This window comes from Panthera pardus, unplaced genomic scaffold (assembly GCF_024362965.1).
Source record: "Panthera pardus isolate Hobbes unplaced genomic scaffold, ASM2436296v1 HiC_scaffold_12, whole genome shotgun sequence".
Lineage (NCBI taxonomy): Eukaryota > Metazoa > Chordata > Mammalia > Carnivora > Felidae > Panthera > Panthera pardus.
This window is the reverse complement of record NW_026526677.1, coordinates 57,912,320-58,056,498: the sequence shown is the minus strand read 5'-3', so window position 1 is coordinate 58,056,498 and position 144,179 is coordinate 57,912,320. Positions and strand designations below refer to the sequence as shown.

The window sequence follows — 144,179 nt, the reverse complement described above, 5'->3', positions numbered from 1 at the left end:
ATAAAAATCCTTGAAGAGAGCACAGGAAATAATCTCTCTGACATCGGCAGTAGCAAAATTTTTCTAGATCTGTCTCCTGAGGCAAAGGAAATAAAAGCAAAAATAAACCATTGGGACTACATCAAAATAAATAGCTTTTGCACATCAAAGGAAACAGTCAACAAAACTAAAAGGAAACTGACTGAATGGGAGAAGATATTTCCAAATGACACATTTGATAAAGGGTTAGTATCCAAAATATACAAAGAACTTATACAATTCAACAGCCAAAACACAAATAATCTGATTTTAAAATGGGCAGAAGACATGAACAGACAATTCTCCAAAGAAGACATACAGGTGGCCAACAAACACATGAATAGATGCTCAACATCACTCATCATCAAGAAAATGCAAATCAAAACCACAATGAGGTATCACCTCACACCTGTCAGAGTGGCTAATATCAAAAACACAAAAAACAAGTGTTGGTAAGGATGTGCAGAAAAAGGAATCCTCATGCACTGTTGGTAGAAATACAAACTGGTGCAGCCACTGTGAAAAGTAGTATGGAGATTCCTCAAAAATTTAAAAATAGAACTACCCTTTAATCTTGTAATCACACTACTGGGCATTTACCCCTCCCCTCCCAAAAAAACCAATAATTCAAAGGGATACATTGGAACCCTATGTTTACAGCAGCATTACATACAATAGCCAAATAATGGAAGCAGCCCAAATGTCCACTGATAGATAATGGACAAAGAAGAGGTGGTGTATAAATATAAATATATATATATATATATGCATATGTATAGGTATATGTATATATATATGTATATATATGTATATATATTAAGGAATATATATATATATGAATATTATATTCCTATAGGAATAATATAATATTCCTATTGGAATATTATATTATATTCCTTTATATATATAAAGGAATATATATATATGTGTATATATATATATATATATGAATATTATTCAGTCATAAAAAGGAATGAAATCTTGTCATTTGCAACAACATGGATTGAGTTAGAGAGCATAATGCTAAGTGAAATAAGGCAGTTAGAGAAAGATAAATACCATACGATTTCATTTACATGTGGAATTTAAGAAATAAAAAAATGAGCAAAGGAAAAAGAGAGAGAGAGAGACAAACCAAGAAACAGACTCTCAACTATAGAGAACAAGCAGATGGTTCCCAGAGGGGAGGAGACTGGGGGGGGGGGGGAATAGGTAAATTTATAAAAATTAACATATGTAATAAATTATAACAAGAAATAACCCAAAATATTTAAATTTTATTATATAAATCATCAACAGTTATATTGTGACTTTCATTGTTCCTTAAAGAAATATTTAAGTCCATAAAGAATCAGTATCTTCCCTGATGAACATGGATGCAAAAATCTTCAACAAGATATTAGCCAACCGGATCCAACCATACATTAAAAAAATTATTCACCACAACCAAGTGGGATCTATACCTGGGATGCAGGGCTGGTTCAATATCTGCAAAACAATCAATGTGATTATTCACATCAATAAAAGAAAGGACAAGAACCACATGATCCTCTCAATAGACACAGAGAAAACATTTGACAAAATACAGCATCCTTTCTTGATAAAAACCCTTAAGAAAGTAGGTATAGAAGGGTCATATCTGGAGATCATAAAAGCCATATATGAACGAACCAACACTAATATCATCCTCAATGGGGAAAAACTGAGAGCTTTCCCCCTAAAGTCAGGAATAAGACAGGAATGTCCACTCTCACCACTGTTATTCAACATAGTATTGGAAGTCAGCCTCAGCAGAAAACACATAGGAATAAAAGGCATCCAAATCAGCCAGGAGGAAGTCAAACTTTCACTTTTCACAGACAACGTGATACTCTATACGGAAAACCCAAAAGATTCCACCAAAAATTTGCTAGAAGTGACCCATGAATTCAGCAAAGTTGCAGGATACAAAAATCAACGCACAGAAATTGGTTGCATTCCTATATACCAATAACAAAGCAACAGAAAGAGAAATCAAGGAATCGATCTCATTTATAATTACACCAAAACCCATAAAATACCTAGGAATAAATCTAAAAACTATAGAAAGCTTATGAAAGAAATTGAATACAATGTGTCTCCACTCGGAGTATATCAAAATAAAGAAAAAAAAAAAAAAAGAAACTGAAGAAGACACAAAAAAATGAAAAATATTCCAAGCTCCTGGATAGGAAGAACAAATATTGTTAAAATGTCAATACTACCCAAAGCAATCTACATATTCAATGCAATCCTTTTCAAAATACCACCAGCATTCTTCACAGTGCTAGAACAAACAATCCTAAAATTTGCATGGAACCACAAAAGACCCTGAATAGCCAAAGCAATCTTGAAAAAGAAAACCAAAGCAGGAGGCATCACAATCCCAGACTTCAAGCTGTATTACAAAGCTGTAATCATCAAAACAGTATGGTACTGGCACAAAAACAGACACTCAGATCAATGGAACAGAATAGAGAACCCAGAAAGGGACCCACAGACGTATGGCCAACTAATCTTTGACAAAGCAGGAAAGAATAGCCAATGGAATAAAGACAGTCTCTTTAGCAAATCGTGCTGGGAAAACTGGACAGCAACATGCAGAAAAATTAACCTGGACCACTTTCTTACACCATACACAAAAATAAATTCAACGTGGATGAAAGACATAAATGTAAGACAGGAAGCCATCAAAATCCTCGAGGAGAAAGCAGGCAAAAACCTCTTTGACCTTGGCCGCGGCAACTTCTTACTCAACACGTCTCCAGAGGCAAGGGAACAAAAGCAAAAATGAACTATTGAGACCTCATCAAAATAAAAAGCTTCTGCACAGCGAAGGAAACAATCAGCGAAACTAAAGGAAACCGACGGAATGGGAAAAGATATTTGCAAATGACCTATCAGATAAAGGGTTAGTATCCCTCTTATCAAACTCAACACCCAAACAAACAAACAAACAGACAGACAGATAATCCAGTGAAGAAATGGGCAAAAGACATAAATAGACACTTCTCCAAAGAAGATATCCATATGGCCAAACGACACATGAAAATTCTCAACATCACTCATAATCAGGGAAATACAGATCAAAACCATAAGGAGATACCACCTCATACCTGTCAGAATGGCTAACATTAACAAGTCAGGCAACAACAGATGTTGGTGAGGATGTGGAGAAAGAGGATCTCTTTTGCACTGCTGGTGGGAATGCAAGCTGGTGCAGCCACTCTGGAAAACAGTATGGAGGTTCCTCAAAAAATTGAAAATAGAACTACCCTATGACCCAGCAATTGTACTACTAGGTATTTATCCAGGAGATAGAGGTGTGCTGTTTCAAAGAGGCACATGCACCCAAATGTTTACAGCAGCACTATCAACAATAGCCAAAGTATGGAAAGAGCCTAAATGTCCATCGACAGATGAATGGATAAAGAAGATATGGTACATATATAATAATGGAGTATTACTCGGCAATCAAAAAGAATGAAATCTTGCCATTTGCAATTACATGGATGGAACTAGAGGGTATTATGCTAAGTGAAATTAGTCAGAGAAAGACAAATATCATATGACTTCACTTGTATGAGGACTTTAAGATACAAAACAGATGAATATAAGGGAAGGGAAGCAAAACTAATATAAAAACAGGGAGGGGGACAAAACATAAGAGACTCTTAAATATGGAGAACAAACAGAAGGTTACTGGAGGTGTTGTGGGAGGGCGGATGGGCTAAATGGGTGAGGGGCATTAAGGAATCTACTCCTGAAATTGTTGTTACACTATATGCTAACTAACTTGGATGTAAATTTTAAAAATTAGTTAATTAATTAATTAATTAATTTAAAAAATCAGTATCATGTTGGGGTGCCTGGGTGGCTCAGTCAGTTGAGGGTCCAACTCTTGATTTAGGCTCTGGTCATGACCTCAGGGTCGTGAGATTCAGTCCCATGTGGAGCTCTGCACTGGGTATAGAGCTTGCTTAAGATTCTCTCCCATGGGGTGCCTGGGTGGCTCAGTGGGTTGGACCTCCAACTTCAGCTCAGGTCATGATCTCAAGGTTCATGAGTTAGAGCCCCACATCAGGCTCTCTGCTGTCAGCACAGAGCCTGTTTCTGTCCCTCTCTCTCTCTCTCTCTGCCCCTCCCCTGCTCACTCTCTCTCTTTCTCTCAAAAATAATTAAAATATTTTTTAAAAAAAGATTCTCTCTCCCTCTGCTGCTCCCCACTCCTCTCTTTATCTCTCTTTCTCAAAAAAAAAAAAAAAAAAAAAGAATCAGTATCATGCTCAAACATGTTATAACCAGACCCTATGTCCATATGTTTACATATAAACACATGTAAAAGTTGTATGAATTTTTTAATATTCAAAATATTTATTAACTGTCATGTGCAACTGTTACAAATACCAAGCTATTCTTGGGTTCCTCCTGGGCCACAAATTGGAACACAAAGAGAAACAAGCAAATGAACTCTGTTCCTCTGGGAAATGATGTCTCATTATGCACTCATGCTATTTGAGAGAAACAATTCCACAGGACCTGTTCATGTGTTTATCTCTTCTTCTACCCAAGAGCTCTGCCACTCACAGGCTCCCCATACTCCAAAGCAGTGTCCAGCTCGGATCTGGGCAGCAGCACAAGCTGCAGAACTTCCGCCGTGTAATGAGAATGGTCTACATTCATGATTGAGTGGGGTGGTGGTTATACAGATGGGTACATTCACCTCTCCAAACTGTGCATTTAAATGGGTGCACTTTATTGTATGTATAACATGCAATTTTTTTTGTATTTAGGATGTAAAGCAAGACATGTGAAGTGTTTTCCCGAGGCCTGACTGAGGTTAAGCACGAAAAGGAATGTTTGGTGTACAGGACATGCAGTGCCAGCGCTAAGCACGAGCTCTTGAGTGTCAAGTCAATCATGCATTCTTTACTAAACTCTGGGGGGTGGGCTGTGCATATGCCAGGGAGGGAGGTGGTACTTAAGGCCTCTAAAGTATGAGGCTCAAGGAAGAGACTCCTCTTGTACTGGTCCAGGGGAGGTTTTGAATCCTTGATTCCTCCTTTTTCCTCACTCCCCACATACCCAATCATCAGCTGGTCCTGTGGATTCTGCCTCCAGAATATATCTTAAATCTCTCCTCTCTCCCATCTCTGCTGCCCCCATCCGGCCCATGCCACCATCATCTCTCTCTTGGGTTACAACAATCTTTTCTTTTTTAAGAAAAAAAGTTTATTTATTTACTTAGAGAGAGAGAGCAGGGGAGAGGCAGAGAGAGAGGGAGAGAGAGAATCCTAAGCAGGGTCTGTACTCATGCTGTCAGCACAGCACTCATGGTGATGTCCAACATCACCAACTGTGAGATCATGACCTGAACAGAAATCAAGGGTTGGACGCTTAACCAACTGAGCCACCCAGGTGCCCCACACAACAATCTCTTCTTAACAGGCCTCTCTGCTTCCACTCTTGCCTTCCTTCTATCTGCTCCAGCAACCAGCAGAATATTAAACATAAATAGCATCAGAATTGCTATCTTGCTGAAAGCATTCAACTGCATTCCCTTTGCTCTTAAGATAAAAACCAGTAATTTTAGTGACATTTAAGGCTCTCCAGAACTGGTCCCTATGCAACACTCTGGCTTCAAGCCGTCCTCCTGATTTATTCTCAATCAGCACTCTGTTTAGTGATTTGTGGGATTGCCCACAGATTTTTTTTTTTTTTTGTCTCCCCCACCCACCCAAAGCAGGCTGGGACTGTTTTGTTCATCACACTGCTACTTGGCACAACAAAAGCATTTAACAAATACTGTTGACCAAATAGATGAATGGACTTTTTAAAACTGGGGAGTGGCACAGACAAGTCTGGGTTTTTGAAACGTCTCTCAATGTAGTGTGGAAGGTTAGATAGACAGAAACAGGCTGGAGGGTGATAGATGCCATCTGTGTATGGGCTTAAGATCTCACTGGACCAACTTCAACTTCCACTGTTAAGAGCTAATGACAAAAAAAAAAGAAAAAGGAAAGGAAAGTAAGATAAAAACAGAGAGGGAGGCAAACCATAAGAGACTCTTAAATACAGAGAACAAACAGAGGGTTGATGGAGGTGGGTTACATAGGTGATGGGCATTAAGGAGGGCACTTTTCAGGATGAGCACTGGGTGTCATATGTAAGAGATATTGAATCACTGGGTTCTCCTCCTGAAGCCAAGACTACACTGTATGTTAACTAACTTGAAAATAAAAGACAAAAAGAAAGAAAATGGGCAAAGATCTAATCAGTCTTTTCATAGATGAAGATGTATGGATGGCAAATAAACATATGAAAAGATGCTCAACATCCTTTGGCATTAAAGAAATTAAAATTAAAACCACAATGAGACACAAGAAGAAGGAGAAGGAGAAGAAAAGCAGAAGAAGAAGAAGAAGAAGAAGAAGAAGAAGAAGAAGAAGAAGAAGAAGAAGAAGGGGAGGAGGAGGAGGAGGAAGAGGAAGAAGAAGAAGCTGGAGGAGGAGGAGGAAGAGGAGGAGGAGGGACTTAAAAGGCTGAGACAGGGAGGGAGAGGCCAAGAAGCAGAGGCATTCTGCTTTATACAATGGGGATCTATGTAAAAATTTAATAGGAAGTCTCCATTACTAAAAATGGATTTCAGAACCCATAGTATAACAGAAAGAACACACCAGGCTGGTAGTCAGGATCCCTGAGTTCCAGTCCTGTTTCCTTCCCCGTATGCTCTTTGGTAAGTCCCTTGCGTTTCCCAAACCTTATGAAGGGCAAGGATCTGAATGATTTCTGAGGTCAGTGCAGCACTAACAAGTAGAGTCTACACAAGCATGACAGAGCCCTTACAGGCCTGCTCTGGCTCGAGTCCTTGCTTCGTTTTACCTGTGACTCCTTAGAAACTGAGAAGAGGATCTACAAACTAGAGATCAGGAAACTGAGAGGTCCCAGATCTGTATCATCGCATGCTTAGGGTCATGCTGGGCCCCTGGCCATTGCCAATCAGGAAAGGGAGGGAGCTGATGGGAACTGGCAAGGGGGCCATGGTTGGCTGTGACCCTGGAGCTAAAGGGGCCCAGCAGTCAGAATAAGGGTCCAAAGGGATATGGCTCAATCTAGGGGCACAGTAGCCAACCAAAACATCAGGATTCAGACCACAGACAGTGCTATGGATCCTCAGGGAAAGATTGCATCCAGCAGCCAGGAAGCGGCTCTTCTGTCTCCAGTTACATGGACTGGAATCAGGCAGGACCCTGGTCCAACAGGGACCTGGAGCAGATTTTAAAAACCCCAAATTGAGTTTTCTCCCAAAGACCAAGAAGTGTTCCCTGACCCCACCCAGGTAGAGTTAGTGTGGCTCTCTCTTTTGTGTTGCTCATTAAATGTTGTACTGCCATTGTCTGTGGACACTTCTGTCTCTACTTCTGTGACAATCCATTTTGTATCACTGGTATTCACTGTGGAGTGGGGTAGGCAGTAATTATTCATTGAATGGATGGATAAAGGGAGGGATGGATGAATGGACAGATGGAATAACACACTAACCCCATATGTGGAGGAAAGGCTGGGACTCAGTAGGCAGATGGGTACTCAGGGAACTGCAGGAAACACCCAGCTTTCAGTTTGCTTTTGTTTATTCATTCAACAAACATTTTTGTTGAGCACCTATTATGTGCCAAACTATGAGTGCATGCTATAGGGTATATGAATCCTGGGTAAGGGCAAGGATTCTATAGCCTGACTACCCAGATTTGAATCCTATCACTAGCACTTACTAGCAGCTTAATAGTAAGCAAGGTACTCACCCTGTGCCTCAGTCTCTTCATCTGTAAAATGAGGAAAATGATAGTACCTACTTTATAGGTTGTTAAAATATTAAATGCATTGATGATTTTAAAGCTTTTAGAGTCCCTGCACATGTTTTTAGCTTTACTTTTGTATTCTCAGGTCATAGGTCAAATGGGGGAGGGAGGGTGATCAACTGAACCCACAAGAATCTAGGCAGACTAGGTATTAGCAGAGGTACAGTCACAGTTATTGAGGAAGAGGCTGGGGAGGCATTATGGAGCAGGCAGTCTTTGAGCTTAGGCTTGTGGGTTGAGTCTACGTTTGATTCAGCATGCTATGAGATGCACACTTTTTAGGGAGATAGTAGTCAAACATCCATTCTCATGTCCTGAAAATTTAGGGTCAATAGGGACCTGAAGGCCACCTGGACTGTTTCCTTTAATGGTCAAGACCCCTGATAAAAGGTCCCAGTTCAAAGACATACAGCTAGTTATTTATTAATAAATCACTCATTCATTCTACAAATATTCACTAAGAACTGTGTGCCAGGCATTAGGGTAGGTGGGGATCTAGGGATCAAAGTATGCATGACCTACCCCAAAGGAGTTCATATTCTCAAATAGTGATAGACACAGAACACGAATCCAGATCCCAGCCTTCCAGCCCAGGGCTCCTTCCAATTCCCATCAGAACCTTTCTCAGACTAGAACACTGAGTTCATCTTTTCCAAGAACAAACTCATGAGTTATTTTCCCCACACCATACATACTTATTTATAGACTGTAGGTTCCCTGGGACTGGGCTTATAAAATCCAGCCTCTATTTTCCCCTCAGAGCCTGGAGCTATCTGAATGCTATGTTTATTTTTAAACAACAGCCATTGATGACTCACAAAGACTTTTATAATCTGCTCTGAAACCTACCATTGTATATATCTGTCCATGTTATACTGTCTCCCTTCCCGATTTATTAGCCTGAGCCTCATTCTGGCTACCTTCCACTTCCTCCTCCCCTACCCCTATGGATTATTCTCCAACTACACAAGGATTCGTTGATTTTTTGGTCTGAGTGTCTATACTTCCTTAGTCCCACAACTTGCATGCTGAATCTGGCCCCAAACACTTTAAAAGGCTACTTTCTTATCTAGGACAGGGCCTGGGGCAGAGACAGATCACACCTTCCCTCTCTCATCATTCTCAGATATCTTGTATCCATTAGGTACCACAAGCCCAGCACTTGAAGCTGACAAGCTTCTCAAGGGTCCAGAAAAATGTTTAGGACCATTCTTCTCCCCCCACCCTTTTTTTTTTTTTTTTTTACAGAATCCAAAATATAAAAACTATGAAATGGAAAGCAATAAATATTTAACAAATGTCTACAAATGTAAATTTATATCATCTTTGTTAGCTTTTCAATTTAATTGTGACAGTGACTGCCACATATCCCATTCTTTCTTTAATAGATTGCCCAAAATTTAGCTAGGCAAAAGGTGACCCAGCAAAAGACTATATTTCCAAACCCTCTTAAAGCTAGATGTGGTCAGGTGAGTAAGTTCTGGACATGTAAGTACAAGTGATACTTACTACTTTTGGTTGTGCCAAAAGTAGTGATACTTACTACTAGTAAGTACTTACTAGTAAGTACAAGTGATACTACTTTTGGTAGATGTGGGCTTATCTTCATCTTCATAGTCATAGTACTTGAGACTCTTGTGAACCATACATTATGCCACTCATGGAAGATAGTTTGTCCATTTTAATTGCTGAGCAGCATTCCATTATATAAAAATACCACCATATATCCATTCTCTTATTGATAGACACATGAACAACTTCTAGTTTGGGAGTATGATGAATAAATTTGCAGTGAATGTAGTTATACAAATCTTTTTGTGGTATAAATGTTTTCATTTATAATGGGTAAATTCCTAGGGAAAAATTGGGTCATAGCATAGGTGTATATTTAGTTTCATAAGAAATGCCAGACTTTTACTAAAAGTGTTTATGTCATTTTATACTGCCAACAACATTGTATGAAATTTCTGGTTGCTCTGCAACTATGTCAACGCTTGATGTTTTCAGTAGTTTTCATTTTATCCATCCTAGTGAATGTGTAATATCATTTTGTTGTGGTTTTAACTTACATTTCCTGATGATTAGTGATGTCAAGCACAGGAAACAGTAAAAAAACAAAACAAAACAGAGAAATAATAAAGAGAACAAGCAGAAAGATAAAATGTCAGGCTTAACCTTTAATATATCAATAATTACATTAAATCTAAATGGGTTAAATATACCAATTAAAAGATAGAGATTGGTACAGTACAGGGGTTAAAGCATGACCCAACTATATGCTGTTGATAAGAAATTCACTTTAAATATAATGATAAAGGCAGATTGAAAGTAAAAGGATGGAAAAAGATAAATCATGCAAGATTAATCAAAGGAAAGCAGGAGTGACTACAAAAATATCGGACAAAGTAAACTTCAGAGCAAAGAAAATTATCAGAGACAGAGCAGAACATTATAAAATGAAAAAAGGATCACTTTGGCAAGAAGACATAGCAATATTAAATGGATATACACCAAACAACAAAGCTACAAAATATGTGAGGCAAAAACTAATAGAACTTAAGTGAGAAATAGGTAAACACAATTATATTTGGAAATTTCAACACCCTTCTCTGAACAATTGGTAGAATAACTAGATAGAAAATCAGCAAGGATGTAGAACTCACCAACACCATCTACCAAAAGATGTTAATTAAAATTTAAAGAATATTGCACCCAACAACAGCAGAATATACATTTTTTTAAATCTTTATATTTATCTTTGAGGGACAGAAAGAGGGAGACACAGAATCTGAAGCAGGCTCCAGGCTCTGAGCTGTCAGTACAGAGCCTGACGCAGGGGCTTGAACTCAGGAGCTGTGAGATCATGACCTGAGCTGAAGTCAGACACTCAACCAACTGGGCCACTCAGGTGCCCCACAGAATATACATTTTTTAAGCTGCCCACAGAATGTATACCAAGATAGACCGCATGCTAGGCCATTAAGAAACTTTTTTTTTTAGGGGCACCTGGGTGGCTCAGCCGGTTGAGCATCTGGCTTCAGCTCAGGTCATGATCTCGCAGTTCATGGGTTCAAGCCCCACATCAGGCTCTGTGCTGACAACTCAGAGCCTAGAGCCTGCTTCGGAATCTGTGTCTCCCTCTCTCTCTGCTCCTCCCCCACTTGTGCTCTGTCTCTCTCTCTCTTTCAAAAATAAATAAAAACATTTTAAAAAAATTTTTTTTAAAAGAAACTTTTTTTTTTTTTAAGAATTGGAATCAAATAGTGTGTTCTCTGTCCCAGTGGACTCAAACTAGAAATCAGTAACAGAAAGATAACAGGAATACAGTATACTTAGAAATAATACATAAGTCACAAAGGAAGTCTCAAAGGAAATAAAAAAAGATACATTAAACTAAATGAAGAAGATCATACAATATATCAAATTTTGTGGGATATAGCTAAAGTCACACTGAGAAGGAAAAATTTGCAGCACTACATCCATACACTGGAAAAGAGGAAAAATCTAATATCAATTCTCTGAGCTCCCACATAGAAATTATTTGGAAAAGAAGAACAAAATAAATCCAGAGCAAGCAGAAAGAGGCAAATAATAAAGAGCAGAAATTGATGAAATTAGAAACACAAAAACAATGGAAACAATGAAACAAAGAGCCAATTCTTTGGAAAAATAATAAAATTGACAAATTTCTAAAAAGACAAACAAAGAAGAGAGAGAGAACACAAATGACCAGTATCAGGAATGACAAAACGGACATCATTACAGACAACATAAGCATTAATAGGAAAATAAGTGAGTACCACAAACAATTCTACATACATAATTTGAAAACTTAGATGAAATAGACCAATTCCTTGAAAAACACAAACTACTATAATTCACCCATATGAAATAGATAATTAAAAAAATTTTTTTTAACCTTTATTTATTTTTTTGAGACAGAGAGAGACAGAGCATGAACGGGGGAGGGTCAGAGAGAGGGAGACACAGAATCCAAAACAGTCTCCAGGCTCTGAGCTGTCAGCACAGAGCCCGACGTGGGGCTTGGACTCACAGACCGTGAGATCATGACCTGAGCTGAAGTCGGACGCTCAACCAACTGAGCCACCCAGGCGCCCCTGAAATAGATAATTTTAACAGACCTATAATTATTAATAAAATTGAATTTGTAATTTTAAAACTTCCCAAATCTCCAGACCCAGATGGTTTCACAGAGATTCTACCAAATGTTTAAAAAAAGAATGAAGACAATCTACACAATCCCTTCCAGAAAACAAAAAAGGAAAAATACTTCACAATTCATTTTATGAATCTAGCATTACCCTATACCAAAACCAAAGAAGCACAAAAAGGGAAAACTTGAAACCAATATCTGTCATAAACTTAGATGCAAAAATCCTCAGCAAAATATTAGCAAACCAAATAGAATGATGTATAAAAAAAATTATTCACCATAACCAAGTGGGATTTATTCCAGCTATGCAAAGCTAGTCAACATCTAAAATTTAATCAATGATATCTACCACATTAACAGGTTAAAGAAGAAAAAAGCCACATGATAATGTATCATTGCAAAAAAAAAAAAAAAAAAACTTTTAACAGGATTCAACACCCTTCATGATAAAAAATAAAATAAAAATAAAAAAATAAACCTCTTAGGAAAACATGAATAGAGGGAAACTTCCTCAACTTAATAAAGACCATCTACAACAAGCCTACAACTAACCATTTATTTAACAGTGAAAGATAAATGCTTTTCCCCAAAGACTGGAAAAAGGCAAGGAGGTCTGTTCTTACTACTCTTATTCAAAGGCAAAACAAAGGCAAAACAAATCAATTAAATGCATACCCATCAGAAAGGAAGAAAATAGAACTGTCTATTTGCAGATGACAAAATTATCTACTTATCTACATGGAAAATCCTAAAGAATCTACCTACAATTCCTAGGGTTTTAATAAGTGAGTTCAGCAAGGTATCTTGCAGGATGCAAAGTAAACATACAAAACTCAATTGCATTTCTATATATTTGCAATGAACACATGGACACAGAAATTAAAAATACAATACCATTTAGAATTACTCAAAAGAGAAATATTTAGGTATAAATCTAACAAAATATATATAGATTTGTATGCTGAAAAGTACAAAATGCTGATGAAAGAAGTCAAAGAAGATCTAAATAAATGGTGAGACATACCACATTCATAGACTGGAAGACCCAATATAGCAAATATGGCAATTCTTCCTGAATTGATACACACGTTCAATGCAATTCCATCAAGATTTTTTAGATATATACAAGGTTATTCTAAAGTTTATATGGAAATGCAAAAAACTAAAACAATTTAGAATAACTACAACAATTTTGGAAAAAAGAAGAATAAAGTGGGAGGAATGAGAATATTTGATTTTAAAACTTATTATATAGTTACAGCAATCAATAATATATGGTATTGGTGTGGGGAAAGACACATAGTTCAATTAGTGTGGGGATCAATCATAGAATCCTGAAATCAGCCCATACAAATGTGCCCAACTCTTTTTTGTGGGTTTTGTTTTGTTTTGGTTTGGGTTTTTTTGCAATCTCTACACCCAACGTGGGGCTCAAACTCATGACCCCAAGATCAAGAGTTGCATGCTCTTCCAACTGAGCCAGCCAGGTACCCCTGTGGGTTTTTTTTTTTTTTAACATAAAACAGTCTTTAGTATAATGACTGAAATAAACAAAACATGATTAAAATAATTTTTAAATTATTTATTTTTTAAATTCCAGTATAGTTAACATAGAGTGTTATAGTAGTTTCAGATGTACAATATAGTGATTCAACAATTCTATGCAATACTTGGTGCTCTTAGTCCCCGTGACCTTATTTCACACATCCTCCACCCCCAGCCCCACCTCCCTTCTGGTAACTATCAGTTTGTTCTCTATAGTTACAAGCCTGCTTTTTGGTTTGTCTCTTTTTTTCCTCATTCATTTCTTCATTCATTCACTCCACATATGAGTGAAACCATATGGTATCTGTCTTTCTCTGACTTATTTCACTTAGCATTATACCCTCTAGATCCATCCATGTTGTTGCAAATGACAAGAGTTCATTCTTATTTTTATGACTAATAGTCCATTGTATATATAGACCACATATTCTTTGTCCATTCATCAATCAATGGACATTTGGGTTGCTTACATATCTTGGTTATTGTAAATTATGCTGTGATGAATGTAGGGGAGCATATTATCTTTTCAAATTAGTATTTTCATTTTCTTTGGGTAAATACCAAGTAGTGGAATTACTGGACCATATGGCAATTTTATTCTTAATTTTTTGATGAAACTCCATACTATTTTCCACAGTGGCTGCACCTGTTTGCATTCCCACCAACAGTGCATGAGGGTTCCTTTTTCTTCACATCCTCACCAACACTTGTTGTTTCTTGTTTTTTATTTTAGCCATTCTGACAGGTGTGAGGTGATACCTCATTGTTGTTTTGATTTGCACTTCGCTGCTGATGAGTGATATTGAGCATGTTTTCATGTGTCTGATGGCCATCTGGATGTCTCCTTTGGAAAAACTTCTGTTCATGTCTTCTGCCCACATTTAATTGGGTTATTTGTGTTTTTTTGGTGTTGAGTTGTATTAGTTCTTTATATATTTTGGATATTTACCCCTTATTAGATATATAATTTGCAATTATATTCTCCCATTCAGTGGGTTGTCCTTTTGTTTTGTTGGTGGTTTCCTTCACTTTGCAGAAGCTTTTTATTTTGGTGTGGTCCCAATAGTTTATTTTCACTTTGGTTTCCCTTTCCAAAGGAGACATGTCTAGAAAAATGTTTCTACAGCTGATATCAAAGAGATTACTGTGTATTTTTTCTTCTAGGAATTTTATGGTTTCAGGTCTCACATTTATGTCTTAAATATATTTTATTTTTGTGTATAGTGTAAGAAAGTGGTCCAGTTTCATTCTTTTGCATGCAAATGTCCGGTTTTCCCAACACCATCTGTTGAAGAGATTATCTTTTTCCCATTGCATATTCTTGCGTCCTTTGTCATAGATTAATTGACTATATAACCAAGGGTTTATTTCTGGGTTTCCAATTCTGTTCTGTTGATCCATGTGCCTAATTTTTTGTTTTTTGCCATTACCATACTGTTTTGACTACTACAGCTTTGTAGTATATCTTGAAATCTGGGGTTGTGGTACCTCCAGTTTTGTTTTTCTTTTTCAAGATTGTTTTGGCTATTTTGGCTTTTGTGGTTTCAAACAAATTTTAGTATTATTTGTTCTAGTTCTGTGAAAAATGTTATTGGTATTTGATAGGGATTTATGCTGGTTTTTGACAAAGATGTAAGAGCAATAAATGTTGGAAACAGCCCTTTGAACAAATGGTGCTGGAGCCTGGAATATCCATAGGCAAAACAAAATTTAAAAATAATGACCAAAGTTTCAAAACTTAGGAAAAACACAGGAGAAGGTGATCAGGATCTAGAGGTAGGCAAAGATTAGACCAAAAGCACAATCCATGAAATGAAAAGTAGATAAATTGGACCTCATCACAATTACAACCATTTGCTCTTCAAAAGACCTTATTAAGAGGATGAAAATATAAGCCATAGAGTGGGAGAAGCTATTTACAAACCATTTACAAATCAAAAAGGACTAGTATTTAGAACATATAAAGAATTCTAAAAACTGAACAGTAAAAAAACACAATTAGGAAATAGGCAAAATACATGAACAGACATTTCATTGAAGAGGATATTCAAGTTGAAAATAAACACATGTAAAGATGTTCATCATTAGCCATTAAGGAAATACAAATTAAAGTCACAAAAAAATACCACTACACACCCATCAGAATGTCTAAAATAAAAATAGTGACAATGTCAAATGCTGGCAAGGATACAGAGAAATTAGATCACTCACAGATATATTGCTGGTGGGAATGTAAAATGGAACAACTAGTCTGGAAAGCAGTTTGGCAGTTTTTTGAAAAACTAAACATGCAAGTACATATGCCAGCAATTTTACTCGTAGCCATTTATTCCAGATAAATGAAAACTTATGTACATACACACACACACACACACACACACACACACACACACACACCTGTACACAAATGTTTGTAGCAGTTTTATCCAGAATATCTGAAAACTGGAAATAACCTAGCCATTCTTCAACAGGGGAATGGATAAACAAATTGTGGTACATCCCTACCATGATATAATACTCATCAATAAAAAGAAACGAACTATTGTTACATGCAACAACAATCAGAAAATTATGCTGAGAAAAAAAAGAGGAAATTCCAAAAATTTATACATTGTATCATTCCATTTATATAACACAGATTTGCGTTTCACAGTAGTTAAATAGTGCAGATAAAAAAGCAGATCATGAGGGATCCTTGCGGTGATGGAAATATTCTATATCCTGACTGTTCAATGTCAATAACCTAATTATGACATTGGCAAGGCATTACCATTGGGTAAAGGGTACACAAGATCTCTCTGTATTACTCCTCACAACTGCATGTGAGTCTACAATTTTCTTAAAATAAAAAATTAAATATATATAAAAATATTACCTTTGTGGTTTCTCTCTTGTCTGAATCCCAATTGATGCAATTCATCACACTGGGGAATTTCTCTTCTCTTCCTAGTTCACTCCAGTTTGCTGGGAGTTTTAGTCAGGGTATATGTTGATTTTTGCCAACTGCTTTTTTTTGCATCTACTGAAAACATATAGTTTTTCTCTTTTATGGTGAATTATACTGATTTTATAACGTTAAACCAACCTTGCATTCCTGGGACACGTTACTTTATCATGATGTAATAATCCCTTTATACATTGCTGGATTCAATTTGCTAATATTTGCTTGGGATTTTAATGTCCATATTAGGAAATGTCTTTCAGATACCTAAGGGAGCAATGTTATTAGTTTCTAAGATTAAAAAGATACCTGGGAAAAAATAGTAAAATATTAAAATTTGACAAGCATGGAGGGTGGTAAACAATAATTTGTTACATTATTATCTACACTTTCCTGCTTTCTTTTTTTTTTTTCTTTTCTATTGAACAGTCCTTGGCTGCAGCTTGTAAGATAGATTCAGATGATAGATTGAGGACATAAAAACTGGGTTCTTTATGCTATTAGGAATACAGGGATGGGATAGCCTTATGAATCCTGTTTATCTAGCAATGGGCCTAACAGCACATAGTTGCTAGTCAGTAAAAGTTTATTGAAGGAGTCCAAGTTTATTTAAATGACAATCCAATACAGGGGCACCTGGGTGGCTTAATTGGTTCAGCATCCGACTTCACTCAGGTCATGATCTCACAGTTCTTTTTTTTTTTTTTTTTTAATGTTTATTTATTTTTGAGAGAGAGAGAGAAAGACAGAGTATGAGCAGGGGAGGGGCAGAGAGAGAGAGATACACAGAACCCGAAGCAGGCTCCAGGCTCTGAGCTCAGAGCCTGACGCGGGGCTTGAACTCACGAACCATAAGATCATGGACTGAGCTGCAATCGGACACTTAACCGACTGAGCCACCAGGCTCTCCATGATCTCACAGTTCTTTAGTTCGAGTCCCGCGTCGGGCTCTGAGCTGACAGCTCAGAGCCTGGAGCCTGCTTCGGATTCTGTGTCTCCCTGTGTCTCTGCCCCTCACCCGCTCATGCTCTCTCTCTCAAAAATAAACATTTAAAAAAAAATAATAAATAAAATAAATAACAATCCAATACAACATAATGGATGCTGTGGTCCAGACCCACTCTCAGGATCTAGCCAGTCATTTCCCCAGCTTCTGGAAGTAGGCTGCTTATGGCTCATAATTCTTCTCTGGGAATTGCCTTCCACAGAAGGAATGAAACTTGCCAAAAGTTACAGATAGCCTCTATCACTGGTCAATGATAGGATATAAACTACTGGCCCCTGTTCTTTAATTTGGAACAACTCTTAAAGGTCATCCTAGGCTCAGAGTATTCTTTGAGGTTGGCTGAGGCCTCTAAAGCGATTGTTTCAGTTTTTCTCCCTCTGCGATCCTGCTTCCATCACTCTCTCGCAGGCGGGTCTTGACAGTAATCCCCACCCCCTCCTCGCCAAAAAATTTCTGCACGTTCACCTGCTTTTCAGAGTCTCTTCATCGGGCAACTCCACCCAGGACACACACTAGCCTATTTTATATTTTTTTCCTAGCACTTGTCAATGTGTGAAATAACCTTGTTTATTCGATGCTTTAATACTTGCTTATTTAAGACTGTAAATCAGGCAACTCCACCCAGGACAGACTTTTTTCCCCATACACTGTGCACCACTGTATCAGGCGCCTAGAGCAGGGCCTACAGAACACAAGCAGACCCTAAATACTGGTGGTTGAAATAAATGAATGTAAGAAACACACCTGATGCTGGGTCTTGGGCTCACAATCTCTCTAGAGCTAGAGGAGCGGCAGCCGGGGAGGGGCCCCAAGTCCCCGCCCCTCCTGGCACGCCCCTCCCTTCCCCGCCCGCCGGCCTAGGCAGGAGGCGGGACCTCGCAGAAGGAGCTGCTGACGCGATGTTGCAGCCCGTGGTACGGCTGGTGCGGCTAAATCGGCTGCCCTACGCGGAGCTGCTGGCCCTGCAGGAGCGCTGGTTGCGACGGCTGCAGGCCGAACCAGGCAGTGAGGCCCTGTCGGCGGCTGAGGCGGGCGCGCTCCTGCTCTGCGAGCCCGCGGGGCCCGTATACACATCTGGGCTGCGCGGCGGCCTGACGCCGGAGGAAACGGCGCGGCTGCGGGCCTTGGGCGCCGAGGTACGCGCCACAGGCCGCGGTGGCCTGGCCACTTTCCATGGGCCGGGCCAGCTGCTCTGCCACTCGGTGCTAGATCTGCGACGCCTGGGCCTGCGCCTGCGCACCCACGTGGCTGCGCTGGAGTCGTGCGCGGTGCGCGTGTGCGAGCTCCAGGGCTTGCACGGAGCCCGCGCGCGGCCCCCACCCTACACCGGCGTCTGGCTGGGGGAGCGCAAAGTCTGCGCGATCGGTTAGTGCTATGGGCTAGGGCGGGGCTGGGGCGGGGCTTGGCAGAACTGGACCAATGGAGGTGAGGGCAAGCGCAGGCTGGGAGGAAGTGGATCTGGCGCGGGCTTTAATAAATCAAAATTCCCCGCTGCGTTTGAGTTTTTAAGCCTTCTCACGGATCTCATTTTCGCAGCTCTCAGGAGGGCCTTCAATGGTCATTTCCAATATTCATCTTTTTGAGAAGTGAATTGCCATGTTACTTCCAATGAATCACAATGTCTGGACAATAATGAAGCTTAGTAGTTTTCAAACTTTTTTTTAAACAACTTAATCTGTTAAAAGACATTTTCTGGAATTTCCATAATTGCAGCAGCTGTGGAGTCACACACTCCTCTCCAGCTTTGTCCCCCTCCCCCGATCTGTGCACAACCCCTTGAATGCTCAAAAACAAAGCTGGAAAACCAGTGATCCAGTCCAGTTCCTTCATTGTACCGAGGGGATCTTGAAGCCCAGGGAGGAAAGGTATCTACTCTGAGACCCTTTGGCTTGTCTTGCAGGAGTCCGCTGTGGAAGGCACATCACGTCCCACGGCCTGGCTCTGAACTGTTCTACAGACCTCGTGTGGTTTGAGCACATCGTCCCCTGCGGGCTGGTTGGGACAGGCGTCACCTCTCTGAGTGAGGAACTCCAAAGGCACGTCAGTGTGGATGAAGTAATACCACCTTTCCTTGAGGCCTTTAGGGAGACCTACAAATGCACATTTATCTCAGAGGACAGCCCCAACTAAAGGATGTTCATGTTATCACAGCTGGGAGGTTGTGTTTGAAAAGCACCAAGCCTGACTTGGAGTCACGGAAACCCAGATTCTAGACCTGGCCCTGTCATTCACTCACCATGAGACTATGAACAAATTATGAGCCCTTAGCATTGTTTCCATAGGTGTACTGGTTTATTTATATCTTCTCATCTACCTCAGATATAGTAGATTTGAAAACATTCTGAAAAGCAACACATGCTATATAAATGTAAGACATTAGCGCTGCTATTGACATCATTTTCTCAGCTTAGAGAAACTCAGACGTAATCAGTTCTCAAATATTTATTGCTTCCTAAATACTGTATTTAATTGGACAATTCTGAGATCCAGTTCCTTTGACTTTATAGGAATCATACCTCTGGATAGCCCAGGTGAAGGTAATGTGGTGGGGTGCTTTTTCATTCTCAAGAGATCTAGGTGCTTTCTGCAATGGAAGGAAAAAAGGGAAGGGATCTTTAAAGAACAAAATGAGATTTTTGCCTTCCTGGGTTGGATTCTCCAAGCCCAATAGCTATTTTTAGTTAGGTAACCTGAGCTAGACCAGAGCCAGGGAAAAGACCAGAGTAATATCTTACGTTATACAAATGTCAAAGGTAGAAGTAAGTTTTCCTTAAGTGAGATCCCTCAATTTATAAAGCTGTGTAATTATTCATTGCTATGCAACAAATCACCCCAAAATGTAATGGCTTAAAACAATAAACATTGTCTCATATATATTATGTGGGTCAGGAATTTGGGAGAAGCTTAGCTGGGTGGTTCTGGGTGGAGATCTCTTATGAGGTATAGTCAAGATGTCAGCTGGGGCAGCCATCATCTGAAGGCTTGACTGGGATTGGAGGATCACTTTCAAAGATGGTTCACTCTGATTCGTTGGTACTGGTTGTTGACAGGGGGCCTAGGTTCTTCACCATGTGAGCCGCTCCATAGAGCTGCTTTTTCCCCTAGAGCAAGTGATGCCTGAAAGAGACAAGGTGGAAGCCAAAATGTCTTATGACCCAGCCTTGGAAGTTACAGAGTCATTTCTACAGTCTCCTAACACGGGAACCCTACTCAGTGTGGAAGGGACTGCACAGGGTGATGGGAAGTAAAGATCTTTAGGACTACCTTAGAGACTGGCTACCACAGGCAGTTAGGGTGGAAAGATCCTTGAATGAGAAGACAGGTGACCCAGGTTGCAGTCCCAGCTTTTTGAGCAAGTCGTTTACCCTCTCTGCACTTCAGTTTGCCCTACACAAGCACTGTTCAATAGAAATACAATGTGAGCCACATTGTAATTTTATGTTTTCTAGTAGCCACATTAAAAAGGAAAAATAAACAGGTGACATTAATGATACTTTAATTAACCTAATAGACCCCAGATATTGTCAGTATAAAAATGTTTTACATTCCTTTTCTCCGTACTATATCCAGATATTCAGTGTGTATTTTCCGCTTTATAGCACATCTCATTTTGGAGTCATCACACTTCAGCTCTTCAGTAGTCACATGTGGCTAGAGGCTACCACACGGTAAAGTGCAGCTTTAGGTAATATGGTATCTAAAGTCCTTTTTGGAGCTTCCAGTATCCTGTGGCCCCACTGCCTTGGAGAAGAAAGAGGAGTTCTCCCACTTCTGGGGCACACAGTTTATATCAGTTATTCAAGCTGGAAGAGAATTTGGAGGTATGTACCTGTCTCCTCATTGTACAGAGATGAAACCAAGACTTTGGAAAAAACTTGCTCAAGACCACACAGTAAGTTAATCACAAAGCTAGGACTGGGTCCCAGATATAAGCCCATTTCTCATGCTCTTTTCCTGCTCTGCATACTGACTTAGAGCTCAGGGTAATATGCTTTCCATCATGGACACTTGGTCAGTATTCGTGGATTGCTAGTTTGTCCACCCGTCATTAACCTATATTCTTTCTAGGCCTTTTATTTCCCTCCATGGAGCCAACAGTACTGTTGTAGGAATGTGGGAGGTGAGTAGTAGTTGATAATTACTTTGTAGTATTACTGCCAAGAAGGAAAACAATTATTCCCGGGAAAAGTGGAGTTAGGTTCTCATGGTTGGAAGGCTGTGCATAGTGTTGCTCCCCATCTAGTACTCAAATCCCCTCTCTAGCAACCCTAGCAACTGACCATAAAGCCTGATCTTGAATACCTCCAGAGACTGGTAAAGAAACATTCACTCCATTTATTTTTGGTACCAGGTACTGTGTTAGCCCTCTTAAGTACATTCTCTCATTTAGCAACTGGATCACTGGGAATCGTTCTGCATGGTGTAGTGACTGAGTTACCTGGCCTTCCTGAGCCTGTCTCATTAGGCTCAAGGCTTGACACAGAATAGGCAGCGGGAAATGTATGGTAGTTATTAATGTTCACCAAATATTTCAGGCAGGGGGCACCTGGGTGACTCAGTCGGTTGAGCGTCCGACTTCAGCTCAGGTCATGATCTCACAGCTTGTGAGTTCGAGCCCTGCATTGGGCTCTGTGCTGACAGCTCAGAGCCTGGAGCCTGCTTCAGGTTCTGTGTCTCCCTCTCTGTCTCCCCCTAACCCACTCGCATTCTGTCTCTGTCTCTCTCAAAAATAAAATAAACATTAAAAAATTTTTTAAAAAAACATTTCAGGCAGGATGGTACTTTGTGGCTCCCTTGTGGTTGGGTGGGGCCAAGTAACTTGTTCTGATCAATGAGTTATGAATGGAGAAGACATGCCACTTCTGAGCTGGAGCATTGAATTGCTGGTGTCAGACCCTTGGGGTTTCTCTTTCCCTCTGGAACGGTGACCAACAACATTCAGGATAGCGGCTGATTCCGGAGGGACTGCAATGAGCAGAGGCCCCTGCTGCTGTTGGACAGGTGGTATGGTTAAGCCACTGAAATGCAGGCATTGTTCATTACCACAGCATAATCTAGCCTATTCTGACTGATATAATACGTATATAGTAATTAGGAGTCTTGTATGTGCAAATGTAGAAACCCCACTCAAGTTCACTTATGCAAAAATAAATAGATAGATGAATGAATGAATGAATGAATGAATGAATAAATAAATAAATAAATAAATAAGTAAAAGAGTGACAATGGAGGCATTATTGGAAAAGGTACTGGGGAGGGCCTCATAAAATGCAAGGGTAGGTCTGCCACTGGGCTCAAGAATAGAATTGGAGCATGTAGCCCTTTAGGAACCCAGATAGTCCTTTCTCTCCTATTCCCTGCCAGGCTTTTTGGTGTCTGCTTCATTCTATCTGGCTTCAGTCCAGCTTTCTCTGTTTCCCAGGCTGCATGGTGGAAGATGGCTGCTGCTGCTGCTGCTATCATCCATTAATATTGGAGTAGTCAAGGAAAACCCCCAGGTTTCTGGCTTGAGCAACAAGGTGGATGCTAGAGGTATTGCTGGGATGGGAAACACTAGGTGGGGACCAAGTTTGGAGAGGAAGATAACTCGTTCAGTTTTAGATAAATCAAGTTTGAAACACTTTTGGGAGATGCAAGTGGAGAGGACCAAGAGGCAGTGGATTTGTGGATCTGGAGCATGGGTGTGATGAGTTATGTTTTAGGTCTGGAGACAGAAGAGAAGGGCAGGAGACTGACAAATGTGAGGCATGGGCAAAGAAGGGCAGGCAAGGAGGCACAAAGGCAGTAGGCAGAGAAATAGTTGGGGGCCCAGAATGAAACAACAGGCAATCTCATTCACTCCTCTGGCAGCAGAGCAGTCTAGGTAGGATTATTTTTTATTTTTTTTGTTAACGTTTTATTTATTTTTGAGACAGGGAGAGACAGAGCATGAACAGGGGAGGGTCAGAGAGAGGGAGACAGAATCTGAAACAGGCTCCAGGCTCTGAGCTGTCAGCACAGAGCCCGACGCGGGGCTCGAACTCACGGACAGTGAGATCATGACCTGAGCCGAAGTTGGCCGCTTAACTGACTGAGCCACCCAGGCGCCCCTAGGTAGGATTATTTTAAGGATGAGAAAACCAAGGCTCATCAAGGCTAAGTGATTTGTTTGAGGCTATGCAGTTGGTAAGAAGCAGAGTCAGCCCCCGGCTCCTAGGCTGGGTCTCTCCACTCTTCCACAGTAGCCTCTGAAGGGTGAGCATGCCAGGCATCCTGGAAGAGCCAAGCCTTCAAGAACAGGTGGGCTGTGGGTCAGCAGAGCCAAGAGGATGCAGAGCAAAAGGTCAGAGTAGGGTTGAGGCCAGGCCTGTGGGATCAGGTCAAGCCACTGCTGTGGGTTCCTGGCTCTTCTTCCTGCCTGGACAGAGCCCACCTCCGGTTTCCCACAGGGGCCCTTCCTCCAGGAAGGAAGCTGAGCGTATGAAGAAGGATATTTAGCACCTCCAGAAGGCCTCTTCTTGTTTGTGCAGAATCTTTTCCCCATAAAGAGATTGTTCAGGGTCTGGTAAATGAGTGTTAAACATAAGGTTGTGACCAGCTGCTGTGTCTGGTTCAACATCTTGTTCCTCCAGTGAGGCTGGCAAGAAACCAAATCAAACCAGCTCTTGGCACTGTGACCCAGTACACCTTACTTCTTGGGGAAAGCCTCTCTCTGAAAGCCCTATGGAAATCAGATCTTTGCAATCTCAGTCTGATTTTCCTTTTTGCCAAATTACAATTTGCCATACACATAACCCTACCATATTGTAACACCTATAAATTTTAAAAAGAAAACAATACTTGCACTCCCACCTGACAACACATCCCGTCCATTTGCGTGTCGCTAGTACTTTATCATGAACAGACATTTTATGTACTTGTATTTTATGTACCTGTAATTTATGTACTTGTAATTATGTGGGTACAATTATGTACCAAATGTAACCAAACATTACGTACATTTTCCCACATTGCTACATAATCTTTATAGTTATATTTTTGGATGTCTTAATTTTGTTTTCATTTTGCTTAAAACTTAGAATTTAATGTTTTTTAAAATATAGGTAATGCATGCACATGGGATAAAATTAAAAAGGTACAAAATGGTAGCACTGAAATGTAAGTCTTGCTCTTATTCTTTTCCCCTGTAAACTCAGTTTCTTTCCTGGAGGCCCAAATGGTGGTAAATTCTTTTTTATATACTTCAGAGATATTTTATGCATCTGTAAGTGTGCATGATTATATATATACATTCTTTTTCATATAGTAACATACTATAGACACAGTATTGCACTTTGCAGACTGTTTCAGATCAATATATAAAGAGCAACCTCATTTTTAAAACTGACTACAGAGTATTCCATTCAGTGGATTTCCTATGACTTATTTAGCTAGGATCCTATTGAGGACATTTAGGTTATTGCTAATCTTTTGCTTTTACAAACAAGGCTGCAGTGAAAATCCTTATAAAAGTGTGTGTGTGTGTGTGTGTGTGTGCGCACGCGTGCATGCCTGTCTGTCCTTCTGTCTGTGTGTATGTGTTACATCACACATGGTGAGTACATGGGTTGCATTTTTAGAAGTGATTTTCTGAATCAAAGGATATGTGTGTTTTTATTTTAATAGATATTGTCATATTGCCTTCCATAAAAGTTATACCAATTTATACTCCAATAATGTACAAGGGAGATGGCTGAATTTTAAATGTTCCAGCATTTTAGGGGCACCTGAGTGGCTCAGTCAGTTAAGCCTCCGACTCTTGACAGCGGCTCAGGTTGTGTTATCGCCGTGGTGAGATAAAGTCCTACGTCAGGCTCTATGCTATCAAATTCTCTCTCTCTCTCTCTCTTTGCCCCTCCCCCACTTGCACTGTCTCTCTCTCAAAATAAATAAATAAATTGAAGGTTAAATGTTCTAGCATCTTAGGTTTTTTCTCATTTTTGAAATTTTTTTGGTATAAAATCTTTTTAGCATACGACAATGAACCCCTACATACCCATCAGGCCCCTAAAGCAGTCATCAACTCATGGCCAGTCTTAGTTTGTCTAAACTAGTACCTATTTCCTGCTTTCTCCCTGAATTATTGTGAAGCAAATCATAGATACCATATTATTTCACCCATAAATATTTCAGTATGTATTCCCCAAAGATAAGGACTCAAAAAAACAAAAAACAAAAAACAAACAAACAAAAAAAAAACAACCCACAATAGCATTATTACACAGGAAAAATACTTCGGTATCAACAAATACTCGATTAATACTCAGATTTCCCCAATTGTTTGCTTTTTTTTGTTACACTTGGTTTGTTCAAATCAGGATTCAAACAAGGTCTGCACACTGCATTTGTCATGTCTCATAAGTGTCTCTTTAGTCTCTTTTCACCTACAGATTACTCCCACAACTTAAAAAAAAATCTTTTTCTCCTGTGTTTCCTGAAGATTGAAAGGTGAAACCAGATACTTGATCTGATTCAGGTATGGTTTCTTTTGGGCAAGTTGGCTTCCTGGGTGGTGGAGTGTTCTTAAGGCACACAGTATGTTTTTCCTTTTTTTGTGATGATCATTCCCTAGATCCATTAATTTGTTAGGAGTTTATAAAATGTAATACTCTGATTCTGTCATGCCTTCACTTACTAGCTGGAGTATGGTTATAGAACTCAACAAGACCAGTGGCATTAGTGTTGTTATTGACATTTTATTAGTTTTTTAGTTCTTTTCATATTCACTAACAGTCTGTATTGAATACAAAATTATATATAAAAGATTTACTTTTTTTTAACGTTTTATTTATTTTTGAGACAGGGAGAGATAGAGCATGAACAGGGGAGGGTCAGAGAGAGGGAGACACAGAATCTGAAACAGGCTCCAGGCTCTGAGCTGTCAGCACAGAGCCTGACGCGGGGCTCGAGCTCACGGACCGCGAGATCATGACCTGAGCTGAAGTCGGCCACTTAACCGACTGAGCCACCCAGGTGCCCCTAAAAGATTAGCTTTTATGGTTGCATTAGTTTTTACCGAGTTTAAATCTGAACATATTTAGATTGCCAACACTGACTGCCTCAATAATTTTGGGGGGATCCATACGTTATTCAAATTCAAGAGACACAGGTATAAGACTAAAGTCTTAATGTTTTTTGCAGTTTACCTAAATTGTGAGGTTTTCTAATCCAGAGACTGTTTGTTCATGTTTGTACTCGAGTACCTGGCATGTAAAAGGAAGCAGGTTTAATGTCTATGTTACTGTGAAGAATTTCCTACAGCCTCCACATTTGGTTCTTTTGTTGATGGATATGGATATCAGGTCTGTGAAGCAGTCACAGTGGCCATGCTCACAGCTTCCAGCTCTTTCAGATATGGAGCAGGCAGCTTCCATTCCTGAGTGATTCTGATTGTGAGAAAGTTAGTCGTCACTCTAAACTGAAACTTACCTCTGACACTGTCATAATTCTACCCCCTGCAAGGCCTCCTCTGAGAGTCCATTCCTGGCCTCATTCTACATCCCCCTCAAAAGGCAGTAACCACAGCGTGTTATAGTTACTTGTTTCCATGTCTGACTGTGAGCTCTCCAGGCAGGGACTGTAGCTGCATCCTCTGTGGCCTCCTGGGGACCTGCCCAGGGCCTCATGCAGAAGGGGTGCCCAGAAATGGCCTGTTGAGTCAGCAAATGAATTCTATCCCGGGAATGGTCTCTTCTTCATGTTTTCTTTCCTGATTCTTCTGTTCTTCACAGAACATGGCTTCCAGACTCCGCACCCCTGCCCTTATCTCAATAGGCTTTAATTGGCTAATGTGCCTTTAATCTGTGTTGCTTGGAATTGAAGATAACATGGCTGGTATGGTCTGGCCAGTGTGAGGTCTGTCAGCCTGTGCTGGGCCTTGAGGAGGATGGATCCGACTTGGTTCCTGTCTTCAAGGAGCTCATAGCTTTGTGGAGGAGACACACCTGTAAAAACAATTCACAATAAACTGTCACAAGTACCATGAGAGAAGTTTGCACAGGGTACTGTGGAAACATAAAAGAAGTGACAGATTTTAAAAGGGAGGAGGGGGGCAGAAAAGGCTCAAGGTGACATTGAATTAGAATTCTAGGTTCTAAGTAAGAAAAAACCCAGCTCAAACTAGCTCAAATGAAAAGAGTATCTTAGAACTCAAAACTAAACAAGTCTGGGACTAGCTTCAGGCACAGATTGATCCAGGAGGAGGTAGCATGTAAGGGGGGAGTTAGCCAGCCCCCGGAGGAAGGTGCTCCAGGCAGAGAGACTAGCACAGCAAAGGCCTGGAGAGGATAGAGAGCAGGTGGGTATTTGAGGAAATGCAGGTTGTCTTCCTGCCTCTTTCTAGGGTGAACAGCCTGCATTCACAGCCTCCCCCATATTCCTTCATTCTCCTACTCCCTCCCTCCGCCCCCTTCGTGTAGAGCAGGATAAAGAGGAATGGGGCAGGCTCCCACCCATCAGACTGCTGCCACTGCCTGTACTCTCTCCCACTAGGTGCTCACCACCCTTCTCCACTACCACAGGCCTCCTTGCTCTGGAGCTCCCATCTGCGCTAGAGCAAAGGGAGACAGTGGTAGATGACTATAAGGAAGGGAGGGAGTAGGGGCAGAGAAGGATATTTATTTCCTCAGCTCTCTCCCTGCTGGGTCAGCATGGGTTGGGTACAGCCTCTACCAAAAGCCACAGCTCCAGCCTGCTGCCCTCTGCGGTTTCCTGTAACCCCTTCCTCCCCTGCTCTCTGGGCCTAGTCGCTGTGTCTCTCTCTCCACCCTGGCTAGCCAGGGGGGTGGCACCATTGCTTGCTGGTTTCCTGAACCTTCCTCGTACTCTCTTCAAATTACCCAGTTTCAGGGAGCCGTCTGTTTCCTACCAGAATGCTGACACCCAGCTCTCACCTGCAGCCAGAGGTGGGCTGGGGGCACGCTGGGCCTTGTGAAGTACTGGGTTTCTGTGAGGGGATAGCATTACTCAGGTCAACTCCATTCCACCACAGACGCCTCTCTCCAGCCTGACCCACAGGGATCCAAGGCTGTGCTAAGCATTTTACACGCTTTATGTCAACTTCACAGCAAATAACAAACCCACAAGGTTGAATTACTGACTGTTTTACAAAGAGGAGAGCGGCTCAGCTGAAGGTTTGCCCAAGTTCACAGTTAGTTAGAGGCAGTCCATGGTTTGAAGTCAAGTCTGGACTCCAAAGGCCGTGTGTTAAACAGCACTCCTATGACCCCTACTCCGCTTTCCTCATAGGTCAGGGGAAAGAACCAAATGAGACAGTTGGTGCTTTTGAGATGCTGAAAAGCCAACACACCTGGTTGGCCTGAGAACTGTGCTATGTCCCATCCCTCCCAAGAAGGCCAGGCTGAGTTTTTGACAGAGCACTGGAAGGTCAGAGCTGGCAGGGGACCCAGAGATCAGGCAACCTCATCCCCTCCTATGCCCAGGAGGAAACAACCCCAAAAAAGACAAGTGGTTCCTTTTAGGTCCCACATTCCTGCAGGAACCAGAATTCGAATCCAGACTGTCTGCAGACATCCCGTAAACATATCAGCAAGAAGGATGTAGCATTCCCCTCAGAGAAGAGTTCAGAAGAGAGAAAAACAGATTAAGATGGGGGGTGGGGAGGAGCTGATTTCTGGACTATAGGATTTCAGATTTGGGGAATGCAAGGCATGTCAGAGCCCATCTAGAAAATTTCCCTGATAGCAACTCTGAAAAGGAAACCCTGCTTGCACACCTCTCCAGTGATGGGAAGCGTATTCTGGCCAGCCTGTTTCTTGTTCCCAGTGAGCGGAGATCTGGGTCCTGTGACTCCCCCGTCCCTAAGCACAGTTCTGGGTCTTCTCTCTGGGATCCATAGAACATGTCCGCTCCCTCTGCCCCAGATGTGTGAGCTGTGCTCACAGCATACTTAATCCCCTCTTCTCACTTTTGCATGGCTGTGAGTCTCTGGGTGTCCTCCTCCCTCCTCCCTGTCTGCTCACTTAAATGTCCATTTACCCTACTTCCCCTAATAACACCCATATCTTCCTTAGGAATTGTACTCCCACCGACTTTATGTTTATGTGTTATTTTTTATTAAGGTGTAATTGGCATAGAACATAATGGTTTCAGGTGTACAAATAATGATTTGATATTTATATGCATTGCAATTTGATCACCACTCTAAGTCTAGTTAACACCTTACAGTGTTTCAAACTTTTTTTTCCCAGTGATGAGAAATTTTAAGAACTACTCTCAGCAACTTTCAAATATGCAACACGGTATTAGTGACTATAGTCACCGTGCTGTATATTATGTCCCTGTGACTTGTTTACTTTATAACTGGAATTTGCACCTTCTGAACACCTTCACCCATTTCTCCCACCCAAGCTTATGTGGTTTGAGTAAAGGTGACACCCCTGCCAGCCTCTTTCCCTGGCTTTCTGTGACTGATGCAGAGATGGGCACTGGGCCTCTTTTAGGACAATACGAGTCAGACCCAGACTTCTGCCAGGAGGGTTGTGGGGGAAAGGAGCTCTTCCTACTGGCTTTGCAGACAGAACAGAGTGTATACATGGAACTGCAGACAGCCATCCTGTCACCACAAAGTGGGATCCTGCCTGAGAAGGGAGCAACAGTGAGAGAAGGAGAGCCAAAAGATTCAAATAGCTTCATGAAGACATCATCTGAGCTCCTGGATCTAGCCATGCCTGAAGTCAGTCCTCTGATTGTTGTAATTACATGAGCCAATGAATACCATTTTCTGCTTAAGTCTGTTTGAGCTGCATTTTCTGTCTGTTGCAACTATGACTCCAGACTGAGACACTCACTTCCTCTGTACATCTCAGTCCTAACTTATCCTACTTTCTTCTGCCTTCCTTTATTGTTTAAATCATAAGATTTAAACGTCCATATTCATACCACTATGAACAACATGCCCTCATTAATAGTTATTCTTTATGTAACACTTGCTGTGTGCCAGGTACCAGCTAAAGCACTTTAGAAATAATATCTTACTGCAATTCACAGATGTAACTACTTTTATCCCCATTCTACAGATAAGGAAACTAAGACTCAGAGAGGTTAAACTCTCACAGCCAATAAGTGTCAGGGCTAGGATTCAAACCCAGCTCTGTTGGACCCCAGAGGCAGTGTTCTGGACCAGCTGCTTCCCAGGACATAGCATGTGTGAGGGTGAGGTGGGGAGAAGATGCTACAGAGATCTTTAGTTTCCTGACACCACACCATCCCGCCCTTGCTGTACCTCTTCCAGTGCTCTTTTCACTGCTCTGTGCTGCTTGCAGAGGCAGGAGAAAAGTGATGCTCGGAACAAGGAGACAAAGTATTCTGAGGGTCAAACTGACAGGCCAAGAGGAGACAACTCACAGAAGTACGGGCTGCTGATGAGTAATGGCATAAAATAACTTGATGTGACCATTAAGCTTCCTCTGTGTTTCATGCTGTATTTTCCCTGGTAACCCAGGCTTTTAGCACTGTTGACAGATACAATCTGTGCTCACCCTACCTCTGAACCCTTCTCCCCCAACCCACTAGACAGACATTGAGTTATATCCTGTGTATTCTATGGTGAAAAAGACACACCTGGTTCTGAAGGGGCACATGCACTCGAATGTTTATGACAGAGCTATCAACAATAGCCAAAGTATGGAAAGAGCCCAGATGTCCATCGATGGATGAATGGATAAAGAAGAGTGATATATACTACAATGGAGTATTACTCAGCAATCAAAAGGAATGAAATCTTGCCATTTGCAACTACATGGATAGAACTAGAGGGTATTATGCTAAGTGAAATTAGTCAGAGAAAGACAAATATCATATGGCTTCACTCATGTGGAATTTAAGATACAAAACAGATGAACATAAGGGAAGGGAAGCAAAACTAATATAAAAACAAGGAGGGGGACAAAACATAAGAGACTCATAAATATGGAGAACAAACTGAGGGTTACTGGAGGGGTTGTGGGAGGGGTGATGGGCTAAATGGGTAAGGGGCATTAAGGAGGACACTTGTTGGGATGAGTTCTGGGTATTATACATAGGGGATGAATCACTGGATTCTACTCCTGAAATCATTATTGCACTCCATGCTAACTAACCTGGATATAAATTTAAAAATTTTTTAAAAAGAAAGAAAGAAAGAAAAAGATACACCTGGACTGTATTCTTGTAGTGCCTACAGTCTGATGGGGAAGGCAGACCCCATGTCAGTACACAGCTAAATAGGAGACTAGGTTGAGTTCTCTGGAGAAAACAAACAGGAAACTGGATTGATAATCGTTCCATTTACTGAGAGAATGAAGACTGAGGGGAGCCAGGGAAGGAAGTCAAGGGTTCCAACCCCAATATGTCATCCAGAGATGTCAAGTAGGTAGTCAGATATAGGAGTCTAGTGCTCAGAGGAGAAGTCTAGTCTAGAGGTTTAAAAAGCATGCTATTATCCTTCCAGGCTTTCTCAGGTTCTATCTCTTCTTGGAAGTTTTCCCTGATAACATAATTCCCAGTGATCTCCCCTTCATGACACTGATTCATCGATTCATTGATTCAACAAACTCTCAGTAAGATCTACTCTGTGTAGACTCAGTGTTGACTACTGCCCTCAAGGAGCGTATGTTCTAAGTGTGGAGTCAACATATAAAGTGGACAATTATAAGACAGACTGGTAAGTCCTGTGTTCAAGGGAAGTGCAAAGGGCTGCAGGAGAATGGGCCTGTGTATCAGCCAGGTCCTGTAGGAAGCAAATGGCCATCTCAGGTCAGTAATTTGAGGAGGCTCTATTCAAAGAGGTGGGCAGGGAGTAGGGAAACCACAAGGATCATGAAGTACCCTGGGGCTTGAAACATTTGGGCACCATTACCTCCCCAGGCCTGCAGGGGAGAGGGAAGAGGGTGGTTACAGGAACGCGGAAACAAGTAGAGCTCTGAGATAGGGCTGACAGAAGCTGGGAGCTTCAGCTGAGGAATGCAGCAAGAGAAACAACAGCAAAAGATTTTTTTTTAAGTTAAATATATCAGATGATGTTAAATGTTACTGAAAAACCAGGCGGAGAAAGGGGTTAGGGAGGGCAGCGGTAAGGAGGGACTAGGATTTGTATATGGGATGGTCAGGCAAGACCTCAGCCAGAAGGTGGCACTTGAGCAAAGACTTAAAGGAGGTGTTATCTCCAGGTGAGTCTTTCCCTGACCCCTTCAATCATCCCACCCCACTCCCCTGCCCAACCTGTCCTCAGGTCAGGGCCTTGTCTCCAATTTCTTTGGATTTGAGAGTCCCCTGAAGGCTGTTCTCAGACTATGGTCTTCCTGAGACAGAAACTCTGTTCCATCCTTTCTTTTCTCATCTGATAACAATAGGAGCTGCCACCTATTAAGCACATGCATCACGCTGGACCCAGCTCTGGGCCCGTTACACACATTGGGTCATCTAAGCTTCGTTGCAAACCTGCAAGGCACAGAAAAAGAAAATGAGGCATCTCAGTCCACTTTCCAAGAACCCCTTAGGCACCTGGCTTCTCTAACACAGTTCCTGCTCCATTCTCACTCCAGAGCAGGGGAAGTGGAGGACAGACCTTAAATTTCTGAAGGACCAAAAAAGGGAACGAAAACTAGGCATACACTTTATGTCTCCAGTGGGCACAAGGACCAAAGGGTAGAAGTAACTGGGAGGCAGTTTTTGTCAAAACGTGAAAACATCCTAACAATCAGAACTTTGGCTGCCTCAGAAGCAATGAGCTCCTTGTCACTAATGGTGTGCCAGAGAAGCTGGACAATCTCATGTCGAAAATGAAATGTAGGTGGGGCACCTGGGTGCCTCAGTCCATTAAGCAGCTGACTTTAGCTCAGGTCATGATCTCGCAGTCCGTGGGTTCCAGCCCCACGTTGGGCTCTGTGCTGACAGCTCAGAGCCTGGAGCCTGCTTCAGATTCTGTGTCTCCCTCTCTCTCCGCCCTTCACCCATTCGCGCTCAGTCTCTCTCTGTCTCTCAAAATAATAAATAAACATTAAAAAAAATTTTAATAAAATATAGGGGATTCTTAGGTGAGGGATTTGACCAGGTAACTCCAAGGGTCCTTCCAAGTTAGGTTCTATCACTAAATGATTCTAGAACTCTAAGATGGTGTGATTTTAAGTCTATGATTCTAGAATTTTATTAAAATGAGATAATCCTTATCTTCAAAGAACTTGCAATCTAGTGGATGAGGTGGGCAAATAGTTACTTTTGATAAGTGTAATAAAAAGTCCTATAGAGTAAATGCAAGGCCCTGGCAGAATGGGGAAGGAACCAGGACTGTTTTCTCAAGGCTGATCTTAAGAACCACTCACGTCGGGGCGCCTGGGTGGCTCAGTCGGTTAAGTGGCCGACTTCGGCTCAGGTCATGATCTCGCGCTCCCTGAGTTTGAGCCCCGCGTCGGGCTCCGTGCTGACAGCTCAGAGCCTGGAGCCTGTTTCAGATTCTGTGTCTCCCTCTCTCTGCCCCTCCCCCGTTCATGCTCTGTCTCTGTCTCAAAAAATGAATAAACGTTTAAAAAAAAAATTAAAAAAAAGAACCACTCACGTCAAAATCATTGGGAGTCTTTTTTTTTTTTTTTTAATGTTTATTTCTGAGCTCCATTCCAGATCTCCTGGATTGGAACTTCTGGTGTGGCATCCAAGTCTACTTTATAAGAACGAGCTCCTAGGTGATTCTTAGGCAGACTGAAATTTGGTACTGCATGCCCAGAGTCAGGATGACTTTTCTGAGAGGTGATAATCAGACTGAGGAAAAGAAGTAGCTGGGTCAAAATACGTAACAGAAATAAAATGGCAGTACTGTGTTTTGATAAAGAATAGCAGTTTTGTACAGCATTCCCTCCATGTGGTAGATCTTTTCAAAATGATAGCACTTCTTAAATACAACCTGAGATTCTGTGATAAGGGCCCCAGATATCCTGGAACAGATCTTTGTTTACAAGGGAGCAAGATCTGGCCTCAGTTTATTATTAATTAGCCCAAGGTGGGAGGCTGTTAAAGAGGGCTCTGATAAGGACTCCCACAGAACCCTGAGAGGCTATTCTCTGCCACTGTCCGCTCTGCTGCCCATAGCCTCCTGGTCCTCATTTTCCAGCGGCCTCTGGCTGCTTATCTTTTCTGGAGCCTGCAGTGTCATCAGCAAGAAAGTAATAGTGTGAGGGAGGGCCTGGTGGCCACAAGTGCAGGGTGTTCTGGGACATGAGGTACAGCTGGACAACAGTTGTGTGGGCATGTGGGGAGCTGTCGACACGTGGAAGGAGGAGCATAAGCTGGGGTGAAGGAGAGAAAGTGGCATAGTAGATTCTAAGTCTGAGCTCCGCTGCTGGCTTCTCGGTGAGCCTGGGCAAGTCCCTTCCCCAAGCTGGCCTCTGCATTCCTGCCTGGAAGAGACGGTTTGTGTGAGATGATTTCTCCAGTGACCACTGGCTTTAATATTTTGGATGCTACAATCTCATCTGACCCCAGCCACCACCGTGTGGTGAAGAATGCATGCCAGGAACCGTACCCATTTTACAGCGAGGAAGCTATGGCCCAGCACGGGGCAGTGACTTGCCCACCACCACACAGCCACTTAGGAGCAAAGCCTTATTCCCCCAGCACCCAATGTTCAGCCTCGCCTTTTGATCAGTCTCAGGCTGGATAAACTGAAGCAAAGTGAGAGGCATTTGGTCTCCCGTCCAGGAAGCAGGCGCTGCAAGAGACGGAAGGATCGGAGCCCTCGGCTGTGTAAGGCCAAGCAGCTGGGCGGAGGCGCCCTAAGTCAGCCAGAGTAGAAGTGGGTGTGCTGGGACCGGGCGGGGCTGGGGGAGGAGGCGCCCTGGGGAAGGTTAAAGGGAGAAGAGCGCGGGTCGGGGCGCAGAGCCGAGGGGGCGAGCTGTGTGCTAACTGGCCACCCGAGCGCCAAGGGGTGCTGTGCGGAGGCACTGGGGAGCACAGAGTGCGGTGTCCTACCGACGGACGGGCGCCCCTCGGAGGCTTGCCGAGAGGCAGGTAAGGCGCACTAGCAGGGTCGGGAAAGCTGGGTTGCAGCTGAGGGTAGAAGTGAGGAGTCTTCCCGCTTCCCGGGAGAACGCCGACCCGAGGTGCGGAACGGCTCACGTACGGAGCTGATCCTCCCTAGACCCGAGCTGCAGGGATCCCGGGGCCCCACGTGGCGCGGAGCTGGGCTCCTGGCACACCCAGCCTGAAAACCGTGGGGGCTTGCACCGGCACTCACAGGCCCCCGGACCGCGGCTCGAAAGCTCTTTCCACGTCCACAAATGTGCGTGCGAACACCGGCTGGTCCGCAGCGAGAGCACACGCAGAAACACCCTTCGGGGACCCTGCGTGGTCTTTTTGCTCTGCCGGAGCTGACTTGCGCATTTGCTACTGCATTGTGTCCTGCGCCTGGGGACTTTCAAAGGCACACCTTCTGTTGCTAATAACAGAGGTCTAGGTTGGGAGTCGGGAGACTGGAGTTCCAGTTTACAGGTTGTGTAAACCTGTGCAAGTCCCCTACCGGCTGTATGCCTTGTGCTTTCTTTCTTTTTTTTTTTTTTAAACTTGTTTTATTTTTTATTTTTTTAAACTTACATCCAAATTAGTTAGCATATAGTGCAACAATGATTTCAGGAGTAGATTCCTTAGTGCCCCTTACCCATTTAGCCCATCCCTCTTCCCACAACCCCTGCAGTAACCCTGTTTGTTCTCCGTATTTATGAGTCTCTTCTGTTTTGTCCCCCTCCCTGTTTTTATATTAGTTTTGTTTCCCTTCCCTTATGTTCCTCTGTTTTGTCTTAAAGTCCTCATATGAGGGAAGTCATATGATTTTTGTCTTTCTCTGACTGACTAATTTCACTGAGCATAATACCCTCCAGTTCTATCCACATACTTGCAAATGGCACGATTTCATTCTTTTTGACTGCCGAGTAATACTCCATTGTATATGTATACCACATCTTCTTTATCCATTCATCCATTGATGGACATTTGGGCTCTTCCCATACTTTGGCTATTGTTGATAGTGCTGCTATAAACATGGGGGTGCGTGTGCCCCTTCGAAACAGCACACCTGTATCCCTTGGATAAATGCCTAGTAGTGCAATTGCTGGGTCATAGGGTAGTTCTATTTTTAGTTTTTTGAGGAACCTCCATACTGTTTTCCATAGTGGCTGCACCAGCTTGCATTCCCATGCCTTGTGCTTTCTTTTCCTGGGTCACTACCTGTAGAATGGGCCTCTCCGTCTTGTTGCCCCACACTCCATGTGACATGAGGGGAAAGAGGTCTGGACCTGGGTGGGATTCTCTTATCTAGAAAGTAGATGAGTTCAGACAGACCCTTGTATGAAGGCCCATGAAGAGTATCTCCTCCTTTCCCTCCTCCCCATCTTCACCAATTTGCATATGGGAAACTGAGGCAGCAGGGAGATAGCTTGCCTAGGAACATACCAGGACCAGAGAGAAGCAAAACCCAAGCCTTCTCACTTCTAATCCAGGGCTCTCTCCACTTCACCTACAAAGGTGCATTGTAAAAGTGTAAGGTCCTCATTTTGTAATGCCATCTATCAACTTTGGTGGTTCCAAATGGAGGAGACCCCTGCCTGAGGCATGGAAACTGCTTTCATATTTTCTTGATTCCTCAAGATGATAACCAACAACATTCTTCATCCCTCACTCACTTCATACATTTCAAAACACATTTCTATCCATACACTGAATGAGCAGGTGCTCAAAATACCTACTAAGAGGGAATTAAGGCAAAACCCCCATCTTACTGATGGGGAACATGAGGCCCAGAGTGGAGCCGTGACTTCACTGAGACACACAGCTAGACACAGCCAAATAGGGGCAGGTCTCTTGATTCCAATTCCTGTGTGTTCTCCATTAACTATAAGACTACCAAATGGTACCCCTCAATGGAAAGGGACTACAGGGCTGATCAGAGTATGAGAAACAAGGAAGGCTTCTGAAAGAGGAAAGTGTGTCAAGAATCAAGAAGAGTAATAAGAACCTGTTGGCTTCTTCAGAGGATAGAGAACTAAGGCAGTGGGCGTGGGGCAACACTTGGTAATCTGGAGGTGGGGTAGAAAAACAGAAAAGAAAACCAGGTGACCCGACTGCCCAATAATTGTCTCTTATGTTTCTATAATACTTGGCAATTTCTAAAACACCTTCCTCTGTTGTCTCCTCCAGTTCCCATGTGAGGTAAACAGGGCAGGGATAATTATCCCATCTCATACATGAGTTTCAGAGGAAATAAATGCAGTGCTCAAGGTCACATACCCAAGCATACAGCCAAGATTGGAACCATGAAACGCACACATGAAAGGCAAAATCACAGGCTGGGTGACTGGAAATTGGACTGTGTGTGTGCAGTGGTTGGGTGTGTGTGGCCACACCCTGAGTAGGTACACAGGGAAGAGGGTGGCAAAGCCACTGCTAGTGTTTTGGGGCCAAGAATGTTTGCCCTTTGGATTGAATGGGATTCAGATGCAGGGAACATCTGGGCTTTCAAAGAAGTCTTAGAATTCCTTCTCCTCTGAGTCACTTCCCCACCTGACTGAGACACCTTCTTTTCTTTGAGCCACCCCTTCCCCAGACCAAATAAAATATGTTTTGGTCTGCTCTTGCTTTTTAAGTACTGTAAGCTGTTTTCATGAATGTCTATGTGTGTACTGGATAGGGGATGGTCTAATAAGAAATGGCATTGATTCATTTTTTTTAATCAATTTTTAAAATGTTTAGTTATCTGTTTTGAGAGATAAAGGGAGAGAGAACACAAACAGGGGAGGGACAGAGAGAAAGGGAAAGAGAAAATCCCAAGCAGGCTCCACACTGTCAGTGCAGAGCCTGATGCAGGGCTTGAACCCACAAACCATGAGATCATGACCTGAGCCGAAATCAAGAGTCAGATGCTTAACCAACTGAGCCACCCAGGTGCCCCTGATTCATTTATTCTTGAGTGCCTACTATGTGCTTGGGCCCAGGGCATAAAGAAGTATATGAGGCACAGGTCCCTGCCCTCACACCTCACAGCACATAGTTTAGCATACATATCTACATATATCTATACCTATACACACATACACTTTCAGTACAGCATAGTGCTCTAATAGGGTTTTATGCAAAGCACTTTAGGAACAGACAAGAGGGAAAGACTAATTGGCTAGGGAGTGGGGAAGGGGGTCTCTCAGGAGGGGGTCTATAGAGGTGACATTAGAGCTGGGCCTTTAAGGATGAGTAGGAGTTCACCAGGAAGATAAAAAGAGGAAGGAAACTCCTCTCCCTAAGAAAACAGCATAAGGAAAGGCAAGAGGTGTGCAAATGTGAGGAATGTTTGGAGAATGGTCTGTAACTCAGTACCAGTTGGCACAGGGAACTGGGGAGAGGCAGGGTCATATCCAAAGAAGCTTCAATGACAATCTGAGAAGGTTAGACTTTCCTACAGGCAACGGGGAACTGATACTAGAAAGGTCCGTGGATGCGATACCAATTTGTGATCCCAGTTCACGGGGCTGTGAGACCTTGTGCAAGTGGTTTCCTCAGGGAGGGGGTGCTCTGTTTTCCTGTTTGGATGGGGATTGTACTAACAACATAATTATTAAGATCCCTTTCAGCTCAGATTCTATCTCTGTCTCCTTCCAACTCTTTGTTAAGGTCCATGCCTTGAACTCCTCCTCCCACCCCACTGGCTCCCCAGTCCATGTGGTGATAAGATTACCAGAGGGACCAATGGCAAAATTGTGTGGTCCCAGGGATTGTCTTTGGATCTCCATCTGCTTTGTGTGACTTTTTCCCCCTCACCTCTCTTTACCACATTTCTAAACACTTAAGATGTTCACTCTGAAAGAGTAGCTAAAACAGAGCAGTGGGAAAACCAAAAGAACCGATGGCGGAGTTTCATTTTTCCCCAGAGAAACCTGAAAGAAAACCTAAGATGCCCAGTTCATCCTTCAGATGACAGCTTTACAGCTCCACCCCCAGGTTAGACACCTTTGAGTTCTAACTCACAGGGATGGGGAGTTGGGGGATGAGGTACCTGGCTGGCTCAGTTGGAGCATGTGACTCGAGTTCAAGCCCCATGTTGGGCATAGAGCTTACTTAAAAAACAAACAAACAAACGAAAAAAAACATTTAGGAAGAATCTGTTAAGGTGCAGGAAATAGAAATAGCAATAGAGTGTGGAAGAGGAGAGTGAGCCTGGCGTTTTGGGGGATCAGGAGTGGGTCTAGAGCAGAAAGGACCATAGGAGATGAGATTATAAAAGAAGGTTAACTCCTCGTCCAAAACATGCCAACATCCACCCCCCTCCCCCATCCCTACTAGATCCTCGATTGGTGAGAATCTGCAGTACAGGAAAAAGTATGGAGTTAGAGGATATGATGCTACAGGACACGAGAAGACTGTGTTCCATATGATGCACAACTCAGATGCCAGGGAATGTTGCCATTGGTAGTGGAAAGAGCACCTTAACAGCACATGCCCCCAAAGACCTCGGTCCTCATCAGAGCTCTGCCCGTCACTAGTCGTGTCATTTTGGGCAAGTCACCCTCCCTCTCAGAGCTTCCATTTCCCCATCTACAAAATGGAGGCGTTGGCCTAGAATCTAGATTCTAAATAATCTTTACAATCTCTTTCAGCATGGTCAGTTCCTATTAACTGGTCTATCTTCTGTTTCAAGTTAAGAACTCTCCGGAGCAGAGCTCTATCTGCCCCATTATGAACTTTATAATCAGTGACTATCTTGACAAGGGAAGCCAAGGAGCTCAGAAAGAGGAACAAAATTCTCATTGTTGCCAACTGCCAATCCTTGGACCTAGAGGCAGTTCACAGAGAACCAACCCATTCTTCATCAGCTTTCTGTCTCTCCTGACCCAGCAATGCCCTTGCACCCAGGCCCTCATTCCTACCCCAACCCAGTACCTAAAGATAATGTAAGAGTGACTTCTTTGCTTCCCCTGTCAGAACCACAAACTTCCAGGTCTATCCAGAGGCCCCAGAAGGAGGATCTGAGGGATCAATGATTTCATGAACTTTTACTGCCCTCACTGAACCCTGCATTGGAGCCCACCCCATCCCCCACACTGTCCGTCCACCCTCATTTTCTGCACAGAGTCTCCCTCCTTCCCTGGCTAGATCGCCTGGACAGATGAACTGTTAAGAAAAAAAGCCAAAGTCAACTGACTTGGCTCTCAGTTTATCTAGGCAGGAATATTCAGTGTAACTTAATCCTTGTCTCAGGTACATCTTTAATCTGTGAGAAAAAAGTCTGCAGCCTTCCTTATCTTGTGATTCAGGGGCTTAAAAAGACCCCAAAACACCTCTCCCACCAAACTGTCCAATCTCCCATGATCTCACAGTGTGGTTTTGTGATCTGTACCTTTGTGGGATGTTAGAGCTTACTGCAACCTTGCCAGATTACATAGTTAAAATGCCTTCATTTTATAGATGCAGACAGAAGCTGAGGCCCAGAAAAGGGAAGTCACGTGCCCAAAGTCACACAAGTAGCAACTGAACCAAGACAGCTCCTTGGGTTTCCATTTCCTTAACTGTAAGATGAGGGAGGTTAACTAAAGGTTAGACGAAATGGCCTCTGAAGGTCCCGCCAGCCTCTGCTCTGCAAAAATAAAACCGTCACCACCCCTGTGCGGCACCTGGTACCAGACGCTGCAATTTTCTTCTTTTTTTTTTTTTTTTTTTTTTTTTTTAATTTTTTTTTTCAACGTTTTTTATTTATTTTTGGGACAGAGAGAGACAGAGCATGAATGGGGGAGGGGCAGAGAGAGAGGGAGACACAGAATCGGAAACAGGCTCCAGGCTCCGAGCCATCAGCCCAGAGCCTGACGCGGGGCTCGAACTCACGGACCGCGAGATCGTGACCTGGCTGAAGTCGGACGCTTAACCGACTGCGCCACCCAGGTGCCCCAGCAATTTTCTTCTTTAATTTTCACAATGAGTTTTGCTACAGATAGTGCTGATGCTGTGACCATGTATTACCCAGTCTCTCCAAATAGGTTCATTGGAACCATCATTTGTGCCTATGTAAAATATCAACCCACTGCCAGCTGCCACCCTGCCACACACATCATTCCCTTGGGGCTCAGGCTCTTTGAACCTTTTAGAGACTTCTGTTAAGATACCTGTACCCTTAGGAAAGGGAATATTTTAGTCTGCACTATTGGCAGCTCCCCGAGCAGGAGTCCACATGTTAAACTGAGGTTTATCACAAAGTCACCCAGTAGAGACATCGCGGGCCTGGGGTTGGGGGACAGCAATCAGATGTCCCTTAGCCACTGCACAGTTCCTGTAACTGCAACCCTAGGCTGGTCTGACCCAGCTGCTGCATAAAGGGGAGGGGAAGTGGGGGGGTGCACAGCAAAGCTATTGCACAACCCTTGGGGCCCCAGCCTTAGGAGATCCACCCTGGTTCTGAAGATTTTTCTGTGTGTCTGATTTCTTCCTTCCCTGCCTCCTCCCCTGTTTTCCAGCACTGGGCCTTTCCTTCTCAGCTCTCAATGTCAACACTGAGACCCCAGATGTGTCCAGAGACACCCTGAAGAAGCTGAGGGGCAGGGGAGCCTTAGGGCACCCACAGAGAGATTTCTGAAGCTGATTCAGAGCCAGAGAATTTGCCTACTATTTGGTGAGTCTTCCAGATATAGGTTCCCCTTCCTCTGCCCTGTCAGTTAAAACTACTTTGCAAAGGATTTCTAAGAAAACTGGTAACAGTTACTGCTCCGGGAAAAAGTCCTGGACCACTGGGAATAGGGAGACTTTGTCTTCACTGCATGTACTGTGTATACATACTTACTAGATTTAAACATTTTTTTCACCATAATAAAAGTGTATGCTCAAGCAAGCCTGGAGGGAGGCAGGACAGGGATAATAGTCTTTTGTTGTTGTTTTTAATCATGGTTTAAAAAATACATGAAATTTACCATTTTAACAATTTTTAAGTATACAGCTCAGTATCATTAACTGTATTCACATCATTGTGCAACAGATCTCTAGAACTTTTTCATCTTGCAAAATTGAAACTCAACCCATTGAATAACTCCCGATGATAATCATTTCAACAGATGAGAAAACTAAAGCCAGAACATGGCAAGAAGCCCATTTCTTTCAAAGTGGGATCCTCGCGCCTGGGTGGCTCAGTCGGTTAAGTGTCCGACTTCAGCTCAGGTCACGATCTCGTGGTCCGTGAGTTCCAGCCCGCGTCGGGCTCTGGGCTGACGGCTCGGAGCCTGGAGGCTGCTTCCGATTCTGTGTCTCCCTCTCTCTCTGCCTCTCCCCCATTCATGCTTTGTCTCTCTCTGTCTCAAAAATAAATAAACGTTAAAAAAAAATTCAAAGTGGGATCCTCCAGGCACTCCATCTATCTGTTACCTGCCTGTAAAACTGTCCAAGGCCCCTTCTTCCCTAAGCCATTCCCCACATACCTCTCACAAATCACATCTGTGAGATCTTAACTCCTGCCCCCACCTTGTCATCCCCATGGTCCCAACTCATGGTCCCAACTCATGGACCCTTGTCATTAGGCTCCCTGCCTCAATTCTTGCCTCCTCTAGTCCATATGGCAGCCCGACTGTCCTTTCAAAGCACAGATCTCATCACTGTATTCCCTTTTAAAATACTGTTCCATGGCTCTTCCCCAACTACAGGATAAAGTTCCAACTCTGCAGCCTGGCACTCAAGGCTCTCCATGATCTACTTCAGAGAAGTCTCTCTATCCCATGTTCTATGTTGTTGTTTTTTTTTTTTAATTTAAATTTTAATGTTTGTTTTTGAGAGAAAGAGACAGAAAATGAGCAGGGGAGGGGCAGAGAGAGAGGGAGACACAGAATCCAAAGCAGGCCCCAGGCTCTAAGCTGTCAGCACAGAGCTCAACGTGGGGCTTGAGCTCATGAACCATGAGACCGCGACCTGAGCTGAAGTCAGCTGCTTAACCGACTGAGCCACCCAGGTGCCCCTCTTCTAAACATTCTTGTTGTCATGCTTGTTTACCTCTTTGCTTTTCTTGCCTTCTCTACTTCCTAAAAGCCCTTCGAGGTCCAATTCAAATGCCTCTGTCACTGAATACTCTCTGAGCCTTGATCAGAATTTGTCCCTTCTTTCTCTAAGCCCCAGTAGCCCTTGGCTTGTTGCCTTCATAATACATCAGCTGGCAATGTCCCTAAGTTCAGGGACTGGGTTTGAGCCTCCGCAAGCTCCCAGCATGAGGCCTGCCTAACAGTGGGCCTCCATACATGATGACTGGCTGAATGATGAGTTGAGCCATTAATTTCATTGTGCTGCTCCTGTTTTCCATTGGTCCATACAAGGGAAGAAGAAGGCACAAATTTCTTACCTGACAATTGAGGTAGTAGATGAGAATCTCTGCCTTCTGGATCTTAACTCCACGAGCCCTTGTTCTCTTTCCCTCCTCCGTCCAGACAAGGTAGTTCAAGTACTACTTACCAGGGAGCCCCAAAGGCCTTGCACGAAATGTAGGCCAGTCCTGGGTGATTGCTGTATTATTTAAATTCTTTCCCCTAACTTCTTCATTCATAGAGTTGTTCATGAATATTGATCATGGTCATAACAGTCATCTTTTGTTTGGAAGAGACCATATGTAATATTCAAGTTTGTTAGTTTCAGTTAGGTTGACATATCTACCTGGATAAAGGAGGGCTTTGGAACCAGTTAGTGAACTCTGAGTGATTGGCCTGTAGAAAAGTCCCTAAAATAGCCATTTTTACTGGAGACTATTGAAGGAAGAACAGCCAGTTACTAGGTAGACCCCTGGGGAAACACAACACCCAGCCAGTCTCAGGGTAATCCCCTAGACTTGAGGGAGAGATACAGTCCTACTGACCAGGAGCATGTGGTCTGCTAATACCCTTATCAATAACAAGAGAATAGCCACACAGTGCCTTACATGTAAGTGCTGGTCAAAAGGGAGGGCTGCAACAATAAAGCTTGTGGAATATGGTTAAAGGATAGAGAGCACTCAATGAAGTCTTCCTGAAAGAAGTGAGTGTGGATGGAGCCTTGCTTAAAGAGAATGACATGATTTTTCAGAGATTAGGATACAAGGTTGTCTTTGGATGTTTTTCTATATTATGGACTAAGGATCTCTAAGAAGAAGGGGAAGGAACATTTATTATACACCAGGTACACAGTGACTTTGTGTCAGAAGGCAGGAGAGTTGAGGTGCCTGTCTCTTCCCTCTCTGGGGTAGGAAAGCTCCAAACCAGACTGAGTGTTCCTTTCACTCCCCTGCCCTCAGGTTCAACCCTGTCCTTCTTTTCCCTGGTGTCTTCAGTGGTTATCAGCCTCTCCCTGTTTCTCCCACCGCCTCTTTTCCAACAGAATTTCCCCTAAATAGCTAGCAATACCTAGAGCATTTGGGACATAATGTGCTTAAGAGATCAAATGACCCAGCCTCTGGCCTCCAGGTAGGGTGAAATTTAAGCCATCCCCAAACTTCTTATAAATGCTGTCCATGGAATATAAAAAAAACTGTGCTGAAGGAGGACTCTGGGTAATGTCTTCTGACGGTGCCACACAGTCCTTCCGAGAGCTGGCCCGGGAGCCAAAGGAGCTGTAAGCCGGCCATCACAGAGAGGGACTCTGTCTTGGCTCTACTTCCAATATTCTCTGTGATCATGGACAGGCCACTTAATTCTCTCTGGGCCTCAGCTTCCCTTTGTATAAAAATGGAAGGAATTAGAGTAAATAATCCCTAAAGCCCTTGTAGCCTAAAGCTCGGTGATTTATAGAATCAAAAAAAAAAAAAAAAGAAAAAAAAAAGAAAGATTAATATGGGTTACAATGGTTGAGGAAGGCTTTATTCCACAAGTATTTATTGAGCACCTACTGGGTGCTGTCTTAAGTGCTTGCCTATAGCAGTTAGTAAAACAGACATAGTCCCTGCCTTCATTGACCTGGCAGTCTAGTGGAGAAGACAGACAAGTAAACTAATAGGTAGAATAAACTGTGATGTTGGGATTTTCGCTGGGGTTTGTGGGAGTCGGGATGGAATTCAAGCTGCAGATGACAGAAGCTATCCCCTTTCTCTTTTCTGTCACCAACAGAGCGTCCTCCAGTTCTTTGCCCACTTCAATCCCTATTGCTATGGAGACCACCAACGGGACTGAGACTTGGTACAAAAGCCTGCACGCTGTGCTGAAGGCTCTAAATGCCACTATTCACAGCAACCTGCTCTGCCGGCCAGGGCCAGACAACCTGACAGAGAAGCGGCGGGCCAGCCTACCTGGCCGTGATGACAACTCCTACATGTACATTCTCTTTGTCATGTTTCTATTTGCTGTCACTGTGGGCAGCCTCATCCTGGGATATACCCGCTCCCGCAAAGTGGACAAGCGCAGTGACCCCTATCACGTGTACATCAAGAACCGTGTGTCTATGATCTGATGCTAGAGGGCCAGGAATGGCAGAATATCAAGACACCAGAACTCAGTGCTGGACCACATCAGGCCTCAGTGTCCCCATCTATAAGATCAACAAGAAAAAGGGCTAGAAGAAATCATTAGGGTGGGAGGAGAGGGGCTGGGAGACCTGGGCCTTGCGGATAAAGATTTTTTTTTCCAGCAAAAGCAGACTTTTGGGAGCCCCATGAACAAATATATAGAAGTAGCAAAAGATAGTAACCACTACTGGTCCAGCGGCTGGAGTACTGGGAGCTAGGAGCTGGAGGCTGGAGGAAGGAGAAAAGGAAGTTGTAGCAGAAGCAAATGAAACGGGAAGATGCACGGAGGACATGTTTTTTGATGCGTTATCTTCAACGACCATGAAAAGCAGCAGTGATTACCATATCACAGATAAGAAATGAGTAACGTTACTTATTTATATTTGTTCACATTTTCTATTTTTCCAGACATTTAACATTTGTGATTTTACCCCCTGTGAGGGAAGCAAATTAAGTACCATTCTGCCCACCTGGGCCAGAGTAGTGCCATAGCTGGAACGTAGGAGCTCTGGTTTCCTTGCCTAGTGCTTTTTAAACATGGGACAGGATCCAGGCCTGAAACTTACACAATCCTGGGGGTCCCCTTAAGAAAAAGAATTCAAAATAATTTTGCTTTTGCAAATATTACAAAAACATATTGCCATGTCAATACATTACTAAGACCCCTCCCAAGACCCTAAGGAGCCATGCAAGTGCAGGGCCCTGAATGTTAAGGCTCTTTAGTTCCATGATTCGTGCACTTCTCCAGCCAGGTCACAGTGCCCTTCCGAGCCACATCTCCAATCACTAACTCTAACACAGCCTCTTCTGATTTGATTAAACTCTGGGAAGAATTTTCTGACACCAAATTGAAATCTGCTTCTAGAAGGTTATTATCACACCTAGAAGATTACCATATTAAAAGAAGGAGAGCATGCAAGGCAGGTACCTGGTTCAGTGGAAGGATTCTGGTACATGAACTGAGTGGTCATGCCTTTCTCTGATCCTTTTCCCACCTCCTCACAATGAAACAGTTCAACTTGAAAGTCTCTAAGAGCTCTACTAGTTCTGACATTCTGGTCTTCACATACATTAGATTAAAACCATAAAATTGTGTTTGTAGGTCAAAAGCAGCTGAATATCAGTAGTTTTCATATGGTTCAGCCTAATATGTGCAATGTGACGAGTGAATATCTTACAAGCTACAAATCCCCAGCTGGAACCTCGCACTGTTCTGTTTGATTTCTGTTTAAGGGATGTACAAAGGGTCTCCAGAAAGCCCTATTGAAACATACATATTTGTATATAGCAAAAACCCTGAAAGAATATTTTGATAGTAATTATCTCTGAAAAAGAAGGATTGTGATTTTCCCTTTTTTACTTAAAAAATTATGTAATATTTGATTTATCTGACCATAAGTATGCTACTTGTATAATCGGGGGCGGGGGGGGGAAGCTACTTCCACCTTGAAAAAATAAAAATAAATGCTTGTGTGTTTCTTGAATGGAAGATACAGAACACATTCATTCCCATGAGCAGTCAGTTGTGTTAACTCCCTGCAAATCTGTGCTGAGCCCCATATGTGCTCAAGCCTTTCCTTAATTTTTCTTTTTTTTTTTTTAATGCTTATTTATTTATTTTGAGAGAGTGAGCATGAGCAGGGGAGGGGCAGAGAGAGGGAGAGAAAATCCCAAGCAGGCTCCATGCTGTCAGCGCAGAGCCCGACGTGGGACTCAGTCCCACACCCTGAGATCATACCTGAGCTGAAATCAAGAGTCAGATGCTTAACTGACTAAGCCACCCAGGCATAGCTTTCCTTAGCTCTTCGTGAAGGAGAAGGTAGAGACCTATTTAAGAAGATTTGACATATGGGAAGACAATGATTCAGAAGTCTACAGTTGAATGAGACTTTAGAGACCACCCAGTCCAAAGTCCCAAATAGGAAATGGAATCAAGAATAGGAATGAATGGTCAGGCTAGAAGGGTTTTAAGAAATGAGATTGGGTAGATTTTGAGGAGTCAGACAAAGGTAGAATTTGAACTGAGTTTTGAAAAGATAGGACTGATCTAAGTGGGCACAGCAAAAGAAGAAAACAAACCAAGGGAAGCTTGAGGGTAGAAATGTGGTGAAACCACACGCCTAAAGAGAGTGGTTGGCTGGGAAATTGGGCAGGAAGCAGATCCAGTGTGGCAACTCTGGGACTTCAGTGTCCCTAACCATGGTAGTGGCTCTCCTTCACAGAGTCCTTATGCTTACAGGATTAAATAATAAAATAATATAAATTCTTTTGCTTGCAAGTTGCAGAAACCCGGTGTATATTAGCATTAACAGGAAAGAGGATTTGTTGAAGGGAGCATGGAGCAGTCAGTCACAAGTTCAAAAGAAGAGCTACTCCTGAGTAGCACCGGGGCAACTCCTGAGCACCAGGGCAGCTCCTGAGCCTAGAACTACTTATTTGCCTGAATTCACAAAGTAAGGGCTCTATATACCTCGTTACTACCCTCTCCACCCTCCAGCTCTACCCCACCCCAAATGTTTGCGAGTTAAGTGGCAATACCCTCTCAGCGCATAGGATTTTTTATCGGCACCGGTTCTGCCCTCTGCTGGCCAGATCCCAGAACATCACCTTGAGCCCTCAAAGCAAAACTTCAACAATCCCTCATTCGCCAGACATTTATTGAGGGCCCACTACGTGCCAAGCACTCATCTAGGCACTCTTGGAATACATAAGTAAAAAAGATCAAGGAAACCCCTGCTCTAACACTTAAGAGCATTTATTATATGTCAGGTAGTGGTCTAAACATTGTATATACATTAACTCATTCAGCTTGTAATACCCATATAACAACGCTTATTAGTAGGTATTCCTTATAATTACTTCAGTAGAGCCCACTAGTTCTTCATCTAACTGCTGTACCACATTCAATCCAACTTTGGCACCATGGTACATCCAACCCAGGGTGTGGATCTGAATTGTCCCTTGAAATGAATGGGAAAGTGATCTGGGAAAATGGTAGCAGGGCACTGACACTGATAGGTTGAGGTTGGGTTCCCTAGAAACAGAATTTGAGACAGGCATTTATTGATGGGGCACTTTTCAGGAAAAACCTTCAAGGGAGAGAGGGAAGTAGATAGGAAAGGGAAAGAACCAAAATGTGTTCTCATGTCATGTCCCTGGCCTAATCCTCAGGGAACTGTTCTACATGGCAGGGGCACAAACCACACAGCAGGATTACACCCCCTTGAGGCAAGGGGGATGGCTCTTTATGCCCCCATATAGTCAGTCATTGGTTGTGGACCACCCTGGTTGGGAGGGGGGGACAAGAGGAAGGTTGTAAGGAGGATCTCATCAACGGAGGGCAATTCTCTGGAGACAGGTGATGGCTGCTAGAGGGGGTACTTAATCTCGGAGGGGCACTTGACAAGAGCTTAGTAACATGACCACAACTGGCTCCAAGGCAAGTAGGCAAATGAGGTTCCTGCCTGGGCAGCGATGTCCTAATCAAATCTCTATTACTGTGGAAGGGAAGAATGGATTTCGGTGGACAGCTAGTGGTCTTCACCCTACCCTCCTCACTCTTTCCCCCAGGACTGGCCATGAAAGAAAAATGTACAGCCTTGTCAAGAAGAAAGAAGTGCTGTTACTCTGATTTGGTCATGTTTTTTGGGGGGTGTGGGGGTTGGAGCCTTGTGGGTATAACTAAGCCTGTCCTGGCAGTGTGACTTTTACTCATTTTTTCCCCTGGTATTGGTGAATCTTGTCTCATCTCTCTTTGTAATGGTAATATCCAAGATATTGGTTTAAGCATAAGGGAAATAGACAAAGCAAGGCTTTCAGCCAGCCTTGTGTAGGGAAAAGAATCCTGTTTCAGGTGCCCTAAGAAACCAAGAATATGATCTGCCTAGATGAAATCAGAGGACCCATCCGTGGCAGTGGTTAAACACTGACAGAGAATGAGCTCCTGGGGAGCAGGAGAGTCAGAAATTAGTGACCAGGAAAAAGTGAAGAAAAACTAGTTTTTGATGTGCAGCCAGTCTCTGCTAAGCACTGTGCTGAGAATTTGCATGTTACCTATTTCACCTTCTCAAAATCTCTTAACTTTTTTAAATCCTCATTTAATAGATGAGGAAACAGAAGCTCAGAGGTGAAATAGCTTCTTTAACATTCACTTAATGCGTGAGGCTGTCTAGATTTTAACACTGACTTGCCTGCATTCAAAGCCCATGTTGTTTCTGATGTGGGAAACAATGGCAGAAGAAAAAAAAAATTAAATTTCCTGACAACTTAACAGCCCATTGACAAGTCCTTGGGACAGGCAGAGTGACTTTCCTCTAGGAGCTCAGCTGCCTCGATGATGACACTTTGCTAAGGGCAAAGGCAATCTTAACATTATCCCAAGCTCCAGGATCCTGTAAGTCTACTTAAACATATAAAAATTGCTTTGGAGGGGCGCCTGGGTGGCTCAGTCGGTTAAGCGTCCGGCTTCAGCTCAGGTCATGAACTTATGGTTTTTGAGCTCGAGCCCCTCGTCGGACTCTGTGCTGACAGCTCAGAGCCTGGAGCCTGCTTTGGATTCTGTGTCTGCCTCTCTCTCTGCCCCTCCTCCACTCATGCTCTGTCTCTCTCTCTCTCTCTCTCTCTGTCTCAAAAATAAATAAACATTAAAAAAATTTTTTAATTAAAAATAAATAAGTAAATAAAAATTGCTTTGGAAACTTCCTTTATCTCTACCCCACAAGATATATGTTGGCAATCATACTCCAAGCTTACAGCCCCCTGATATACATGTGAAGGGTCTCATGACTGAGTTTTTACTAAACAATAACAAATGATCTCTTCTTAACAGCAGCTAGCCCTTCAAGGTCCTGGAAACCTTGTTTCCAAAATTCCTTAGAGGCTTACGCTATCCCTAAAACCCTCTCCCAACTTGAAAGTATATAATCAGTCACCCATCACAACCCCAGTGCAGCTCTTTCTGCCCAGGGGTCCTGTCCCCATGCTTTAATAAAACCACCTTTTTGTACCAAAGATGTCTCAAGAATTCTTTCTTGGCCATTGGCTCTAACTCCAACACCTCAAACCGCATCATCCCCACCATAGCTGGTTCCTTTGAGAGTCACATTAGATCCTTTCTTGAATGTAAACCCTTCTAATCTCCCAGCAGACTGTGGCTGGCCTCTCTGTTCCCCTTCAGGGATCAAGTAGAGCAATCACAATCTCATCCCTGCCCAGCTTCTTCCATCCTCAGTCAAGATGCCTCAAAGAGAAGAGAGGACATTGTCATGATTCTATGGGAATAATAAGCCAACTGGGACGGCTCTCGGGTGAGGGTCCCTGAGTCTCTACAACATTGACTCCAAACACTGGGGACAAGGGGAACAGAGACACCAGCCACAGAATCTGCTGGGAGATTAGAAGTAGTTAATGTCAAGAAAGCATCTAATGTGAATCATTGCTGCATCTCCCTTAGTCAGAGACAGGATGGGATTATTTAAGTACATCTGAAAAGAGCTCTGTGGGACAACTGCAGGCTGACAGTTCTGCTTTTGGTTTATTATGTATTCATTCATTCAACAAATATTTATTAGGTACTTAGTTGTAGGTAAAGTGTTTGGTACTAAGAGAACAGCAACAAATAAGGTAGGCATGGTCCCTGCCTTCATGGGGGCAAAGATTAGCTCACCACTTCAGGTTTTCTACCTATAAAAACATTCTATTTCTATGAAGTTTTACTTTGAATCCACCTCTGCCCCTCCCTAACATAGACTGAGGCTACTTTCACCCATCTTACTGCCCAGTTTATGATTCTGTGATCATTTTTACCACGTTGTACTCTTTCGGCACGTCTTTTTCCCTCCAAGAAACAATGCAAAGGTGCAGACAGGGACCATGTCTAATGTATCTCTATGCCCCATCAACTAGGATAAAGCCTGGCACAAAGTAGATGCTTAATAAATATTAGAATGGATTAACATTATTATGAGTATTGTGCTACATAACCTCTCACATGTATATGTACTACCAATCTTTCAAACTATTTCTCTCTCCATTATCTAATTTGGTTTAGAGAATTTTGTTCAGTGGTTTCAATTGAAAGTGAATATGAGAGCACTTTGTAAAATTTCAATGGTGAAGCAGGGCATCTGGGTGACTCAGTCAGCTGAGTGTCTGACTCTTGATTTGGGCTCAGGGTATGGTCTCCCGGTTTGTGGGTTCGAGCCCTGCATCAGGCTCTGACAGTGCAGAGCCTGCTTGGGATTCTCTCTCTGCCCCTCCCCCACACCCTCTCGCACGAGCACACGGGCACACTCTCTCAAAAATAAATAAACATTAAAAAAAAAAACTTTAGTGGTGAAGCATTGTTGTTGAGCTCTCTTGCTAGCCCTTAGGCTGGGATAATTTAGGTGACGTACTTAAGGTCATGTAGCAGGAGTGTATGCTAGAATCTGTCTCCTGATTTTCATTTCTGGACTTTTCCTTCCTGCATCAAGGGGAAACTGACAAAAAGAGAGGAACAAAGTACTCAGGAAGCCCATGAATGTGAATGCAAACTCCCACAAGTGGATTCAGGGTTCGGTGCCCAGATCTTTCGCATCACCCAGCTGCTGGGAATGTGATCTGCTCCCGGCTCCCAGCCGCATCTCTGTGTGTTGTCCTGGACCACAGATAACTATTTCACCACCCCTCCTGGAGGTGACTCACAAGCAATGACAGACTGATGCAGGGATATATAAAGTTCTGGTTCCGTGGCATCAGTTTGGGACAATTCAGTTGCCACCTCAACTCCAGACCTCCTCGTTAGGATCAGATGAGGCTTCAGTTGCAACCACTGTGTGAGTTAGCTTCTCCCTCTGTCTACTCCTGTGTCCTCACTTACTGAGGTACCTGCCCCCCCCAAACCTGCATGCCACTATCTCAGTCTGGTTCTAAGGGAATCTTTCCCTGGAGATAGAAATGACAGAGGAATGAGAGGACAGAATATAGATGGGGGCAGTTAGTGGTTCTAACAAAACCAAAAAGAAGATGAGACAGTGATCAGTTCTTTGAATAAGAACTAGAGAACTTGAGAAAACAGCCTTATGGTCATTGAATAAGAACTAGCCACTAGAGGGCCCAGCACTACAGGCCTAGAGCTCTGCTGCTAAGTTAGAAGCAAAATTCTCATTTTGCCCTTCACTTGGCAGATGCCCAGCATAACTATGTGCACTATGTGCACTAAGTGGCCGAACAGTTCCTGTCCTTTTACCTCATCCATGAACATCAGTGCCCTAGCCTGTTCTAATACCGTTACCAAGCCCTCTGTTCCATTACATATAAACGTACTCCTATAAATCAAGGCTTCCAAAGCCTGTGTTTCTTCCACCCACTGCTCATTGTTCTCAAGGGGTTCAGAAGATCTGAAATGTAGAATTCCAAATGGTTGGTTTGGAAAATTCTCACCCACAAATTGGGAGAATCAGCAACATATTCTCTCTAGTATTGTCCTTTCCCTACCTCCTCCACTTCCCCAGTTTAGAGTAAAGATAAGACCTGCAAGCTTAGATGTGAAATATAGTGGCCAAGGGAGAAACAGGTTACAGGAGACTTCACAGAAGACGAAAAAGTTTGAGGTGCCTGGGCGGCTCAGGAGGTTAAGCGTCCGACTCTTGATTTCGACTCAGGTCATGACATCATGATTCACGAGATGGAGCTCTGCATTGGGCTCTGTGCTGACAACATGGAGCCTACTTGGGATTCTCTCTCTCCCTTTCTCTCTGCCCCTCCCCTGCTTGTGCACGCACACTCTCTCTCTCCCAAAATAAATAGATAAACAATTTTTTAAAAAAAGAAAAAAGAAAAAGAGGGGCACCTGGGTGGCTCAGTTGGTTAAGAATCCCACTTCAGCTCAGGTCATGATCTCGTGGTTCGTGGGTTCAAGCTCCGTGTTGGGCTCTGTGCTGACAGCACAGAGCCTGGAGCCTGTTTCAGATTTTGTGTCTCCCTCTTTCCCTGCCCCTTCCCTGCTCATGCTCTGTCTCTCTCTGTCTCTCAAAAATAAACATTTAAAAAATGGTTTTTAACTTAAAAAAAAAAAAAAGAAAAAGCTTGAGAATATGGTGTAATTGAATGAATTAAATCAATTAATTTTTTTTTTTTTCTGCTTAGTAAAAAGACATAGAACATTTTCATCTGTACCCTTTTTGGAAGGACAGTTAGTCCTTTGTAGGTTGGGAGGCTTTCTTTACCTCAGGGGAAAAACATTTAGAGGTCCTTTTCCAACATATATATTCTTGAAGGGACAAAGCTGGATTATTTGGGAGGGTGACTCAAAGCCAAGAGGATGAAGGGGTGGTGGGGACCTGCACTTGGCTCTCTCCCAATATTTTTTGCAGTGGTAACTATAAGGATGCCATGGCTTTGGGAGTCATACAGGAACTCTTGGCGGCCAAGTTTAGATTAGAAAGAGTAGATGCCTTGACCAATTGGGCCAGATACATCAGACTACAACACACCTCCCTGAACAGTGAGCTACAACTATGATGGGCTAAAGACACTTCCCCAGGTTTTCTAGGTTGGGGAAGCCCTGAGATTTTGGCATCCCCATAAAAGCTCTGAAATTTTATGTCCCACTAACCTGGTAGGTGAGAGTGAAGCTAAATTTAATTAGATTTGAATTAGAGAAATTAAAATTTGACTTGATTTGATTTAGAAAAAAGTAAAGAAATCTAATGTTCTTGCACTCGTTATTGAATAAATTAAATGAGTTCCAATAGTTGGTCCTCTGATATCACAATAGCAAATCTAGTGTGGTCAGGTTTAATAAAAGGATAGTAATAATCCTTTGAGAGATTACCATGTGTTAAGCAATGCATTATTTCATTTAATCCTCACAATGACCTATGAGGTAGACTGACACAGAGGAGCACAGTGGGTCACCCTAGGTCACATGGCTAGTAAATGGCAGAACCAGGTTTGATGGATTCCATGTCTGTCTGACTTCTACAGCCACTCATTCCCTGCCATCTAGCCATGTTTTCACTGACATCTAATCCATCACTCCCTAATTTGTTTAGCCAGATAGTCACTTAGACAACAAATGATATTAATGCAGTGCTTCTGTTACTGGAACAGTGAGATAGATCTACCAGTAGTTCGAAGAACAAAAGAATCTTAGAATTATAGAATGTTTGCACTGGCAGCTGGTCTAGTGGGAAGAGCAAGAGCTTTAGAGCCCTGTGGGCTAGCTTGGAATCCTGGCTATTCACTCCCTATGTGACCTTGAGTAATTTATTTGACCTCTTTCATTCTCAGCTTCCGTATTTGTATATCACAAATAATAGTACACATATATTTTCACTAGACTGATGTGAGGATGAGAAATAATATTAGAGACAACCTTTCTCTTTCTCTCTCTAGATACACAAACACACACGCACAGGATCAGCTACATAATGTATGGGGCCCAGTGCAAAATGAAAACGCAGAGCTCCTTGTTTAAATATTACTAAGAATCAAGATGAGTCAAGAATCAAGATGGTGACAGCAGATGGTAACCATTGATTAAGTCAAGCATGGGGCCCTTCTAAAGTCAGGACCCTGATGGCATGTCAGTGCATGACACAGAGTAAGTGTGCAATAAATGGTAGTCCTTTTTTCTCTCTAGATCATTGATTTCAAACCTCTCCTTTTGCAGATGAAGAAAGTGAAGTCCAAAAATGATGAAAAATGCAAATTAGTGGCAAAGATGTGACCACAACCCAGACCTCCTCTGTTCCCAGTCAGTAGTCTTTACCTCAGCATTTCCTAAGTGTGTTCTGTGTGGTAATAGATATTCCGTGAATAAAAGTTTCCATTTGTAAGCAAGTTTGAAAAACACTGGACTAAGGCTAAACAGATATCTTTTGCAGAGCTCTTCAGAGACTTTTCTATGAGCAACATGAATCTTCAAGACAAGGATATAATATGGAACATTCCCTCAAAGTATCAATATGGAATCCTTTCTCAAGAGCATATTGGAACTCTTTTGGAAATGCTGTTCAACCAGTGCTGCAGAGCAGTGGAAGTTTCCATGGATTTTGATCTGTGGGGTGTGGTTGTTCTTAGTCTAAATTAGGAACAAATATATTCCTTCCATTAGGCCTTTCTGTCGGCATCTCTGCCCTGGCTGATTTGTAAGCCTGAGGTTATAAAAATAATGAAAACCAGACTCCAGGAAGAGCATACTTGTTTAGAGTCACCCAGCTGCGTTCGAAGGGACATCACATCCACTCTGCCCTTCCTCCAGGAGCAGGAATATACAGACAAAACATACACATGACCCCCAAATTCCTTCCATTATAAGTAATTTACTCACAGCCACCACATTTTAAAAGTAACAGCTAAAGGCCCACGTGATGGTACCCAAGAAGCCAGGAAATCATGCTTCTTGTCTTAGCCCCTCCACTTATTATTAGCCATTTGACCTACATGGTTAATTCATCTTCTCATCCTCTTATTTTTATTGAAAATCTTCTTGCGTCAAATTAATTTCTCCCTTCTTTGAACTACCACACATTTGTATTTCATCTGTGACACTCCTTCCTTCTCCCCAGGCCTTTGAGAATCTCTATGAAACACAGTTTGAGAATCAGCACACTAGATGATCTCTATAGTTCCTTTCAGCTCTGATACTCTGTTATTCACATTTTTATATAGTTTTGCAAGCTCTTGCCTCTACCTCTTAACAAAGGACACTAGCTCCTTGAGAAATGTTCCTCTTAATTCCTGGGAGACTCAGAGAGTGATTCTCACATGCTGTGTTGTTGGGATGCCAGGTGACACTGACCCTTCTGGGGTCCCCAGTGCCCAGAACCTATTATATGGATTGTGCAGTGGAGAGAACACCTTTCTCCCCATATCATGTTATACTTTGTCACGTGGGCTTCCAATAGGTATTATTTATGCCCTTTGACTCAGACTTTTATTAAAGCATCTCTTCTATATTTTGCTGATTCCTCCTCACCCCCATTCCCCTCCACAAATTACTAAGCATGTGCCAATGGTAGGGGTAAGGCTGCATCGAGGCTAGGAAACCAATCTGTGATAAACCTAATGTTGAACTTAGACTCCTCTTTGATTTTGAAGATTCTGTGACTGGATCCACATTGCCTATAATCCTCACTTTCCTTAGGATAAGTTCCCTCCCAGGAGACACCTAAAGCCCTCATGCAAAATAGACCTTTGGTGAGTTGGCCCAACTAGGTTGGAAGCGCTTGTTTGGGACCTCCAGGAAGCAGATGGCAAGACAGAGTAAGCAGTCCAAGAGGGGCGCCTGGGTGGCTCAGTCGGTTAAGCGTCCAACTCTTGACTTCCGTTCAAGTCAGGATCTCCCGGTTCATGAGATCAAGCCCCGCATCAAGCTGTGCATTGGCAGTGCAGAGCCTGCTTGGGATTCTCTCCCCCCCCCCCCCCCGTCCTCCCCTTGCTCTCTCTGCCTCTCTCTCTCAAAATAAATAAACTTTAAAAATTAAAAAATAAATAAAATAAAAAAGTGCAATAGAGTTACTGGGAGAAACACCTTGTAAAAGATAAAGGGGAAAGGAAAGAGGAAAGCCTCAGACTGCAATGCAGTTCTGACACCGGTGAATGGAGGAGGAAGGAAGGAAGATTGGCCAAGAGCAGCATCATCATCATCATCATCATCATCATCATAAATAATGCAGCTGTGAGAAAGCTGTAGGGCAGACTGCCCATTAGAGGAACCCCACGTTGGGCAGGAAAGGCTTGGCTCTAGCACATCTGCAGTGCCCTGTCACTGACAGGGAGAAGGACAGGGAAAGCATGACCGGTGTATTAACACTGGTAGATTCCAAAGATGCTACAGCTAGAGGCTGTCCACTAACTACACTCCTCCCAGGAGGCTCTCTGTATGGGAAATCTGAGCAGTGCACTCCCTATGCCTGCCACACTGGACATGCACACACCTGTGTGAATTCAAAAATGGGCATAATTTAAGCTCAAACTGAGGCCTATTTTACATATTTATGACAAATATTTATTGGACCTATACAAGATATTGTACTCAACACTGTAATACCCCTGCCCTCTCCAGTGGAATGACTGAATCTGGGAAGATTTCAAATAATTGGGTGGGTTTTTATTACCTTTATTGTCAACAATAGGCATGTATTAATAGCCTCTATTATATATTAATACTGTGTCAAGCGTAGTGCAAAAGAGAACAATCCGTACAGAGCTCAAGGTAGGTTAGCAATCAAATATCCCTCACCCCTCGGGAGCTCAGAGGAGACTTTTGAAGACTTTCCTCATGCTAATGACTGGATGCTCCAAGGACAAAGGAGCCTTTTAGTAGAACTGGCCTTGGAGGTTACCAGAGAGACCTTGAAACTGATCTGGCAGCCTACCAGGTGGCACAAGGGCATGCTCCACCCTCTGGACCCTGCCAGCCAAGATTCAGGATTTGCTGAGAAGCAGGCCCAACACCTGTTGTGGCTCCTGGATTAGAGTCAAAATTTGAGAGACACAAGGTAGGGAAGAGGAAAGAACTGGGAAAGAGGAAATTATAGCTAGAAAGATAAGATGGGGGGGGGGGGGGGCTTTTCAGAACCATGCCAAAACTCATCCCAAACTAATCACCTGGCAAAACAGATAGTGTCAGGGGTGGAAAGAGTACTGGGGCTGACATCTAGGCTCAGTTTCTAACTCCCTGGCTGACCTTTGTTATTCAATGCCCCTCTGGGCCTGTGCTCCTTAGCTGTAATCTGCAGAACTAGGCCAGGCATTCTTTAATGTTCTTCCATTTGAACAGTCTAAGATTCCAACAACTTCCCTAAATTAATCTTGGAAGAGTCTGCAGAAAGGCATGAAAGAGAAGGGGTACAGAGTGAAAAGAATTTCCAGTGAAGCCAAGAATAATATGATATGATATGATATGATATGATATGATATGATATAATAATTACTATAACAGCACAACATAACAAGCATTATGACAGGCAGTAGAGTGTAGGAAAGAGGACCAGTGACATCTCTAAAGTGGAGCTAAATTCATGATCGAGACATCCAGGGCATCGAAATGTGACTCTGTTCTATCTTTATATAGAGGTGCAGATGATCTGGGAAGGAAAATAGTTCTCCAGTCAGCTGGCTCTAAAAGATCTAATATTCCCGTACATTTCAACAATACACAAACCCCCAATGTTGCCAAAGCCAGGGAGATGGAACTGTCCCTGTCCTTTACTGAACCTTCAGTTTTCTCTTATAAAAACAAGCCATTCTACTCCCCTTTAAGTCTGCATTTGCTGTTTATTTTCACCTAGATAAGAATGCTGGGAGAGGAAAGCATAGTGTGGGATTTCTTTCAGGTCCAGTATTTTAGGATTCTAAGAGCAACAGGGTTCCCTGTGCCCTTTTCATTTATTTCTCCTACTGAGCTAAGTACCACAGTTTAAAATAAAAAACAAAAAATTGCAGGCAAGGGAATGGCATAATTAGCAGCCAATCAGGAGAAGGCTCCATAATCTGCAGGCCTTCAGATATAGTACCTTCCAGACTAGCTCCTCCCGGAGAGGATCGGGTTTTCTCTTGGGGTTTCTTCCTTTTTGAATTAAGCACCACTGAGGGCTACAGTCCAGAAACACAAACTCTTAACCTAGTCTCCAGCAAGATAAACAGGTCTAGGGAGATTGTATGACCTGCAGGGAGAGAGTGCTCTAGGTTCCCTGAGAGACCAGGCTAAAGTGAAGGGAAAGGGTATATTGTCCACGAGGATACAAGAGCAGCCACAGGAGGGCCGTGCAGCCTAAATAAATAATGGCCTGTTTGGCAGCAGACCCAATTCTAGGACATGCTGGGGCCTACAGGTAGGGAGTCTGCTAACTCACTTTTGCCCTTTAGATCTCAGCTTAAACATTATTTCTTCTGGGAAGCAGGGTGCCACACACAGTTGTGCAGGTTGCATACTGCACATACTTAGCATATGCCAATTACAGCATAGCTATTACAGATTTATATATTTTTATTACAATTTTCTGGCAGTTGGCAGCTAAGTATTTTGAGGAAAGGGCACCTTTTTTTCTGATTCCCAAACAGGTAACCATATAAGCTGTCAGTGACCCTTCTGTGGAGCTTTTACTAACTCAGATCAGGTTTAATGCCACTCTTACCTGCTTCAGAAGGACCCTGTACTCTCTCTATGTTCACATTTACCACACTTTATTCTAATTACCTGTTTACTGGTCTATATTCACACTGTTTTATCAGCTTCATGAGAGAAGAGACTATGTCTTGTTCAACACTGTACCCTGGGCCTAAGAATGGTGCTTGGCTCTAGCACAGGCTCAATGGTATTTATTTATCTTATATTTATTTATTCTGGGGAGAGTGCAAACAAGGGAGGGGCAAAGAGAGGGGAAAGAGGATCTGAAGCAGGCTCTGTGCTGACAGGTTGACAGCAGTAAGCCCAATGTGGGGCTTGAGCTCATGACCTGTAAGATCATGACCTGAGCTGAAGTTGGACACTCAACTGACTGAGCCACCCAGGTGCCTCTCAGTGGTATTTATTGAACTAATGAGCAACATATTCTGAGCCAGTCCAGTGCTCTTGCCCAAGTGGACAGAAAGTGTGGCATAACAGAAACCGTACTAGCCACATCCTGGATTCAAGACCTTGCTCTACCTCTTACATACCATGTGACTTTCAGCAGGTCACTGCACTCCGGTAGCCTGAATGCAAAACAGGGATAACCCTACCCTCTCCACCATGGAGGATTATTGTGAGAAGCAATTTGAAATTACCACCTGGTAAATTGTAAAAATACTAAGCAGGATAAGTAAGGGGCTGTTTCAGGAAAGCTGGATCTATAAGGAGCCCAGGACCAGGAGTAGCCTTATCTCTCAACACAGTAAGGAGTCACCTTCAACAGAAAACAAGAGTTTCTGGGTCAAGCAATACTTTTTTGGTTGCTGCGGACAGAAACCCAAAAATGTCAAAAGGCAAATTTATTCCCTTGTACAAGGGGAAAGTTGTAACTGGGTTTTCAGGACAAATGGAAACAGGCACAATAATGCCACAAAGTGCTCTGCATTCTCATTCTCCTCCTGCTTCTGCCCATCCTACCCTCCTACTCTCCCAGCCCTCTGCTTTCCTTTCTTGTCAGCCTTAGGGGTACAGCAAAGGACATGGCTACCACTAGCTCCTGACTCCATCTCACAGCTTTGCCATCTGAGAAGGACACTTTCTGAGAAGGATAAACCCCTTCTCTTCATCCCAATTTGCAAAATCTCCCTTTGCCCTGGCTCGAGTGACACATTGCCTCTGTGCCAAGGGTGAGGGGTACTATGATTTCCACACCTATGGGAACCACATGATTAGAGTGGGGGAATCAGTGTTCAAGCAGAAGGGAGGCTACCATTCCAAGAAGAGAAGGTGGGTGCCAGCCAGACAAAACAATAGATGTCCACTGCAGTTTTCTAAAGATCATTCCCATCCTGAGACCTGAAATGTGACCATTTGCAATCACTTAGCTTTGGTTTGGGTTCTGCTCCTCTAGGCTTATTTTTTCATATACCTTCTCCAAGTTCCTTACAACAGAAGAAGGAGACCAGAAGGGTGACAAGAGCAGGGAGACAGGCAACTAAGTGAAAAGTTAGAGTCCACTCTCCTCACAAACATTCAATAAATAATCAGAGGAGCAAGCTTAGTTCCCTTTATAGAACTGATCCTACTCAGTTCACCTGCTCAACATCAGATCCTAAAGTCCTCTGTGCTTTGGTCAGGTTGGGGCTCAAATGACAATGTTACTGAAATGGAATACTATTCAGCCACACAGACCACTTTCACTTTCTGTTCTGTAGCATTCCTTTCTTGTTTCTTTTCAAATACAGTTGACCCTTGAACAACACAGGAATTAGGGGCACTGACATTCTCTACACAAAGATCTGAGTATAACTTTGACTCCCCCCAAATCTCTAACTACTGAAAGCCTACTATTGACCAGAAGCCTTACTGATAACATAAACAATTAATTAACACATTTTTTGTACATTATACATATTATATACTCTATTCTTATAATAAGCTACAGAAAAAAAATATATATATTTTTTTAATGTTTATTTTTGAGACAGAGCACGAGTGGGGGAGGGGCAGAGAGAGAGGGAGACACAGGATCTGAAACAGGCTCCAGGCTCTGAGCTGTCAGCACAGAGCCCGATGTGGGGCTTGAACCCACGAACTGTGAGATCATGACCTGAGCTGAAGTCAGACGCTTAACCGACTGAGCCACCCAGGCGCCCCCAAAAATATGTATTATTAAGAAAATTGGAAGGAAGAAAAATTACATTTGAAGTACTGTACTGTATTTACTGAAAAAAATCTGCACATAAGTTGTACCCTTGCTGTTCAAACCTGTGTTGTTCAAGTCAACTGTAGCCTAACACACATAGGCTGGAGATGGAGAAATCATCTCAGAGAGGGGATATTTCTTACCAAACACCATATACCAAGGCAGTTAATGGCCAAACCAAGATCAGACTCCATGTCATCTGACACTTGCTTTTCACATAAAATATTTATTTATTTAATTAATTAATTTGAAAGAGAGAGAGAGAGCATACACAAGCCAGAAAGAGGGGCAGAGGGAGAGACAGAGAATCCCAAGCAGCCTCCACACTCAGCATGGAACCCAACACAGGGCTTGATCTCACGACTGCAAGATGATGACCTGAGCCAAAATCAAGAGTCAGAGACGTTCAACCAAATGAGCCACCCAGGAGCCTTTGTTTTTCCCAATATACCACCTTTTGTTTTTCTGAACATTTATGACCTGAAATATGAGCTATCCCTTAATCTCACCCTTTTTCCATTCTTTTGTCTCTCTGGGTCACCTATTCAATGCTTTCTCTAGGTCAGTTTTACTATATTACTATTCAGTCACCTCTAGGTCCCAGTCAACTGCTGTTGTCTTATCCTTAACTGTCGGGAAGGAAATTCCAATAGCAGAGGGAACCCTTCACCCCCCTAATTATGCAGTATTCTCTACACTACTCCTCAATGTGAACCCACCATTTAAACAAACTAGTCTTGCCTTGTGGCAAATTTTCAGGCATCATCTTGGCAAACTCTTAGTTATCTCTCAGATATCCATTTAGATCACTTTGTTTCAGGAAGTGAAATATATCTTATTTGGTCTGTCTCCTCAGTCTGCCTCAGAAGTACCTCCTATAAGCACCCATTGTATCCCAAACTTTCCTCAACAAAACATTCATCTCCCTGGACAGTAACTTCCTGCTTATTTTGTCTTTAATTCCCCACTCCACTGTAATTCTATGAGAACAGAAACCATTCTAGTTTCCCTATACTATTATTTTCCCCAGGACCCATCGAAGGGCCTAGCACATGAAAATGCTGCATAAATATTTACTGAATGAATGACTAGAACTCTGACTCCATGGTTCCTAATTATTTGCATAGTAGTGATCAAATGACAAAAAGATGTGACTACTTCATAGTTGAACACATTATGTGTATGTCAAGGACTTATGTTAAAAGAACCCTTTGTACCAGCTATCACTATAATAAAAATTTTCTGTTTATAACATGGAAATGAAAAAAAAAAAAAATCAGCAGTCCATGTACAAAACTTCCCAAGATTCTTAAAATGTTTGCTATTGCTACAGGCAAACATCATCACCAGAGTCAAAAACCACCTTTTTGACATTACCCTCACTTCAAGAGTAGGCAGGACTTCCTGCCTCTGGTGTCTTCCTTAGTGTACTTGGTGTCCACAAATGGAGTGCTTGCTATGAGTCAGTCCCTGTTCTAACTTTTTACATGTACCATCTCATTTAATTCTTATAACAACCCTAGGAGGAAGGTTCTATTTTCATTACCTTTTAACAATGGGAATTTCAAGACACAGGAAGGTTCTGTGACTTGCCCAAAGCTATAAAGTGGCCTAAGATTCAAACCCAGCTTTTGCTCTTAATCACTATGCTCTAAGATTTTCTTTGTACTGTTTACCCCCTTGACAAAAACCTAATTTACACTGGCCTGTTCCTGTTATCCAAACACACCTTGGACTTTCCAACTCCATGCATCTAGAATATCCTTCTATTAAGAATTCAAGATAGATTATCTTATCAAATACTCCTATGTTATCAATAGCAAAGTCGTAGTATGTGTCATAGAAAGATTACCAGCATTGGAACAAGGAGGACCTAAAGCCAAAGCCTGGCTGTCTCAGTCATCTGTGGCTATATAATAAATCACTTCATAATAGCAATTTACTACTTCTCACAGTTATGTGAGTCAGCTGGGCAGTTCCTCTGCTGGGTGCACCTGAGCTCACTCATGGGCCTGCATTCAGCAGGAGTGTCTGTGGGGTCAGAAGGCTTGTCATGATCTCACTTACATGTCTGGGTTTGCTTGGGCACCTTCCACATGGCCTCTCGCACTCCAGATGTATGGTGGTCTTGGTGACAGGAGCTGAAAATAATTTGTGGCAGTATTTAATTTACCTCACTTCCTAGTTGGTTGACCTTGGGCAATTTACTTTTTCTCTCCTGAGATCAATTTCCTTATCTGTGAAACTGTGAAAGTTGACTCCAGGTGTCTCAGGTTCTCCTAAGTATTAAATGAAATAATACATGTCAAGTACCTAACAAACTCCTTGCCATATAACAACTATTTATTCAATGTTAGTTTCCCTTGCTCTAAATCATTAGTTATTTGACATTTCTAGGGCATGGAGTGAACCCATGCCTTCCTCCCGTTCCCCATAATCTCTTTCCAGTCTGCTTAAATCCTATAGTTCAATCAAAATTAAATGCTACTCAAACTTTCTTTAGGAAAATTTACAAAATCAGTAGCCTTCAATAACTATCTATATTAGTAAATTCCGAAGTTCTGTGCATAAATTAACAGTCCTCAGCCTTTTTTTCATATCCCCATAGAAACAATAAAGTTATATGTGAAATGATTTATTGTTATGCACAATGTATCATTTCTGGCTAGCTGGATATAATTCTACCCTTTTTTCCCCAACTTAAGGAAGCATACCGAAATGTGAATGTCTTTATTGTCCTTATAATCTGCTCTAATTTATTTTATAAAGGCAAATAATTTATAAAATTTGCTTCATTATTAGAAACAAATTACTTGCAATGGTTCACTGGTCTAAATCACTCATTTGACCCTAAGCACATGACCCTTTGTTTTTAAATCTTTTAAAGGATATATCCTGTCTTCCTGACTAGATTTAAAACACTAATAAAACCAAAGACTTTGATTTATATACATTCACACATATAAATAGATGCATTTATACTTAATTTATCTTGTAGTTCTATCATAGTGCATTAAACATAATAGAAGGGCAATGCATATTTGTCATATACTCGCTGTTGAGGTTTGTGTCAACAATGAGCAGGAAGAGGCTTAGAACAGTGGGAAAAAAAACTGGATGTACAAGCACAGGTTCCAAAGTTTATGTGCCAGCTCTCGGGCTCTGGACCAAGAAGTTACTCCCTTATCCCTTGAACTTCTCTGGTATAATGGCAGAAAACACTGGATGAAGAGAGTGAGGGCCCTTGGGTACTCAAAACTCACTATCTTAGGCCACTGAGTCCTAAGTGTGTGTGGAGGTTACTTTTTATCAAACTGAACAGGCCTGATCCTTCTCTTCTCTTACTCACTGATATACCCTAGAATGGGAAGGCAAGAGAGAAAGATAATTTTGGACTACATTCTCTTGGTGAGAACTGCAACAGCACCAGACTTTGAGTTTATTCAGTATAGTTAAATCTTAATAGCTTTGTGCAGTTGCAGGGAGACAGAGCCTTTCTCTATATCTCCACAATTATTCTGATTACCGAGAGCTATTTTTATTAAATTGAACCAAGTTACTGTTTTCGCAAAGTAGATTTCTCATCTCCAGGGGACTGGAGAGGGAAATATAGACATTCATAGGGATTATAAGCTCTCTACAGTCTATTTGAAAAACCCACCTTGCCAAATTCCTAACCGTGTAATCATTTCCTTCAATGCTTTTCTTCCTTATCACCATCAACTCATAAAAGTCCTTACAATGATATGAGTTTGCAGAATGCCTGGAAGATAGCAAAACGTTTGCTGCTTAACTAATCTCCAAGTGCATAAAGGACTGCTCTCTCTGTGATAATTCACACTAACAGTTTGTTATGGTTATATTTGTATCTACCACAGTAGGAGACACCAGAAGGTGTTTAATAAGTGCTTTTGGATTGTCTAGAATGACCTGTACATCTTGGTTCTTTTCTGAAGCAGTGGAGAAAACCTGAGAATTTAATCCAACTGTGGCTCTTAGGCGCCCAGAGGGAAGTCTCTTATGAAAAAGAAAGAGGATTAAACTTTAGGGAAGTCGTTAGCAATTTAGCATTTCTGAGTCAGGTGGGAGCATCTAATTTGCTCAGTAAAGAGAGCAACTTCAGCTCCAGGGTGTGGCAACAACAAAGCTATACTAATACATAGCCCTCACATTTATTTAGCCCTTTATTGGTTACAAGATGCTTTCATATCTCTCGTCTCACTTGAGCCCCCGGCAACCTTATCAGGCAGATGTTATTTATCTTAATTTTACAGAAGCAGAAGCTAGGGCATAGGTGGCTTATATGACACGCCCAAAGTCACACAACTAGGAAATGGCACAGCTAAAACAGGTACCAAAATATTCCTAGTTGAATTAATCAGGGCCTTTTCAAGACAGGAAAGAAACTTGACATAAAACGGTTTAAGAAGGAAATAAACTTTTGGCTTATAATAGTTAGGAAGGCATAGAAGATATTTCGATGATCTCCCCCCAAGATCTGTTCCCTTTTCTCTTGGTATCTCCCCTATTTGTTTTCATTATCCATGCTCCCCCTCCATCCCTACTGTGGCACCCATGTGCTTTGGGGGAAACTGACCTACTCTTGATTGGAAGAGAAAAATTTATGCTCAGGTTTACACTCAGCACAATCCCACTTCCTGGCCATAGTTATTGGTTCAAGGATGGGCCTGTGATATTGTGTGGACCAATGAGAAGCAAGGAGAGGTTTGTTGAGAGTTTTCAGAAAAAGAATTTCCTGAATTTTCTAAGAAAGTATTTGGAAGCAATTGCCTCCCACCAGATGTGAGGGGAATGGATACAAGCCTTTTTACAACTATGTAGATATCCAGACCCTAGAATATGGATAGCACTGTGGATGGCAAACAAGGTCTATGGTACACTGTTAAACTACTAGATCAACTGATTCCAGAGGCGCCTGGGTGGCTCAGTTGGTTGAGTGTCTGACTTCAGCTTAGGTCATGATCTCACTGCTCACGAGTTTGAGCCCTGCATCAGGCTCTGCGCTGACAGCTCACAGCCTGGAGCCTGCTTCACATTCTCTGTCCTCCTTTCTCTCTGCCCCTTTCACACTCATGCTCTGTCTCTGTCTCCCTCAAAAATAAATAGTAAAACATTAAAAAAAAACAACAACACTAATTCTGAAGCACAACCTATCTCTGGACTTTGCAGTTTCATAAGCCATGAGCTACCTTAGTATACTTCATGGCAAGTAACAGAAAACTCAACTCAAATTGGTCTAGACACGAATGGGCTTCCTGATACTTGCCTGTTTGCCACGCAGTACATTAATGTAACTGAAGGAATGGAAGGAGGGGTTTGAGAAATGAGGGCTTTGGGGACTGGAATTGATATCTCCACGGCACCAGGACTTTTCCTCTTCATCTTGCATTCTCCTTCTCTCTCATTCTCCTCTACTGCAGACATGCCTCTTCCACTCTGTGGCAAGTAAATAATCATCTGTCACCTCAGCATATGAGTGTGTGTGCTGACAGGAAAGAGAGGCCTTTCAGATTGAATACTCTGAGCAGAGTCTATTGAAGAGATTATACACAAAGATATGGATAGAAATACCACAAAGGATAACGTAGGGCCCCAGAGTTAGAAACTGCTTGATGAGGAGATGTCACTTCTGCAAAACCTATAGGGATGAGGGGAGGTAGCAGTTTCTGGAATCAGAAACAAGAGGTGCCTGGGTGGCTTAGTCCGTTAAGCATCCGACTCTCGGTTTCAGCTCAGGTCATGATCCTATGTTTCGTGAGTTTAAGCCCCGCATTGGGCTTCAAACTGACAGTGAGGAGCTTGCTTGGGATTCTCTCTCCTGCTCTCTCTGCCCCTCCCCCACGCCCTCTCTCTGTCTTTCTCAAAATGAATAAATAAACTTTTTAAAAAATTAAAAAAAAAAGAAATCAAAAGGGCTTGTGGAGAGAATCACCTGACATCAATTATATCAAAGGATAAATCAGATTGCATTCCAATTTCAATCTCCTCCTTCTTTCAGTTACCTGCTGGTGATCCCCATTGGCCAACCAGACTAGAAGCAGAAGAAAAGAAGCCTGTGGAGGCACTCCATATAGGTCAGCCTCCTGAGGCACAGTGGGCTGTAGAAGGGTGGAAGGCAGACTTAGAGGGGCATATGGAAGACATCCGGTACAACAAAGTTAGCAACCTCTACAGAATGACAGCATTTTTTAAAATTAAGTAATCTCTATGCCGAATGTGGCGCTCAAATTCATGATCCCAAGTCCCATGCCCTACTAACTAAGCCAACCAGGTGTCCTCAGAGCAGTTATTTACGTTATCTAAATGTCAATACCAGTAAAAGGAGTCTGGCCCTACTTAGGAGAGTGGCTAACTTCTTGAATTAATTGTGTAAACATGTAAATAATTCCTTACCCCCAACAAACACTCTGTGGAAGAGTGTATCAGGGAGAGGTTTATTATAAAACATAAATATCACCATGAATGAGCAGAATATTCAGGTCTTACATGGTTTTCCACTGACCTTTTTAATTGATGCAAGTTAAATACAAGCCTAGGACTAACATAAGCATCTCAGATCAGTGTAGCAGTGTTATGGTGGGCAATCACATTATTATTGTTATTGCTATTATTATTATTATTAGGTTATGGCAGTATTTTTATTACTGCTAAAACAAAGTATTATTATAATTGTTATTACTAACTGTAGCTTAATGGTTAGAAGAAGGACTTTTGGTCATAACAGTAAAAACTAAAAACAACTTAAATTTTCTTACGTTCTCACAATGGAATATTAACCAGGAATGAAAATAGTGCCAACAAAATTTTGGTAACACAGAAAATCCCACAAGATAATATAGATATTAAAATCTTTTTATAAAAATAAAAAGTAAATAAAACAATATAAGTGATAACACACCTCCTCCCCAAAAGCAAACATAAAAACAAAATTTGAGAGGGTGGGTGTCTTTGAGGGGGAGGCAAGGGGATGATATAGGGATGGAGATCTTAGGAAATGTAGGTTATCTGTTTTTAATTTAGGTGGTAGGTTCATGATCTTCATTTTATTAGTACAGAAAAATAAATGAATACAACTAAGGTTCTTCGCTGGACCAATGATGACAGTGTATCTATCATAAACTGATGATTATATTTAATCCAATACTCTCTACTTAGGAAAAACAACATTCTTCACCAAGAATAATGTTCATAACATTATTAAAATTTTTCATTTGTAAAAGCAAAAAACTGAAAATAATGCAAATGTCTAACCCCAAAACACCAACTGAAGTTGGTGAATGATTAAACAAAATTGGCACATCCATATAGTGGAATACTAGTCAGCAATGAAAAGAAACAAACTCATATTAAGCACAATAATCTGGAGCACCTGGGTGGCTAAGTCAGTTAAGTGTCCGACTCTTGATTTCGGCTCAGGTCATGATCTATCTCAGGATTCATGGGCTTGAGCCCCATGTGGGACTCTGAGCTGACAACACAGAGGCTGCTCGAGATTCTCTCTCTCTGCCCCTCCCCTCCTCGTGTGCATGTGCTCTCTCTCTCTCAAAATAAATAAATAAACAAAACAAAAATCCCACAATAATCTGGATGAATATCAAGGACATTTTGCTTAGTGAAAAAAGCTAATTTTAAAAGGCTACTCACTGCGTGACTCCATTTAATAATATTCTCAAGATGACAAAACTATAAGATGTGGATGCCAAGAGGGTAGCAGGGTGGGCACAGAAATATAACATTAGGGAGTTCCTTTGTGGTTATGCAACAGTTTTGTATGTTGAATGTGGTGGTGGTTACACAAATATACACATAAAACTGCATAGAACTATACACACACACACACACACACACACACCCCCAAAAACCCAGCATATTATAAAGATACAGTATTCTAAGCATGTTGGCACAGACACATGAATGGACAAAAAGATCAATGAAATGGAAATATATACAGAAATTAAGTATCTGATAAAATGACATTTCAAGTAGTAACAAAAAGATGGTTTATTTAATAAAAATTATTTGACCTAAATAGATCAAAGATACTGTAAGTAAAAAAAAAAAAAAAAAAGCAAAATGGTTAAAGTGCTAGGAGAAAACATGAGATAACTCTTCTTAAATACCAAGGAGAAACTCAGAAAACATAAAATATTTATGTAGATGACCACCTAAATATTAAAATAACACACTTGAAATCATACAATAAACAATGTAAAAAGCTAAATGACAAGTTGGAAAAAAAATGTTTGCAAGACATACAACAGACAAAAAACTGATTTACTTTAGCTATAATGACCTTTGATAAGAGACAACCAATATACAAATGGGAAAAGACACAAAGGAAAGTTAGTAACAATAACAAACCAAAACACAGCTGCAAAATATATGAAATCTCATTCACAAAGAAAAATTTCTTAAGGTTTATTTATTTTTGAAAGATAGAGAGAGACAGAGCACATGCAGGGGAGGGGCAGACAGCGAGAGAGTCACAGAATCTGAAGCAGGCTCCAGGCTCAGAGCTGTCAGGACAGAGCCTGACATGGGGCTTGAACTCACAAACCGTGAGTTCATGAGCCGAGCCGATGTTGGACTCTCAAATGACTGAGCCACTCAGGCACCCCTCATTCACAATTTTAAATATATACATTTAAAAACTTTTTAAAAAGCTTTATAATAAATTGGAGCACCTGGTGGCTCAGTCGGTTAAGTGTCCAACTTTAGCTTGGGTCATGATCTCCTGCTTCGTGAGTTTGAGCCCCACATCGGGCTCTCTGCTGTCCACACAGAGCCTGCTTCTGATCCTCTATCTCCCTCTCTCTCTGCCCCTCCCCCCTCTCTCTCAAAAATAAAATAAACATTTTTTTTAAAAATTTAAAAAGCTTTATAATAAATTGTATTGGCCAAGGTTTACGGAGAAAAAAAGGAACTAATTAACATCTTAGAAGGCCAGAGATCCTAAACCTTACAGGTAATTATCATTTCATTCCTATGTTTATTCATTTAAAAACTCAATACCTAGCATCTGCACATGCCAGGCATTATTGGTGCTGAACATGCAGCAGTGAACAAAACAGATAAAAAAAAAAAAACAAACCCTGTGCTCATGAAGCTCACATTCATTCAGGTAAGGAATAGAGAGGCATGCTGAGAGCTAGCTTTGGATGAAGACAGGAGTAAGATAAGAGACAAAGGTAAAATTTACCTATTTCACAGCTTTACATACGAATCTCCTCCCTCTCAACTGCCTGGCAATATCCTGTCCATCTACTTCTGAGCTCATTTCTAATGAATCCTACCTCCTCCCTGACTTCTTCCTACCCACCCTACATCATAAAAAATATTTTTACAAATTATAAAACAGTATATAATATAGTGTTATATTTTCATTTCCTATAATGTGCACAATTGTGCCATGAACATTTTAGATGCTCGGTAAATGAATAAAAGAATTTTTGTCAAAGGCAGCATGTGGAATATGTAAGCAGTAGAGCTGTTATAAGAGAAAGCAGATGGCTTACAGGGAGGGGGCAGGAGAACAGATGACCAGGTTGCTGTTCCAAGATGCAAAATATACCTCTTATTAACTGTGCAATAAATGTGAATCATCAGTACTGTGTCAGCAAATACGAAATCATTTTCAATAGGCCAGAATGTAGCTAAAAGAAATAATAAAATACAGTAAAGGCAGTTCAACATGCATATCCATTTTTGTTTGACTATTTAAAAAAAAAGTATTAATAGGTAAGGCTATAAGTACAATGGAAATATATTCAATTAATACTAAATAAAAATACTGTATGGTCTAAGCATTGCTTTTTAAGCTTTTTACCACCTTAACTTTAATTAACTAAAGCTCTTTTGAAGTAGAACTTACTTAGTCTTTTTGAAATAAAGTATTTTCCCCAATGCTATTATTATAAAGCTTGAACACAACATCCTTGCCTTGGCATGTCATAAAAGCCACTTCCTTGTGTATGCTTGTAATTCAAGCATGCAGTAAAGAGAGACCTTTTATTCAGGAATAAAAACTGAGAACAAGAGGAAAAGAAACATAATAAAAAGCCAGGATTATAATGTTCAAATACATGTTGCTGACAGCCTTAATGAATGTACTTTTCAAAGGTTACATATCACTAAAATCCCTTTTCACCAACAGGAGGCCAGGGAAACAGAGGAAGTAACACAAAAGGCAGATTTAGAATAAAATGTGGCATTAATTCAAGTCAGCGATAAGTTAGAAAATAGTTCTTGAGCGTTAAATGACTCATAATCAATTTTAGGTGGTAAAATTTTCCAATTCTTATTTTGGGGAACACGTATTGCTCTACCCCTACTTGGAATCACTATTGCAACAGATAAAAAGTCATAAATAAAAATATAAAAATGAAATTTTAAAATAAAAAATGTTTTAAAAATTGTTTTCAATTTAAAAAAATGGAGTGGTTCTGCATCTGTGATGGGTAAAAGCAGAATAAATTCTGAAACTGTCCCTGTGACAGCCAGAATCCAAGAGATGGCTGTGCCAGGGTGTAATTGGACACAATGAACTGCCAAGAAAGGCATCCTGGGCGAGAACCATTCTTTAACAGTGTGTACCTGTACCAAATTAGGTTAGTTCCACATTAGGCAAAGTCCAACTTGGGCACAACAGAACCTCTTCTAAGTTAGTCTCAGCTTGCCAGTCACCAGGGTCACCTTAGGAGACAATGTTCCTCAACATCCCTTGGCTGTTCCATGAGTTGGGGAAGTGATAGCTTCTGCTCTGTGGAGAGGTCCTGCCAAAGAAAGCTGCGACTCTGTCACCAAATCCCTTCCCCTGAGGTCACCTCAGCAGGACAGGATCACGCTGGCTGTGTTCCTCTACTCAAGACACCCTGAGAAGGGACAGGGGACATTGTGGCTACATAAAACTTTTCTGCCCCACTGGCCTTTAAGTTCTCCATGTCTTCCTCTGGTACTCTGCATTGTCATACTCCTCAGCATCACGCCTGTCTTCCTTACAAAATAACATAAAATGCTCAGCATGTACACATCCACCTAGCTCCCAGCTCTCATTGTTCCCTGACCTGAATCTATGTTTCTACACCTATCCCAACTCTTCCTCCTAATCTCAGTCCAGCAGTCAAAACAATCTTTCCTCCCGTGAGCTCTTTGGTTGTCATGGTAACCAAAAGACAAGTGCAAAGAAAGCACCATATAACAAGGCTGGATACAAAATTTGAGCTATCCCCAGGGGACTTGCTGAGACTACCTCATTCCTTTTCATCTTGAATGCACATAATAAATAAACTGCAATCTGTGTGGCTAGTTTTAACCATTTAACCTGATTAATTAAAGAAAGGTGTTGGGGTGGGGGACTGGCTCAACCTGTTTTAAAGAGGCTTATTGCCAACCTTTAAGACAACTTGCTTTAATTGCCACAGGTTTTTTAACACATGAAAAAACTTCAAAATGACTCAAAAAGGAATGTAATCAAATCCCACTCACTTCAAACAAAAAATATCCCATTTCTTGATGATAAAGAATGCTTTAAGTAAAGGTTGTCTGTAGAGCTCCATCTTTGCTTATTTTGCCTTGCTTGAGATCAAGCATAGAAACAGGGGTGCCTGGGTAGCTCAGTTGGTTAAGCTTTTGACTCTTGGTTTCAGCTCAGGTCATGATCTCAGGGTTCATGGTTTTGAGCCCCTGTCAGGCTCTACATTGGCAGCTCAGAGCCTACTTAGGATTCTCTATCTTTATGCCCCTCCCCTACTCATGTCTGTGTTTCTCTCTCTCTCTCTCTCTCCCTCTTTCTGTCTCTCTCTCTCCTTCCCAAAATAAATAAATAAATAAACATATATATATATATATATATATATGAAAAACTTTTCCAAGGAATACATTCTGGCCTTCCTTATCAGTATGTCCATGAGCACATATTACAGGGAAAGCAGACTGCTCTTGGGATAGACTTTATACCAAATACTTGAAAAAGTACTTTATGAGAGCAATTACTATTTTCTCTGATATAAAAGTCAATTCTTTCAAAAATAAGAAGTGAGCAACTAAGGTGCCTGGGTGGCTCGATTGGTTGAACATCCAATGGATCAAGTCATGATCTCATGGTTCATGGGTTCAGCCCCAAATTGGGCTCAGGCTCTGCACTGGCTGCTTGGGATTCTCTCTCTCTCTCTGCCCCTCCCCAACTTGTGCACACATGCGTGCACATGCACACACGCGCACCCTCTCCCTCTCTCTCAAAATAAATAAACATTAAAAACAATTGAGCAACTACTAATTGTCATATTAACTCATCTCTCTCAACATTGATATGTAATGTTTTGATGCTCTCTCCCCGGAAATTTTGATGCCACAGTGCAGCATTCAAGAGCCTAAGATAGTATGGCCTCTCTGTCTCTTGCACTCTCCTTTGGTGTATAACACACACACACATTCTCTCCCTTTCTCTGTCTCTCTCTCTCTTTTTTTCCATCGCTCCCTGTCTTTAGCAGATATTGTTGTAGCGTCTCCATATTCCAATTCTTCCTATTCTCATGCTGGCAGAGCTCCACTTTTGATTAGATCCCATCTTCCTGCCCAACGCTCTCTAGCTCCAGCTCACCGCAGGAAGGAATTAGGACTGATCTAAGGCACTCATGTGGTCTCATTCTCCTTGCCAGGGATTGGTTAGGTATGTATCTCATTTGGACAATTAGTTATGAGCAGAAAGCTGCCCAAAACCTCTGTGTTTTTAATTTCAAATTCCATTTATTCATTGCAGGTGTATAGGAAAATGATTGAGTTTTGTATAGTAGCCTTATATCCTGGAGCCTTGCTATAATTGCTTATTCGTTGTAGGAGGTTTTTTTTCTCAACTCTCTTGGATTTTCTACATAGACATTCATGTCATCTGCAATCAAAGACAGTTTTATTTCTTCCTTACTTATCAGTATGTCTTTTATTTTCTTTTCTTATGTTATTGCATTAGCTATGATTTCCAGTATGATGTTGAAAAAGAGTGGTGAAAGGAGACATCCTTGCCTTGTTCCTCATGTTAGGTGGAAAGATTCAAGTTTCTCACCATTAAGTATGATGTTAGCTATAGGTTTCTGTAGATATTACCAAACTGAGAAGTTCACTCCTATTGCTAGTTTACTGAGTTTTTATTATAAATTGGTGTTGGGTTTTGTGCAATGTTCTTCCTTCATCTATTGATATAATCATGTGATCTTTCTTCTTTATCCTGTTTGATGAGATGGATTACATTAAATGAACGTTGAACCAGCTTTGCATACCTGGGATAAATCTCATTTGGTTATGGTGGCATGGTATGTAATTTTTTTACACATTGTTAGATGTGATTTGCTAATATTTTGTTGAAGATTTTCATATCTATGTTCATGAGAGATATTGGTCTACAGTTTTCTTCTCTTAATGTCTTTGTCTGGTTTTGGTAATAGGGTAATGCTGGCCTCACAGAATGAGTTAGGAAATAGTCCCGCTTCTATCTTCTGAAAGAGATTGTAGAGAATTGATATAATTTCTTCCTCAAATGTCTGCAAGAACTCACCAGTGAACCCATTTGGGCCTGGTGCTTTCTGTATTAGAAAGTTATATATTTTTAGGGGAGCCTGGGTGGCTCAGTCAGTTAAGCGTCCAAATTCAGCTCAGGTCACGATCTCACAGTTTGTGAGTTTGAGCCCTGCATCAGGCCCTGTGCTGATAGCTCAGAGCCTGGAGCCTGCTTCAGATTCTGTGTCTCCCTCTCTCTCTGCCCCTCCTCTGCTCGTGCTCTGTCTCTGTCTCTCTCTCAAAAATAAACATTAAAAAAAACTTTTAAGTTAATTTTTTAACTATTTATTTATTTATTTATTTATTTATTTATTTATTATTTTAGAGAGAGAGAGAGAACACACAGGGGAGAGGGGTAGAGGGAGAGAGAGAGAATCTTAAGCAGGCTCCATGGTCAGTGTGGAGCCCAACGTGGGGGCTCGATCCCACAACCCTGGGATCATCTGAGCCAAAATCAAGAGTCAGATGCTCAACTGACAGCCACCCAGGCACCCCTATTTTAGAAAGTTATTAATTACTGTTGTAATTTTAATTTCCTTAACAGACACAGATTGTGTATACCTTCTTGTGTGAATTTCAGCAGATCTTATCTTTCAAGGAATTGGTCCATTTCATCTAAGTTATCAAATTTATGGGCTTAGAATTGTTCATAGTACTCTCTATTATCCTTTAAATTTTTTTAAAGATTTTTATTTATTTTTGAGAGAGAGAGAGACAAAGTGCAAGCAGGGAGGAGCAGAGAGAGAGGGAGACACAGAATCTGAGGCAGGCTGCAGGCTCTGAGCTGTCAGCACAGAGTCCAACATGGGGCTCAAACTCGTGAACTGCGAGATCATGACCTGAGCCGAAGTCGGATACTCAACTGACTGAGCCACCCAGGCGTGGCACCCTATTATCCTTGTTTTAAAAAGTAAACTCTACCCCCAATGTAGGGCTTAAACTCATGACCCCAAGATTAAGAGTCACATGTTCTACTGACTGAGCCAGTCAGGTACCCCTATTTATTATCCTTTTAATGTCCATAGAATCTATAGTGATATCCTCTCTTTCATTTCTGATATTAGCAATTTCTGTCCTGTCTCTCTCTCCCTTCTTCTTACTTAGCCTGGCTAGCAGTTTTTAAATTCTATTGATCTTTTCAAAGAACCAGCTTTTGGATTTGTTGATTTTTCTCTGTTGATTTCCTGTTTTAAATATTCTTGATTCCTGTTCTAATTTTTTAATTTATTTTCTTCTGTTTACTTTAGATTTAATTTGCTCTTCTTTTTCTAGTTTCCTAAAATTAAAGTTTAGATTACTGATTTTAGATTTTCTTCTTTTCTAATATATGCATTCAATACTATAAAATTCTTTCTAAGGGCTGCTTTCACTGTATCCCACAAATTTTGATAACTTGTATTTTCATTTAGTTCAAAACATTTAAAAAAATTTTTTAATGTTTATTTATTTTTGAAAGAGAGAGACAGAGCACAAGTGGGAGAGGAGCAGAGAGAAAGGAAGACACAGAACTGGAAGCAGGCTCCAGGCTCCGAGCTGCCAGCACAGAGCCTGATGCAGGGCTCGAACTCACAAGCTGTGAGATCATGACCTGAGCTGAAGTCAGGTGCTTAACTGACTGAGCCACCCAGACACCCCACGGTTCAAGACATTTTTACACTTACCTTGAGATTTCTTCTTTGACCCATGTGCTATAAGGAAGAATGTTGTTTAATCTACAAATATTTGGGGGTTTTCCAATTGTCTTTCTGTTGTTGATATCTAGTTTAATTCCTTTGTGGTCTGAGAGCAGACATTCCTTCAAATGTGTTGAAGTGTGTTTCATGGCCAGAATGTGGTCTATCTTGGTGAATGTTCCATATGTGCTTGAGAAGAATGTGTATTCTGCTGTTGGATGAAGAAGTCTGTGAGAGTTCATTATATCCAGTTGACTGATGGTATTGTTGAGTTCAATTATGTCTTTACTGATTTTCTGCCCACTGAATATATCCAGTTCTGATAGAAGGGCGCTGAAATCTCCAAATATAATAGTGAATTCATTTATTTTTCCTTGCAGTTCTATCAGTTTTTGCCTTACATACTTTGGCAGTCTGTTGTTAGATGTATACACATTAAGAATTGTTATGTCTTTTTGAAGAATTAATCTCTTGATCATTATGTAATGTACTTCTTCAATCTGATAACTTTCCTTGTTCTGAAGTCTGTTCTGTCTAAAAGTAGTATCGTTATTCCTTTCTTTTAATTAGGGTTAGCATGGTATAGCTTTCTCCATCCATTTACTCACTTACTTTTAATCTACATGTGTCTTTATATTTAAAGTGGGCTTCTTGTAAATATCATATAGTTGGGTATTGTTTTTTGATCCACTCTGAAAATCTCAATCGTTTAAGTGTTGTATTGGACCATTGACATTTAAAGTCATTATATTTATCGTTGGATTAATTTCTAACATATTTGTTACTGTTTTCTATTTGTTGCCCTTGTTCTTGTCCACTCTTTTTCTGCCTTCTGTCATTTTAATTGAGCATATTACACAATTCCATTTTCTCTGTCTCAGCATGTCATTCATATATATATATATACACACACATATATATACACACACATATATATGTATACATGTATATACATATACATGTATATGTATACACACGTATACATATACATGTATATGTATACACACGTATACATATACACGTATATACATATATATGTATATATGTGTGTGTATATATATATATATATATATACACTTTTTTTTTTTTTACTTTTTCTAGTATTTGCCCTATAATTTTCAATTAATCTAAGTCCACTTTCAAATAATCCTACACTGCTTCACGGGTAGTGTGAATACCTTATAACAAAATAATTCCTCCCTCCCTTTCATTGTATCATTTATTTCATTTATATACATAAACATATATAGTCAAATACTTTGCTGCTGTTACTGTTTTGAACAAACTGTTTTCTGTTAGATCAATTAATATTAAAATTAGGGGTGTCTGGATAGCTCAGTTGGTTAAGTGTCGGACTTTGACTCAGGTCATGATCTCACGGCTTGTGAGTTCAAGCCCCAAGTTGGGCTCTGTGCTAACAGCTCAGAGCCTGAAGCCTGCTTTGGATTCTGTGTCTCCCTCTCTCTCTATCCCCGCCCCCCGACACCTGTGCTCTGTTTCTCTTCTCAAAAATAAATAAGCACTTTAAAAAAACAATATGAAAATGAAACCTTTTTTTGAAAAGTAAATGTTTTCATTTTACTTTCACTTTTACTTTCACCAATGCTTTTTTTTTCTTTTTTGTACGACTTTCTGACCTGTATCATTTTCCTTCTCTCTAAAGAATGTTTAACATTTCCTGCAAGGCAGGTCTACTGGCAACAATTCCTTTAGTTTTTGCTTGTCTGAGAAAGACTTTATTTCTTCTTCACTTTTTAAAGATTAGCCTGCAAAGAATATAATTCTAGGGTTTTTTTCCTGTCAACACTTTAAATATTTTACTCCACTCTCTTCTTCTGCATGGTTTTTTGAGAAGAAGCTGATGCAATTTGTATCTTTGCTCATATATAGGTAAGCTGTTTTTATAATTCTGGGTTCCTTCAGGATTTTTTCTTCATCTTATATTTTCAACAATCTGAATATGATATCCCTAAATACAGTGTTTTTTCGGCATTCATCCTGCTTGGTGTTCTCTGAGCTTCCTGGATCTGTGATTTGGTGTCTCACATTAATTTGGGGGAATTCTCCTTCTTTATTGCTTTAAATATTTCTCCTGTTTCTTTCTCTTTCTTCTCTTTCTAATATTCCCATTATGAATAGTATATCATACCCTTTGTAGTTGCCCCATAGTTCTTGGATATTCTGTTTTTGTCAGCCTCTTTTCTCTTTGCTTTTCATTTTGGGGAGTTTCTATTGAGATATCCTCAAGCTCAGAAATTCTTTCCTCCGCTGTGTCCAGTTGACGAAAGAAGTCCATCAAAGGCACTCTTCATTTCTGCTACATGTTTTTGATCTCTAGCATTTTTCTGATTTTTTCTTACAATTACCACCTCTATGCTTATATTACCCATCTGTTCTTGCATGCTGTCTCCTTTATTCATTAGAGCCCTTAGCATATTAACAACAGTTATTTTAAATTTCTCATCTGATGATTCCAATATCCCTGCTGTATCTGAGTCTGGTTCTGATGATTTCTCTCTCTAAGCTGTTTTTTGCCACTTAATATGTCTAATAATTTTTATTGATATTTGCATATGATATACTGGGTAAAAGAACTGCTTATAAATGGGTCTTTTGTAACATGGTAAGATGAAGGGAGAGTAGAAGTATTCTGTAGTCGATGATTAGTATCGGTCTCTTAAGGAGACTGTTACTCTGGGTTGTAAACTTCACAAGTACCTTTCAGAATTCCCCCAACCCTTAGGGGACAGGATAGTTCGAGTGCACTTGGGTTGGGTATTTCCCTCCCCCCAGGTCAGTTAAACTCTGATAAAAATCCAGCAGGTTAGCCTCTGGTTAAACAGTTTCTCCTGAGGCAGGTCTTGTTAAGAGCAGATGCTCTGGTGTATTCAAAATGGTTTCTTCCTCCCTTGGCCTGCCAGAAGTATGAGGGATTTTTCTCCAATATTCACTATGAAAACCTGGTCAACCTCCTGGAGGTAAAACTGACAAAAGTATATACCCCCATATGACTGGTCTCCTTGGAGTTTTTGATTCTCAGACTTGGCCACATTGAGCCTCCCATAGTTCATCAATTGTAGTTTAGGTTTTCCAACCCTTGCACTGGTTCCTGAGGTTTCTGCTTGGGGATTTCCATTACAGTAAATTGTGATTCTTCATCTAGGCCTGTGTCTCCAGTTTGGGGGCAGCAGCTTGCACTGTGACATCACTTCTCTGATGGATCCAAGAAAGCTATTGATTTTTCAGTTTGTTCAGCTGTTTACTTATGGTTAGGATGCAACGGCATCTTCCAAATTCCTTACATGCCTGACTAGAAACCAGAAGTCAGTAGTCATCTTTTGACTGTGAGGCACCACACATTTAGGATGACAGAGCAGGAAGATAAAAAGGAGACTGGTCATTAATAATGTCTTTGACTTGCTGCACTTGGATTGCCTTCCTTGGGACTTCTTGTTATTTGGAAAACAAAAATACCTCTCTTTGGTTAAGTCACTCTAGTTTGGTTTTCAACACATGTAGCTGAATGCAATCATAACTGATACATACTTTTAGCCATTTCACTCTTCACTGATATCCCTAACTAAAGAGTGGGCAGGAAAATATGAGTGTGTGTATGTATTACTTGTTCCAGCTTGTGATTTATATAGACTTTTTTAAACAATGAAATCCACAAAAATAATACCTTTTAGTCCTCCCTTTGCCACATAATATGGGGTTATGTTTTCCTGTTGCTTTGAGTCTGGAATGTTTAATTTTCTTCAATTCCTAGAAATTTCCAGGATATATCAGGCTGAGGACATCACACCATCATAAAATCATAATTTCTCTCCTGGAGCCCAGAGCTAACCTCAATAGTTTCAATACCCCTTCATCCATAATATACTGTACTATCTGCATATTATAATAGAAGATGGATCTTGTATTTCATCAGGAAATGAAACACTGTTAGAAAACTGACTACAGTCTACCAGTTCTTTCACTAAATAAAGAGAAGATCTCTATAGAGAACAGGAAACCATAAAAAGTGCTATAGCACTTTTGTAAAATTTGTAGAAGAATCTAAAAGAATTTAATACATATATAAAATATAATAACTGAAATCAAAACTTCAAAGATGGAACTTCTGGGTTGGTGAACACATCCAGATACTAGGAGGGTGGCATGACCTGAGGACATGAAAACTCCATGCCACCCCATGCCCCCACACTTTGCCCTATGCATCTGTTCATTTCCTGTTCTTTTTTTTTAAATTTTTTTTAATGTTTATCTTTATTTTTGAGACATTAAGAGACAGAGCATGAGCGGGGGAGAGGGAGAGAGAGAGGGAGACACAGAATCCGAAACAGGCTCCAGGCTCTGAGCTCTCAGCACAGAGCCTGACACGGGGCTCAAACTCACAGACTGCAAGATCATGACCTGAGCCCAAGTTGGATGCTCAACCAACTCAGCCACCCAGGCGCCTCTCATTTGCTGTTCTTGAGTTGGAGGAGGAGAGGCCATGTGAAGACAGAGGCAGAGATTGGAGTTATGTAGCCACAAACTAAGGAACAATTACAGCCATCAGAAGCTGAAAGTGGCAAGGAAGGATTCTCCATTAGAGCCTTCAGAGGGAGCAAGGCCCTACTGACACTTCAACTTGGACTTTTGGCCTCAAACTCTGAGATATTAAATTTCTGTTGTTTTAAGCCAAGAACAAACAAACAAAAAACCCAAGGTCAAATCACTGCTCTGAAAAGAGGGCTCTCAGCCTTGGCTGCACATGGGAAACACCTGAGAAAGCTTAAAAAACAAACAAGCAAAGAAAAAAACACCCTATGCTCCAATCCAGATCAGTTGGGTCATAATCCCAGGGAGTGAGGTCCAGGAATCAGTTCCATAAAATGGTATGCATCCAAGGTTGGGAACCATTACTCTAGATCATGGATGGGCAAACTGTGGCCCACAGGTCAAACATGGCCTGCCACCTGCTTTTGTAAAATAAAGTTTTATTGGAATACATGAACACACAAAAAACCTAAGGCTCAGTTTAGTAAATTAGATTCTGATAAAAAGAAAATTAGGAAACTGGAAGAAGAGAAATAATATAGATTAGAGTGGAAATTAATGAAATAAAGAATAGAAAAGCAATAGAGAAAATCAATGACCCTAAAAGTTAGTTCTTTGAAAAGAGAAACTAAAATTGACCTATAGCTAGACTAACCACCTCCCCCCAAGAGTCAAGTTACTAGAATCAAATAAAGGAGGAGACATTATTACTGACTTTATGGGGAAAAAAAGGATTAAAAAGAAATACCATAAACAACTGTATGCCAACAAATTAGAAAACCTTGGTGAAAGGGACAAATTCCTACAAAGAAACAGACTAATGAAACTCAAGAAGAAAGACGAGTGAATAGACCTACAAAATGTGAAGAGATTGCATTAATAATCAGAAAACTACCCAAAACTACCCAAAAGCCAAGACCCAAATGATTCTACCACTGAATTCTCTATTAAAAATTAAAGGAAATTTTATGCCAATTCTATACAAACTTTTCCAAAAGTTAGAAGGGAGCATTCATTTTATGAGGCCAGTATTACTCTGATACTAAAACCAGAAAAATATATCACAAGAAAAATATAGACTGTATCTATTATGAATATGGACAGATTAATCCTCAGCAAAATACTAGCAAAACAAATGCAGCAACATATAAAGACAATGATATACCACGAACAAGTAGAAGGCAAGTTTGGTCTAACTTCTAAAAAATCAATTAATGTAATAATTGTAATAATGTAATCAACATAATAAAAAACACAATTTTCATGTACACCTTAATAGATACAGAAAAGCATTTGGGGGCACCTGGGTGGCTCAGTCAGTTAAGCATCTTACTCTTGATTTTCGCTCAGGTCATGATCTCAAGGTTCATGAGTTCGAGCCCTGTGTTGGGCTCTGCGCTGACAGTACAGAGCCTTCTTGGGATTCTCTCTCTCCCTCTTTCTCTGCCCTTACCCCACTTGCTCTAAATAAATAAATAAATAGACAAACTTTTTTTTTAAGAAAAGCAAGTGACAAAATTCAACCCTCTCTCATGATAAAAACACTCAACAAACTAGAAACAGAAGAGAATTCCACCAACATGATTAAAAGCATCTACTAAAAACCCACAGTAAACAATACACATAGTAGTGAAAGACTGAATGCCTTCCCCTAAGGTCAGGAACAAGACAAGGATGCCCACTCTTGCCACTTCAATTCAACATTGTACTGGAGGGTCTAGCCAGGGCAAACAGGCAAGGAAAAGAAACAAAAGGCATCCAGATTATAAAGGAAAAAGTAAAACTATTCACAGATGACATGATCTTGCATACAGAAAATTCTAAGAAATTGCATAAAAAACTATCAGAACTAATAAATGAATTCAGTGATGTTTCAGGATGTAATCAATGTACAAAAACCAATTGTATTTATATATACTTGCAATGAACTATCCAAAAATGAAATTAAGAAAACAATTCCATTTACAATGACATCAAAAAGCATAAAATACTTAGGAATAAATTTAACAAAAAAGTGCAAAACTTACATTCTGTAAACCATGAAATATTGTTGAAAGACATTAAAGAAGATCTACAATAGAAAAAAATTCCATGTTCATGGGTTGGAAGACTTAACATTGTTAAGACAGTGATACTCCCCAATCTACTCTATAGATTCAATGTAACCAATCAGAATCCCCAGCTGAATTCTTTGTAGAAACTAACAAGCTGACTGTAATATTTACTTAGAATTGTGAGGGAGTTAGAATAGTCAAAACAACCTTGAAAAAGAAGAACAAAGTAGGACTCACACTTCCTGATTTCAAAACTTACTACAAAGTAACAGTAATCTAGACATTGTGGTACTAGCACAAGGATAGACATATAGACCAATGGAATATATTGAGAGTCAAGAAATAAATCCATATGTCCATAGTCAACTAATCTTCTACAAGAATGCCAAGGCCATCCAGTAGGCAAAGAGTAGTCTTTTCAACAAATGGAGCTCAGATGGCCACTTACAGATGAGTTTAGATCCCTTCCTCACACCATATAAAAAAGCAATTCAAAATAGATCAAGAATCTAACATAAGAGCTAGAAACATAAAAGTCTTAGTAGACAACAAAGGGTAAATCTCCATGACTTTAGAATTTGCAAAGAATTCTTAGATATAAACAACAGAAAAAAAAAAAGATAAATCAGACTTCCTCAAAACTAAAAACTATTGTGCTTCAGATAACACCATCAAGATTGTGAAAAGACAGAGGATGGGAGGGATGGGTGAAATAGGCAAAGGGGGATTAAGAGGTTCAAACTTTCAGTTATAAAATAAGTTATAAAGACAAAAATCACAGCATAGGGAATACTGTCAATAATATTGTATGGTGACAGGTGGTGAGCACTGAGTAATGTATAAAACTGTCAAATCACTATGTTGTGCACTTGAAACTAACATAACACTGTATGTCATCTATACGTCAGTAATATAGAAGAATGTGAAAAGACAACCCACAGAATGAAAGGAAATATTTGCAAATCATTTATCTGATTTGTATCAGGAACTTATATCCAGAAATATAAATAAATCTTACAACTCAATAAAAAAAAACAATTTAAAAAAGGGCAAAAGATGTGAATAAATAATTCTCCAAGGATGATATACAAATGGCCTTAAGCATATGAAAAGATGTTCAACATCACTAGTCATCAGGGAAATGCAAATAAAAACCACAATGAAATACAACTTCAGTCACTAAAATGGCTAGAATCAAAAAGTGGGATAATAAGAAGTGTTGGGAAAATCTGTGGTAAAACCCTCATACACTGCTGTTGGGAATGTAAATGGTGTAGCCGCTTTGGAAAACTGCCTGGCTGTTCCTCAAATGATTAAACATAAGTTACCACATGATCCAGCCAATCCACTCATAGGTATATACCAAAGAGAAATGAAAACATAGTCTACACATAACTGTACATGAATTTTGTAGCAGCATTACTCATAATAGCCAAAAGACAGAAACAACCCAAATGTCATCAATGGACAAATAGGTCAACAAAATGTAGTATACCCATACACTGGAATACTATTCAACTGTAAAAAGAAATTAAATACTCATACATGTTGCAACATGTATGAACTTTCAAAACATTATGCTAAGTGAAAAAAGTCAGTCACAAAGACCACATATTATATGATTCCTTTTGCATGAAATGTTCAGGACAGGGAAATCTACAAATATATAAAGCAGATTAGTGGTTGCTTAGGCCTGGAGTGGGAGATTAGGCAATAGCAGGCTGATAGCTAAAGGGCATGAGGTTTCTTTCCAAGATAATGAGAATGTTCTAAAATTGACTGTGGTAATGTTTGTGCATATCAGTGAACATAACAAAAAACATGTAATTGTACACTTTAAATGAATTATATCTCAATATACGAATTATATCTCAATAAAGCTGTTTAAAAAAATATATTAAGGCACTCACTCTCGGGCACCAATCCTGCACTTCCACAAACCTGAAAAAGGAGCACCTCCTTAGATTTTGCCCCCCAGGTTCTTTGCCTTGCTTAACTCGAATCTCAGGCGTGCTCTGCATCCTTCCCCCTCACACAAAGATAATCACTTTTTGTTATTATTGTATTCCCTTGGAGTTTTATGCAACAGGGCTAAAAGTTGAAAATTGCTTTTTGACTTTTTTTTTTAATACAGATTTCAGTAGAGTTTATATCAACTATCTTTGTGAGCAGCAAGACTTCCCTTTTCAGAGAAATCACACAGCAGAATGATAGATTTCCTCAAGATTTAAAGTCTTAAGATAGGAGAGTGAGGAGAGAGAGTCCCTGAGGTCTAAGGAATTGGCAAGATTTTAGAGGTGATGGCTATATGGTATACCTAGATAGAGGCTTTGGGGTTCATAGTCTTAACCAAGTTTCCTGGCCACAGCTTATGAATGCTTTGCAAGGAGAAAGCTGTCAGACTTCCAGAGACCATTAAGACCCTGGGCAATACAGACTGATGTCATGGCGCTTCGGGGAAAGAAGCTGGTGTTTCTTTGGGCCCTGGTTCTGAAGACACCGTCCAGGGACCGTGGCCCCTTTCTACCCACCCTTCCTTCTGCTTTTTTTCCTTCCCTACTCTGGCAGGATGAGGCGTGCAGGCCTGGGTGAAGGAGTACCTCCAGGCAAATATGGGAACTATGGCTATGCTAACAGTGGGTATAGTGCCTGTGAAGAAAATGAGAGACTCACTGAAAGTCTGAGAAGCAAAGTAACTGCTATAAAATCTCTTTCCATCGAAATAGGCCATGAGGTTAAGCATCAAAATAAATTATTAGCTGAAATGGATTCACAGTTTGATTCTATAACTGGATTTCTAGGTAAAACTATGGGAAAACTGAAGATTTTATCTAGAGGGAGCCAAACAAGCTGCTGTGCTATATGATGTTGTTTTCATTGTTTGTCTTGTCATTTATTGGATTATTAAACTGAGGTGATGCAAGTAAGTGCGAGTTTGGAATTTGTTCCAACTTAACTGTTTGGAGTACCATTTTGGTAAAAAATCAGCATCAAAACATTCCTAATTTTCCAATATTATGACTTTTTCCATTGACAATTACTGAATTGTTCTTGTTTTATAAATCACATTAGGTAATACAGTACTCTTTGAATACTGTTTCTTAATGATTCATTTTTTGCCCCTATTTTCAGGGGTATTGAGATGGCCTGAAGTCAGTCTGGCCCCAACAATTTTTTTTCCTATTGTTTGCCATCAGATTAAATACCGTATAATACTCTGTTGTTAGCATAAATGTACGTTTATGTTCACGTGAAGAAACCCAGCGGGAGAATAACAGAATGCCTGGAGAGCCTGATGCTGAGCTCTTGAGGTAGTGAACAAGTTTGTGATGGAATGATATATGTCTTTTCCCAAGCTGTCATCAACCCTGATAATGTACTCCCCTTTCTCCCTTCATTTGGTTAAAACTATAGGCTGGTTTCCTTTTACCTAACTTTTCCTCAAAATTTTTGATGATATGACTTCCCCTTCTCCTCTGCCCCAGGACCTCATCTTTTACCAAAGCTTGTTATTTTGGCATATTTCTTGTAGGACCCAAAACAAATGTATACTAGTCTAGTTGTTGTTTCATGTTAACTTTATACATACCATTGACTTGGCTTGTAATAATTTTATGATTTTAGCTGCTTTGGTAGGCCATTTGGTTATAACGTGTGATACAATAATGTGAAGCTAAAGTAATTGCTGAGCTCCAAATGGAAATAAAGTCAACTTCCTCTGCTTTATTATGTGTTCAAAATAGATATTGAAAGTACTCAGGCATTGAACTTGGGGTTAAGAGTATTTTTGCGTTAATCCAGTATGTTTGTTTGTGGAAAGGAAAACAAAGATGGATAGAAAGAAATATTAAAATGTTCTTAAATACTCTGTATTGCTACTGTTTGGGATTTGTCCATTGATGGGCTCTAAAAATAAAATTTTTAATGAAATAAAAAAAAAAAAGACCCTGGACAATACAGATGTTAGCAAAAACTTTGATGAACTAGAGCTATTGACTCTTTGTTTCCCCAGTACCATACAATAAAGCCTGAGTGAGAGGAGGGGCCCCTGATACTGATGAAAACACAATTTCTTGCTACCCTGACAGAATGAGAGGTTTGAATCTCTTAATTAGAATTTTAAAAACAATAAATAAATGGCTATTTCTTATACACTTGAGGTTTCTCTTTTTTTTTTTTAATTTTTTTAATGTTTATTTATTTTTGAGAGAGAGAGACAGAGTGCAAGCGGGGGAGGGGCACAGAGAGAGGAAAACAAAGAATCTGAAGCAGGCTCCAGGCTCTGAGCTGTCAGCACAGAGCCCGATGCAGGGTTTGAACTCATGAACCACAAGATCATGACCTGAGTTGAAGTTGGGTGCTTAACCAACTAAGCCACCCAGATGCCCTGAGGTTTTTCTTCTAAATTTTTTAATTTAGAAATAATTTCAAATGAAGCTGCAAAAATTAAAATAGTACAAAGATTATCCATCTATCCTTTACCCAAATTCACCCGTTGTTAAAATGTCCCCCCATTTGATCTATTATTTGGTATTTATCTAACCATATGTTTACATGTATATTTATATAATACATATGTGTGTGTATATATAACATATATTTGTGTGTGTATATACACACACACACACAGTATTTTTTTCTGAACCACTTGAGGGTAAGTTATATACATCATGACCTTAAAATATTAGGTCATATATATATTAGGACCAAGAGAGATATTCTCTTTCATGACCACAGTTGGTGTTGCCAGATTTAGCAAATAAAAATACAGAACCCTGGGCAAATTCCCATAAAAAAGAACAAAATGTTGCCATTTGTAACAACATGGATGGAGCTGCAGAGTATTATGCTAAGCAAAGTAAGTCAGTCAGAGAAAGACAAATACCATATGATTTCACTCATACCTGGGATTTAAGAAACCAAACGAGCAAGGGGGGAAAAAAGAGACAGAGAGAGAGAGAGACAGAGAGAGAGAGAGAGAGAGAGATTCTTAATTATAAAGAATAAACCCATGGTTACCAGAAGGGAAGTGGGTGCAGGGATGGGTTAAATGTGACAGGGATTAAGGAGTGCACTTGTGATGAGCCCTGGGTGATGTATGGAAGTGTTGAATCACTATGTTGTATACCTGAAACTAATATTACACCGTACGTTAGCTGAAATTTAAATAAAGACTTGAAAAAAAAGAACCCTGGGCAAATTCCAACAGAAATTAAAGCTTCTGAACTTTCTCTGACTACGAAAACTGTTATACCCCCTCTTCTGGACACACTTACACTATTCTTTGATTTGATAAGTTGTAGGTCTCTTTGGGTACCCCTCAATTCCTAAGCAATAAGCCAAAGATGCTGGGCAAGGTTTCTGGTAACCAGTGTATGTCATAATCTTGCTGATAAAATTGAGGGCTGGTTGATTCTGGTGTTGAATTAAAACTTGTATTTCTCCAGTCTTTTATACTTGTGTTATAGAATTCCATCTCTTAGAAGGTCTGTTGATTTAGTAGTGTTTCTCAGAATTGAATTAAAGAACTGTCTTATAAAAACCACTGCTTATCAAATTTAATATGCATATAAATCATCATTGGCACCTGTTAAAATACAGATTTTGATTCAGCACAACTGGGATGGGGCCTGAAATTTTGTATTTTTTTTTTTTTTTTTTAACATTTATTTATTTTTGAGACACAGAGAGACAGAGAGAGACAGAGCATGAACGGGGGAGGGTCAGAGAGAGAGGGAGACACAGAATCTGAAACAGGCTCCAGGCTCTGAGCAGTCAGCACAGAGCCCGACGCGGGGCTCGAACTCACATACCGCGAGATCGTGACCTGAGCCGAACGAAGTCAGACGCTTAACCGACTGAGCCACCCAGGCGCCCCTGAAATTTTGTATTTCTTAATGAGATTCCAGAGGACCCCAATTCACTGGTCCTCCTATCAAACTCTGTAGTCAGATCATGGCCATCTATGTCACAATCAATAGATATTTGTTAAATATGTGGGCACTTAGGCCCTATTCCAAAGCGCTGAATCAGAATCTCTAGGGCAGTGACCAGGAATACACTTTTTTTTTTTAGAGAGAGAGAGAGAGCATGAGGGGGAGAGGGGAAGGAGAGGGAGGAAGAGTAGGAGAGAGAGAAGAGAGAGAGAGAGAGAGAGAGAGAGGGAGGGAGGGAGTGGGAGAGAATCCAAGCTCAGCATGGAGACTGACAGCATAGAGCCTGACATGGGGCCCAATCCCACGATTCTGGGATCATGATCTGAGCCACAATCAAGAGATGGATGTCCAACCAACTGAGCCACCCAGGTGCCCCAGAAATACACATTTTAAATGAATTCCTAGGGAGATTTGAGAACCAGTGATGTATGGGTTTGAAATGCCCTCTACCTTTTTCTCTACTTATTAATTTTTTAACCTTTAAAGCCCAGTGCTTCTCCCTCCTGCTGCTTGTTGCTTTTATTGACTACCTCAGACTCTGAATTCTTTAACAGTTGTCTGAAGGAAGCATTTTCTCACATACATCTGTCTTCCCAGACACATTTTATTTTTTGAAATAAACAGTTTTGTTATATACTTTCTTATGGCCTCAGCTCCTAGCATAATGCTTAGCATAGAGTAAATACTCAACATTTGTCATGGACAATAATGGTGACGATAGTAAACTATTAATTTCTTTTCAGGACACGTGGTTGTTTCCCAGGCCTTGTGTGATTAAAAGAACTTGCTAATTCCATAAAAGAAACACCCAACTGCTTAGCAGACTGTAAATCCCAACCATGGCACGTTATTTTTTAGGAATTGGCACTATGCTCTTTCTGTACCTTGGTAGCTTGGATTTTATTATGGTAAATGGCTTGTTAAAGGGAAGAAAGGAGTATTTTGAATTTTTTAGGTCTTTTATCTGTGAACCTTCAAGCACTCTAAAGCTATTTATTAAGTTCCTGTAGAGCCAGTAACTGTAAAATATTATTACACCCTCCTTACAAAAAAGCTGACTAGGGAAAGAGCTGTAAGATACTCGGCCAAAATCATAGAGCCATTGTAAGAAGGCCAAACCAAGAAACTGAGCGTCTGACAGGTAAGCCCTGCTCAGCATCTCTCAGTCCTCAAGTTGTGTGACTCTGCAAGGTGAGCGTTCCATAGCAGAGAGGCAAAATAAAAAATTGAGGATTATTTCAAAAATCTCATTTCCTCCTCCGTATGCCTATCGTCATTGCTCTTTACCTCTTTTGACACCTGAACATCGTTGCTTCTGTTATAGTTAAATGCTGACCCATCCTCCCTCCTTAACTTCTTTGTCTATTTTTTCAGTCATCTTGTTCTCCCTCCTACCCCACTGCAGCAACAGAACTACCAGCTGAAATGTGAGGTTGGCACCCTGGTTCCGTTACGAATTTTGCCTTTGAGAAACTCCCTTCACAGGCACAGGCAGTTTCCTCTTTGTTTGTAAATTAGGGCTAGATCACGCCCACCTACCTCACAAGATGGTTGAAGCGATAGAACATGACTGATAAACTGTAAAGCATTAAATGGATAACAGTGGTCCCCTTACTGCATCAGTCCTGGCTTAAAATAACTTCATTCTAAGGCCACATTGCGCAGCAAGGTAAGGGCAGGGCGCGTCCATAAGGAATAGCTTCGAGGCGGATCTTTTTCCTTTGAGGAAAGGGAGAGCGCGCAGCCGCTGGGAGTTGTAGTCTTTGCGGCGGTCTCTACAGATCTCCGGGAAAGAAGAGTACTACAACTCCCGTGAGGTCGTGCGGAAACAGGCCCGTGCATCCTCCCGCCAAGCGCGTACCCCAAGCTGAAGCTGGAGGGAGCAGGGGTCCTGCACGCGCGCCCGGGTCCCCGGAGCGAGCTCTGAAGCAGCGTGCTGGTAGCGGCCTTGGCAGCTGAGCGAGAAAAGGAGACGCGTGGGAGTGTGTGAGGACTGTTAACAAGGATAAGACGCGTGGCAAGAAGCAAATTAAAAAAAAAAAAAAAGGCCGCGCCACAACCCATCACACCCCAGCGGATCCTAACTTATGTTACTGCGAAGGCACCGGGATCGTACTCTCCCGCTGGTGCCTCACGCCCCAGGGACTTAAATCAGCTGGGGCGGGAAAGGGTGGGGCCAGTGGCGCGGGAGGCGGGGCGTACAGCGACGAGGGCGGCGGCGGCGGCCGAGACCCAGACATCGGGGACTGTTGTTGTTCTCTCGCCGCCGGACCGCCTCAGTCCGTTGGCCCAGAAAGAGACCCGGAGCTAGTCTGGTGGGGAGCGGGTGGCCGAATCCCCCGTCTTTCCTGCTTCCGCAAAGCTGCGGCAGGAGCTGGTTCAGACACCTTGCGGTTGGTCTCCGATGCCCTTCAGTGAGGAGGGGGCGTCAGAACCTTGGTGAGCGCATCTCAGCCCCACCCCCAACTCCGTGTCTTCGCCGGCCCCCAGGCCCTCACACCTCAGTCCGGCTGCCATGGCTGAAAACGCGGAGGGAGACCTGAACTCCAACCTGCTCCACGCCCCCTACCATACCGGTGATCCTCAGCTAGACACGGCCATCGGGCAGTGGCTCCGTTGGGATAAGGTGGGTACCTGTTCAGCCTTGCATCCTCCTGTCCTCCCGCACGCCCGCCCGCCCATGCACAGTCCGCCCTTTCCCGTCCGCACCCGGTGGTCAGCAGGCTGCTGAGAAGATGGTTCAGGCCACGGGGTGGGAGACAGCGGAGCCGGGCGTTGCCACCCACCTATGCCTGGGCCGCCTCCCCGGGACCATCTGAGCCGGGATACCTGTGGTCACTTCCTTTTGCAGTGCGCGGAATTGCAGCCTCCCTTTCTCACCCACAGCCCCGCCCTTCAAGTGCATGTCGTCTCTTTAAAAAAAAATTATTATTATCGATTATTTATTATTACTTTATCATCATCATGTCGTAAGTTCTACCCTTCATAGAACTATTTTCTTTCCTCTTTCTTCTCCTTTGACTTCCTTCTCTGCAAACCTGAAAGTGGTTTTTGGTACCCTTTTTAGGTGTCTCTAACCGCTCTCTGCTTTACTTCTGGTCTGGTGTGTTTCCACTTTCCGTCGCTAGGTAGTCGCTGGTGGTTTTCTCTATCACCTTTAGCTCTTGAAAAGGTAAGAAGTCTCTTACCTCTTTATTCCCCTTGCCGGGAGTTATTTTCTGCAGTATCCTGTTCAAAGAATCATGTTTTCCAGCTTTCATATGATGCTCCTGATATGGAATTGTTTTTGCTTTACCCATTCCTTTTCCTCCTCTACTCCCCCCACCCCCTCCAAGTTGTTGGGGTGATTTCATCTTGTGCAGACATATGGGATGGATCTGTGAGAGCCAGAGTTAAAATGAAGCTCTCTCACTTGTAAAAGACGCCACTGGTGACTCCAGCAGAGGAAGATGATCCAAGCTTTTGCTTTGTCAAATGCATTAAATGCATTTGTTGAAGTAGCGAAGGCAGTGTATTTAAAATGGAATTCATAACACTGAATTAAGGAATTAGTATGGTAGTACATGAATTGTGTTGTACAAAAGAATTTCTTAAAGGATTCACTTTATGAAAAAGTTTTATTTTTACTTTGCTCAGTCATTCATGCATTTAGCAAAAATATGTATTGTGTATTGGGTAATGTTTTCAGAGCCTGTTAGGGCCAGGGAATGAATACTAGTGGTGAGGAAATAGAAAGGGTTCTGCCCTCAACACGCCTTCATTTAGCAGAAAAGACCACCAAATAAGCAATTACAATGAGTTAGTAACTGTTTCTTGGTCATGTGCATCTTAGACATTCTGTTCTTCCTCTAGAGTCTAAACCAGTGCTTCTCAAACCTTAAAGTGCTTACAGATCACCTGGGAATCTAAAATGCAAATTCCCGTTTGGTAGGCCTGGGGTAGGGTCTGAGATTCGGCCTCAAGAATGAGCTTCCAGGTGATACCATTGCTGCTAGTCTGTGGACCATACTTGGAGCGGGAAGAATCTCTAGTGTTCTGATTCAAATATCAAATTAAAGAAATAAGTCCCTTATTACAGAATTTGACCATAAAGATACATTTTTTAAATCAAGTGTGCAGAATTTGTGATATCCCATTAATTACTGTAAGGATGTGTAAAATGCAAATAACTTTAAAGCATAGCATAAGAGCTAAGGAGTAGCATACAATAAAATCAAATGTACTACAAACCAACTATATAATGTCTTCAGCAGGGAAACCTACCCAAATTACAAATGAATGATAACTGTATATGTTTAATATAGTTAATTGTTTTTGTTTAAAGCCATCTGCTTTCATTGGTATTTTCAGGAAATGAATGTGGTTGGGCACTTATGTGTCCCTAAAGAGAAAGGAAGACTCATGAAATTTGAAAACACTTGTAGAATTACAACACAATTTAATTTACTAGTAACTACTAAGTATGTCAAGGTTGTTTGACCCCAACAATAGGAATTTGTTTTTCATTGCCATGGATGAGATCTTTTGTTCTCTTTAGGTGCCAGTTTTGACTATACTTTTCCTAATGAGTCTCTTGATTGATTTCTTTTTAAAGATTGGCTGAATGAATCAATATGTATTAATTGTCTATGCCTGGATATTATTGGAATATACTGAAATATAAAAAGACTATAAAATGCATATACACCAAAAAAAGATAACATTAGGGTTGTATTGCTGGCAATTAAATGTTTTATAGGCGGTCCTTATTGGAACAAAAGTAAGAGTGACCTGTGGACTGGGATGATCAAAGGAGACTTTATAAAACCAGGATAAATATAAAAAGACTGAGGTGAGCCTTCACTGAAAATGGAAGAGAGGTTCTTAAATTATATTTAAAGTGCCCTCTCTATGTAAGATACTAGCTAAAAACTTGTGGGAGATACAAACATGAAATAGATGTGGATCATATCTTCAAGCAACATAGAAGGGAAAATAAAACTAAAGCTCGCAAAGGGAACAAGTAGTAAGTGCCTTTAACTGAGGAATAGATCCAAATAATTTAAATAATTATTTAATAAAAATAATAAATAATTACTTAACTGACTCCCCCCATAATGGGAAAGCATGCTTATAATTGGTAAACAAATGTGTATTTACTATAGACTGATAGTGTGGGTAACCGAGGCTATATCCCAGGGCACTGAAATTTAGAGTGCAGAAGTGTAAAATAATAGATCAAACTTACAGTTTTTATTACATTACACACTGACAGCATAAATAGTCTTTTAGAAGAGAAACTGAGTTTAATACCTGATTAATACCTGTTTAGTGAAAAAAAAAGGAACCCCTATCAAATATGGCTGATCCTCAATGACTCTGCTTGCCTAGATCAACAAAATTGCTAGTTTTATCTTCATGAAAAAAAGTGTTATTTGTGCTGAACTTTCAGAATTAGTTAGAATTTAGATTTCCCAACATAGGAAGACTATTCCAAGCAGAGATAGAAACTTTGTGTATGTAGAACATTTGTTTCAGCTGTAGTTTAGGGTACATAGAAATTATCAGAAAGGTATGTAGGGGCCATAGAAAAGCTTCAGTATGTGTTTATTGGCCTTGAATAAGTAAGAGTGTGGGTAAGTGTTAAAAGGAAAATAATACCACAAGACAGGGTTTTTACTGGAGCAGTTTGGGGTACTATGGGATGGCATTCTGTTGGTAAATTTACCATAGTCCAGGATCTGACCCTCAGTTTCTATGCTGTCAGACTAATTTGTTAGGCTGTGTTGTCTCAGGATGGATTCGCTATACTCGAAACTGAACCTGATGTCTGAATTCAGAATGCAGTTGTATTAATTTATGGTACAGATGTAAAATAAGTAGATTTGTCTGTAGTCAAGGTATTTTCTAGATGCACCATAAGGAAGTCAAAGATCATGAAATAAAATCACAAGGATTCAGATATATGCCTAAATGTTTAACAGCATTGGCCTGTAGTAAGTAAATGCATCCGTTTCTATGATGGGACTATCTTACCACTGGAACCCAAGTCCATGGATCAAGGTGTTCCTCTTCCAAGTAGTGCCCAGATGACTCTTCTATAGTGCTCACTCCCTTCTATGTGCTAGGGCTAACTAAAGCTCCCACTTTCTTCATACTTCTTTTGATGTTTTTTTTACATCCTATCAAATTACACACAAGTCTTGGCTGGCCTAGAAGCCAGGTTCTCTTTAACATGACAACTATCACCTGTTTCTAATTTACTTCAAACTTTAACTTTTTGAAAGCAGATATAGCCAAAGTATTGAGTAGTGCTCAAGTTTGGGTGTTTTAATGTGTGGGTGGGGAGTGGAACAGGACACAGGGCAGTGCTATTCACCCAGTTGGAGCAGCAACGGTTGTATATTGACAAAATGTGCAGGCACAGCTTGGCCAAGGCATTTTGAGAAATAGTGAGTAGAGTACTCTGGTCTCAAAATGTAGGTCTGTGTTGAGAAAGAATAGAATGTAAAGATGGGTTAGGTTAGGTTAGGTTAGGGTTATGAAATGCCTGAAAATAGAAATAAAAGACTTCAGTCTAAGCCAGTGATTTTCGGATACCTAGCAGTGAAACATTTGCAAGCAAAATATAGCCCAGTAAAATGGAGGTGAACGAATTCCCTTTTAATCATCATTGTGTGATGGAAAAGACACCCAAGAAGCACCTCTACAAAGGTGGTCTAGTCTAACTTCATGGTATAGAGATCTAAAGAAGTTGTGGAAGTTATCCAGTTTGGGTAGAGCCTGGACCAGAGGTTGGATCTGCCACTTAGTTCAATCCAGTTTTTATAGTAGTAGTTTAGGTTACTTTTTTTGGTTCACATTTTCCTAATACTTAATTTGGTCCTTAAGCAATGAAGAGTACAGAATACATGTGGCTTTATTAATTTTGGGAAATATTAACACTACTACTTGAATTTATTTGTAATGTTTCAAACGTTGGAAAATGATCTAAATCTCATTTGATACAGCAGCCTTGCATGGCAGGCAAGCTAGATAGTAGTTTTCCCCATTTTTACAAGTAGAGAAAGTTTCAGAAAAGGTAAATGACTTACTCAAGGATGTATGGCTTTTAAGCAGTGGAGTTGAGACTAGAATTTAGATCATTTGACTTTTACTCTAATTTTCTTATCACTGTACTAGATTCTATAACCTGAATATTTAGTAAATGTTAGTGACATCATACACCAGGTTTCAAGGACTTCATTAAAACCATTTTATTGGCCTTTGTAAAACCTGAGTAGGATGTAATTGCAGAATAAATGTCATGGAATTTTTTTAAAGAGCTGAATTTGCGGCTCAAGAGTTGCTTTGGTCTCCTTGGCAACAACATTCTCCCTCTGTCTGAGAAATTTAGTACAGATAAATGAAGGTTTGAATTTATTTTCCTTCTTAGAAATGAAATTCATTTTTTCTTTTTCTTTTCAAATTCTTACATTTTCCCCTCAGTTTCTACCATTTCATATTCACTTCATTTGTATTTATTTCAAAGAAATACATGCTTATGATAAAAAAAAAATACAAAAGGGAATATAATAAAAAACAATGTTCCTAACTGCTTCTTCTCATTTTCAATTTGCTCCTTAGAAACCATTTTTAGCTACTTGTTTTTAGTTATTCTCATGGTTACCATCAAATGACTAAACAATATACTAGTATCACTAGTCCTTGGTTTATTTTATATGTTACTTGGCAAATATATGCTGTAAAAAATCAGAGCTAACTTACATTATTCTCTACCTCTCCTAAATTTCAATAGTTATGTTGTAGTTATTCTCGTAAGTTTAAATAATGTAATTAGTGCTAACAGTCTGCAGAACAATAAGCCCAATCCACAAATCCAGAGCTCCTAATTGCCCATTTTATTTAAGAGGAGACTAGTTGAGGTGCCTGAGTGGCTCAGTCCGTTAAGCTTCTGACTTCAGCTCAGTGCTCAGGTCATGATCTCACCCTGGGTTTGAGCTCCTGAGATCCAGCCGAGCGTTGGGCTCTCTGCTGTCAGTGCAGAGCCCACTTCAGATCTTCTGTCTCCCTCTCTCTCTGCCCCACCCTTTCAAAAATAATAAACAACAACAACAAGGGAGACTGGCAGATAACATACATTTACAAAAATGGAGAAAACCCATACCATTTTCACAGAATAATTTATGGATATCAATGACTGACCAAGGATCAAGTTACATAAAACAAGCAACATTAAAAGCAAGAAAAACAAAGCAATGGCTCCAGAGGGGGGGAAAAATGAGGTTAATGAAGTACATAGAATTTTAAATTTTTTTTAAGTTAAATTTAAAAAGAGAATTCCATCAAATGAGGAAAGCTGCTATGAGAAAGGCATCGAAAATAGGAACGAGCTCTAAGAAGTTAAGAGAAAAATAAATGTCTATCCGTCTACCTGTTGCCAAATGCAATAGAAAATATAAAAGCTTAAGCTGAGGAAACCTACAGCAAAAGGAAGTAGGAAATATAAGGGAAGTTGACATGGAGGAACTACCCCAATGTAAAGAAATCTCAGATGACCGTAGTGCCCTAGATCCACATTGGGCTTCAAGAAATGTGTCTTTAAAAAGAGTGCAACATCTATGCATAAATAGTAAAAATCTGGAAGATATTAATGATATGGTGAAGATAATATGTTTTTCTGGCAACATTTAAACAAATTGTTTTTAATGTTTATTTATTATTGAGAGACAGAGACGGAGCAAGAGCAGGGGAGGCCGAGAGACGGGGACACACAAAATCTGAAGCAGGCTTCAGGCTCCAAGCTGTCAGCACAGAGCCCATTGTAGGGCTTGAACTCACGTGCCATGAGATCATGACCTGAGCCAAAGTCAGATGCGCTTAACTGACTGAGCCACCCAGGCACCACCACCCTGGCAACAACATTTAAAAAAGAAAAGCAATTATCCAGGGGTTGGTAGAGAGGAAGGGAGGGGAGGAGGAAGGAAGGAAGACCTGAGTAAGCAAGTTATGGTTTGAACATGAAACCAAAACAGGTCATGATTTTGAACAACTAATTGATAGAGCTTAAGAAAAAAAATCGTTTTGATCTCAATACCTTCAGGAGGTATAGGTAGGTCTGAACAGAAGCAAATTTTATCCACACCCACTACATAGATCCACAATGAACAATATTTAGATGATCTTAACCTTGTGCTTACATATTATTTTCAATTTTGAGGATCAACAAGACGAAACACAAGATTTAATTATTTTTTTATTGTGAAAAAGTACATAACATAAAATTTACAGTCTTACGCATTTTTAAGTGTACAGTTCAGTAGTGTTAATTATATTCACATTGTTGTGAAATGGATCTCTAGAACTTTTTCATCTTGCAAATGTGAAACTGCACCCATTACATAAGTCTTCTTTGACCCTCCTCCCAGCCCCTGCTAATAACTATGTTCTATCCTGTTTCTATGAATTTGACTACTTTGGATGTCTCATATAAAGAGAATCATACAGTATTTGTCTTTTTATGGCTGGTTTATTTCACTTAGCATAATATCTTTAAGGTTCATCATGTTGTAGCATGTGACAGGATTTCCTTCTTTAAGTCTGAGTAATATGATACACCTCATTTTTTTTATCCATTCATCCATCCATGGACATTTGGGTTGCATCCACCCTTGGCTGTTGTGAATAGTGCTGCTGTGAGCACGGATATGCAAATATCTCGTGAAGACCCTGCTTTCAATTCTTTTGTCCTCATACCCAAAAGTGGGATTGCTGGAACAAAATGTAGATGTTATCAGCATAAATAGGGTTTTGGCTTATTGTATTTCATTTCATGCTTCTTTCTGTCTTTCAGAAATATGTTGAAATCTCATCTACTCCTCAGTACCCATTGACCCCTTCTCCAGTTCTTTTTGCATTATGGATTTAGTTATTTTATACCTTTATTGTCATGTAAAAAATTCTCAGGAGGAAGAAGAGACAAGTGCTTGAGGTTTCCATCTTCAACTAAAACTCTCTATTCTTTTTTTTTTTTTTTTCAAATTAAAAATGTACTTAAAACTGGAAGCAACCCAGATGTCTTCAGTAGGTGATGGGTAAACAAATTTTAGTATATCCTATTTATTTATTTATTTTGGGAGAGAGAGTGCTCGTGTGTGCATACACATACATGTGGGGAAAGGGCAGAGAGAGAGAGAAAGAGAGAGAGAATCCCAAGCAGGCTCCACTTGTTAGTGTAGAGCCTGATTCAGGGCTCAACTTCATGAACTATGAGATTGTGAGCTGAGCTGAAATCAAGAGTGGGATGTTTAACCGACTGAGCCACCCAGGCGCTCCAATTCATTGATGTTTTAAAAATGAGTTATCAAGCCACAAAAGAAATGAGCCATCAAGAGACAAAAACACAGTTGAGAAACTTTAAATACATACTACCCAGTGAAAGAAGCCATTCTGAAAAAGTTACATACTGTCTGATGCCCACTATATGTCATTTTGAAAACAGGTAATTTTTGAAAAATGACTGGTTATCAGGGGAAAGGAAGGAGTATATGGAGCACAAGGGATTTTTAGATCAGTGAAGCTATTCTATATGATACTTTAATGGTGGATATATGGCATTATGTATTTGTCAAAAGCCGTATGTAAACTGTGGACTTTAGTTCATAATATTGGATCAAGGGCACCTGGCTGGCTCAGTCAGTGGAGCATGGAACTCTTGATCTTGGGGTTGTGAGCTCGAGCCCTATGTTAGGTGTAGAGATTACTTAAAAATATTAAAAATTCTTTGAAAAAAAATGGATCAGTATTGGATCAACTACAGCAAATGTACTGCACTCATACAAGATGTTAACAACATGGAAAACTGGGCTAGGGCATTTATGGGAACTCTGTGTACTATCTGCTCAATTTTCTGTAAACCTTAAACTGTTCTAAAAAGTAAAGTCTAGGGGCACCTGGCTGGCTCAGTGAGTAGCATGTGACTCTTGATCTCAGGATCATAAGTTCGAGCCCCATGTTGAGAGTAGAGTTTAAATAATTTTTAAGTTGAAAAAAAAGTAAAGTCTATGCATTAAAAAAAAAAAATATATATATATATATATGTGTATATATGTATGTATATATTTGAAAGAAAGGATTTATATTTGAAAGCACCTCCTTCTTTCCCACCTGAAAATTTTAAAATAGGCAGACTGGCTTTTTCTGCCTTTTATTTGGGGGTCTTCTTTGCCCTATTTTTTCTTTCATAAAGGATTTTTGTTTAGTTCCTTCAAGTTTTCCACAAGGCCATTAGAAAGCCTATGTGGATATATCTTTGATCTAGAATTATTTCCTTATCTCTTTCTTTCCTCCTATTTGAAAAATCTGAGAGAGCCTGGAGAACCTAATGAAAAGGAATTTGTCTTCATTTGGTTCTTCCAGATTTTACTTGTAAGATATACTGAACTAGCCAAAGAATGTTAAGTATTATATTTCATCATCTTAGATTTTCATGGTTACTCCCTGGATTATCTAAATCAGGGTTCTTTCATCCTCTTAGACAGCTTGTTTAATTGTTTTTACATATTTTATATGTCCTGTTTTTTAGAAATATTTTCCCCCAAAACAAAAGGTTTAGTAATTTAGTGCAGATTTTACTAAAATATTTTTTCATGAGTCACTTTATCTATACGTGACTGCTAATTAGCACTAAGGCTACTGCCCTCTGGTGTTGGGAGTGAATGGAGAAAATAATGCTGGTGGAAAATAGACAGGTAGGTACTATATCTAATCCTGCATGGGATATTTTATACCAGATAATTTAATGAGCACTGAACCTTACCCAAAAAAACCATGGCATAGCCCAATCTAATGCCCAAAAGAATATGAAAATTGAAAAAAAAATATTAAAATTATAATATAAATGAAAAATCCTCTGCTTCTCAGATACATAGACCTTTTAGCTTTCAACTCATTAGAAAGTCTCTTTAATGTAAATAGTGACTTTATTTTGTGGTTTATGCTTCAGAATTTTTCTCATCTTATTTGCCCTCTGAAATACTTCATTATTTATACAGGTAAATATTAGAAAAAACCTAAATGCACACCAAAGGGGAAAGAGTAAACAAATTGGAACACTGCAACAGCTGAATAGAATAGGTCTGGGATGAATGGATAAAAAAGTTATGGTATATATTCACCATGGAATATTATTCAGCCATAAAAAACGAGAAAATCCTACTATTTGTGATAAAATGAATGGAACTTGAAGACATTATGCTAAGAGAAATAAGTCGGACAAGAAAGGCAGACACTATGTTCTCACTTACATGTTGAATTTAAAAAGACCCAAAAAACCAAAAGACACACGAAACTCACAGATCAGATTTGTGGTTACCTTATTGGGGGGAGGGTATAGAATTGGAGGAAGGTGGTCAAAGGGTACAAATTTCTGGTTATAAGGTAAGTAAGTACAGAGATGTAATGGACAATTTTATTATAGTTCACACTGCTGTATGATATATAGGAAAAGTTGTTAAGAAAGTAGATCCTAGGAGTTTTCATCACAGAGAAATTTTTCCTTTTATTGTATCTATATAAGATGATGGATGTTAACTAAACCTATCATGTAATGTTTTCACAATACCTTCAACCACATGAAGGTTTGGGGCACCAACACGCCATGTAGTCAAAAATCTACATATAACTTTTGATTCCCCAAAAACTTCATAACCTACTGTTAACAGAAGCCTTACTGATAATATAGTCAATTAACACAGATTTGTATGTTATATGTATTATAGACTGTATCCATACAATAAAGTAAGCTAGACATTTTCTTTTGAAAATGTTAAAATCATAAGAAAGAGAAAATACATTTACATTATTGTACTGACTTTATCAAAAAAATCTGCATATAAGTAGACCTGCTCACTTCAAACTCGTGTTCTTACAGGGTCAATTGTATGTGTAAATTAAACCATCATGCTGTACACCTTAAACTTAGTGATGTCAATTATTTCTCAGTAAAAGAGGAACAAAACAAAACAAAAGTAGATCTGTATGTATTGAAAGAAACTCCAAGATACATTAAGTGAAATAAGCAAGTTATAGAACATCATATGCAATTTGATAGCATCTATATAAAATAAAGAGAGAAAGCTAAACTACATTTCTGTGCATATATAGATGCCAGTAAAGGTCTAGAAGGATACATCACAATAGTACTTGCTCCCCCACAGGAGTGGTCTGGGACTAAAGGTAATAGTCAAAATGTCTGTAGCTTTATCTGTATTATTATTATTTTAAACTAGGAAAATACATAGTTACAATTAATAATATTTAAAATACAAATAAAGAACAATTAATGGTCAACTTGTGGGGCTGCTTTTTAAGAGCGATAGGAATTCAAAGTCAGGAAGACTATGTAAGAAGTAGAATTTGACCTGGGCCTGAAAGGAAAAATAGGATAGGAATAGATGATGAATAGGGGGACAGAAAATTTAAGGTGGGAGAAATGGAAGAATAAAATGGAAAATGAAACTGATCAGGAAAGTGAAACTGCACAGCGTGCAAGAACAATGAAGATTTTTTTTTTAAACTCAAGTATAGTGTATGTGTTAGACTGCTGTGGCAATTTAGGCCACACAAAGGAAAAAGGATATCTAGTGTTTATTGAGTGATCATGTGCCAGCTGTGTTAATTAATAGATGCTTTCATGTAAAAAAAAAATCTCTTTTAATCCTTCAAGGATTGTTTGAGGTAGTTGTTATTCTCGTTTTTAACCTATATACAAACTTGGGCTCAGAGAAATGAAGAGAGTATTTGAATCCAAAAAGGTTTTGAATTCCTCTGCCCTTTGGGATCTGATTCCCACCCTTCCTGACCTTTATTTATATTTGAGGTAACTGGAATTGGACTCTATTGTTGGTTCTTGGGTGATTAATCTGGCAGTATGTAATTAGGATGAGATGGGTTGGAGATGGAGACTCAGAATTATGGATAACAAAGTTTTACATTTGGATGATTACAGAGCCTTCCAAGAAAACTAAAGAAGTAATGAGCCCTTTTAACAATTGTCCTATCCTTTTTAAAAACACAGAGACTGAGAGGCGCCTGGGTGGCTCAGTTGGTTAAGCATCCAACTTCAGCTCAGGTCATGATCTCATGGTTTGTGGGTTTGAGCCCTGGTGTCGGGCTCTGTGCTGACAGCTCAGAGCCTGGAGCCTGCTTCCGATTCTGTGTCTCCCTCTCTCTCTGCCCCTCCCCTGATCATGCTTTGTCTCTCTCTGTCTCAAAAATAAATAAAACATTAAAAAAATTTTTTTAACACAGAAAATGATAAACAGCTTCTATTTCGTTACAATATTTTGCCAAGTTTGAATCAGAACTCCTTTTTAAAAAATTAAGCTACAGGTTCAGTTTAAATTCCCATATCTACTTTACATTCTCCTCCCTCCTTTCCTCCAAGTAACCAAGGCATATCTAGGAATACTAGAGTTTTGTCTAAATTTCCTGTTTGTTTGAAAAATAGTTTTGTTTTTCATTTAGTCAAGTAAAGATAACCCTGAAAGTTAAACAACTCCTTTAAAAAAAATCACGTAGTGAAAAATATTTCAATGCCTGAAAACACTCGAATCAAAATTGAAGTATTATATTTTTTATAATATATACTTAATATATAACTTTTGAAAATGTGGACCCTGTTAACTTATCCCTAAATAGTAGCAGAAGCTATAGGGCAAGTCAACAATAAAATAACATCAAATACAGCCTAAGATGTTCTTTCTCTAAGTAGAAATGTCATATTTTACAAAGATAGTAAGTTTCATGTGTGGTTTCTGTAAAGTTAGATTCGTAACAACATAGATTTAATGACTTAATTGTTCTCCCCAACATCAAGGAACTTTTACATAATTATCAGGAAAAACTTAACAGTAAGAGAGCTGATATTATGCAACAGTACAATTCACACCCATGAATTTGTTTTTGCAATTTGTATGTCTTAAAAAAAAAACTCTGCTTCAAAAGAGAATTCAAGTATCTTTCAAGTATAATTTTTTTAACATTAAACTATATTTCTCAAATGTTTTTTAAAGGGAATTGACAAAAGCACCTAATATTGTTTGTCATTAATTCATGCATTATAAGGTAAAACCCTGTGTGCATCTGGATTTATGTGTATTTCTTCTACTTTAGTCTCAGCTTTAGAGTTTTTCTATATGGTTTGTTTTTTAGGTATAATTTACATTTACAAAATTGACAGTAAATTTAATTCTTTTAAGTGTTCTACTTAATGAATTTTGAAGAGTGTATACAGTTGGAAAACCAGCATCACAATCAAAGAGCATTTCGATCACTGCAGAAAGTTCCCTTGTGCCCTTTTGTAGTGAATCCCCTTGCTCCAGCCCCTGTCAACCACTCATCTAATTTGTCCTGTAGTTGTTGTTAATTGAGATATAATTCACATAATGTGAAATAACATTCACCATTTTAGAATGTATATAATTCAGTGGGTTTTAGTATGTTCAAAAGATTGTTCAGTTGTCACCAGTATCTAATTTTTTTTAATGTTTATTTATTTTTGAGAGAGAGAGTGGGGCAGGGGGAGGAGCGAGGAGCAGAGGGAGAGGGAGACACAGAATCCAAAGCAAGCTCCAGGCTCCGAGCTATCAGCACGGAACCCAATGTGAGGCTCAAACCCACAAACCATGGGATCATGACCTGAGCTGAAGTTGGATGCTTAACTGTCTGAGCCACCCAGGTGCCCCACCACTATCTAATTCCCAAACATTTTAATTATCCCAGAAAGAAACCCGGTATCCATTAGTGGTCATTGCCCATTCCTCCATTCCCCGCCCCCCCGCCCCCAGCTCCTGACAACCATTCATCTGTCTAGATTTTCCTATTCTGGACCTTTCATATAAATGGAACCATACTATTGTTTGTGGCCTTTTGTGTCTGCCTTCTTTTACTTAGCACATTTCAGATTTCATCCATGTTGTATCATGAATCAATTGGCTATTTATATATTTTCTTTAGTGAATCCTTTGTCCCTCTTTAAATTGGGTTGTCTTATTGTTGACTTGTAATAGTTCTTTATTGTTCCTGTAGTTTGCTTTTATAAAAATCATACAATACGTAGGCTTTTTGTGTCTAGCTTCCTTCAGTTAACATAATACTTGTGAGATTTATCCATTTTGTTTTCTATACCAGCAGTTTGTTCCTTTTTATTGCTGAATGTTATTCTATTTTATGGATGTACAATAATTTGTTTATTCATTCACCTGTTGATGGACAACAGGCTTTAACTCTTCAGAGTAAATCTACCTTTGAAATTCATTTATAGGTCTTTGTGTGAACATGTTTCATTTCTCTTGGGTAGATTCCTAGTGGAATTACTATTCAGCATTTACTGAGAAATTTTAAAATAGCTATTGGGTGTTGAGTTTTTTCAAATGCTTCCTTTGCATCTACCAAGATGATATTTTTTCTGTTGTTTTTTAAACTGAGACTTTATTTTTTAAGATCAGTTTCAGTCAAGAAAAGTATGTGTCAGAATACCTAGAGAAAAATAGCAAACATTTGAAATGTTTTATTTTGACTGTCTTTATGAGAAATATTTTTTGTTTAAAGCATAACAGACTTAAGTATGACTATATTATTGAACACATGTGTGTGTTTTGTTAGAAAAACAATCCAGAAGTTAAAAAAAAAAAGACTATATATATATATATATATATATATATATATGTTTTGAAATGAATTAATCAACATTTTTATCTTTCACACGAATTTTGGCATGTTTAGTATTATACTTAAATAATAATATGTTATATTTAATGTCTTATTTTCTGCTTTTTGAGTAGTTAGAATCTTTATTTCCTGGATATGATTTTTATATTCATTAAATGGTCTCAAGCTTTATTAAGCCAATTATTATTAATGAAATCTCATTTTATATGACAAGAATAGTCATTCAAATTTGTTATCTAAGCCAACTTATGCTAATTTCTACAATGTTTTTAAAGATGGAGAAATTATTTTACTTATATGTGGAATCTGAAAGACAAAACAAATGAACAAACGAAACCCAGGAATAGACTTATAAATACAGAGAACAAACCAGATGGTTGCCAGAGAGTAGAGAGGTGGGAACATGTACAAAACAGGTAAAAGGGATTAAGAAATACAAACTTCCAGTTATAAAATACATAAGTCACGGAGATGAAGAGTACAACATAGGGAATATAGTCAATAATATTGTATTAACATTGTATAGTGACAGATGGTATAACTACACTTATGGTGGTGAGTGAGCATTGTGTAATCTATAGAATTATCAAATCACTATGTTTTAAAACAAATACAACTTTATATGTCAACTATACTTAAATACAAAAAAAAATTTAAGATGGAGAAATTAAATTTAGAATTACACAAAGACTCTTAGATGGGAAAAAATTATTGGTTAGCAAGAGCATATTTTGGACTCTGAGGAAGCATCTGGTTTGGAAAACATGTTCTGCTTCAGGTCTCTAGATTTGGATCTTCAAGCTGGTTGACCCTTAGAAGTAAATGTCAGTTACATTTACCCTTCAGGTTTTCAGATGGCAGTTTCCTATTTTAACTTCTGTTGAGAAATAAACTTAAATATTTTTTTTCTGTAGTTCTATAAAACTGGTATTTGTTGTTTAGGCACTAGCCTCTGTCAGTAACATTTTAAAATGTTATTTACAAGCTTTGCAATTTTAGATATATTTGAGCCACTAAGAAGTCAATTTTGTATATTACCTCACCTTTAGATATATAACAATATTAGGATTTTGATTGCAAAAAATATATATATAATATAATAATATTAATAGAGTAGATTCAAGTTGTATAAAAATTATACAATTATTAGGTTTATAAAAGAAGGAGGAAAGAAGATTTATAGGTGAATTCTTCATTGACAAACTTGATTTGTTTTATATGATGATTAATCAGTTTTTTATGTACTTTTATATATATTTATATTTATTATATATAGATAATACAGAAGCCCCCTAATTATGAACAGAATAGGTTCAGAAAAGCTTGGGTGAATCCAGAGTAATCCTTCATAAATGAATACTAATACTTTCGTTTCATGGCAGGTAGAGTTGGAATGATTTTGGTCTGGTATATACCTTTATTCACATCTATGAAAGTTTGTAAGAGGTTTGTTAAAGGAGGTACTTCTCTTTATATATATAAAGTGCTGCTTTTTTTTTTTTTTTTTAAATCAGTTCTTTCATGTTTTCTTTGAATTTGGGCCTTAAGGACCTACGCTATGGAAAAAACACAACTCCACAGAGTATTATGTAAGAAGACACTTTCTTTTCTTCATTTCAGCCATATAAAGTTGCAGCACTCCATAGGATTAGAACCTAAAGGAAAATTTTGGGTAAACAGGTAACCTTTGAAAATAATGCATGGCTTTAATTCTGTATTCTTTAGCTTACTGATTTCCTACTAAACAATCAGCTTCCTTCCTGATGAAGTATAGAAAATGCTAGTAGTCACTAAAATCTTTTTGGATTTTCTGCAGGATTACTTTTTTGGGGCACTAAAATTATTAGGATTCTAAAATACACTAGTTAAGAGCAACTTTAGTTCAGATTGAATGCATTTACTTTCCAAAAGGAATGTACATTTCCAGAAGGTATGTAAATCAAATAACTTCTCTGCAGACTTACAGTATAATTTTTAGAGCTTTCTTTACTGTTGGCATCACTTGAACCATTTTTTTCTTTTTTTGCTGATTAGCCTGCTCCTATCCTTAAGTAATGAACGCATTGTAAATAAGAGCACATTTAGAAAGGAAACAATAATTTGTATTTGAGAAAGCTCCAACATTTGTTTTATTAATAACCTTCTGTGAGTGACAAAAAAGCAATTTGTGAGGTAAAAAGTATCCATGGAGACCCACAATAGTAGTTTTTCTCAGCCATCAGAGAGAGAGATTTATTTAGTTTTTACCATAAAATAAGTAAAATATAAAATATCCAAACAGTACTAAGGCTGTACAATAAAGTCACTTTTCTGCCTCAGACCTTATGCCTGGTTTCCCCATCAGAGATAATCACTAGTTTTAGTGTCTTATATTAGCATGGAGTATTTCTGGAATGATGTAAGTATACATATACTTCTTTTTATACAAATTAAAACACATTATGTATGCTTCTGCTTTTCATTTAATGTATCTGAGTTTTATGTGGAAAGAGTTTTAAAAATAATTTGTAGTTCTTTAGAATCTTCATAATATGATAGCTTATAAAAATCATAGTTGTTTGAATATTTTAACAACAAAATAGAAATGTAATTTCATCCTCATGGAAAATGTATGATAATCATGGCTACATAGATTGCCCTTTAGGTGTATTTTTAAACATTTTAACATCAACATCTAATTTAATGCAGTTATGAAATAGTGGAGAAATCTGCATTTAAAATAGATTTCATTTGCCTGTCACCATAATCACTTAGCACTTTTTACCATAAAAATATACGTCTGTCCAATGCATCGTGATTCTTTATCCATTTTTATTTTTCTCTAATTTACAGTCTTTTTCAGAAACAGGAATTAGGTTAGGACTGGTTGTAATGTTTATAACAGAGAATGGAATTTTTAGGCCCTACTCTAGTAGCTGTGCAGTTAAACATTAGGAAGTACTCAGTAACCTAATAATATTCATGTCTGGTGGGTCATTTTTGTATCTTATGTAGCTATAATTAAAAGGAATCATATTTGGCTTTATAGTTGGAGTTCATTATTATTAGAAACATTATTAACCTGCTCTGCATAATTATTTTGTTGTTGTGAGGTGGTATAGGATTTAGAACCAGACCAACCTGGATTCAAATCCTGTCTAGACCTCCAATGTTAGCTCCATGTTAATAGGCTCTCTAAATCTTAATTTCTTTATTAATACAGTGGTAATAATAGGCTCCCTAAATCTTAATTTCTTTATTAACACAGAGGTAATAATACTACCAGTAAGATGCTGCAGTTGACATTCTTGTATGAATAAATCTTGTTTGAGTAAAGACATTGCTATGGACAGAGATATTTATGGGCCAAAAGGCATATGCAGTTTAAATTTTGGTAGTTGCTGTGATATCATTCTAAAAGGACTATCCTAATTTCTTTTTAAAAGAATTTTAAATCCTAATTTATTTTTTTTAAATAAATAAACTTATTTATTTTTAGTAATCTCTACACCCAACGTGGGGCTCAAACTCATGACCCCAAGGTCAAGAGTCACATGCTCTTCCAACTGAGCCAGCCAGGTGCCCTAGGACTATCTCAATTTCTATGGCACGAACTGTATGACACTGCCATATACCCTCTACAGAACTGAAACTTTTTAGTCTTCAATTTTGCCCTTCTTATACCTGTTTTTAAATGTTAGCCATCTTCAAGTCTCTTTGACCTTTGTATCAAATCTGGTAGCATCTTAAACATTGGGAAAATATAGAGTAGCCCAGTTAGTCTTATTGTTTAGATTCTCCTCTTAATAGCTATTCATAGTTTTATGTAGGCTGTGTATTTGTTAGTGTGTGCCATTTATAAAATGGAGATTTCATTAGCTAAGGTCATTATATGTGTATATACATACATATATATACATAAATTTATATCCATTTTTAGCTGATTATAATTTCAGTTAATCAGAATTCCCATGGCTTCTCATTAGTTTGTGGCATGTACTCTGGTTACTTTAATTCCACTATAACCAGAAAAGCTTTTTGTTTAAATTTTTTTTTTTTTAATGTTTATTTATTTTTGAGAGAGACAGAGACAGAATGCGAGTGGGTTAGGGGCAGAGAGAGAGAGAGAGACACAGAATCCAAAGCATGCTTCAGGCTCTGAGCTGTCAGCACAGAGCCCAATGCAGGTCTCGAACTCATGAACTGTGAGATCATGACCTGAGCTGAAGTCGGATGCTCAACCAACTGAGCCACCCAGGTGCCCCCAGAAAACCTTTTTGTTTAAATTATATATTAATATGTTTTTATTTCTTTGCAAGTACAAATCTATTCTAATATTTAGCACCTTATAGGTGCCTTGGTTTATCATTCTGAATATTCGTTATCATTGTATAGGCCATAGACATAGAAGATCTAAGCTGTTAGTATGGACTAAATCCATACTATATATAGTATGGAAGGGAGAAGTTGTGGTTCACCTTATTTTCATAATATTTGACTCTTTCTCTTATAAGGAAAATACTAGAAAATTCCATTCAAATTTTATTCTTATTATATAATTGCACGTCCATTTGAAACTTGCTTGTAAAGTAATATTTCAGTCAAGAGTATCCATGAGCTTTATGAAAATAAGTTAATGGATGTGATAATGAAATACATAATCCTAAAGTATAGATGTTGGCATGTCCTGCCTCACAAGCCAAGCTTGGACTGAATTTTCATTCTTATTCTTAACCAAGTCCACATTTAACATCTAAGACCTTTTTATGATCACCTTTACTGTAGATACATTGAATGGTTTTCTGTGACTTTAAAGAGCAGAAGGCTTACCTGGTCATTTTGAATCACAGAGGTTTAGGAAGTAATTGGTAGGCATGTGTTGATGGCTTTTATCCAATAGGTTCCTTATTTCTTTTAAAACTTAAGACAGACTCTAACTTACTTAATGTTGTTTTTGACTAGGAGGCTTATTTGGGTTCCATAGCTCTTAAGTTTATCAATTTGTTAAAAAATTCTTGAGTAGTATTACCAAAAATGCTATGACAATTAGAGATATGTGCATTACCTTCGGTAAGGGTTTGGTTCTTTGGGGGGCTCCATAGATGACAGGTATTGTTTTATTATACATACTAATATTGATAAGTAGCACTGTGGAACTTATATTTAGAACCTTGTGAAATATGCATAATACTTACTGGCTCCTCAGAAGGGCTTCATATCAGGACTCTGCTTGTGATCCTGATTAAGTCTTAATACTTTTTTATAGAATCCCAAAACAAAAGAGCAAATTGAAAATCTGTTACGGAATGGGATGAACAAGGAGCTACGAGATCGTCTTTGTTGCCGAATGACTTTTGGGACGGCGGGACTTCGTTCTGCTATGGGGGCAGGATTTTGCTATATTAATGACCTTACAGTAATACAGTCAACACAGGTAGGTATTATAAAGTATTATGTATACTTTTTATCACTCTATTTTTTTGCTTTATAAATTAGGTAGGCTTTCTAAAACAAAAACAAACTTTATGTCTAGGAAGGTACCTTCTTGTAAGTTAAAAAACCTTGGGACAAATGCTAACCTTTGCTCTTGCACAGAATTTATCTTATAAGTCATTTGTGTATCTTCAAGGTCACAAACTAACTTTCTGATTAAGAGTTCTTATGGTTACCATTGTCAACTTCTTGACATTTACTTTGCATTTGAAATCTTGACAGTTACTTTGCATTTGAAATCAGGACACAGATATTGAGATTTCCAATTAACATAAAGAAACAAATTTAGGAAAAAGAGAATTACTCATTTTGGCATATGGCCATTGATAAAGGTTAACCAGAATATTTGGAAAATTTAGTTGAAAATATTTCCCTTAAACATGGTTTTCTATATCCATTTGAGAGTTCTTTAAGACAGTGTATGATGTGATACAATTTATGTCTCCCCATTTTATACAACTTACCCTAGAAACAAATTACTTCTTTTTCTAGTGAAACATTCTCACTGCTTCAAGGAACTATACTTTTGAAGCCAAAATGCATTTAGAATATACTAAAAATAGTTCTGGACTAGAGAATTGCTCAGTAGGCATAATTCTAATCAATACTGTCAAACAGTAAATCATCCTTAGCTTTGTTCTGAGGGAATTCTCCAAAGGCAAAGGCTAGTGCAGAGGATGGAGTAGAAGGGATGATAAGATGACTAGACTACATGGGTAGGATACGTGCCACTTCCCCCATCCCAGACCCCTTTCTTCTCCTCGCCCCAAAATTCATCAGTTCACTCTTTTTAATATATTGGTTTCCTCATAAGCTTTCATTTTAAATGAAGATTCCTTGACTTTATAAAAAGGGGTGGAGGAGGTGTTTGAAAATAAATTTCTATGGAAGTGTAAATTTTTACTGGAGTTGAGATTCCATTGTGTGAAAGGGAAAAGCCAAATGGAATCTAATACTTAAGCCCTAACCCTTTTCAGAGTCTAGATAAAGGGGGATAAGACAGATATTTATACCAGAGAATAATAGGATGTTCTGTGAAGTTTTAGGATAGCATCATTATTATAAATAAATTGGGGAAACTAGTCAACATGGGCTATATTAAGCATGCACATGTGTGCACTTACACACACACATACACACACACACACACACACACACACACACACACATTCATAGGGAATGTAACCCAGGGACAGGGGGCAAGAGCACCTGGCTCTTGGGGTCCCAAACAAACCAGATTTGACCACTTGCCAATGACAAAATCCAAAGAGAGTGGGGTGGTGGTGAAACAAGACAGGAATTTATATCAGTGATACCAACACCAGGAAGACAGCAGACTAGCATCTCAAAGACTGCCTCCAAAGTGCTGAAAATAATTCCAGGTTTGTATAAGGAAAATGTGGGACAAAGGTAGGGAGGTACTTGCAGGTGGGCAGTGAAGGTCAAGTCGCTCATAGTCTTGTAGTCAATCATGTGGGTCTTGCTGGCTCAGGGTAGTCACAGTTACAGTTTCCATAAGGAGATGCTTTGCCAGCATCTTTGCTGAGTTAAGAGATTAGCTGGGAAAAAGAACTTAATCAATTAGGAAATTAGAGCCTAAGGTCAAAATGGAGGTGATTGAAATCCTCTTTGAGGAGCAGGTTGAAAAGAATAATTACACTTGAAAGAGCCATGAAAAAAGGGTCCAGAGGTCCCTGGGGCTTCATTTGGTGCTGCCACATAGTTACTTAGCAGTGCCTGCCATCCAGTACTTCAATAAATTAGTATAACTTAGTTTTAGTTGAATGAATCGCCTTGGGCAATTCATTAAATGGAGCTTCAGTCTTACTCTGTCACCTCTTTTTTTGAAGAGATATTGAAAGACAAAAATAGAAAAGGTATCTGCATTCTTTCTTTTTGGGGTCATGAGGATTAAATGTGGCAACACTTTTGATAATGGTTTTAAAGGACTATAAAATATGAAGTGTTATTTTCAGAGATGAAAGCATTTATTGAAGTTATCAAACCATAAGTTAGTTAAATGGTTTTAGTTTATCGTTGTGATATTTTCAGTATTCAGTGCTTCGCTTCTTTTTTTGTCACCAGTGACTGCATATTTTCCTACTTTATGAGATTTTCTTTCTGTGAGATTTTCAAACTAAGGAATTACGAACGGGATCAGCCATTTTAAGAAATGTTCTGATGAAGGTTTATGTTGCTGATTTAAAATGTTTGTGTCATAAATAGGTCAAATATTTTGGTTGGCTTCAGTCTTATGATTTAGCAAGGCCAAATATGGTCAAAATTCTATTCTCTAGAGCCTTAAGACAAGAAACAATTTCTTTTGGGTCTTCTGACAGTATTTTTTTCTTAGCATACTGACTCTCTTGTCCCCTCGTTTTCCCCTAATGTTTTATGTATCATATTGGATTTAATAGTTACTTAATTGATATTTCTGTGGTATTAAATGAGTCTGAAATTCCAGGAAATAAATCTTTGTCATCTCACATTTGAGGCTTGAACAGTATTGTTCCCAAATCGGTAAACATGAGTATGAAGGCGGAAGCCGGTTCCCTATGAGCCAATAAACTGACCACTACACATAAAAATAATAGATTTTAAGTTGTGGAAAATGCAGGTATTATTCAGGAACTAATCTTTTGTGTTTATCTGCTCCAGGGAATGTACAAATACCTTGAGAGATGCTTCTCAGACTTCAAGCAGAGAGGCTTTGTCGTCGGGTATGACACCCGGGGTCAAGTAACTAGCAGCTGCAGCAGCCAGAGGTACGGCATTAATTGTTTCAGAGATTAAGTTGGATTGCGATAGCCTTAAAAAAAAAATTAACAGTAGGATTTCTGAAACAGGAAACTGTCAAATAGAAATGTGATCACATGCTGATGTTTATTTTAGAGATGAAATAGAAGCATTTTAAAAAGAACGCTTAGGTTTTACAGGCAGGATTAAAATTTTTAAATATTTAGAGTTAGTATTTAGAATGGTATCATAGTTTATGTTATGATTTTAATACTTTGGCAAAAGCACCAGGTAGGAGTGATTAAATAAATTGTATTCTCGGGGCACCTGGGTGGCTCAGTCAGTTGAGCGTCCGACTTCAGCTCAGGTCATGATCTCTCGGTCTGTGAGTTCGAGCCCTGCATCGGGCTCTGTGCGGAGAGCTCAGAGCCTGGAGCCTGCTTCGGATTCTGTGTCTCCTTCTCTCTCTGCACCTCCCCTGCTCACGCTCTGTCTCTCTCTCTCTCTCTCACAAAAATAAAATAAACATTTAAAAAAAAATTGTATTCTCTCATTATAATCCCATTTAATTAGTTTTAGGTGATTTTCACACATAGTCATGAGACAGTGATACTTTTTTCCAGGGGTTACTTATGCAATTGTGTTTATCAGAGTCTCTTATTTCACTTTCCTGCATTCTTTTTGCCCTTTTCAGGTTTTATTTCTTAGTAAAGGAGCCATCAAAAGATGATTAAGGAAAAAGGAGGAAATTAAAAGATCAGTTCTGTTTCTTATTAACTTCCTTTTTAAAAAACCTTATTTATTTAACATTTTTAAGTTGGAGCATGAAGTTTAACTGATGATTATAAGAATTGGTTATATTAGGCTACTATATGTTCAGAATAATTCCAATATGAAACATTTATCTTGTAGAAGGTTAGGTTTTAAAATCTATGATAAGCTAAGGACTGAGTGAAATCTCCCTCAATTTTTTTTTTAGACTTGCTAAACTCACTGCTGCAGTCTTATTGGCCAAAGATGTTCCTGTGTACCTTTTTTCAAGATATGTTCCTACGCCTTTTGTAGTAAGTGTTTTATATTATTGATTGTACAGTTTGTTGCCGCAAATTAAAAAAATGTCTTAAATCAATCAGGATTCAAATATTTGTCATGCTTACAGTGCTATATTAAGTGACATGAAAGACCAAAGGAAGGGAAACAAAGTTTACACTGAGTTTATTTTCATTCAACAAGCATGTGTTGAACCACCAAAGAATTTGATCTATAACGAGATAACAAGTTTTAGCCTATTTCTGTCTTAATGTCTTCTCCTGTTACTCAAAGTTATTCCTAGGTCAAATGTGTAAGTAGGTGGAAAGCAAAATGGAATTATGGTGTGACTGTTTTTTCAGCCATATGCGGTCCAGGAGCTCAAAGCAGTTGCAGGTGTGATGATTACTGCTTCTCACAACCGCAAAGAAGACAACGGGTACAAGGTAAACCTTGGACTCTTGATCTTTGCTTATTGTATAGTTCTTATTTTATTTAAATAATATGTGCTGAGTTATATTTTCATCACTGAGGAGCAGGGTTAGATGTTGGGGACAGGAATATAAAAACATGAAGGCCAGCCCTTGAAGGATGTGTTTCCCTAATGGCCCTATTACTTCTCAACGTGTACTACTACAAAAATCTCTTCAGTGGTCTTTTTACTTCTAGTATTCTACTGCCTTTGATTTCCCCATCCTATCTCAAACCCACCCTGTCTACATTTTAGAAACAAAGTCATACTGAGAACTGAGAACTTAAAGAATGAATGGGAGTTTGTAGGAGGAAAGCCAGAGGAACAGTACCTCTATCTCACTCTCCTTTTCCTACAACCTTCTACTGGGACTCCCCATTGGCTGTAGGATCCATTTGATGTGTCAGCCTCCATGGCAGAAAGCAGGGCAGAGAGGGGTGAAGAGCAGCAAAGAGAGGGTACAGCACAGTATTGAGCCAGTGTTCGGGGCTCCTGGGTGATGAATGCATGATCTTATATTTGTTTTTCTTCTTGTATGGGAGGTCTTCAGGTACACTGAACTCTGTTTTATTAGGGAAAAGAAGATTTAGTACTAATCTATGGTTTTGGCTCTGGCCAGCTAAATGGGTAGTGTTACTATGCACAGAGGCAGAGAAGAAGCATGATTAATTCAGTTTGGGACATATTAAGTTTGAGGTCTTTGTGGGCCAACCAGGTAGCAACATCCGGTAGGTGACTGGATGTATATAGATCTTCTCTGGGGAGAAATCTAAGGTTAAAGTTACAGATTTGGGGGTTATCATACATATTAGAACATATAAGAATATTTGGAAGTCTTTTAGTTGGGTGAGTGGCCCAGAGACAGTATATAGTAAAAAATAGGTACAAAAGGGATCCCCAGGGAACATCAACTTTAAGGAAGGCAGAAAGAAGAGCTGAGATAGAGGATAGACCAGGGGAGATTAGTGCCATAAAAACCAAAGGGATAAGAAGAGAGTTGCAAGGAAGGAGAAGTCAACTGTCAAAGAGAGCTGAGAACCCAGATCTCTCCTCTGAGCATCAGATCAGATTTCTAAATCCAGCTATCTACCTGATATCCATTGGGATGTCTAATAGACATTTCAGAATTAGTGTCTCTCAAATAGAGGTCTTAATTCCCCCACAACCTGTCACATGCACACCCAAATTTGTTCCTCCCTGAATCTTCCCCACCTCTGTAAATTGACATTATCAGCCACCCAAACAAAGACCAAAAATAATTTTTATTTATTTATTTATTTATTTATTTATTTATTTATTCATTTATTTATTTACTGAGAGAGAGAGAGAGTGCATGCCATGTGCTCATGAGCAGGAGAAGGGCTGAGAGAGGAGGGAATCCCAACCAGGCTCCACACTTAGCATGGAGCTGATCCTACCCCCCACCCAGGTGCCCAACCAGCGCCCCCCAAAATTATTCTTGATTATTCCTTTTCCTTCACTCCTAACATTTAACCCACTAAAAGACTCTACAGATTCTACATTTAAAATGTATGTTGAGGGATGCCTGGGTGGCTCAGTTGGTTGAGCGTCCGACTCTTGGTTTTGGCTCTGGTTGTGATCTCACAGTCAGGAAGGGGTCTGCTCCGAGCTGAGCATGGAGCCTGCTTGGGATTCTCTCTCTCCCTATCTCTCTACCCGTCCGCCACTCTCTCTAAATAAGTAAAAAATAAATAAACACACTTTAAAAAATAATAATAAAATACAATAAAATAAAATGTATGTTGAATATATTTGCTCTGCTCACTTCTACCTCCACCGTCGTCAAGCACTTTTATCTTATGTCAGAGCCATGGCATCCTATCTGGTCTCGTTCTGGTCCCGTTGTTCTCCCTGAAATCCATTTTCCACCAAGCAAGCAGATGATTTTTTTTTAATATGAAAAGGTCATGTTACTTTCCTTCTTAAAATTCTCCAGTGGCTTCTCACTCTTCAAATAAAATCCACACTCCTTACCTTGGGGTTTCCAGGACTCTGTCTCCTGCCTACCTCTTCAACCTCATTTCATTCATTCCTCTCCTGTGTTCACTACATTCCACTCACACTACTGTTTCTTTCTGTTCCTTTGGTCCTCCAGTATACCAAAGCCTTTCCCACCTCTGAGCCTTTGTAATTATTTTTTCCTCTGCTTGGATTGCTCTTCCTTAATCTTGCAGATTTGCTTATTTTCATCCTTCAGATTCCTGCCCAGATGTTATTTCCTTGAAGAGACCTTCCCAAGCCATCTTATCTGAAGTGACTTCCCTCAGTGACTGTCTCATCATCTTGTTTATTTCCTTTACAGAACTTATCACTGTCTCTGATTATCTGCTTTCTTTAGGATGAATTGCTTCTTTATTGACTTGTTTGACCTTCCCCAATCCCCTTCCCCAATATAAGCTCAGGGGTGGAAGGACTTCACCTGTTATAGTAGTCATTCCTGGTGAACGTATTTGTCACATAGTAGAGCCTCAAAGATTTTTTTCCTTAAAATATAAGCACGATATAAAAAGGATAAGAGTTAAACAGTGTAAAAAGTTAAACAGCCAAAAGTACCTCTCCCATTTCTTTCCCCCAGTACCTCTATTCAGAAGCAAATATTGTTTCTGGTTTTGTTTCCTCCCAGAGATTGTCTATGCATGTATAATTATATATGTATTTGTCACTCCCACGTTTTTTTCCATAAATGGGAGAGTGTCACTCCCACATTTTTTTCCATAAATGGGAGAGTACTATATAGTGTTCTACACCTTGCTGTTTTTCACACAACAGCATGAAACAGTCTTAGAGATCATTCTTTCAGTTGATCAATTGATAGGTAGATAGGTCTGCCTCATTCCTCTTTAAAAATCTATATAAACGAGTCCTAGTTTATTTGACCAGTCCTCTGTTGAGGAACATTTCATTTGTTTCTGATCTTCTGCTACTCATAAACAGTGCTACAAAGAATGTTCTACATATGTCTTTGTTCATATGTTTTTTGTTTTTTGGTTTTTTTTTTTAATTTTTTTTAGCGTTTATTTATTTTTGAGACAGAGACAAAGCATGAACGGGGGAGGGTCAGAGAGAGGGAGACACAGAATCCGAAACAGGCTCCAGGCTCTGAGCTGTCAGCACAGAGCCCGACGCGGGGCTCGAACTCACGGGCCGCGAGATCATGACCTGGGCCGAAGTCGGCCGCTTAACCGACTGAGCCACCCAGGCACCCCTGTTCATATGTTTAAGTAGATTTGCATAGTCAGTATAGAATAGTTGGTTTTTTTTAATACGAAATTTATTGTCAAATTGGTTTCCATACAACACCCAGTGCTCATCCCAACAGGTGCCCTCCTCAATGCCAGTCACCCACTTTCCCTCCCTCCCCACCCCCCATCAACCCTCAGTTTGTTCTCAGTTTTTTTTTTGTTTTTTTTTTTTTTTTAATTTTTTTTTTCAACGTTTTTTATTTATTTTTGGGACAGAGAGAGACAGAGCATGAACGGGGGAGGGGCAGAGAGAGAGGGAGACACAGAATCGGAAACAGGCTCCAGGCTCCGAGCCATCAGCCCAGAGCCTGACGCGGGGCTCGAACTCACGGACCGCGAGATCGTGACCTGGCTGAAGTCGGACGCTTAACCAACTGCGCCACCCAGGCGCCCCTGTTCTCAGTTTTTAAGAGTCTCTTATGGTTTGCCTCCCTCCCTCTCTAACTTTTTTTTTCCTTCCCCTCCCCCATGGTCTTCTGTTAAGTTTCTCAGGAAGAGTGAAAACATATGGTATCTGTCTTGCTCTGTATGACTTATTTCACTTAGCATAACACTCTCCAGTTCCGTCCACGTTGCTACAAAAGGCCATATTTCATTCTTTCTCATTGCCAAGTAGTATTCCATTGTGTATATAAACCACAACTTCTTTATCCGTTCATCAGTTGATGAACATTTAGACTCTTTCCATAATTTGGCTATTGTTGAAAGTGCTGCTATAAACATTGGGGTACAAGTGCCCCTGTGCATCAGCACTCCTGTATCCCTTGGGTAAATTCCTAGCAGTGCTATTGCTGGGTCATAGGGTAGATCTATTTAGGATAGGGGTTAAGACTATGGGTTGGGTTTAAAACCTGCCTCTGCCACTCAGAAGCTTTGTGACCCCAGGCAAGTTCTTTTCTCTGTGCTTTAGTTTCCCCATCTGCAAACTAGGGGGAATAATAGAACCAATGTCATAGGGTAAGAGTGATGATTAAAGGAGATACTGCATGCAAAATGCCTAGTATAGTGTCTGGCTCCAATAAATGCTCAATAAATGTTAGCTGTTGCATCTATTCTTTTTTTTTTTTAATTTTTAATGTTTATGTATTAGAGAGAGAGAGCACGAACGGGGGCGAACAGAGACAGAGGGAGACAGAGAACCCCAAGCAGGCTCGACACTGTTAGTGCAGAGCCCAATGCAGAGATCGAACCCATGAACCATGAGATCATGCCCTCAGCTGAAATTGGGCCCTCAACCAACTGAGCCACCCCAGTGCCCCAATTGCTTTTATTCTTATCATCTTATAGCTGCATTGTCCAATATTGTAGCCACTAGCCACCTATGGCTTTTGAACATTTAAAATACAACTAGTATGAACTAAGATACACTGAAAGTGTAAAATACACACCGGATTTCAAAGGCATAGTAGGAAAAAAGAATGTAAGATGTTTAATTAATTTTATATTGATTACATGTTGAAATGATAATATTTTGGATATATTGGGTTATATAAAGCATATTACAGTTAATTTTACCTCTTCCTTTTTCTCTTTTTTAATGTGGTTACTAGAAAATTTAAAATTACATAAGTGGGCTTGCATTTGTGGCTGACTTTATATTTCTATGACACTGTTGATCTATAGGATAAATTCTGGAAGTGAAATTTTTTTTTAATGTTTATTTATTTATTATTATTATTATTTTTTAATATATGAAATTTACTGTCAAATTGGTTTCCATACAACACCCAGTGCTCATCCCAAAAGGTGCCCTCCTCAATACCCATCACCCACCCTACCCTCCCTCCCACCCCCCATCAACCCTCAGTTTGTTCTCAGTTTTTAACAGTCTCTTATGCTTTGGCTCTCTCCCACTCTAACCTCTTTTTTTTTTTTTCCTTCCCCTCCCCCATGGGTTTCTGTTACGTTTCTCAGGGTCCACATAAGAGTGAAACCATACGGTATCTGTCTTTCTCTGTATGGCTTATTTCACTTAGCATCACACTCTCCAGTTCCATCCACGTTGCTACAAAAGGCCATATTTCATTTTTTCTCATTGCCACGTAGTATTCCATTGTGTATATAAACCACAATTTCTTTATCCATTCATCAGTTCATGGACATTTAGGCTCTTTCCATAATTTGGCTATTGTTGAGAGTGCTGCTATAAACATTGGGGTACAAGTGCCCCTATGCATCAGTACTCCTGTATCCCTTGGATAAATTCCTAGCAGTGCTATTGCTGGGTCATAGGGTAGGTCTATTTTTAATTTTCTGAGGAACCTCCACACTGCTTTCCAGAGCGGCTGCACCAATTTGCATTCCCACCAACAGTGCAAGAGGGTTCCCGTTTCTCCACATCCTCTCCAGCATCTATAGTCTCCTGATTTGTTCATTTTGGCCATGGAAGTGAAATTTTTGAGTCAAAGGGATATGAAAGAAAATTTGTCATTCTCTACTCAAGGTGGTTATACCAATTGATACTCTCACTAACAATGTATACCTTTCATATTATCAAACTTTTTGGTCTTTACCAATCAGGTGAAAATGTTAGGTTTAATCTGCACCTGTTCTGTGAGTGAGGTTGCTCATCTTTTCACTTATTTACATGATATTTGTGTTCCATTTCCTGAGAAGTCTGTTAAAGGTTTTGTCCATTTTTCTCTTGGGTAATTGCTCTTCTTCTTAGTGATTTTTGGGAACTCTTTATATGTGAAAAATAGCTCTTGGTCATCTGTTTTGCAGGTATTTTCCCCCATATCATCATTTGCCTTTTGACTTTATTTATATTTTCCATGCGTGGTATTATATTTTTTCCACTTGGGAAAAAATTATTTTGACATTTTTATTGGTATCATATTTCATTTGTAGATTAATTTAGGCAGCTTCAATGTTTTTACAATTTTTATTGAGTCTCTTTATTCATGAACAGGATGTATCTTTCTGTTCTTTCAAGACTTCTATTATATACTCTAGTAACATTTTAAATATTTTTTTAAATTTGTTTATTTATTTTGAGAGAGACAGGGCAAGTGGGAGAGGGGCTGAAAGGGAGGAAGGGAGAGAGTCCCAAGCAGATTCCATGCTGTCAGCACAGAGCCCGGTGTGAGGCTTGAACCCACAAAACTGTGAGATCATGACCTGAGCTGAAACCAAGAGTCACACACTTAACTGACTCAGGCACCCCTTAAATATTTTTGATAGATTTTTCATATTTCTTTTGAAGTTTGTTCCTGGGTATACTTTGTTGCATGGATTCTTCTGTTATTGAATCAAATACGGATACTTTCTGCTATAGATTCAGAAAACCCACAAAAATGGTTTAAGCTGATAGGAGTTTATTTTTCACACATAAAGTCCAAAGGTAGGTGGCTACTGGCAGAGTTCTGTAGCTCAGTGTTGTTGGGCCTGGCATCTCTGCAGTTTTTTGGCCTTTCTCACCAGTGTGGACATCATATAATGGTTGTAACTCTAGGCATCACATCCATATACAAAGGCAAGAAGAAATGGGCAAGGAGAAAGGCCAGGAGCTTTTTGTCATGTTTTATAAATTTTTATGGTGAGTTTCTGAAAGCTATGGATATAGGCTACGGATAGAATCTTTTTTATGGCTTGGACTGTGGGAGGATCACTCAGATTAGTTTTTGGTATTGTTTTTTTAATTTCTTTAGAATCCTCAGGAGTTTCGCTGATGGGGAGCAATTTCTGTGTTAATTTAGACCTCAGATTTGAAAGTGTTTTCATACCCAGAAGAATAGACATGCTTCCTCATCACCTTTCTAGAATAGTGGGCAGAGCCTCTATACTGTAATTCTACTGATCACAAGGGGTGGGAGGGGAGTCTCAGATCTCAAATTTCCTGCCTTCCACATGGGTGTTACAACTCAAGAACCAGGGAAATAGTTCCCAAACCCCAGGCAGTCACAGCATTAGCTCACAGCCTCATCAATCTGGTGTTCAATTCTTTCCTTTTTTCCCATTGCCTGGAGTTTTCCCTTTTCTTCTTATGAACTAAGCTATACATTTTAGATAATGTTTTTCCAACTTTAGCTAACATTTTAAGGTGTTTATATTGTGAGAATTTTCATCTAGCCTACCATATTGTTTGGCACAGAGCTTAGTACATAGTTTATATTCAAATGTATTCTTCTTTTCATCATTCAGGATGCAAAAGAGGGTAGTCTTGTCGTATATATGGTAGAAGTCAGTATAGATATTTTCTAAGCAGAGTCCCTTCTAACTTTGAGATCCTATGAATTATAGAAATACATTTTCTTGCTTTTTTGTTAACTGTTCCTAATTTCTTGTTGATCAAGCCATTTGACAAACTGACAGCTTAATGAAATGTATTTTGATTAATACTGAAAACACATATACTGAAATGTATATGCAGTAATTAACATGTTAGTTATCTTTCCTGATCTAGACTTTATCTGGTGTGACATAAATTCTACTTTAATTTATAGCTGATAATTTCTTCTTTATCACAGAACTACTTTATAATGCTAAAATTTTATAGTGTCAAAGTTCATGGATATCCCATAATTTCTTAGATTATCTGTAGTACATAGTTATAGATCTAAGAGTATGATTGAATACTATGGTATATGTATGCATTAATATGTTGTCATAATGGTGCCCTGATTATATTTTACTTGTATTGTTATTAAAGTATACTTCTAAAAGAGAAAATAATACATGATCATTTTATTAACGAGTCCCTGAGGAATCTTTATCAGCAACATCCTTTCATATTACTTTAGTCCCCTGTTGACAGTTTCTACTTGATTAATTTGGTATGGTTCTTTATAAAGCCAAAGATCTCTACTGTAGCAAAAAATATCTGGCCTACATTTCAAGTAATTATAGCTGTATTTACCTATCAACTAGGTTTATTGGGAAACTGGTGCCCAGATCACATCTCCTCATGACAAAGAAATTCTGAAATGTATAGAAGAATGTGTGGAACCTTGGAATGGTTCCTGGAATGATAATTTAGTGGATACCAGCCCACTGAAGAGAGATCCTCTGCAGGACATTTGCAGAAGATACATGGAAGATCTTAAAAAGATCTGTTTTCACAGGTATCTACGGGGGGAATGTAGGATAGTATTACCATACAATAAGATAAATAAAGGAAAGACATAGGGATAAAAATGTGTTGGCTATGGATTATATGAAGAATATAGCTAAATAGCACTATTCATCATAGTTAAAAGGTGAAAATAACCCAAATATCCATCAACTAATGAATGGATAAATAAACTATGGTATATCCGTACAACAAAATATCATTCAGCTGTAAAAAGAAATATTGATGCATACCACAACATGGATAAACTTTGAAAACATGCAAAGTGAAAGAAGCCAGTCACAAAGGACCACATACTGTATGATTCCATTTATAGGAAATGTCCAGAGAAGGCAAATCTGTAGAGACAGAAACAGAAAGTATATTAGTGATTGCCTATGGCTGGGAGGAATGGGAGCATTAGGGGGTGGTGGCTCTGGGGTACACAATTTCTTTCTGGGGTAATGAGAATGTCCTAAAATTGATTATGGTAATGTTTGAATAACTGAACGTAGTAAAAAGCCATTAAATTGTACATTTTAATAGAAGAATTGTATAGTATTGTATATTAATTGCTTCCTCATAAAGCCATTAAAAATTATAGCTAAATATATGTGTTCTCTGTATGAGATCAGGAAATTTCTTCTAAAATTTGATTTTGCCTTACTTCCATATTTTCTTACTATTCCATAAATAGCTAACACTACTGCTAGAAAGCATCCTGGCTTGCTGAGTTTATTTGCTTTATCCTAAAAAATAGATTTTAGCTTTTTCTCTAACTTATTTTAATTATACCACAAGTACCAAGTTTTGTGATATTGACTGAATAATTCTTTTCCTTTACAGGGAATTAAATTCAAAGACCACCTTGAAATTTGTACATACATCTTTTCATGGGGTCGGACATGACTATGTGCAGCTGGCTTTTCAAGTGTTTGGTTTTAAGCCTCCTATTCCAGTACCAGAACAAAAAGATCCTGATCCAGACTTTTCTACTGTTAAATGCCCAAATCCTGAAGAAGGAGAATCTGTGCTGGTATTTTTTTTTCTTTATTTAAATTATTATGAGTGCGTTAAACTTCATCAAATAGCTAGAACTCATTTGACAATTCAATGATTACTGACAAAAGTAGATACCATCTTACTTTACATAATTTAAATTATATTGGAGCCATATATTCTGTTTTATTTGAAATCTCTATAGTAGATATTTCTACTTCTAGGCTTTTTTTTTTTAAGTGTATTTTTTTATTTTGAGAGAGAGAGGGAGGCGCAGAGTGAGAATCCGAAGCAGCCTCTATACCATCTGCACAGAGCCTGATGCAGGGCTCAGTCTCACAAACCAGGAGATCATGACCTGAGCCAAGATCAAGAGTCAGACACTTAACCGACTGAGCCGCCCAGGAGCCCCTAGGCTTATCTTAAATTTAGCCAAACTTATATTCCTTCTAAAATTTATATCAACTAACATCATCCCTCCATTTAGAAATTAAATGAATTTAACATCTTTAATAAAATCCAATGATTTGGCTGTTTCAGGAACTTTCTTTGAGACTGGCAGAGAGAGAAAATGCCCGGGTAGTGCTAGCCACAGATCCTGATGCAGACCGACTGGCAGTAGCAGAACTTCAGGAGAAGTAAGTAAAGCCTGTTATTTAATTAAAAGCTTAAAACTTTGAAAAACAGTTTTTGATTTTAAGTCTTACAGGCTCATCGGAAATAATAACAATAAGAAAATAAATCTCCCAGAAGCCCACTATCCAAAGATAACCCTTAGGTTGATATTTTGCCATTTCCTTTCTATATTTTTTCTACTCAGATATTTGAGATATGCTATAATTGTTTCTATAAAATTGTTATTATACTATATATATTTTAATATTTTCATTGTCTTCCACTTAATATTGAACTATGAACACTCTTCATATTGCTTAAATATTGCTTAAAATATTCTTTTCTTTAAATTTTTTAATGTTTATTTTTATTTTTGAGAGAGAGAGAGAGAGAGAGAGAGAGGGAGAGAACAAGTGGGGGAGGGGCAAAGAGAGAGGGAAACAGAATCTGGAGCAGCCTCCAGGCTCTGAGCTGTCAGCACAGAGCCCGATGCAGGACCTCAAGCCACGAACCATAAGATCATGACCTGAGCCAAAGTCAAACGCTTAACCAACTGAGCCACCCAGGAACCCCTTAAAATATTAATTCTTAAAATGGAGTAATACCCCAACAGATTGCTTTATGAATACAATCATTTTCTAATCTTGGTCCTTTGGGTTGCTGTGGATTTTTATCATTATAATGTTGTGACAAATGTCCTTGCACAGACAGGATATCATAGTCTAAATTTTTCTCTCATTAAGTAAGAGAATAAAAGTTATAATGTAATAATTTTTCAGCAGACATTGCTGCCATTTCTACCCAAAGTTCACCCCTGATGAGGTAGAAATGGTACTAAATGTTTTCTCAAAAATCTCATATAATAGTTCTTAGATTTTCCTATGTGAAGGATGGTAATTTGTTTGTATGTCTTAGGGTCAAGAAATTTTAATAAGAAGTTATAAAAGTGTTGAACTGAATTTTCATTCTCTCTCCAGTGGTCATTGGAAAGTTTTCACAGGGAATGAGTTGGCAGCTTTGTTTGGGTGGTGGATGTTTGATTGCTGGAAGAAAAATAAATCAAGAAATGCTGATGTGAAGAACGTTTATATGTTAGCCACCACAGTCTCTTCCAAAATTTTGAAGGCAATTGCACTTGAAGAAGGATTTCATTTTGAAGTAAGAAAAGATAATATCTGTGTGCTACTTTTCTAAATCAATTTCTTTTTTAAAATTACATGAGCTATTACTTAAACGCATTAATCTGACAATTTTTTCAAGTTTATTTATTTTGAGATAGAGAGCACGAGCTGGGGGAGGGGCAGAGAGAGAGAGGGAGAGAGAGAGAATCCGAAGCAGGCTCTCAGCGATCAGCACAGAGCCTAATGCAGAGCTCAAACTCACAAACTATGAAATCATGACCTGACCTGAAATCAAGGGTCGGATGCTTAACCAACTGAGCCACCCAGGTGCCCCTCTAAATCAATTTCTATACAATAAATTCACCTCCCCACTAAAACTGACTTTTATTGATTTGATTTATAATCCCCCCTTTTTTCTAATTCTGTTAAAATTTGCTCATCTTCTGACAATTCAGACACCTTGAGCCAAGTTCATCCAGTATGTGAATTTCTGGAACTAAGATAAGATGTACTTTAAAAATTGAATTAATGCTTATTATTTCATACAACAATACTTGGTTTTCATACTGAGAAAATCTTGCTCCTAGTGACCTCATCAGTAGCATAAACTCCATTCCAAAAAATTGTAGGTATCATCGACCACTGTTTAGGCTCTTCAGGTTCAGTCTTAAGAAAATTAAAGCAGTCTTCCAAATTGTAAATGAAGACCCAATGATTCTCCATCCAAAAAAACAAATAATGACTCACTCTCAGCACAGATCTGTAACCTCTGTGAGTCTCAGGCAGTTAAGCTGACAGTTTTTAGAGCTTCTGAGACTGATGCCAATTAAATTGCTTTTCCTCTGCCATCTTTGCCAAAATGTCAGTGTAAATGTCACCTCTGGGGCCTTTTTTTTTTTTTTTTTTTTTTTTTTTTGCCACAGCCAAGCTACAGGTCTTAACATTAATTGGCTGAATAAAATAAAATTATACCTGTTTTAATGAAATGGAACTTTCATTCTCAGGCTTTTAAAGAAATACAAACAGCAAAAGAGCAGAAATTGAAAATTTATTCAAGCTTGAGATTCTGAATTATATTAATGTTAACATTCTCGTTAATATCTATGGCAAAAACAACATACAATGAGCACAAAAAAGAACCTGATTCTGGAGACCAATATTATAAATTTGCTTCCTTGTGTTGTTGTATGTAAGGAGGTAGCAGAGGTTTTTGGCTTTTATTTTTTCCCACTGAGGAAGTAGAGAGGTGAATTGGGAATCATAAGTTAGTAATGGTCAGCTCTAGAATCAGTGTCTATCACACGCTCTTTCTGTTGTAAAACAGTTCACGTCTTTTTTTTTTTTTTTAAATCTTTATTTATTTTTGAGAGAGAGCAACAGAGTGCAAGCAGGGGAAAAACAGACAGAGAGGGAGACACAGAATCTGAAGCAGCTCCAGGCTCTGAGCTGTCAGCACAGAGCCTGATGCAGGGCTCAAACTCACCAACCGCGAGTTCATGACCAGAGCTGAAGTTGGATGCTTAACCCACTGAGCCATCCAGGCGCCCCATAAAACAGTTCATGTCTTTATTTTTTTTTTAATGTTTTATTTATTTTTGATAGAGAGAGAGAGAGACAGAGCACGCATGGGGGAGGGGCAGAGAGAGAGGGAGACATAGAATCTGAAACAGGCTCCAGGTTCTGAGCCACCAGCACAAAGCCCGATGTGGGGCTTGAACTCGGGAACAACAAGATCATGACTTGAGCTGAAGTCGGACGCTCAACTGACTGAGCCACCCAGGCACCCCAGACAGTTCATGTCTTTAAAGTGAACAGTAGCTCATCAGATGAAAAGTCCTTGAATCTAATTACCAAAGAAGGGCTCAGTAACTCTCTTGGGTTTATTTAGGCCATGGTATTATAGTAAGGAACACTTGGTTCAAGCATATGCTGTGATAATGTTGTAAGTGCATCATTAAAAAGCTTTATGGCCTTCAATTATTCAGGGGGACTAAATCACACCCTTTGTAGGGTGCTCTTATATTAGTACTTATAATACAGCCTAAAAGACAGTTTCTGAGAAGCAGTGTAATTGAATCCTGGCTCTATCTCATATACGGCATAATCTTGGGCAAATTTACTGAGCCTCTATTTCAGCAACAGAGTTTTTGTAAGCATTTAAAAAGACAGTGATATAGAGCACCCGTTAACAGTGCTTGATAAATAGTGGATGATCATAATAGATGTGTGTATTTATGTTACTTTGTGACTATCTGTATCACCACTTTCAACTGCTGGACTGTATTTGGTGCAAATCACCTATTTGTGTGCTCAATGAATAGTAGTTTATCAGTCGTGGCAATGTGAATCCAAGCATTTCCTGGCTGTATGCTTACCACTTTATAAATCTGTGTGGACCAAACACCATAACAGAAGATCACTATGAGAGTGTTATGTGCGTTTAGCAATAGGCTTTACTATATTTTTATGAGGAGTCACTTAACTAGAGTGGCCTTCTGTGCATTTCAGGAAACATTACCAGGTTTTAAATGGATTGGATGTAGGATAAAAGACCTCCTGGAAAATGGAAAAGAAGTTCTTTTTGCATTTGAGGAGTCAATTGGTATGTAGTAAATATTAAAATCTTTGAAATTTGAATGAGAGCATCTTTTTAAATATAGTAATTCTATAGAGAGGAGTTTTTGTCTTCTGGTTTTGCATTTTGTGTTGTAAAAACCATAGAGAACTCAGAAATATGTGGCTGCATTTTTCATCGTGGGAAAAAAAGACCCTTAAAAATTCCCTAAATACCTTCAGTATCAATGGGTATCATCTATTACTAGGCTCTTAAATTCATTTGTTCTTCTGAAGAAATAAAACTATTGAAATTAGTATTTTTAATTTTTTTTAATGTTTATTTTTGAGAGAGAGTGAGACAGAGCATGAGTGGGGGAGGGGCAGAGAGAGGGAGACACAGAATCCAAAGCAGGCTTCAGGCTCTGAGCTGTCAGCACAAAGCCTGACACGGGGCTCGAACTCACGGACTGTGAGATCATGACCTGAGCCGAAGTCAGACGCTCAACCGACTGAGCCACCCAGGCGCCCCTGGAAATTATTTTTTTCAAGTCTATTTATTTATTTTGAAAGAGGGACAGCATGAATGCAGAGGGGAAGAGAGAGAGGGAGAATCCCAAGCAGGCTCCATACCATCAGCGTGGAGCCAGATGTGGGGCTCGAACCCATGAAACCATGAGATCATGACTTGAGCCGAAACCAAGAGTTGGATGCTTAACCACTGAGCCACCCAGGCACCACTAAAACTATTGAAATTATTATAGGCTTAAGTTTTCCCCTTTTTTCAAAAATGTGTTTTAATTCTCAGGTTTTCTGTGTGGAACTTCAGTTTTGGACAAAGATGGGGTGAGTGCAGCCGTTGTTGTTGCTGAGATGGCAGCTTACCTGGAAACCATGAACATAACATTGAAACAACAACTGATTAAGGTTTATGAAAAGTAAGTTATGTTATTATGAATTTCTAGTTTCAATTGCTAAATTTCTCAGTTTTTTGGTTCTCCTTTTAGATTTCTAAATTTGGTTTTGAAAATAGCCAATCCTTTTTAAAAAGTTCTAAAACTGAACTAAAGACTTCCACTTTCTACATAATACAATAATAGGCTTATCTTTAATATGTACTTTCCTGAAGAGTTATCTGACATCTGATTTTAACACTTTAAATTTTTGTGCAGATATGGTTATCACATTTCAAAAACGTCCTATTTCTTGTGTTATGATCCGATTACCATCAAAAGTATATTTGAAAGGCTTCGCAATTTTGATTCTCCAAAAGAATATCCAAAATTTTGTGGGACATTTGCTATATTGCACATACGGGATGTTACCACTGGATATGACAGCAGCCAGCCTAATAAGAAATCAGTAAGTACCCAAATATATTTTTTTAAGTTTTTTAACAATTTGTAGTACTTCGTACTATAGTGAAATGGTTGAAGTTCAAGCCTGTGAGTGTCTTGAAACTAGGGGATCCATTGTTTTTCTTCAGAGCAGTTTTTTTTTCAATTTTTTTTTTTTTGTTTTTTTAATGTTTGTTTATTTTTGAGAGAGAGAGACAGAGTGTGAGCCAAGAAGGGGCAGAGAGAGAGAGAGAGACACACACAGAATCCAAAGCAGACTCCAGGCTCTGAGCTGTCAGCACAGAGCCTGACATGGGGCTCAAACCCACGAACCGTGAGGTCATGACCTGAGTCATGACGCTTAACCGACTGAGCCACCGAGGTGCCCCATCTTCAGAGCAGTTGTAATCCCAGAGCCTCCCTGCCTCTGATCCTGTCCTCCTCTTTCTCCATGTGGGGAGATGGGAAAGAGAATTAGACAAAAAGAGAAAGGGAAGGAGAGAGGGAGAATGTGTGATGATGCTACATAATGCTGAAAATAAAGTCTAAAAGCCTGTTGTTTCAAAGTTCACAATTAACCCCCTTCTATTTGTAACTTCCCTTTTCGACCTTGTTCCCTATACCTGTAGCCAAATAGAACAACTTAATAGTTTCTTACATGCATACATTTTTATTATAAATTTCTCTCTTCTTGCTCAAGCTATTTCCTCAGTCTTTGTTTCCTTCCTATTGCTGCAGGTCCACACCTTAGCCATTATTTAAGACTTCAGACACATGTCACCTCCTCCACATACCCTCCTGGTCCCAAAATTAGATATCTTCCTCCTGAGGTTTCATTATATATGGTGCCTTCCTCTTGTCACTTATCACTTTCTATTTTATCATTGTGTTGTACGTGGCAGATACATTTCTGATACACCTCTGTGCCTCTCAAGGCTCCTGCCTACATGGTAGGTGCGCAACAAATATTTAAATGCTATAGATTGCTGATCATATGTATTTGGTTATTGTTATGGTTATTAGCCTAAATTTCCATTTATAATGTCCTGATGTCTCAAGTTGCTAGGGGCATAATATATTTTGGGAAATCTGCAACTCCTTGTGTATAATATAGCTCATAATCCTTTTGTGTGTGTAATTCATCTGGTCAGCACATATTGGTTCCCAGTCGTTGGTATTCTGTATATGTGCAAGGATGTGTGTATTTTTCTGTCTTTGTAAACTACTTGAAGAGAAGAACCAAATTTTTTGCTTCTTTTTATTTCACTACTGTTGCTGTGCTTAGAGTAGTTCTTGCTGTGATGCTTTTTTCCTATTAACCCCCTTTAAGCCTTATGATATTCATTATTCAAAGTACTTTCCTGTGTGTTCTCTGCAGATGCTTACAACAATTTTATAAGGCAGGTGCTATAGATGTTGTTAATCCCCTAAGGTCACTTAGTGAGTGTCAAAGACTTTGTTAGGTTTTTCTTCACATTTCAGATTGATATTCATGTGTATGTTCAATAGGCATTTATCAGAATCCTTTGGTGCTACAGGTACAGACACACTGGAGATAGAGCAATGACAAAGGCGCTGTTTCTACACTCAAGAGTCTAGTGGGGAAATGGAATGAAACTGATTACAACATGACAAATGCAACCAGGGGGTGCATAAGGTGCCATGGAAGAGCATAGGAAGGACCCCTGCTCGGATTTGGGAGGCTTATGGAATACATTCTAGAGGACTTTTGGGAGCTGAGTAAGAGTGGGAGTTATCCAGATGTAGGAGGAACAGTGGGTGTTCAGGCAAACGGAGCAGCAGGTGCTAGATCTGGAGGTGAGAAGGCATGTTCTCCTTCACAGAACCACAAGGAGTTCTCTACAACTGTAGTGGTAGTGTGGAGTTTGAGACAGAATGGCCTGTGCGGTGTGTGGGTTAGAGAGAGACAAACTCCCAGGCGGGAAGATCAGTTCATATGCTGTTTCAGTAATCAAGCTGAGAGATGATGGGAGCCTGAATTTTTTTTATGTTTATTATTTTTGAGAGAGAGATTGAGAGTGGGGTAGGGGCAGAGAGAGGAGGGGGGCAGAGGATCTGAAGCGGCTCCCTGCTGACAGCAGAAGAGTCTGATGCTGGGCTCGAACTCACGAACCATGAGATCGTGACCTAAACCAAAGTTGGATGCCTAACTGACTGAGCCACCCAGGTGCCCCTAAATTTAATATAGTAGCAGTGGAGATAGAAAGTTGGGCGAAGTAGAATACACAGGACTTGCTAATTGATGGTCTGTGAGTGAAAAAGAGGAGAAGAAGGTGTCTGGTTTTTTTTAAATTTTTTGTAACGTTTATTTATTTTTGAGAGAGAGAGAGAGAGAGACAGAGTGTGAGCAGGGGAGGGGCAGAGAGAGAGGGAGACACAGAATCTGAAGCAGGCTCTAGGCTCTGAGCTGTCAGCACAGAGCCCATTGTGGTTCTCAAACTCATGAACTGCAAGATCATGACCTGAGCCAAAGTTGGACATTTAACCGACCGAGCCAGCCAGGAACCCCAGAAGGTGACTGTTTTAAGCAACTGGTGTATGGTAATACCACTGAGGGAGGGGTTTCACGGAGAGGACCAGGCTCAGGACACCTGGTGAAAGGCACCACTGTCAAACCCATGTCACAGTACAACCCCCACAGGTCCCCCAAGATACCTTCATAGACAGATCTGTGGTCCAGGAAGAGTACAAGTGTTAATCCATATGTTCAATGTCAAAAGTAAAGCTTTATTTCTTTTTTTAACTTTTACATAAAAAGTATACAATTTTTTTGTACCCCAGTAGGTTATTTGGCCTGTCCTCTAGGATATGGGCACTCTGCTTTGGAAGCTATTGATAAACTGTGAAAGTGCTTTGAAATTGTAAAGCACTTTGCAAATGTAGAGGCAGTTTGGACTTTGGTACAAATAGGCCTGGCCTCAGCTTCTTGCTCTGCCACTTAAGCTGGTTACCTCGACTAGGTTGTTTACTCTTTTTGAAACTTGTCGGTAAATTGGAAGTAATATTTACTTTGGAAGATTATTCTTGAGGCCTAGAGACCATGTATATAACCCAATGCCAGTACTATTATAAATGTTAAGTACATGGTATATTTATAAATTATTATGTATGTACTCTCCTTTTGTATTTTATAATTCTTCTAAAAATATCTTCAGCTGTAAAAAACACATAACATAATAGGTACCACCGTAACTGTTTAAGCATGCAGGCCCAGCAGTGTTAACTATATCTGCATTATTTTGCAACAAATCTCCAGAACTTTTTCATCTTGCTAAACTGAAACTCCATACCATTAAACAACTGCCCCCGCCCCCCACCAGCCCTTGCCAACAGCCTTCTACTTTCTGTTTCTATGAATTTGACTCCTTTAGATACCTCATATAAGTAGAGTATATTTTACAACTCTTGAAAATGAAAAAGGTACTGAGTGTAACTAAGCTGTTGTTAAAATTGTGCATAGGTGCTGCCTGTGAGTAAAAACAGCCAAATGATTACATTTACTTTTCAAAATGGCTGTGTGGCTACTCTTCGGACAAGCGGGACAGAACCCAAGATAAAGTATTACGCAGAGATGTGTGCATCACCAGAGCAGAGGTGAGAATTGATTTTTTAAATATACATATATATATATGTATATATATATATATACATATACATATATGCGCATATATAAAGTTTATTGAGATACAATTCACATACTGTACAGTTTACCCATTCAAAGTGTACAATTCAGTGGTTTTTAGTATATTGTGCAATCATTGCAATCAATTTTTTTCTCCACGTATTCTTTTTTTTTTTTTATTCTCAAATTAGCTAACATAACAGTGTAGTCTTGGCTTCAGTAGATTCCGATGATTCATCATGTATAACACCCAGTTCTCATCCCAACAAGTGCCCTCCTTAATACCCATCATCTGTTTTCCCCACCCTCATCAACCCTCAATTTGTCCTCTGTATTTAAGAGTCTCTTATGGTTTGCCACAATTTTTTTTTTTTACTAACAATTTTAGAACATTTTCATCACCTCAAAAAGAAACACCATCCCCATTAGCAGTCACTTGCTATTCCCCACCCTCTTCACCCTGGGCAACCACCAATCTACTGTCATTATAGACTAGTTTATTGTGGACATTTCATATAATGGAATCATACAATATCTAGCCCTTTGTGACTGGCATCTTTTACTTACATAATGTTTTCAAGTTTCATCCATGTTGTTGCATGAATCAGCACTTTATTCCTTTTTTAAAAAAAATTGTTTTCATGGCCTAATGATATTCTGTTGTATGGGTTATAAAACTTTTTTATCCATTTTTCAGGCAGTGGACATTTGGGTTATTTCCACATTTTAACTATTAATGAATAGCAGTGCTACAAATATTTGTGCAAAAATTTTTGTGTGGACATGTTTCATTTCACTTGGGTATATAGGTGGTGTAGAATTGCTAGGTCACATGGTATTTCTATGTTTAACCTTCAGAGAAACTGTCAGACTATTTTCCAAACCAGCTGCATCATTTAGAAATTGAATTTTTAAATTTTAGTGAATTTTTATTACTGGAAGGTTCTGTGAGCTTTAACTGTTACATGTTGAACATAAAGAAATGATGAACAAATAATTTATTTTCAGACAATATTCATTTTTTAAATTTTTTTTTTAATTTTATTTTGAGAGAGTGACAGAGAGGGAGGGAGAGAATGAGCAGTGGAAGGGCAGGGAGAGAGAGAGAGGGAGAGAAAATCCCAAGCAGGTTCTGTGCACAGAGCCCCATGTGGGGCTCAATCCCACAAACTGAGATCATGACCTGAGCCAAAATCAGGAGATGGATGCTCAACCAACTGAGCCACCCAGGCGCCCCGAGAATATTCATTTTTTACATCAAATATGATTTGACTTAATCTGCCTAATTTATTGCCTTTTAAGAGTAAGAATTGTGACTAAATTGACTTTAATAAACATCTCAAATGCTATTTAAACTTACTAAAAATAGTACCTCGTCACTGATTAATATACTTTTGGGAAGGAGATTTTTTGGAATTGCCTTCAGAGTCCGAGGTACATTATTTTGTATGTTCCTAAGTCTTTGCATTTAAGAGTAGATTTTATTTCCTTTGGGGGCAAATAGACATCCTGAAGTCATTCAGAGTAGAGTTTAAAGGAAACCAAACTGGGTAATGCTGTATTTGGCTAAAACTAAAGGATGATTATTAAAGTAATAAAAAATGATTGTGAAGTCAGTTGAGAAGAAGCTTTCCTGGAAATCTTTTGGGCAACAGCAGTGATGACTTTGAAGCGCATACCTGTAAGTGTATATTTATTTTTTAAACATCTCATTTTTCTAGTCACATCTCCCTCTGTACCTGAATCATGCCATGTCATCCCATAATATCTACTGGGTATCCTTCAAAGTTTTCAGAAAGCCATTTTAGCATAGCACCTAGTGTTGGTGTTCTAGGCCATTAAATTGCCTAACTCAGGAGAAATCTGTAGATATACTGAAACTCATCCATGTACTGTGTACCAAGGAACTCCCTTTCGTGAAATTCAACTTCAGTTGGTGATAATTGTGTTTTGTGTGTGTGTGATCGTTTCCCCTTTAGTCTTGTTTTGTTTTAACTGAGTGAACTTCTGCTTTGTTAACAAATTGTTTGATCATCCTCTCCGGAATATGTCCTCTTAAAATTATAACAATTTAAATGAATTTTAAGGTGATGAAAATGAAGAATTTCAAAACCCTTAATCTTTCTCTTCAGTGACACTGCCTTACTAGAAGAGGAATTGAAGAAACTCATTGAAGCTCTGATTGAGAATTTTCTTGAGCCCAGTAAAAATGGACTGATCTGGCGTTCTGTTTAGTGCACACCAGTACATCATTTCTTTGCACTGGCACATGGAACAGAACAGCAAAGAACTCCATGTGTTGACGTCATATGAGCATTCTCTCCCTATCTCCTCTGGCCAAGTATCCTTTTACTTTTATTTTCTTTCTTTTGGTTGGCTGACTAAACAAACTATCAATTTGAAATGCAATGGTCTGGAGAGAAATGATTCAAATTTTTTCATAATCTTGAACAAAAGTCATTGCATTAAAAGTATTATAGTGACACGTTGTTCTTCCTTTAACAGAAAAAAAAAAACAATACATAAGTGAGTTTTCTTATTTAAGTGTGATTAAGCTTAGTTCCATATTATAATTGTGTAGAGCACGGTTTAAAAAAAAAAAGGCAGATAAATGTTATATAATTGTAGAGTTAGTTAAGGAAATTAATCTATAAAATTGACAAGAAAATGGCATTGCTCCCATAATACTGTGGGAAAGTGTCATTGTTATGTCACAGGTATTAACTTACAAAGTAGAGTATTTGAAATAGGGTATTTGCATTTTTAGCTTAGAACCGATGTTACAATATGTGGTTTCAGCTTCTCTTTTTCAGGTGCTCTTAATGTAGTGTGAACTTATTGTACGTATTTAAAATTCTGACGTTTACTGAACGTAAAACAATAGTGGCAATGCTCCTAGTGGTTTCGTTCTTGTCAGATTTCTCAGTGCCTTCTCAGGGTATGGTATGAATTAAAACAGTGTTCCTGCATTGAATATAATTTAATCAGCCAATTTTCAGACAGTTGAGGAAATCTTCCAAACTATGTAGGTGCTTCCCCTCTATAGCAAATAAATTTGCCCTTTAAAAAAATTTTATGAATGCAAATAAAAATGTTAATAAAAGCAAACTCAGTGTAACTATACTGAAGGATCTTCATGTTAGAATTCAGGGTCAGTAATCACAGCCTTCAAGTAAAGAAAAAAATCTGAACTGAGAAAGGAGCTCTAAATTTATTTAAATGTCTAACTTTGGAATTACATTTTTATAAGTAGATTTATTCCTTTATCAGATGAAGTAATGCTAATTTTACTAAGAAATAAAATATCCAGATTTTAGGTGTTAGAATAACACTAAAACTACATGTTTTAAAACTAAATTCCAGTTTGTTCTAACATCTTGCTGGCCACTGTAGAATTTCTGATTTCAAGAGTACTCTTTACCAATTTGGAAAAAAATTTTGGAAGGTCACTTTTGGTTGATTCCCCAGACTTCTAAAAAAGTCTTAATAGAGAAATACCGTTTAATCTTCTTAAAGTGTATCCTGTCCTATATAACTCACAGAATTAATAATTAAACCCAAGTGCTGTAGTTAAGAGGTAACAATCACAAGGCCTTGTGTGTAATTATACTGAACAAATAGCTAGTGGGATATAACTGGTATTAGAGAATTTATTTCCTAAAAAATAATAATAGCATAAAATTTAAACATTTATTAAATAACAGTTTGGTTTATTGCAGCTATCAGCTAACATTTGGTTGAACCCATATAGTCCAAGTATAATTTTCAAATTATTGTATTGCCACTATTGTTAATTTGTTCCTTTCTTATAGCTAGATCTCGTATGACTGTAGGTAATAGCTAGCTAAGGGTAGAGCACCATACTTCTGAATGACATTGTTTTCAAAGGCTTTGCACTAGGGAAAATGTGTATACTTTTTTGCTTTATTGGCTTTAAGGAATGTAGAATGTAACTTAGGAGATAGCCTATATTCTGCCAAGTATTATAAACAATGCTATATATATCAAAAATATGTATATTTGGCTTTAGTGTCTGTGTTTCCATGACTGAAGAACAAAGTGAAGCTAAAATGATATGATAGCCCATTCATAATCACTAAAGCCATGTCATGATTGTCATTCTATTATAAAGAGAACAGTTTGAGTGCTTTAATATAATACAATGTTTAAGTCATCTTAATCAAGGTGAAAAGTTATGAAAGCTTAGGTTATCTCAAAAATTTAAAAATCCAAAGTTAAAATTAACAAAATTTTACAAACGTTGCTGAAATGTATAGATTGAGGGAATTATTAGATTCTAGCCAAGCTCTCAAGTCTATGTAAGCATGGTATTTTAACATGAACTTGACATAGTGGGTATACAGTGGCCTAATAGAATAAATCAGTGATCCAAGTCAACCAGGAAGGGCAGAGGTGCTGGCCCATGAGTCTCAGCCTTGGGCTCTACATTGTTTAGCTTTTTCTTTATGAATTATATCACAAAAATGAATTCATTCTCCTTGAGTATATAGATCAAAACTGGGCTTCTCTAGAGTTTTGGGGAAAAGGAACAAACTAGTGGGGCAAGGTCAAAGAATACATTGAAAATAAGCAGTAGAAATAAACAAACAATAGAAAAGTCAATAAGATGGCACAGGAACAACTTCTTGTGAAGGGCAAACTAACCTCTCAAAAAGTAGGGAATAAACTGGCTGTGGGCAAGTTATTTAGCTGTGTTTGTTATTATGATGAACAAATAGCGAACCTTTTGCTTTCTTTCCTTTATTAGCAACCACTAAAAAGAAGCCAAGTTTTAGGAGGTGAGAAAAAGTACCCCTCTTACTGATTCAATTCCTGCTAGGATGTTGTGTCTTAGGATCATACGGGAACTGGGGAGGAGAGGACATAGCAGAAATAAAAAGGAATATAATACAAATTGGAAAATAAGACTTGTGAGAAAGAGTTCGAAGAATTAAGATCATTTAACTCTGGGGGGGAGAAAGCTGTTGAGATAGTTTAATAAGTCTTCCTAAGTTATTAGTTGAATCTTTTATTGAAAGGCTCAAAGTAAGAAGGAATATATCAAACTATTCTCTATCTTCAATGAGGACAGACTAAAAAAGAATAAGGATCTTTTTAAAAAAATTAAATAACAAATTTATATATTAAGGAATGTACTAAATGGATTTTAAAGGTTCCTTCCAATACGTTTTTTTAAAACTCAGGTTGGGACAACGATGATATCATAGCACTGAAAGTTACATTTGAGTTTTTGCTCCTTATCTAGAAGAATTTAGCTCACAAGAGACTTTTTGTATATGTTGAGTAGTAGAGGCATGAGTGCAGTCTTTATTCACTGCATAAAGACCTGCTCGGATATTATTTTTAATTTAACCTGGCAAATAAGTGAGACTGGAACACCATTTTATTCATCTTGAAGACTATATAGCATTATAGGATATTTGAGGGTTTTGTTTTAACTGTATTGTTATTTGGGTGTCCTAACTTCAGCAGAGAGGAAGACTCTGTATACTCTGGGCATAAAAGTGTGGATCCAGTGGAAAAAGACTGGATACTCTGGGCATAACTTTGTATAGGAAATAGACCTCCTATTTCTTAAGGAGGTTGCTTCTGGAATTGATCGAACAAAGGTATTAGCTGGAGTTTAATGGAGAAATTGTTCTATGAACTATGAATTGCTGCTATTGGTATTTCTTTCAGATGTTTTCCACTGATATTTGTGATGCTTGAAAAATCCAAATTTTGATTGGATAAATTTATTTTATGCCTTTTTCTCTCTACCTCCCTTTTTCCCTAGGTCCCCTCCCACATTTTGTTACTGTGAAAAGCTATTGCCCTATTACCTCACTGATAAGAAATCTTAATTGTATTCATTCAGAATGCTTTAAACGTGTTCATAAACTATGTCTGTTTTTTTGACTTTTGGTTATTTTGTTATTATTGTGAGAATATTTAAGACATTGTAAGAAGTAATTTTAAATCTATTTCATAACCTTTTTGGTCTGTCTGGATACTACTATATGTTAATTTATTATAGCCTTTTACAATTCACTTGTTTTTCTGAGATTGCTCTAGACACTGATGAGGAAAGAGTCATACTAATCAATTGAATGGTCAATTGATCTCACATATTATTTCAGGTTTCCTTGTACTTGGGGTATCCAAAGCACAAAATTTGAGGAAATCTTTTTTCACATTTGTCCCCACAGCATCTTACCATAAGCTGTAAGAAGTCCCAGGTGGAAGAAGAGGATCTTTCTTTGCAGGACTTAACACAGCACGATTTTCTTTAGTTCCAGGTGGAAACAAAGTTAAAGTTTTCCATTGGTTACTTTAAAAAATTAACCATACTATTACATTCATTAAATGATCTTTTCTCTTTGTTCATTCAAGACTGTGTACTTGAAAAAGAGGACATATAAGAATGAGTAACGTGTCCAAGGTAAGGGCAAATGACATATCTAAAGTTTGCTTCTCAAATTTTTCCACCCTAAAGCAGAAGAGTATAAATACATGGGGGGAAGGGGCCCAAGCACAAAATCTGAAGTAGTCTACCACTCGTGAAATTTCGTGTTCTGTCTTAAAAACGTAAGTTGAATTTTGCATTCTCCATAATAAAACTGTTTCGACATAAAGATGATTCCTTCAGTCTTCACGGAAACCAGTGCTGCCGGCAAGGAGCACCACATTTAGCACACGGCCTCTCAGTTTTCCCCCTCTGCCCTCCTCAATTGCCGCGTCCGCCTGGTGGTACACACACTGACTTTGGGAAATACAGACATAGGACATACCTAGGATATTCCCTGCCTTTTAAAAGCTGAACTTTGAAAGTATTAATGCCAAATTAAACTGAACTGAAACAGCTCCGTTACCACTGAGCCTTATATAATATTGTCAGAGGTGTTGGCCCGTTTGTTTTCGTTAACCCATTGGCATTTCTTGACCGAGAAGGAGCACCCAACTATCAGCTCCCTGAGAGCAGAGATCATGTTTTATTAGTTTTTCATACCCACACCCTCCCCCTGCCCCCCAGATATAGTACCTGTTATAGAGTGCCTAGTTGGTGACAGTAGGAATTAGGGGGTTGTATTTTAAAGAAACTAATAGTTTAAGTAAGAAACAATCAAAAATGTTAATTTTCTGATTCAGTTTTTTTAAGCATTTCTCATTGCTGGAATTTAGGATAAATCTTCATTAAGCATGCACACCCTTAAATACTGTTCCTTTTGAGAGAGCAGAGCATATTCCTATTTGCAAATTATATATAATGCCTAGTATTTTACACTCAAAGCAAGATGTTGGCCAAGTAGGCTAAGAACGTATCTATGTAGACTTAATATCACGGGTTATAAGTGCCATTTTGAGCCTAATAGTGCTACCTTCCAAGTGAGTCACAACTAATTTGAAACTATTTGGTATATTTTGTCCACTGTTATGATTCATCATATATCTTAAAAGAGGCACTCAAACAAGAGTCTGCATCTGTATATATGGTGAGGCCTTTTTGTTTTAGGCTAAAATAAACTCTTTGTATTATGTCATTGAATATGCCAGATAAAATATATACAGTTAAGAATGAATTATTTTTCTGACTTGTGCAGCAGTTGCTCAAAATTGTGCCCTTGTTTTAACAGTTTCTGTCAACATTTTCTCATTTTTTTCCCGATGAAAACACCAGGATGTATCATAAGTACTGCCTGTGAGAATTTGCACTTGAAGTGTTTGTGAGTGGATTTCTTGTGGTTTTAGCCAAATGAAGTGTTATCGGTAATAAACAGGCCTCTTTATAAGCATGAGTTTCTGTGTAATTTTTATTATCTTAATTACTGTGTGGTTCATAAAGTTTGGTATCCAAATGGAACATATTTTTGAAATATATGCATGGCATACCTAGAACCTACTTTCAGCCTAAATGAATATTCTAGCTTATTATTCACTAAACATGTTCATAAACTGGTTCATCAGAAGTCCCAGAAGAAAGAGCTAATATTCAAGTTTTTTCCATCTTATTTTTCTCTTTCTTTCATTTGACCTAATTTGTCTATTCACCTTAGCATCAGTTAACATAATAAAAAGTTAAATATATATTATAATATATTTGTTATTCCTGGTCCTTCCTTCCTGTCTTCCCTAAACTTGCACTTCCTCATTTCTGTTAGTGATAGGACCATTTTCCTGTCTTTATTTTCCTCTCTTTAATTCTGATTCTAATCATTAAATGGTCTCATCTTGCATGCAGCTTGCTTTAAATTATTTTATCCTTTGCTTCATTATTTTTTTTTTAATTTTTTTAATGTTTGTGTATTTTTGAGACAGAGAGAGACAGAGCATGAGCCGGGGAGGGGCAGAGAGAGAGAGGGAGACACAGAATCTGAAGCAGGGTCCAGGCTCTGAGCTGTCAGCACAGAGCCCAACGTGGGGCTTGAACTCACGTACTGTGAGATCGTGACCTGAGTTGAAGTCAGACTCTTAACCAACAGAGTCACCCAGGCACCCCATGCTTCATTATTTCATTTTATAAATATTTATGAAGTTGGAAATACGTAGGTACCAAGGGCCCTCCAGAAGGCTACAAAGTAGGAAAAAAGACACAGCAGCCATTTTATTGTTGGAACAGCCTGTTCAGGACACTGTTCCCACTACCCCCAATCCACCAGATCACCTTTATCTATTCCTTATGTCTTTGGATTCAAAGCACTAGAAAGAAGGCCCAGTTGGCTTTTGTGATACTTTGATGACATGCCTTCCTCCTAGCTGAAACCAAAAACTAGTAAGAGAAGAATTTGATCCCCCAGCTTCCTTCTGAATGGTAGTAGGAGGCAGGCCACTGCATTTATACCTTTCCATCGAGACACAGTGGGAGAGAGTTAATTGACCGATTGGAAATTATGGGGAAGGCAAAGAAAGAGGGAGGACGCATCAAGCACAGATCAGCTTGAGTGTGCAGAGAACTGTAAGTGGTTTGCTATTGGCATGTTGAGTAGGGGTGTGAGTGGAGAGAGCCCCGTGTGCTATGGTATGGAGCTTGGACTTCAATCAGCAGGTGAGAGTATAGAAAGG

At 39.5% G+C, this 144,179-nt stretch overlaps 3 protein-coding genes, 1 long non-coding RNA gene and 1 pseudogene across 7 annotated transcripts; 4 read left to right on the top strand and 1 right to left on the bottom strand.

Annotated features, from left to right (window-relative positions):
• Positions 1–18,419: 18,419 nt before the first annotated feature.
• On the top strand, positions 18,420–20,435 carry LIPT2 (lipoyl(octanoyl) transferase 2). The gene is made up of 2 exons (XM_019449806.2): positions 18,420–18,926; positions 19,462–20,435. The coding sequence occupies exons 1-2, from the start codon at positions 18,461–18,463 to the stop codon at positions 19,689–19,691; spliced, it is 696 nt and encodes a 231-aa protein (XP_019305351.1). The 5' UTR covers positions 18,420–18,460; the 3' UTR covers positions 19,692–20,435.
• A 5,421-nt stretch (positions 20,436–25,856) lies between these two features.
• LOC128776183 (uncharacterized) lies at positions 25,857–92,865 on the bottom strand. The gene is made up of 2 exons (XR_008421219.1): positions 92,754–92,865; positions 25,857–27,523 (listed from the first exon to the last, which is right to left on the bottom strand). It is a non-coding gene; the product is annotated as an uncharacterized LOC128776183 (long non-coding RNA).
• KCNE3 (potassium voltage-gated channel subfamily E regulatory subunit 3) lies at positions 35,408–47,519 on the top strand. 4 transcript variants are annotated; one of them, XM_019449803.2, is made up of 4 exons: positions 35,410–35,576; positions 39,479–39,548; positions 42,053–42,207; positions 45,641–47,519. In XM_019449803.2, exon 4 carries the CDS (start codon positions 45,681–45,683, stop codon positions 45,978–45,980), a length of 300 nt encoding a protein of 99 aa, XP_019305348.2. In that variant the 5' UTR covers positions 35,410–35,576; positions 39,479–39,548; positions 42,053–42,207; positions 45,641–45,680; the 3' UTR covers positions 45,981–47,519. The 4 variants fall into 4 exon arrangements, with proteins under 4 accessions (XP_019305350.2, XP_019305348.2, XP_019305347.2 ...); XM_019449802.2 differs by lacking the exon at positions 39,479–39,548; XM_019449805.2 differs by lacking the exons at positions 39,479–39,548; positions 42,053–42,207 and having other exon boundaries at positions 35,408–35,576.
• Positions 86,742–88,126, top strand: LOC109267186 (BET1 homolog; annotated as a pseudogene).
• Positions 91,983–142,912, top strand: PGM2L1 (phosphoglucomutase 2 like 1). The gene is made up of 14 exons (XM_019449801.2): positions 91,983–92,745; positions 112,075–112,242; positions 114,960–115,066; positions 116,017–116,101; positions 116,429–116,512; positions 124,671–124,864; positions 125,698–125,887; positions 126,391–126,488; positions 127,443–127,623; positions 130,095–130,188; positions 130,948–131,077; positions 131,312–131,501; positions 134,958–135,091; positions 137,252–142,912. The coding sequence occupies exons 1-14, from the start codon at positions 92,635–92,637 to the stop codon at positions 137,352–137,354; spliced, it is 1,869 nt and encodes a 622-aa protein (XP_019305346.1). The 5' UTR covers positions 91,983–92,634; the 3' UTR covers positions 137,355–142,912.
• Positions 142,913–144,179: the final 1,267 nt, after the last annotated feature.

What these genes read in the sequence shown, in the direction of transcription:
- LIPT2 (XM_019449806.2), top strand. Translation starts at nt 18,461, where the DNA reads ATGTTGCAGCCCGTGGTACGGCTGGTGCGGCTAAATCGGCTGCCCTAC. An exon ending in GCGCAAAGTCTGCGCGATCG is followed by an intron (nt 18,927 to 19,461) that starts GTTAGTGCTATG and finishes CTTGTCTTGCAG; the next exon opens with GAGTCCGCTGTGGAAGGCAC.
- PGM2L1 (XM_019449801.2), top strand. Translation starts at nt 92,635, where the DNA reads ATGGCTGAAAACGCGGAGGGAGACCTGAACTCCAACCTGCTCCACGCC. An exon ending in TGCATTTGAGGAGTCAATTG is followed by an intron (nt 130,189 to 130,947) that starts GTATGTAGTAAA and finishes TTTAATTCTCAG; the next exon opens with GTTTTCTGTGTGGAACTTCA. An exon ending in GCCAGCCTAATAAGAAATCA is followed by an intron (nt 131,502 to 134,957) that starts GTAAGTACCCAA and finishes AATTGTGCATAG; the next exon opens with GTGCTGCCTGTGAGTAAAAA.
- KCNE3 (XM_019449805.2), top strand. Translation starts at nt 45,681, where the DNA reads ATGGAGACCACCAACGGGACTGAGACTTGGTACAAAAGCCTGCACGCT.